Source organism: Geotrypetes seraphini, chromosome 2, assembly GCF_902459505.1.
Source record: "Geotrypetes seraphini chromosome 2, aGeoSer1.1, whole genome shotgun sequence".
In the NCBI taxonomy this organism is placed as follows: domain Eukaryota; kingdom Metazoa; phylum Chordata; class Amphibia; order Gymnophiona; family Dermophiidae; genus Geotrypetes; species Geotrypetes seraphini.
Genome location: NC_047085.1, coordinates 504,476,454 through 504,620,632, shown reverse-complemented (window position 1 = coordinate 504,620,632; position 144,179 = coordinate 504,476,454). Strand labels below are relative to the sequence as shown.

The following is a 144,179-nucleotide window of genomic DNA, read 5'->3' as shown; positions in this document are numbered from 1 at the left end:
CCTTCCCTCTGTATTGGAAAAACAGGGGCAGGTTTTAGTTGGGTCCCCTGCTGTGACAGGGAGTCCCATGGGACCCACGGGAGGGTTTTCCCCTGATTTTACATTTTTCTTTGTGCAGAGCCTATTTTCGGGTGGCTGGGGTCCCACGTGCGCCTAGGGGGTTTTGGGGGGTTCCTTCTGCATCCCCTGTGGCTTTGCCTCCCTCTTCTCCTTTGACGTCCCCTCTTCCTCCTCCCTCGTCCAAGCACCCGCAGGTGGCTTGGGTTGCGGATTTGTGGTCAGAAGAGCGTGTCGGCCTGGATGAGGACCTGGATCATTTTGAGGACTTCCAGGTTCCTCTCGAGGGGATGGCCACTGGCAGCGGGGTGTCGGGTTTCTCGCCTTCCGGCGAAGAGACATCCATGGTGCGCCCTTTTATCAGAGGGATGAGCTACCAGACCCTCTTCTTAGGGGGATCCTACTGTTTCCCGCTCTTTTCCTATGCATCAGGATTTTCGGGATATTGGTTTGGTGCAGTGGAATACACCGGAGGTGCTGTTTTCGGTTAGCGCACTCCATGGCTCATTTATATCCCATCCCGAAGAGGGATAGGGCTGCCCTAAACTCGCCAGTGGTGGACACAGTGGTCTCAGCGATTTCTATGCGGCATACCGTGCCTTTTGAGGGCATGTCTGCCTTACGGGACTCTGAGGAGCGTAAGTTGGAGACCATTCTTAAGCAGAATTTTGATGTCTCTGCCTTGGGGGGCTGGTTGCTCATGCTGTGTTTTGGTGGGCTGAGCATGTCCTGGATCGTGAGTCTGATGATTGGTCCTTAGTGGATCAGGAGGTAGCAAAGATTGAGATGGCTGCCTCATTCCTCTCGGATGCTCTCTATGACTTGGTGCGGACGTCGGCTAAGTCTATGGCTTTTGGAGTGGCTGCTGATGTACCTTGTGGCTTCGCGCTTGGTTGGCAGATGTCGCGGCCAAAACTAAGCTTACCAAATTTCCCTTTTGGGGGACTTTTTTGTTTGGAGAGGACTTAGCTAAGTTGGTTCAGACTCTGACGGACTCTAATGTGCCTCCATCTGCCTGAGGACTGTGCCCGCCTGGCGTCTTAAGGGTGGCACTACCCGCAGGTGTCTGTGGGAGTTCTGCCAGTATCGTCCTGGGTGTGGGGCTGCTACTTGCCAGGCTTTGGGGTTTTCCCGGGGTCGGTTTTATCAGTGCATGCAGTCCTTTTGGGGGGGGGGCTGGGAATCCCTCCTCTAGTTCCCCCTGCTGCCCGTCCTGCACAATGACTCTTTGCCGGCGCCCACTTTGGTTCCGGTGGGTGCCCGGCTGCACAAATTTTTCCCAAGTGGGCCTAGATCATGTCCGATCAGTGGGTCCTGGAGGTGGTGCAGGACGGTTATGCTCTGGAGTTTGTCTGCTCTCTGCCAGATCATTTTCTAGCCTCTCCGTGTCAGGTGACAAGGAAGATGCAGGCCTTTCACCAGACCCTTCAACGCTTGCTAGCTCTCAAAGCAGTTGTTCCAGTGCCCCCTCAGGAGTGCGGCACCGGCAGGTATTTGATTTACTTTGTGGTGTCCCAGAAGGAGGGGACCTTTTGTCCATCCTAGATTTAAAAGGGGTCAACAGGGCTCTCAGAATCCCTCTTTTTGAATGGAAACTCTGAGGTCTGTCATTCTGGCGGTTCAGCTGGGGGAGTTCCTGACTTCTCTCAATCTAGCGGAGGCCTACTTGCATGTTCCCATTCGGGCCTCCCATCAGCGCTCCATTCGCTTTGCGATCTTGGGTCATCACTATCAGTTCTGTATGCTTCCCTTTGGCCTGGCTGCGGCTCCTCGGACGTTCACCACAGTGATGGTGGTCGTCGCAGCAGCCTTGCGGTCAGAAGGCATTCTGGTGCATCCCTACCTGGATGACTGGTTGATTCGGGCAAAGTCGTTGCAGGTTACAGCTTGGGTGGTGGAGTTTCTCCAGTTGCTGGGATGGGTGGTCAACCTTTTCATGAGTTGGTTGGTCCCATCTTAGCTTTTGGAGTACCTTGGGGTTCTGTTAGACACCTCCTTGGAGAAGGTAAATTGCAATCTCAGATTCGCCTCCTTATGGCAACTCTGTGTCCTTGGGGGGATTTCCTCCAAGTCTTTGGGTCAATGGTGGCTTCTCTAGATGTAGTAAGGTGGGTGCGGGCCAACATGCGTCCTCTTCAATTTGCTCTGCTCCGGAGGTGGTCGCCCCAGAGGCACAGTTTGGATCTCCCTATTCCTCTGCGAGGCTTGGTGCGCTGCAGTCTTCGTTGGTTGGCTCAAGACCTCTCTTCTTGTTCAGGGGACAAATCTGGATCAAACACAGTGGACGGTGCTGCTCACGGATGCCAATCTCCTCCGTTGGGGAGCTCAGTATCTAGGTCACTCCGCTCAGGGCACCAGGTCCACAGGGAGCCATCCTGTTTGATCAATGTGTTGGAGTCCAGAGCCGTCTGTCTGGCGCTGTTAGCCTTCCACTCTTTCTTGTTCCGGAAATCAGATCATCTCTTTGTTCTTCTAGCGGATCCTCATCGGGGGGCTGGCACTTCTAAGGCTACTATTGCATGCTGGATCAAGGAAACTATTGCTTCCGCTTATCTTCTGAGGAAGAAGTCTGTTCCAGAATTTCTCAGACTCATTCCACTAGGGGGCATTCATTTGTCAGACGCTACCGGGTAGAAGTTCAGGAGTGTTGGGACGTGGTGTTCAGTGAGCGTGTTCTGATGTCGGCCCTTCATGGGTCCCACCCATGATGGGGACTGCTTTGGTATGTCCCGCTTGTAAGATTAACCTCTACCGGTCTGGAGAGTGTTAAAGAAGGAAAAATTAGGTTCTTACCTGCTAATTTACTTTCTTTTAGATTTTCCAGATCGGTAGAGGTCCTCACCCTGTCTATTGTTGTGTTGTGTGTTGCACGGGCAGTTTTTGTTTTTTGCTATGGGTTCTAGTCTTTTTCTAGGGCCAGGGAGAATTGAAGAACAGCGGCTGTGGCTCAGCTGGCGAGCTGTGGGGACATTTTCTTTCTGGGATCTTTCCTCTGCATTTTCCAACAGCATTTGGGTATATTAGTTATTACTCCTGTTTGGAGTATTGTTTATTTCTGTTTCCAGTACTTAGTTTTGCTTGGCTATTCGGCATACTGATAGGAATAAGGGAAGGTACCTCTTGTACTATTCCACAGTTTTGTTTCAGTCTCCACCTGCTGGTCATGATCAGATATATACCTGCTTGTAAGATTAACCTCTATTGGTCTGGAGAAGCTAAAAGAAAGTAAATTAACAGGTAAGAACCTAATTTCTCCTTCTATTCTGCCTTTACCTATTCAGTTCAAGATCGGTTTACATTACAAGAGGTTGGGTCTGTTACCCAGGAAGTTAAAATTGACAGTTTGACACGGACATTCAATAGGGTTGCTAGTACAGATAGATCACTAGTTATTAGTATAGTTAAGTCATTGTTACAAATACATAGTTACAAGTTCAAGTATCGTATATACTCAAATATAAGTCGAGACCCCCTTTCCCCCACAAAAAGAAGGAAAAAATGGTTGACTCAAATATAAGTCAGGCGGCTTAATATTCAAGTGCCCTCCCCTGTCAGGCTCTGCCCCTTCCCTCCCTCCCTTGTCAGGCACTGCACCCAGCTCCCTTCACTCCCTCCCTTGTCAGGCACTGCTCCCAGCCCCCTTCCTTTCCTCTTTTCCTTCCTCACCTGTCAGGCTCTGCACCAAGCCCCCTTCCTTCCCTCCATCCCTCCCCTGTCAGACTCTGCGCCCTACCCCCTACCTTCCTTCCTTCCCTCCCTCCCCTGTCAGGCTCTGCATCCAGCCCCCTTCCTTCCCTCCTCCCTCTCCTATCAGGCTCTGCACCCAGACCCTTTCCTTCCTTCCCTACCCTGTCAGGCTCTGCACCCAGACCCCTTCCTTCCCTACCCTGTCAGGCTCTACACCCAGACCCCTTCCTTCCTTCCTTCCTTCCTTCCTTCCCTACCCTGTCAGGCTCTACACCCAGACCCCTTCCTTCCTTCCTTCCTTCCCTACCCTGTCAGGCTCTGCACCCAGACCCCTTCCTTCCTTCTTTCCTTCCCTACCCTGTCAGGCTCTGCACCCAGCCTCCTTTCTTCCTTCCCTTCCTCCTTACCCTGTCAGGCTCTTCACCCAGCCCCCTTCCTTCCTTCCCCCCTCCCCTGTCAGGTTCAGCACCCAGTCCCCTTCCATCCCTCCCTCTCTCCCCTGTCAGGCGCTGCACCCAGCCCCTTTCCTTCCTTCCCCATCAGACTCTGCACCCTTCCTCCCTCCCAGGCTGTACACCCTGCCCCCCTCCCTATCCTCATACCTCATCTGCCGATCCCCGGTGGAGGTTCAGCGGGCAGGACCAAACTTTTCAAGTTCCTGCTCCACTGCTAACTGGCTGCCGCGAGATCAAGTTTTTTTGGCTGCTGAGCAGGAGCACAATGTGACGATGCTGCTTGGTGCTGAGTGGCTTCCTTACTGGCTCCCGTGAATTATCAGCAAACTATAAAGAAGATGGTTTGAATAACTTTTCTGAGATTTGCAGGGCTGTTTCTTTTTAACCAAAGGTTTCAATATTTTTGTTCAGTGAAGTTAGTGGACTTCTTTATGCTGGAAATTTGCCTGACTTTTGAATTTGAGGGAATCGGGCTAATGCAGTTTTCTTAAACCAGGAACAGGCTGTCCAAACCTCACCCCGGAGATTATATCCTGCATTGAACGAGGGGAAGAGCCGTACATCAGGGGAGAGCCTGGATCAGAGGAAAGAGAGACTGGGAAAAGCAGCTGCTCAGGTGAGTGCATGACTGGGGTAAAACTGGTGGAATGAAGAGTGGAGGTGTAACCTTCATAGATAGAAGAAATTGATCTGTTTGATGTAACTAAGTGCACACTGCCAACTGAGTACTGCTCAGACCTGAGGTGGATCCATGTTTAGTCCTCAGGGGTGAACTCTGGCTGAACTCCTCACAAGAGAAGGGCCCCGAGTGACTGAAGCAGAAGATGTCGGGCTCTTAAAGGAGCTCAGTATGACCGTGAGAAATCTCAGTAAGGGTTATGTAGACAACTTTAAGACTGTCCACATATATTCTAAGACAGAAACCACTGACAAGTTTAGTTGCCACTCTCTAGACCAGTGTCTCTCAAACTCTGTTCCCCGAAGAGATTCCAGAATTTTACTTTATTTTTAAAAATTCCCTTCATAAATATACATTAGAATAGATAAGATGTACGTTGCGTATGCAAGAGTCTATCAATGTTATGAGCATCTGTGTGCGTAAGGATATAACCTCCCAAATAAGAATCATTCTTTAACATGATTGGTCCCTGAAAACTAATGGCAAGTAACTTTATTTTTATTTTTTATGCCATAGTTACCCTAACTTGAGCAACAAAGCAATCAAGATTTTGTTACCATTTGCATCTTCTTATCTTTGCAAACTTGGACTTTCAGCTCTGACCGAAATAATTGAATAAAGGAGAGCGACTACCGGTGGTGGATGATGAAATGCGTGTTTGTTGACTATCAAGCCACATTTTGAATTAATTTGCACTCAAAAACAAGCCCATCCATCGCATTGATTAGCAATTCTATTCTATAGTTTTACCATTGTTGAAATTACCCATACATAGCTTAAAGAACTTGAGATGGATAACCTGGACATACAGATGAATAAACTGGACATACTGGCCTCACTTGTGTATGCTGGACACTACAGACCTATATTTTCCCATAGCATTGCCCAGCCTGTACCTTGCAGTCTGTGAACACATGTATCCTTTGAAATGCTAACCCAGCTGGCCTTTGTGCTGCAAAGTTCCTGTCTCCATTCCCTGCTGGGAGGATATTTCTCCAAGGTTCTGCTGAACTGTTATCAGTGCTGTATGACTTCACATATGCCAGGCACCCTGGAAAGCCATAAAACATTTATAACGGGCAACAATTCCCTGCAGGATGAAAGAGGAGTAAGAGACGTAGGAGCCTGATACCAAGACCCAGGCTAGCCTGTCTCTGAAGCGAATTATGGGAACCCAGCACAGCTGGGGTGCTGGAGGTCACCCTTGCCAACTTTCTGCTTAAGACTATCTACAAAGATGCCATCCTGAAGATGCACAGAATTGTAAAACCACAAATTAGCTTCTGCAAGGTGATAAGGATCTCAGAGCTGGAGGAAGAAAGTTCACCAAGAATTCTCTGTTTCTGCTCGGGCCTCTCTCCTGGGGGGGGGGGGAAGTTAGAGAGGCGTGGACTGGGGGGAGGAATAGTTAGGTATACATTTTTTGTACCAATAGGGAAGTACATGACCAGAGTTCGGGGATGTGCTTTTTGAAACAAAGGAAGAATTTCTCTGTATAAAAAAACACGTGCATCACAGGTAGAGCCAGAGAGATTCGCTTACTTATGCTACGGGGAACTGCTAGCCCCCTGCTAAGCATATGAGTGCAAGTTCTACTCTCCATTGCATATTCTGAACTGACAATATATTTCTTTCTGCTATGCCTTTGCTGCTGTAATTTTGTAAGTCTTTATACTAACAATAAAAAATTGTCTGTTTTGGAAGATACAATGCCGTCTCGTAGTTATTCCAATGAGGTAAACAAAGCAGCATTTTACTTCAATAGGATCAGCGACTTCACCAGTAATCTAAAGGATGTTATGTCAAAGTATTTTTTAGTAGTCCTTAGCTTCCACAGCGTGTGAAAGCATTTCTTCACCAGTATATTTGTGTGGTCAGCCATGGTTTAAGTGTGTATCTAGAGTGATACCCAGTATTTTTAAGGTTTTGGAGATTGGATATTCGTGGTCTTTTATTTTTAGCGATGTTTTCGTTATTTTGTCGTTGGGGCTTGCCAAAAAGACTTTTGTTTTCTCTGTGTTTAGTTTTAGTTTGAAGCTAGTGGTCCATTTTTCGAATTCTATCATTGTGTGTGAGAGGTTATCTATAGTTTCATTTGTGATGTCATTTAAGGGGATTAGAATGGATATATCGTCTGCGTATATATAGTGTTTTAAGTTTAATTTTTGTAGTAGGTGACCTAAGAATGCCTTGTAGATGTTGAACAATGTGGGTGATAGCTTGATATCTGCTGTGATAGATTATATAGTTCTTCTTTAACTCCACTAAGCTGTACTGTTGTTTCTTTTAACATTTCTTTTATCGTGTTTACATCTAACAGTACCTGCTCAATCAGCTCAGCAGAATCCTTGGGCAGGGGAACATTGGACGGAGTAGGAGGGTTGGGTTTTGACCGTTTAGCTGATCCCGTTGGTACTGCTGCTTCTGTACGAGCTTGCCTGCCTGAAGACATGTTTAGTTTAGTTTCTCGAATCTCTTTCTCTACAAAATGGATGTGAAGATTGATTTTGAACTGAATAAAATTGTCTGTAAAGTTCAGGGAGAGGAGAGTTGCGCGTCCATTTTCTAGTGAGCCGAGCTCCGCCCCCCCCTTTTTACCACTTTATTGACTGTGAAAAAGAACAATAATACAAAGCTCCAAATAGAAAACAGCCAATATACACACTACAGCAAATACAACAAGCTTTGTCTAACTAACCCCTGCGAACCCTACACTGCGAACAGTAAAGAGAGGCCAGGAAGATACCAGCTGCATAATTCAAATTGACCTTTGAGGAGTAGATCTCCATTTCTCATAAATAGTCCATAATCTTACTATAGGAGAACAATGTTTGCCTTCTAGTGGCCACTAATTTACACATCTGTTGGACATAGTCCATTCTGCATGGCAGCTATTGTTTGGTTTGGGGGGTATGCCAACAGCAGACTAAACGCCAGGCGTTCCACCGTAAATGCGAATAAGAACTTGACCAATTCTCAAGCCATACATGGAAAATCTTGGTGTGATATAACCTTATTATATGCAGGTTCTATCTTAGAAACCACTGCTCTTTTCTAACTCATGAGTAATACCTTCTGTTTCTATCCAGCAGATCAGCCGATCTTACGAGAATGGAAGAATCAAGGAGAAGATCCTCTAGAAATGGAAGAAATTCAAACACAATCGGAAAATGTCTGTGAGCATATTTCCCAGGGAACTGAGAGCATTAACATAAAAAATTGTAAGCAGGAATCAAAGGAACAGAGAGACCCTGCAGGAGACTCAAGGGATGGAGCCACTAAGTGTGAGAGAAATGACGGGGAGCTCAGTAACATCGCTGAGGACCAGAGACACCTGGCAGAGAGACCCTTCCAAATTAATAATAGTGACAAAAAGACTTCTGAATTCCAAGACAAGAGGAAAGGAAAAACACCCCAGAAAGAATTCACATGTATTACAAATAAGAGCATCACCTTTATTGGTCCTAAGTGTGATAAGAGCTTCCCATTGTTTTCAGAACTCCAAATGCACAAAACAAATCCTACAAATGAGAAACTATTTCCATCTGTTGAGTGTAATAAAAGCCTCGCACACCATTCAACTTTAAAAATTCACCAACAAACCCCCACAGCAGTCAAACCATTTAGCTGTACTGAGTGCAATAAAAGCTTCACTTGGCTTTCAGAGTTAAAAAGACACCAAATGATTCACACAGGTCACAAACCGTTTATGTGTAGTGAGTGTAATAAAAGCTTCACTCGGCTTTCAGAGTTAAAAAGACACCAAATGATTCATACAGGTCACAAACCGTTTATGTGTAGTGAGTGTAATAAAAGCTTCACTCGGCTTTCAGAGTTAAAAAGACACCAAATGATTCATACAGGTCACAAACCGTTTATGTGTAGTGAGTGTAATAAAAGATTCACTCGGCTTTCAGAGCTAAAAAGACACCAAATGATTCATACAGGTCACAAACCGTTTATGTGTAGTGAGTGTAATAAAAGCTTCACTCGGCTTTCAGAGTTAAAAAGACACCAAACGGTTCACACAGGTCACAAACCGTTTACGTGTAGTGAATGTAATAAAAACTTCAGTCAGATTTCAGATTTAAAAAGACACCAAATGATTCACACAGGAGACAAACCGTTTACATGTACTGAATGTAATAAAAATTTCAGTCAGATTTCAGATCTAAAAAGACATCAAATGATTCACACAGGTCACAAACCGTTTACATGTAGTGAGTGTAATAAAAGCTTCATTCAGCTTTCAAATCTAAAAAAACACCAACAGACCCACACAGCGGTTAAACCATTTACATGTACTGAGTGTAATAAAAGCTTCACTCGGACTTCACATCTAAAATTTCACCACAGGATTCATAAAGGAGACAGACCCTTTACATGTACTGAGTGTAATAAAAGTTTCATTCAGCATTCAGTTCTAAAACGACACCAAACGATTCACACAGATCACAAACCATTTACATGTAGTGAGTGTAATAAAAGCTTCATTCACCTTTCACATCTAAAAAGACACCAAATGATTCACACAGGACACAAACCATTTACATGTAGTGAGTGTAATAAAAGCTTCACTGAACGTTCCGTTCTAAAAAGACACCAAATGATTCACAGAGGTCACAAACCATTTACATGTAGTGAGTGTAATAAAAGCTTCACTCAACGTTCCGTTCTAAAAAGACACCAAATGATTCACAGAGGTCACAAACCATTTACATGTAGTGAGTGTAATAAAAGCTTCACTCAACGTTCCGTTCTAAAAAGACACCAAATGATTCACAGAGGTCACAAACCATTTACATGTAATGAGTGCAATAAAAGTTTCACTCAGCTTTCACATCTAAAATCACACAAAATGATCCACACAGAGTACAAACCATTTACATGTACTGAATGTAATAAAAGCTTTACTCGGCTTTCAGGTCTAAAATTTCACCAGAGGATTCACAAAGGAGACAGACAATTAACATGTACTGAGTGTAATAAAAACTTCACTCGGCTTTCAGAGTTAAAAAGACACCAAATGATTCACAGAGGTCACAAACCATTTACATGTAGTGAGTGTAATAAAAACTTCACTCGGCATTCAGTTCTAAAAATACACCAAATGATTCATACAGGTCACAAACCGTTTACATGTACTGAATGCAATAAAAGATTCACTCGGCATTCGGTTCTAAAAAGACACCGAATGATCCACACAGGTATAAACCATTCACTCAGCTTTTAAATCTAAAAATTCATGGACACACACATCAGTGAAATAATATACCTGTACTGAGTGTAATAAAAGCTTTACTCAAAGTTCAGATCTAAAAAGACACCAAATGATTCACACAGGTCAACAGACCCACACAGCAGTTAAACCATTTACATGTGGTGAGTGTAATAAAAGCTTCACTTGGCATTCAGTTCTAAAATGATTCACAGAGCAGTTAGAAATGGCCCATCCAGTCTGCCCATCCGCAGTAACCATTATCTCTTCCTCTCTCTGAGATTCCACATGCCTGTCTCATACTTTCTTGAATTCAGACAGTCTGTCTCCCCCACTTCTTCCAGTAGACTGTTTCACGCATCTACCATCCTTTCTGTAAAAAAGTATTTCCTTAGATTACTTCTGAGCCTATCACCTCTTAACTTCATTCTATATCCTCTCATTCCAGAGTTTCCTTTCAAATGAAAGAGACTTAACCCCTGTTCATTTATGGCACCTAAGTATTTAAACATCTCTTATCATATCTCCCATCTCCCGCATTTCTTCCAAAGTATACATATTGAGATCTTTAAGTCTGTCCTTATACACTTTATGACTAAGACCATTTCAATAGCCTTCCTTTGGACCGACTCCATCCTTTTTGTATCTTTTTGAAGGTGGGTCCTCCAGAATTGTACACAATATTCTAAATGAGGTCTCACCAAAGTCTTATACAGGGGCATCAATACCTCCTTTTTCCTACTGGCCATACCTCTTCCTATGCACCTAAACATCCTTCTAGCTTTCGTAGTCAACTTTTCAACCTGTGTAGCCACCTTAAGGTCATCACATACAATCACGCCCAAGTCCTGCTCTTCTGTTGTGCACATTAAGTTCTTCACCCCCTAAACTGTACTGTTCCTTCGGGTTTTTGCAGCCCAAATGCATTTCTTAGCATTAAATTTTAGCAATCAAATTTCGGACCATTTTCAAGCTTTGCCAGGTCTTTCTTCATGTTATTCACACCATCTGGGGTATCTATTGCAGATTTTGGAATTTTCCACAAAGAGGCAATTTTACCTGACAGCCCTTCAGCAATATTGCTTATAGAAATTTTAGAAAGAACAGGCCCAAGAATAGAACCTTGAGGCACACCCCTAGTAACATTCCTTTTATCAGAGCGATCTCCATTGACCACTACCATTCTTCCACTCAACCAGTTCCTGACCCAGCCCGTCACTTTAGGGTCCATTCCAAGGGAACTCGGTTTATTTATTAGATGTCTGTGTGGAACACTGTCAAAGGCTTTGCTAAAATCTAAATACACCACTTCTAGCGCACTCCTATCCAATTCTCTGGTCGCCCAGTCAAAGAAATTGATCAGATTTGTCTGACAAGACCTACCTCTAGTGAATCCATGTAGCCTCCGGTCCTGTAATCCACAGGATTCCAGAAACTTCACTATTTTCTGTTTTAAAACTGTTTCCATTCATTAACTTACCACAGAAGTCAGACTTACCAGCCTGCAGTCCACTGCTTCTTCCTTTCTTCCACTTTTGTGGAGAGGGACCATATCTGCCTTTCTCCAGTTCTCCGGTACCACTCCCGATTCTAGAGAAGCATTGAAAAGGTCAGCTAGAAGAGCTCCTTCAGTGTCTTCGGATGTACACCATCTGGCCCCTTTGCTTTGTCTACTTTTATTTTAGCTAGCTTCTCACCAACACAACCCTCTGAAAATCTATCAGGGTCTACCACTACGCCATCCCTATTCACATTTGTCTCTTGCGGTCCCGCTTCAGCCATGGACACAGAACAGAAATATTTGTTAAGTAATTCAGCCATTTTTTAAAAATCAGCTTCTACGTATTTCTCCCCTTCACTTTTGAGTCTCACAATGCTACTTTTCCACTTCTTCCTATCACTGATATATCTAATAAATATCTTGTCTCCCTGTTTTACTGTGTCAGTTATTTTTTCTTCCATTTATATCTTTCCTGACTACTTGACCAACCTCTCCTACATTTTCCAGATATTTTTGCTTGTCTGCCTCTTTCTGTGATCTTTTGTAATTTATGAAAGCTAACTTCTTATTCCTTATCTTCCCAGCTACTACTTTTGAGAACCAAAGCAGTCTTATTTTCCTCTTACTTTTATTTACATGTCTCATAAAAAGGTTTGTCACCCTTTCAGTTTTGCCCACTGCATTTCTACTCCTTCCAAAAGATCCCATCCAGACAACAGTTTCTTGACTTAATCCCTCATCCAAACAGTTTTTTAAAAGTCTAGAACCTTTACTTATGAACAGTGGCGTACAAAGCATTTGTGACACCCGGAGCCCATCATTTTTTGGCACCCCCCCCATCTGTACGAAAAACATGATTTTTAGTAACAAGCCACGTGTCACACATGAGTACCTAGGAAAAGGCAGCATCTTACATACTGCAGTGAGCAGTACAACATCAATACACCCATTGTAAAACTAAACAAGCCAGACTAGTACAGATTAATCCTACACCGTCAATCCTAACAGAAAACCATGTCTTTCAAACACACAGAACAGAAAACACCTTCGCCTAGTATGGAATATGTCATCACAAACTAACCCCTCCCCCTTTTACAAAACTGTAGTGTGGATTTTAGCCATGGTGGTAACAGTTCTAACGCTCATAGAATTCTGAGCATCAGAACTGCTACCACCACGGCTGGCGCTAAAAAATGCTCCATAGTTTTGTAAAAGGGAGGATAAAATAGAAATACATAGACAAAGGTTAAATTGAACCAGCAAGAAGCTGGACTCTACATACAATGCAACACCACAGAAACAGTGACACATGTCTCCTAAAGCAATAAATAAATAGAAAATTTTTGTTCTACCTTTGTCTTCTCTGGTTTCTGCTTTCCTCATCTTCTTGTTACTCTCTTCCTTCCATCCACTGTCTCTCTTCTCTCTGCATCTTCCATTTGCTCTGTTACTGTGCCTCTCCCTTTCTCCCTCCTTCCAAATTGGTCTGGCACCCATCTTCTTCCCTCCGCTCCTCCCATAGTCTGGCATCTCTGTCTTCTTCCCTGCCAGCGTCTTCTCCCAACTCTCTTTTCCCCATTTCCCTTCAGCGTCTTCTCCCCACTCTCTCTTCCCCATTTTCCTGCAGCATCTTCTCCCCACTCTCTGTTCCTCATTTCCCTTCAGCATCTTCTTCCCACTCTGTCTTCCCCATGTGTTTTCAGCGTCCTTCTCCCCCCTCTGTCTTCCCCATGTGCTTTCAGTATCCTTCTCCCCCCTCTGTTTTACCCTGTTTTCCTCTCCACCCCACCTTTTCTCCCTTTCTCTCTCCCTGCCCCTTACCTGGGAGCAACCTGTTGCAGGCATTGGAGTGGGTTTTGGGGCCCTTGAGCCATTGGAGGAGGCCATTGTCATTATTTAAAGAATACCCTTACCGCAGTACGTGACCACAGGCACGTGACCAAAGGGGCAGGTCCCAGCCCTTGGGAGAGGCTGAGGAGGATGGAGGATGGAGGCTGGGACTCTGCTCCTCTCTAATGGGAAAGCGAAAAGGAGGAGGGAAAAGGCCCGCTATACAGCCAGTAGTGTGAGGGCCTATGGATGAACACTTGCAAATGGCAGTTATTGCTCCACCATCAGCAACAATAAATGTCTCCTTAGCTTTCCTCTGGGGATCAAACCCAGCCCCCACAACCAACTTTAAAGGAACAGCCGACAACTGCTTCAGGATTGGGATGGGATGCTCTTACAATACTGGAAAGTGTTTCAACATTGAATCAAGATCATATGGAATTGTCTTCCACTGAATTTACGGTACCGACTTCTGTAACTTTTTTACTTCCAATTCACTTTCTGAATCTATGGCTGCCTCTAAACAAAATGTTTCCCTTAAAGATATTTATGAGGAAACATTTAAAATGGATAAAAATTTTCTAAACTCTTTAGCATTATATAGTAGATTTACGGTACACCATCCAAAAGTTTGTAGAGTAATATATAGAGACAAACTGTTCAAAAGGGATTAGCGAACATAGAAGCTCAGAAGTCATCTTTTCAAGCATTTATGGCGTCCACAGTCTTATGCTACACACGCAGACGACAACCTTAGAGAATGCAGCCAGATTGAATAATCTAAGACTTTTGAATTTTCCTGTTACTTATCTCCCATGAAATATAGAGATATCTTACAATTTACTAGTAATAATTTGGAGATAAAATTCCTATTTTATGGTCCAAGAGGGGTAAGGATGGTTCATCAAGATGGAGACTATGATACTCTGAATTCCCCAGATAGACCTTACAAAGGTTTTTTGAGTCTTCTAAAGTGGGTACAGATAAGTTCGGCTATGTTGTTGGTATCTTTAAAATTTAACTGTTAACTTTTAAAATTCAACAAACTCATGCTCCAACTTTTCTACATCGTTTCTTAACACCGTATTCTCCGTCCAGGGCATTGAGATCAACACAACAACAGCTATTGACTATTCCTTCATCTATCTTCTATCTTCTATCTATATATATAAAATCGGAGGTATGTATGTGTGTATGTATGTATGTGTGTGTGTGTGTATGTGCCGCGATCACGCAAAAACGGCTTGACCGATTTGAACGAAACTTGGTATGCAGATCCCTCACTACCTGGGGTGATATGTTCTGGGGGTCTCGCGGCCCACCTGCACACGTGGCGGAGCTACAAACAGAACATCAGATTTCACCCATTCATGTCAATGGAAAAAAAGTAAAAAGCTGCCATTCTCACAGTAATTCAAAACCGGCTTGACCGATTTGAACGAAACTTGGTATGCAGATCCCTCACTACCTGGGGTGATATGTTCTGGGGGTCTCTTCACCCAAGAATTTATATGTTCTTGTTCCTGGAGGTGAAACTAAAAATGTTGTTTCTAATCAAGTTTTGTGTTAGTTGTATTGTATTCATTTTGTCAAATATTTCACATTATAATTTGAATATTGTACTTTTTATAAAGCTGTAAAAAAATAATTTCATTCACCACTATAAAGTATCTTTATTTGAATCCATTTACAGTGTTATTGCTATAATTAAATACCCGTGCAACTCCGGGGCATCAGCTAGTTAAAGATAATAGGAACCAGAAGATCTACCATTTTCTGTTATAGCGCCTTTGGAACAATTTACCAATTTATATTCATAATGAATCTTATTTAGAAAAATTAAAGTGTTCCTTAAAAAGTTTTTTGTTCAAGGACGCTTTTGAAAAATAGACAACACAATTTTACAAATCACCAAACTTCTTAGATCTAAATTATATTTCCATATAGATTATAGATTCATCTTTTTTTTTTCCCCTTTCTATGTTACCTACCAAACGTGATCCCCGCTAAATGTTTTCTTTCTCTCCTTAAAGATTGTAGTTCATTCCTTTCACCTTCCGTACCAGTTATGTATTAGAATGGATAGAATTTGATTGTAATTATGTTAAAGAGTTTTGTTCTACCCCCATTTTTAAAATGTTGTACGCTTTGAAGCTTTTGATATTGCGTACATAACAAAAATTTAATAAACTTGAAACTTGTATCTTATCCTCTACAGATCATAAAAAAGTCACTTTTTTTATAGACAAATTGTTCAGATCTTTCCCGATGTCTCTTGGCCTACTCAGTTTAGACAGAGAGCCTTCCTACAACTAAAGGCTAAGGCCTTGGCCATAGGGGGGATTTTCTTTTTGAAGTTTCCCTGTAAGTGCCTAGTAACATAAGGAGACAAGCCATATATTATCTTAGATCCAACTAAATCCCCCCCCCCCCCCATCCCCGCTTTTACTAAGCCACGGTAGAGGTTTCTACTGCGGCTCAGAGCACTAAATGCTCCAACGCTCACAGAATTCCTATGAGCGTCGGAGCATTTTACGCTCCGGGCCTTGTTAGAAACCTTTACCACAGCTTAGTATAAAGGGTGGTAAGAAAGTTGTTGGAACACAAGATTCTTCATAGACTTCAGTTAAGTTGGCATGAATGAGGTTTACATGTATATTCTCCATTATTGCATGCTTTAGTTTCTTTTCTTTTTGGACTTTTTGTTTTTCTTCAATTTAAACTTCTCCAAGATGTTGTCTATATGCAGTACAGTACTCCCCCGAAATTCGCAGGGGTTCCGTTCCAGGAACCCCCGCGAATTTAAAAAAACCGCAAATACGGTTTTTAGGCAGGGGAGATAGGAGAGGGCAGCTGGAGAGGCAGGAGAGGGTAGCTGGAGCGCCGGCGAGTGAAGGAAATCACTCACTGTATGCTTCGACCGCCTCTTCCTGTACTAAAATCGGGCCTCATCAATCAGAAGCTGCTTTGACATGCAGCTCCTGATTGGTAAGGCCCGACTTTAGTACAGGAAGAGGCGGTCGGAGCATACAGCGAGTGATTTCCTTCACTCGCCAGCGCTCGGGCTACCCTCTCCTGCCTCTCCAGCTGCCCTCTCCTTGCCCGGTCATTTGTGGTCGGAAAATACCGCGAATGACCGGGACTGCGAACTGCCGACCATGAATTCGCAGGGGAGCACTGTATATATATTTTTGTGATTTAAATTTCTTATCACATTTCAGCATTTACTTTATATCTGTAAGAATGACGTAAGTATAATAACTCAAAGATATTGTCACAATAAAGGGATTTTTGTAAATTCTGCAGCCTCTATCCACAGATATCCATTAGCATGAAATCCTCCAGTATTCCCTTTAAATTATGAAATTGATGAAAAGATCCCAATTGGGGGTCACTAATTTTCATTGTAGCCAGTGGCCAGATCTTTAAACTAAGCTCAACATAGTTTTCCTCTCTTTTTCTCGTCTAATTTTCTAATCTCAGTGCCTTCCTCAAACCAGCATTTAGATGTTAATCTCTCTCATTCCTGACTTGTGTGGAGAACCTGAGTGTTTTTTTCATCAGCATTCAAATATTTGGGCACCTAATTGGCTGACAGCTTCTGCAAACGCAGCTGCTTGTAGATTATACACCCATATTCCCTGGATATCTATAGTTCTCAGTAATTGTTTCAGCCGATAGTCACCAATCTGACAAAATCAGGTCATGGACATGGGCAACAATTTCAGGAGTTGACAGCATTTGAGGCCTCCTACACCTTGCTGCATCTTCAGTCTTGAAATCTCCAAGCTGAAAGTTTACACAACACTTCTTCATTGTGGCATATTGAGGTTGGCCAGCTGTCTAGGCCTACCCCGAGAGAGACCTCACACTCTATATACTGGTATCAATCAATAAGTATATTTATTAACAAATCAGTAACAGCTTACAAGAATAAATAATTCAGCATATAGAGTAACAGAATGTGATCTTCAGGCCTGAGGATCCTTTGATGTCTGTTCTACCTACTTCCTCTTACATGCCTGTTTTTATACATTTCTTGGTGGCCAGCACCACATTGGTCTAAATCACATGATAAATCTTTATTGGTTATTTCTTTTTTTTTTATCAATAAATGTTTATTAAAAGATTTTGAGTATAAAATTATACACACCAGAAATTGCATAGCAGGAACAACAAAGGTGCAAACAAGCATACAAAACCACCACAAGAGATCTAAAAGTCACATAATGCTCCCCCAACATTACAATCATCAACAAGTGCTCCCAACCCTACCATCAATCCCCCAGTATAAAGCAGTAACCCTAACTCCACTATGTCCCCCCACCCCCCCGCACTTCCACTAACAAAGAGGGACTCCCTGTTGGTTCTGCAGGAGAGTCCCCCCATCCACCATCCCCCCCCCCCCCCCCGGAAAGAAGCTTAAAACAAAGATTCGATTTTTTCAAGAATTCGTGTCCAAGTCCGTGTGTAAGTATAATAGTAACCATGACGCTTTGCAATAGACAGTTCCATTTGATAAATAAATTGAAGCTTCAGAGTCCAATCCAATTGAGTAGGTGCCATTTCCTGCTTCCAATGAGCAGCAATCAAGCACTTGGCAGCCGCCAAACCCCAGCGTCGAAGTTTGGTTTGCCAGGAATATAAACACACATTATAAAGGCCCAACAAGCATCCCTGCGGAGAAAAGGGCAATAAAATTTGTAACAATTGCGATAAACATCCCACGACCTTCCTCCAATAAGGCCGTAGGATAGGGCAGTCCCACCAGATATGCAAAAAGGTCCCCGAAGCCAACCCACATCTCCAACACAATACTGAAGCACCAGGGAACATTCGGTGCAGTCGCTCCGGCGTGTAGTACCACCGAACGACCACCTTATAGGCATTCTCCTTAATAAGTGCACAAGAGGATGCCTTGCCCACTTCTGTAGTGATCAGTGCCCACTCCCCAACCGAGAAGGTACAACCTAGATCCACCTCCCAAGCCCGTTGGTAGAGAGCCGGGAAAGAAAAGGAGCCCCGAATATATTGGTAAAGAACAGAAACCGGTTTAGGAAGGCTCCTAAGGGTGACCCACAAGTGAGCCAAGGGATCGAGAGACTGAATAGGCTCCCGATCCCACTTCTGGGAGTGAAGAAAATGACGTATCTGAGAATAGGCCAGAAAATCTCCTACGGGCAAGGCAGCACTTATTCTGAAGGTTTCAAAAGACACCAGGACCCCCTTCTGAAGCACATCCCTAAAGGTGTGTAGCCCCAACTGTGCCCAGCGCACAAAAACAGAACTCTCCCCACCGGCCGGGAACATGGGCTCCTCCCGCATCGCACCAAGCACCGATGGGACCACCCCAGCCCCCCAACGCTTTCGAGTGACACACCACACTTTCACTAGATGTTCCAAAAACGGATTCCCCGGAACCGCCACCGTCCGGACCCCCATGGACGAGGACCAAAGCCAATGTTTCAAGCAGGGACGTCCCACAAAATGCTGCTCCATGCGTACCGCCAATTTAAAGTCAGCTATTTCCCAATCCAATAGGAGCCGCAGCTGAGCAGCCCGGTAATACCAGAACAAATTCGGCACCGCCCGCCCCCCTTTGTCCCTGGCCGCCCACAATGCAGCTCTGGAAATACGAGGGGATCTCCCCTGCCAAATAAACCGAAAGAACAAAGCGTGCAACTGTGTCAACACTAATTTGGGAACCGAAATCGGTAACGTTTGAAAGAGAAAAAGCAAGCGGGGTAAAATATTCATTTTTAAAACTGCAATGCGACCCCACCAAGACAACCAAAACCCATTCCAGCGTTGTATATCAGTCCGGATTTGGTGAATAATCCGAGCATAATTAGCTGTATACAATTGGGATAAATCAACCGGTAAACGGATCCCCAAATAACGGATAACCCCAGGAGCCCAGCGAAAGGGAAACCGGGCAGCTAATCTACGCTGATCCTCAACCCCTAAATTTACACTCAACAATTCAGATTTATCCATATTCACCGTAAACCCCGAAGCCCTCCCATAGTCCAACAAAAGATCCACCAAAATAGGTAACGAGACCTCCGGTTCTCGGACATACAATAACACATCATCGGCAAACAATGCTAAACGATGTTCCATATCCCCAATCCTCACCCCTAATAAATCACCATGTTCCCTAATACGAATGGCCAGAGGTTCCATAGAGAGAGCAAACAACAGAGGAGACAAAGGGCAACCCTGTCTAGTGCCTCTCCCTATGGAAAAAAACTCGCTATAAACCCCATTTGCACGCACCGTGGCTCTGGGGGCCGCATAAAAGGCTTGCACCCAGGCCAAAAAAGAAGCTCCCAACCCCATCCGAGTCATCACTTCCCACAAGAACTCCCAGTCAACCTGATCGAAAGCCTTCTCTGCATCGATTGCCAAAAAGGCAATCTTAGCAGAAGACCTCTGTGCCGCCCACATGAGATGTAACGTTCGTCTAATATTATCACCGACCTGCCGCCTTTGAACAAAACCCGATTGATCCAAGTGCACCAGAGAGGGCAGTACCCGTCCCAAGCGAAGTGCTAAGACCTTCGCTAAAATTTTTGCATCCGTATTCAATAATGAGATCGGTCGATATGACCCACACCCAGTAGGATCCCTACCCGGTTTAAGCAGGACCGTGTAGTAGAGGGCAACGGTGAACCTCCCCGTATCCCATTCGCAACTCGAACCAACAGCGGAGCGAGAATCTCCCGAAAAAGTTTATAAAACTGATTAGTATACCCATCCAGGCCAGGCGATTTACCCAACTTCAAATTAGCAATGACTCCCAGGACTTCTCCCAATTCAATAGGTTCATTAAGCATATCTCTATCCATGTCCGAAAGCCGAGGAAGCCGCAACTCCGAGAGATATCCCTCCAGAGCCATGGCATCCCGCCCCCCGGATTTCTGATACAAATCAGAATAAAATTTAAGGAAGACCGCGCTAATAGCCGAATCCGAACGATGTACCGTACCCCGCGAATCCCTTATCTCTGTAATAGCTGCTCTCGCCTGCTTCAGCTTAATAAGCCGAGCCAAACGAGATCCCGGGGTATTATTATATTCATAAACCGTTTGACTCAAACGCTCTCTCAAAAACTCATATTCCCCCATCTGCAATAAAGAAAGTTCCGCCCGCACCCTAAGAAGATGCTCATATACCAAGGGGTCCTGGTGTCTCTGATGCTGCCTCCCCAACCGCTCTAATTGTTCATGCAATGCCAATGAACGTTGCGCCCTTAGACGCTTACGACGAGCCCCCCACTTAATGAAAATACCCCGCACCACCACCTTCAGGGCATCCCACAAAGTCGCATCGCTAACCGTATTATTATCATTAACCTGGAGGTACTGGTCAACCGCCACATTCACCTCCCGAACCACCACAGGATCTTTCAATAAAGACTCATTGAGTCTCCAGAAACGTCGTCCCTCCCCAGCCCAGTAACCCGTACAGGCCACCCATACTGGCGCATGATCGGAAATTTGAATAGCTCCTATTTCAGCTTGTCGAATCCCCCCCCACGAATTTCGATGGGTCCATAGCCCATCTATACGTGCATACGATTTATGTGCATGTGAGTAATGAGTATAGAAACGCTGTGTGGGATGAGACAACCTCCAGCAGTCCACCAAGCCCAGAGAAGAGAACAATGACAGTAAAGCCCGTCTAGCCGCCCTAGACGGAGAGCGAGTTCCACCTACAGAATGATCCAAAACAACATCTGGCGTAACATTAAAGTCCCCCCCAAGGTACAAAGACCCCTTCACCAACCCAACCAGATCCGCTTTAAGAGACCCAAAATAGCTGGCCTGATCTGCATTGGGGCCATACAGATTGATAAGAGTGATGGTGCGACCCTGTAACGTCGCCACAAGGGCTAAACATCTCCCTGCACCATCACGATAAACTTGAGTAACCACCAGTCCCAAGCCCTTGCGCACTAATATAGCCAAGCCCCCCACCTTCTTCCCTGGAGTCGCCCCCTGGTGAGTCCAAATCTGATCATAAAGGGGGGAACGTAAGACAGCCACATCTCGAGGCCTCAAATGTGTTTCCTGAAGTAAACAAACATCCCATTGCAGTCGAGCCAGTTCTTTACATACAATACTACGCTTACCCGGACTATTAAGCCCGTTAACATTCCACGAACCTACAGTGAAAAGCTTCTCCTCCCCCCCCCCCCCCCCCCCCCTCCCCACCCTAACCCCCCCAGACCCCACCCCCCTCCCCCCTCCCCCATGCTGCCTCGAACCCTTAGTTCCAGGATTCGCCAGCGCGGAGAAAGTGCAGACCTCCCCTACAGGCAATCATCACCCCTCCACTATGTCCAAGAAACTCCCAAAGAATACCTCCACACCCTGTCACCATGTGCCACTCCCCACCCCCCCCAACCTTGTATTCAACTCCCAGTCCTTCCCCCCGCTCACCCAACCCCCAGCAGACAAACCATAACACACATCACAGTCCAAACCCAAACAGCCAGGTACCTAAACCACCCAGCAACCACGCTTTGAAATATTACATGCAAAATTGGCAATACTACCAGACAAACTTAGCACTATTACATGCTAAATCGGCAATATTACTGGGAACATATTTAACAGCACAAAGCTATCAGAAAGCTCCAGTCCAATAAAGCAGAGGGCTAACTATCGCCTCCAGCTCCACCAGAAAGGTCCAAGAAGTCCACTCCGAACCAGCCAAGGCAATGCCTGGTATCAAGGCCAACCAGAAAAAGGGAAAACCGGTGTGTTCAGGACTGGGGCTTCGCAGACTTCCTGCCCGAGCGCAGTACAGTGCTCCAAGGCTCACTCTGCGCAGATGTAGACGCCACCGCCGGAGGCCGGTCTGCCTCCAGTAGATTCCCACAGCCCAGGGCTCGCATCTCCGCCCAGGCTTCCGACACCGTGCTCACCCGTCTAGAAGAACCATTAATAGTCAGCCACATGCCGAAGGGAAAGAGCCAACGGTATCTATGGCCCCCAGAGCGCAACACTTGCGTGACTTCATGAAATGCTCTCCGCTTCTGCAAAGTAGTCCAAGCCAGGTCCTGAAACACTCCCACAGCCAAATCATTCCACCGGAGAGCAGACTGTCGACGGCCAGCCAGCAAAATCCTTTCCTTTAGGGTGAACTCCCCAAAGCAAGCGATGATATCCCGGGTGCCCTGGGCTCGGGCAGCTCCCAGACTACGATGGGCACGTACCAGCACAATGGTCTCCGGTACATCCGCCCCGTCAGCTCGCAGCAGGTGTTCACAAAAAGCTCTAACCACCGCTTTACAATCTCTGTAAGCCTCCGTTTCAGGGATACCCTTAAAGCGCAGATTGCTGCGCCGAGAGCGATTTTCAAGGTCCTCCACTTGATTCTGTAGGTCCCGGAGCTCGTTAGAAATGCGGCCTGTAACTTCTGTGGTAGTAGACACCTCCGCAGTAAGAGTGGCCACGTGGTCTTCAGAAGCCAAGACTCGGGCTCCCAATGCACTGACCTCCGATTTCAGCTCAGTGATCGCTGCTCTGACATCCCCCCTCACACCAACGATTTCCGCTTTTAAGTCCTTGAACCAGTCCGTTATGGATTTCGGGGGCAGCTCTCCAGCATCCCCCATCTGCTCTGGCAGGCCCTCATCCTCCGACTCGGAGGGAATCGCCGATCCGGCCGCCATCTTTTTTTTCTCCCCCCCGCTGTTCGCCGCCTCCGAGCCCGATTTCTCGGGCGGATCACCAAAAAATTTAAATTTTTCGAGGCGCTTGCGAGTCGCCATGGACAGGGGACCCCGGATCACCCACACAGTGGCCGAAACTCCTCACTTTGGAAGCGCTCAGCGCGTAGTACAGCAAAAGCCCGACGGAGCTCCTGCTTTAAGCTGCCATTCGGCGAGATGACGTCACTTCCTCCTTTATTGGTTATTTCTTGCACGTCATTACATTTGTTAATTCATTAATTGGTTTATAATATTTGTGTCATTCTATACGTATGTCCAGTTTACCAGAAAGCCCATCCTTTTCCCGCATATGTCCTTTTAATCCTACCACATCAGCAATTCCAAACCCTGCCTTTATCACAAGATACTCTTGCTAAATAATTTTCTTTAGAATTCCATTCTTGACCAGGATGTGGTCATCCTTTCATAATATCCTGGCAGGTGTGAGGCCCTATTGCCATGCAACTGAGTTAAGTCTTGCTTGCTTGTTTGTTCCTTCTCATAAGTTTCACTTAGCCCAGCAGTTAGCTAAGTAGGGTATTTCCCAATCAGTATATGCCAGCTGGCAAATGTAGTAAGAAATGTCTTTTAGATTGTTAATATACTGATTTATTAGTGCAGGAGGGAGAAAAAGGGGATTTTCCTTCTTTGAGGTCCGGTTTCTTCACCTTTAGAGTATCCAAAGGACTTAATATTCTTCACCTGTATCATACAAGGACTTTATAAGTGTATTTTCCTTTATACCAGAGTTTTCCGCATTTTCCTCTTCCTTTCATCCCCTCTTCAAAGCCCCAGGTGGCTTTGACATCCTGTCGGGAGGTGGAAACGTTGTACGTAATGTGAATGGCACAATAATCTAGGTTGTTGGTCTTGAAGTACAGGCATAAGGCCCAAGTACTTGAAATTGAGTATGATAAAAATCAAAAGGACAAATGGTTAACCCAACCCAAGTTAAACTACAAGGACAATCGTTACAGCATGACTCAGAAAACATAAGAAAACAATTATTACAATAAAGAAATCTCACAAAAACATATGCCATAGGTGGAAAATATATATGATTAAACATTTAAAAATACTTTGCTTTTATGGCTTCATCCTGTTATGAGTGTACTATAAAAGGATAAATTAACAAGTTAGATTATCTCCATGCCCTTCCAAAACAGCTGGGATCAGTGCAGACTCGGCTGGGTCCAAACGTTATCAGGTTATGCTCATAGGCCAAATTGGAAATCCAGGTAACCACATCAGTTCTCGTTATCATAGTCTGTAGTGCACTTCTTAGGATCAGAAGAAGTGAATGGGTTCAAGTCATCCTTGCGTCTTCACTGCACTTCACCTCAGCTCTAGCAGCAAGAAAGGAGATGGAGAGAATCCAATTGAAATGGAAAATAAGGCGCAATTACGGGAGTCAAAACAGAATGAAAATGCATAAAAGTCACAATTGAGCAGAACACATGAATCTAGTAATTAGCCTGTTGTTAAAAATATATATATACTAATACTGCATAAGTCCATAAAAAAGGTTGAAGTGCAAATCAACAAGTACATGATTGTGAGGAGGCAAAAATGAAGCTGTAAAAATTCAAAGCCCTAAAGATCGTCCGGTCATTAGTAGCAACAGTCAATAAGTCTTTGCTGGTAAGTCTTTAAGGTTTCTAGGCATATTCCTTCTCTGGTAATAAGGTCCTTCCAGTGGGGCTCATCCATCATCTGGATCTCATACAGGTGGAAAATCCTCAGCAAAGATATCTCAAATATCTTTAGTAACTAGCATTAGTCCATAGGTGTGCAAATAAGTCACTAATAGCAGAATTGCAACTGCAATATCAGAAATATTTCATTCAAAAGATTCTCATGTAACAAACAGCGTCATCTGATATGGTAGTTGTCTTACTGAAGTGAATCACAATCAACAAGAAATAAATATATGAAATATATATATATTGCTCAGTTTGTTTCCAGCTATGCCTAAGTAGTATCACTAAAAAACAGAAATTAAAATTTATGTGCTTCAAATCAAATAAGTATATCTGACAACCTGAAGGAATTATAGCTACAGTGGCATTTGATGTAAAAATATCAAAACATAGCAAGGAATCTGACCTAAATAAAAAGAACATAATAACACATAGGCTATATTGAATCATATTAAAGTGAAAATAATAAAACTAATAAAATAAAATGTAAAGGGGAATCTAGCAAAGTCATAGACATAAATGGTTGTTTAGCTCATAATATATTTCATTAAGGGAAAAAACCAAACAGAACAATACACATTGCTTAAAGCTAGACAAATAATTTTTCTAACAAGAAATGAACAACCTATAATGGTATGTCTCTCTGTTGAAACACTCAAAAACTTGGCTTGGGACTTAAGAAATAAAAAGCAGAAATTATTCTCACTTCGGTATGTTAGCACAGCATTAATTAATATTACCATTTGGGATAGGAGTGGATCATAAGAACCCTATGCAATATGTTCCAGTTATTGTAGAGACATGGATAATGAAAAAAACAAAAAGAAAATAGCTGCTGATAATTTCAAGTTAAAGAAATAGAGCACTACATTTCCCAGCGTCCCTAAACACAGACACATCAACCAGGAAGTAGCTATGTATGTTTGTGTAACGGAAAAAAAAAAAAAAAGAGGAAGCATAACTCATTTCTTACTTTGATCACAGACAAAGAACAAGACTCGAAATCGTTGTGGTGAGTAGTGAAAAAATAAGTTTTCTTTCTTTATATTGGTAATTATAGTGAGCGCTCATAAATGGAAATCCACTCGTATTTCCAAAAACACTGAAATTGACATATGACATAATACAACAAATAATAACTCATGTGCTGGAAAACAGACAGACATTAATTGCTAGCAAGTATTAAGGTAGCACCCCTCTTGTATAATTTTTTATTTCTTTTTTTTTTTGTTTAGAGTACTCATAAAAATCATTAGGTGTTCTCTTAAAGTGCACTGCAGTTTTTCCTAACTCTAGAAAACAAATAATCGTTAGTAATGGGAAAAAGTCCTAGAAAGACCTAGAAAGACAAAGGGTGTGTTTATTTTTACATTGCCAGTTATCATACTTAATGCCTGTTAGTTATTTGGTTAGGCATGATCACTTGTCACGAATCCTTCCTATCTACATACACTATCTTTCTATGAACTTCAATAATCTGCTTATATATTCCCTTCATTGCCAATCTAACATAACACTTTCTATTGGCTTCCGGTATTTGTCTCTTATCCCTTCTTTCCAATACTGTTTGTCTTTATATATAAAAACATAGTGATCCAAATCTTTTCTGTAAAATTGTTCTTCTCTTTCTCAAAAACAATCCTTTATAATCCAGCAAACTTATATGAAATAAATAATTGTTTAATGAAAGCTTATGGTAACATTGAAACGCAGTTAAAATATACTTCCTCTTTCAGTCTCATTCAATCTCATCCCCCTCACCCCCCCAGTTTGTTTTTTTTTCCTCTGGTTCATGATCACAAAAGAACAGGAAACAAAAACCACGAGAGCAATGCTTTCGCTTTCCCAGAAAGTGCCATATATTACACAGGCCAGTACACAAGCGACAGCTAAAATGTAAAGCAAACAGCATAAACGGAAGAACAAAGGAAGCCATCAGGCAGCATGACAAGCTGAAAATAATACAGTAAAATGCAGACTCAGAGCTGTACCAAGGCCAGAAGACCCTTCTTGTCAGTAGCAAAGAAATGAACCCATAAAAACAGAACTAATAAGCCAAAACCCATACAAAATAGTGGCCACACATGATAATACCACTTACACTAATAAAATCCAGGAAGACAACATATCAAGCGTGAATAAAGAAAGCTGGGCAAGGTAAGATGGTATGTCAATGAAAGCAACGTCATAAGCAAGCAGTATTGTGACATCATTAGGGGCTAGGTAACACAAAGCACAATGCAAAGAAGAAGTGTAAACTTTCTGCTCAACAATGGTAGGAAATATGGGGGCAGAAGGAGGAACAGCAAAACAGGATTGTCTAAGTAACGGCTTAACAGAAGACCGGTGAAAAACCAACGGCAGATGGAATCAGGAGGGAACAGGCAAGAGAAAGAAAGGCTAGGGCTAGGGGCACAAGACAAATAATCATGGCTAGCACTGGCAGCCAGAGAAGTATAAGACAGGGAGATTCCTAATGTCAGCAAGAGTAGCGGGAGAAATCAGACCTAGCGGGCATTCTTGTTCAAGATGTGGGTTCCCGAGACAGGAACACTGCTTAACCACAGTTTCCTGTAAAGTAGGGGAAGGTGGGGGATGGGGTGCATTGCTGGTGAATAGTTTCACAGATATCATCTAATGCCTGAGAGATAGTGGCCCACGTGACAGGAGAGTAACGACCAGTATGTGTTGTAAGAGTACGATCTGCCTGCCATTGCACCTGGTGTGCAACGGGAGGTAGAGAGATAGGGTTAGGAGTATGCGCTGGGGAGAGCAAAGGGGCAGTTGACAGTGGCAGAGAGTGGTACAAACGGGAGGACTGAGACGCTAGCAGCAAAAGTGGAGAAACATGAGAATAATGGGGTGGGTCCAGTGCAATGATATCAATGCAATCATGTAGCATAGGAACTGAGGCTGGGGTGGGAGACTGCAGGAGCAGGCAACAGGGGAGAAATAAACAATATATCCAACTACAAATTGTACGATTAACAAACTAATGAGTCTAAAAATAAAACTAAGAAGGCCTTTACTAACAACATAAGAAAGAAAGAATACTTACAAAATGATGCAATGTGATCACAGAAGAGTAGGTACCTTTGTAGCAATAGCGCAGGTGTGGCCTGAGACCACAGAAACAGCATAACCACCAGTCAAAGCTGGTTCAACAGTCACACCATAACAGCGATAGTTTGATATAGCAGAGGAAACGTCAGGCGAGGCCCAAGACCACAAGAAATAAAGGAAAGAATTCAACCAGCAATCGAATCAGTGTCTGTACCAAGAAAAAAAGTGTTGAAGGGAAGTAAACATACGATGTACACAGAAATAAAGTGATAATGGCCGTAAATATTGCTCCACTAGTTATATATGTATGCTATGCTGGCTTCTTTCCCCACCAGTCCTTATGCTATCCTGGCTTCTTTCCCCACCAGTCCTTATGCTATTCTGGCTTCTTTCCCCACCAGTTCGTATTTCTAGCTGCGTTACCCACTAGTTCATATTTCTACTAACTCCAGTTTGAAGGACCAATAGGACAACTGAGGATGGGAACCCGGTTCCGGGCAAGCCAATGTAGAGTACTGCTCCAGGGTCCGGGACCATCCAAATTTGATACCCGTGGGTCCTATGAAGGAAAAAAAAAAAAACCAAAAGAAAAAGATTAGTGAGGAAGAAGAAATTAGTGTTTAAGGCAGACCATATTCTATTACTGGTTGAAAAATGAAGAAAGGAAGAAATGGCATAAAGGGGCAGCAAGATGAGGAGGGCAACACAGCGAGTCTACAATAAAATAAGGAAGTTATTGTAAAGCACAGCAAAGCCAGTTAGTCAGTAAAAACATTTAATCAAGAGGCAGAAAAACCCTAAGAAAATATTTGGCCAAAGGAAAGTGTGGAGAGGCAGTCTGACAAGCAGACTTTGAGGCCTTCAATCCAGTGAGGTCACTTAGGCTACGTGTATCGGAGGGTCACCAAATGAGGTCGGCCAGCTGTCTAGGCCTACCCCGAGATAGAGACCTCACACTCTATATACTGGTATCAATCAATAAGTATATTTATTAACAAATCAGTAACAGCTTACAAGAATAAATCATTCAGCATATAGAGTAACAGAATGTGATCTTCAGGCCTGAGGATCCTTTGATGTCTGTTCTGCTTACTTCCTCTTAAAGGTCTGATTTTATACATTTCTTGGTGGCCAGCACCACGTTGGTCTAAATCACATGATAAATCTTTATTGGTTATTTCTTACACGTCATTACATTTGTTAATTCATTAATTGGTTCATAATATCTGTGTCACACCATACGCATGTCCTGTTTACCAGAAAATCTATCTTTTTCCCGCATATGTCCTTTTAATCCTACCACATCAGCAATTCCAAGCCCTGCCTTTATCACAAGATACTCTTGCTAAATAATTTTCTTTAGAATTCTATTCTTGACCAGGAGATGTGTTCATCATAACAGGTGTGAGGCTCTGTTGCCATGCAAAATAGTTAAGTATTGCTTGTTTTTTGTTAATCATAAGTTTCACTTCTCCTAGCTCATGACAGTTGATAAGTGTAGTCAGAAATGTCTCATAAATCATTTTTTTAGACTTTTAATACACTGATTTATTATAGTAGGAGAGGAGAGAGAGAATTTTTCCATTGTGATGTCTGTTTCTTCACCTTTAGCTGTATCTAAAGGACTTACTGTGCTTCACCTGTATCATACAAGGACTTACTTAGTGTATTCTTCTTCATACAAGAGCTTACCGCATTTTCCTCTTCCTCTCATTACGTGAGCCAAGTAGAGGACAATTAAGCCACTGTGGCATCACTGATGAGGTTGGCTCTGAGGCACTGTGGATTGAGGCATTATGATATCACAATCTCAGCTCTGGAATGTTGCTTTCATTGGGGTTCTGGAATCTTGCTATTCTTTGAGATGCTGGAATGTTGCTCCTTCTTGGGTTTTGGCCAGGTACTAGTGACCTAGATTGGCCACTGTGAGGATGGGCTACTGGTCTTGATGGACCTTTGGGCTGATCCAGTAAGGCTATTCTTATGTTCTTATAGGCGATATTCCCCTCCTAATGAGCAAAACAATTTTTCCTAATGTACTCATATATATGTTGAATAATAATTAGGATGGTGCAGAGCCTTGAGGAACCCCTTTCTTCATTGTTTGGGTTTTTTTTACAGACAAATTCTGACCCTGCTGAACATTGAAAAAGCGCCCTTGTAGGTAAGAAGCAAACCAGGAATAAACCTCCCCTCTCAAGCCTAAGTTAGATCATTTTAACAGTAACAAATCAAGATTTATTAGTAATCCTTCCCCTTTTACAACTATAGATTGAATATTTTCTATTAAAACTCTGTCCACTTCCTCTGTCTGTGAAGGAGGCCTCTGACGAAAGTATTATTAGTCTAGGTGAACTAGGAAAAGCCAAACAACTTCCCAGCACCCCGTTGTACTTGGACAGTAGCGTTCACTAGGGAGGGGGACATAGTTGGGGTTCATACTTATAATCGTAATTTGCAGAATACGCTAAATTATGCGTTAAAAGTGACGCATTTAGGTAAGCGCATTTATGCCAGGCACAGGCCCGGGTACGGAAATATATTTGGAACAGGTGTGAGCACAGCAGCCGGACAACATCCAGAGACCCTTCTGCTTCCCAGGCTTCTGCCAAGTCCCAGGACACAGCAAAGGTCACAAGTCACAGCCCAGGATCTGGCATCCCAAAACACGCCTTCTTTTTAACTCCCTCAAAACACTTTTGCGATCTTCAAGATTTCTGAATTTGTGACGTTTCACATAAACAGAAAGGAACCTGGATCTTACTTTCCCTCTGCCTCCGTGTGGCCCTTAGGTTAAGCCTTCCCTTACAGACCAAGGGACTGATCCTTATTTATAAAGGGGCAGGAGATTGAGAGGGGACATGATCGAAACATTCAAGGTACTGAAGGGGACAGACTTAGTAGATAAAGACAGGTTGTTCACCCTCTCCAAAGTAGAGAGAACGAGATGGCACTCGCTAAAGTTGAAAGGGGATAGATTCTGTACAAACGTAAGGAAGTTCTTCTTCACCCAGAGAGTGGTAGAAAACTGGAACGCTCTTCCGGAGACTGTTATAGAGGAAAACACCCTCCAGGGATTCAAGACAAAGTTAGACAAGTTCCTGCTGAACCAGAACGTACATAGGTAGGGCTAGTCTCAGGACACCAGTCTTTGACCAGAGGGCCGCCGCGTGAGCGGACTGCTGGGCATGACGGACCACTGATCTGATCCAGCAGCGACAATTCTTATGTTCTAAGTCCCTGTCATTATTGCCCTCACCTGAGCTTTTCCAAGTCTCTCTTTCCTCTGATCCAGGCTCACCCCTGATGTAGGACTCTTCCTCTCGTTCAATGCGGGATATAATGTCAGGGATGATATTCAGCGTGCCCATTCCTGGGGATAAGAAAACTGCCTTAGATTGCCCAAAATCATTCAGTGAATAATGCTCTCAAATCCAAAACTTAGCCAAAATTTCCAGCAGAAAGAATTTAACCCGCTTCGATGAACAAAAATACTCAAATCCTCAGTGAGAGGAACAGTTTTTCGAACCTGCAAATCTCGGTAAAGTTTCAGAAACCTTCTTCACGCATCTTTATAGCGTACTTCCCACTCTAAATAGTGCAATATATTATCAGTCGCATTTCAGTACAGGCAGTCCCCAGGTTAAGAACGAGTTACATTTTTAAAGCTGTTCTTAAGTCGGACTTGTATATAACTCAGAACTTGTCGATTTCTTGCTGCTTACTTCTGCTCCTAGCTTACAAAAGGGCCTCCTGTCCCTACCAGTGTTCCCTCTTAAGGTACAGCATGCATAACCACACACTGTTCTTAATGTGGTCATGTATCATTCCTGAATCTGCTGCAGGAGAAGTGTAGGGGTCTATGCCACTGGAAATACTGCTCAGTGAAATCAAATCAAGCCGCGACCATGTTCTTAGCAACATTCCAGAGCTCACGCTGTGATGTCATAATGCCTCATTCCATCAATGCCTAAGAGCCTTCTTTATCAGTGATGTCACAATGGCTTGATTATTCCTATTCAGGCAGTCCCCAGGTTAAGAACGAGTTACATTTTTAAAGCTGTTCTTAAGTCGGACTTGTATGTAACTCAGAACTTGTCGATTTCTTGCTGCTTACTTCTGCTCCTAGCTTACAAAAGGGCCTCCTGTCCCTACCAGTGTTCCCTCTTAAGGTACAGCATGCATAACCACACACTGTTCTTAATGTGGTCATGTATCATTCCTGAATCTGCTGCAGGAGAAGTGTAGGGGTTTATGCCACTGGAAATACTGCTCAGTGAAATCAAATCAAGCCGCGACCATGTTCTTAGCAACATTCCAGAGCTCACGCTGTGATGTCATAATGCCTCATTCCATCAATGCCTAAGAGCCTTCTTTATCAGTGATGTCACAATGGCTTGATTATTCCTATTCAGGCAGTCCCCAGGTTAAGAACGAGTTACATTTTTAAAGCTGTTCTTAAGTCGGACTTGTATGTAACTCAGAACTTGTCGATTTCTTGCTGCTTACTTCTGCTCCTAGCTTACAAAAGGGCCTCCTGTCCCTACCAGTGTTCCCTCTTAAGGTACAGCATGCATAACCACACACTGTTCTTAATGTGGTCATGTATCATTCCTGAATCTGCTGCAGGAGAAGTGTAGGGGTCTATGCCACTGGAAATACTGCTCAGTGAAATCAAATCAAGCCGCGACCATGTTCTTAGCAACATTCCAGAGCTCACGCTGTGATGTCATAATGCCTCATTCCATCAATGCCTAAGAGCCTTCTTTATCAGTGATGTCACAATGGCTTGATTATTCCTATTCAGGCAGTCCCCAGGTTAAGAACGAGTTACATTTTTAAAGCTGTTCTTAAGTCGGACTTGTATGTAATTCAGAACTTGTCGATTTTAAGATTCTTGCTGTTTACCGCGGCTCCCAGCAGACAAAAGGGCCAACCGTCCCTACCAGTGTTCCCTCTAAGGTACAGCATGCACAACCACACACTGTTCTTAATGTGGGCCTTGATTCATTCCTGAATCTGCTGCAGGACAAATGTAGGAGTCTGCGCCCCACTAGAAATTATGCCCAGTGAAATCAAATAAAACTGAAAATGTGTTCTTAAGTATGAGTCGTACTTAAGTTGGGTGTCTGTAACTCGGGGACTGCCTGTATGTGCAAACTTTCTTATCCCTTTTACCACACACAGGTCTTGCTTAGACTGATGTGAGCTCAGAGAAATGGCAGGAAACCATTCCTCTCTGGAGGAAACGTTCCACACCGTGCTTCTCTTGCTCCAGCACCCCCCCCTGGCGACTCAGGGCCCTGTCTGGAGGGCAGCTGCACATTTCCAGCCGCCACCCGAAGTTTACTGTGCCACCTAGTAAAAAGGTTTGTGGGACACTGCACTAAGGGCACAGCTAGGTTAAGGAGGCCCAGATGAAAGCAACAACACCCAACTGCTGATCTCCACTAGACAAATTTTTCCCCGTCCCCACCGGAGCTCAACTTCCCCGCCCTGTCCCTGTGAATTCTTTTCCTGTCCCTGCCCCATTCCTGCAAGCTCCGTCCTCATCTGCACAAGCTTCAAACACTTTAAAATCATAAGTAGCAACATTCTAGAGCTCAGATTGTGATGTCATAATGCCTCATTCCATCAATGCCTAAGAGCCTTCTTTATCAGTGATGTCACAATGGCTTGATTATTCCTATTCATGCAGTCCCCAGGTTAAGAACGAGTTACATTTTTAAAGCTGTTCTTAAGTCGGACTTGTATGTAACTCAGAACTTGTCGATTTCTTGCTGCTTACTTCTGCTCCTAGCTTACAAAAGGGCCTCCTGTCCCTACCAGTGTTCCCTCTTAAGGTACAGCATGCATAACCACACACTGTTCTTAATGTGGTCATGTATCCTTCCTGAATCTGCTGCAGGAGAAGTGTAGGGGTCTATGCCACTGGAAATACTGCTCAGTGAAATCAAATCAAGCCGCGACCATGTTCTTAGCAACATTCCAGAGCTCACGCTGTGATGTCATAATGCCTCATTCCATCAATGCCTAAGAGCCTTCTTTATCAGTGATGTCACAATGGCTTGATTATTCCTATTCAGGCAGTCCCCAGGTTAAGAACGAGTTACATTTTTAAAGCTGTTCTTAAGTCGGACTTGTATGTAACTCAGAACTTGTCGATTTCTTGCTGCTTACTTCTGCTCCTAGCTTACAAAAGGGCCTCCTGTCCCTACCAGTGTTCCCTCTTAAGGTACAGCATGCATAACCACACACTGTTCTTAATGTGGTCATGTATCATTCCTGAATCTGCTGCAGGAGAAGTGTAGGGGTCTATGCCACTGGAAATACTGCTCAGTGAAATCAAATCAAGCCGCGACCATGTTCTTAGCAACATTCCAGAGCTCACACTGTGATGTCATAATGCCTCATTCCATCAATGCCTAAGAGCCTTCTTTATCAGTGATGTCACAATGGCTTGATTATTCCTATTCAGGCAGTCCCCAGGTTAAGAACGAGTTACATTTTTAAAGCTGTTCTTAAGTCGGACTTGTATGTAACTCAGAACTTGTCGATTTCTTGCTGCTTACTTCTGCTCCTAGCTTACAAAAGGGCCTCCTGTCCCTACCAGTGTTCCCTCTTAAGGTACAGCATGCATAACCACACACTGTTCTTAATGTGGTCATGTATCATTCCTGAATCTGCTGCAGGAGAAGTGTAGGGGTCTATGCCACTGGAAATACTGCTCAGTGAAATCAAATCAAGCCACGACCATGTTCTTAGCAACATTCCAGAGCTCACGCTGTGATGTCATAATGCCTCATTCCATCAATGCCTAAGAGCCTTCTTTATCAGTGATGTCACAATGGCTTGATTATTCCTATTCAGGCAGTCCCCAGGTTAAGAACGAGTTACATTTTTAAAGCTGTTCTTAAGTCGGACTTGTATGTAACTCAGAACTTGTCGATTTCTTGCTGCTTACTTCTGCTCCTAGCTTACAAAAGGGCCTCCTGTCCCTACCAGTGTTCCCTCTTAAGGTACAGCATGCATAACCACACACTGTTCTTAATGTGGTCATGTATCATTCCTGAATCTGCTGCAGGAGAAGTGTAGGGGTCTATGCCACTGGAAATACTGCTCAGTGAAATCAAATCAAGCCGCGACCATGTTCTTAGTAACATTCCAGAGCTCACGCTGTGATGTCATAATGCCTCATTCCATCAATGCCTAAGAGCCTTCTTTATCAGTGATGTCACAATGGCTTGATTATTCCTATTCAGGCAGTCCCCAGGTTAAGAACGAGTTACATTTTTAAAGCTGTTCTTAAGTCGGACTTGTATGTAATTCAGAACTTGTCGATTTTAAGATTCTTGCTGTTTACCGCGGCTCCCAGCAGACAAAAGGGCCAACCGTCCCTACCAGTGTTCCCTCTAAGGTACAGCATGCACAACCACACACTGTTCTTAATGTGGGCCTTGATTCATTCCTGAATCTGCTGCAGGACAAATGTAGGAGTCTGCGCCCCACTAGAAATTATGCCCAGTGAAATCAAATAAAACTGAAAATGTGTTCTTAAGTATGAGTCGTACTTAAGTTGGGTGTCTGTAACTCGGGGACTGCCTGTATGTGCAAACTTTCTTATCCCTTTTACCACACACAGGTCTTGCTTAGACTGATGTGAGCTCAGAGAAATGGCAGGAAACCATTCCTCTCTGGAGGAAACGTTCCACACCGTGCTTCTCTTGCTCCAGCACCCCCCCCTGGCGACTCAGGGCCCTGTCTGGAGGGCAGCTGCACATTTCCAGCCGCCACCCGAAGTTTACTGTGCCACCTAGTAAAAAGGTTTGTGGGACACTGCACTAAGGGCACAGCTAGGTTAAGGAGGCCCAGATGAAAGCAACAACACCCAACTGCTGATCTCCACTAGACAAATTTTTCCCCGTCCCCACCGGAGCTCAACTTCCCCGCCCTGTCCCTGTGAATTCTTTTCCTGTCCCTGCCCCATTCCTGCAAGCTCCGTCCTCATCTGCACAAGCTTCAAACACTTTAAAATCATAAGTAGCAACATTCTAGAGCTCAGATTGTGATGTCATAATGCCTCATTCCACCAATGCCTAAGCTTTCTCCTCATCTGCACAAGCCTCAAACACTTTAAAATCATAAGTAGCAACATTCTAGAGCTCAGGTTGTGATGTCATAATGCCTCATTCCACCAATGCCTAAGCTCCATTCTTGTCTGCACAAGCCTCAAACACTTTAAAATCATAAGTAGCAACATTCTAGAGCTCAGGTTGTGATGTCATAATGCCTCATTCCACCAATGCCTAAGCTCCGTTCTTGTCTGCACAAGCCTCAAACACTTTAAAATCATAAGTAGCAACATTCTAGAGCTCAGGTTGTGATGTCATAATGCCTCAGTGATGTCATAATGGCTTGATTGTCCTGTGCTTCCCTCTGCCCTCCAACCCAGCCAGCTGATTAATCGTTCCCCTTAACTGTATCCATGACGTCCTGTTTGTCTGTCTTGTCTGTTTAGATTGTAAGCTCTTTCGAACAGGGACTGTCTTCTTTGTGACTCAGTACTGCGCTGAATGCATCTGATAGCACTGTAGAAATAATAAGAGTAGGCTATAAGTAGTATACAAACACAAAAAAGAAATACATTTTACTGAGGCGCTTATTATTTTGCATGTTGATGAAGTGGAATATACGATGGCATTTATCTTTTCAGCTAACTTGGAGGGCTGATTTCTCAGGTTGTGGATCTACCCATCCATGCAGGAGACATACCCTTGATTTACTTTTTGGGACAGAGGGAGTGTGTCGGGAGTTAAATTAGCAGCATCAATATAACCCCCGCACACCACCTGAGCAGCACCAAATCCCGCTCCCCCACTGCAAAAGCCACACAGGGTCACACCCCTTCTGAAGGATCTCTTCCAATTCAAGAACCCCCAGAAAAATTATTCCCATATACGAACATCAAACTTCCCGTACGAAGGCTAGAAATGACAAAAATATCCACCGGGGGGGGGGTTGAGATCCTCAGGTCTAGTGGGACAGAAGTGATACCTACTCACTCCTAATTTGATGATACCAGCTCTCAAACTGCCCCCGAGATGGCTAGCAGTAATACTGCGATATTACTGCTAGGGGTCAGATGTCCATATATGAGCAACTTCCTGTAGACCATGACGCCCACAAACATCAGTATAATAGGCCCATCCAGAAAACTCCCTTTTTTCACCCCAACTTGAATTTCATTTAACTGATGGTGAACCTTGACACATTTGTACTTCAAGTCACTTTAACTGTTTACATTTGTTAAAAAACACAATCATGAAAATACTTGACTGGTTTTAACAGATGATATACTGGAGTGGTTTTATCTTTATTTGCATTTTGGCTTTACGATGATAACCAGATACTGCTAATAAAAATTTTAAGTTATCCCTTACTTAGTGAGATCAGGGTCTGATAATTCTCCCTCATCACTTCCCTGTAAAGCTCCTTCTGCGTTTCATCTAAATACTCCCACTCCTCCTGGGAGAATGAGACAGCAATCTCCTCAAATGTGATCTGCATCTGAAATATAAACAGAAACGTGTTCAAAATCTTCTGTATCACATAGATCAGAAGATCGCCCAATGTTGGTGTCCACTGGGGCAGGGAAAGGTTTGCTGGATGCACAGAATTTAGAATTGCATAAGACACAGCCTTACTCAGAGCACCCAGTACTGGGGCTCAACAGAGCAGAGGGACAGATTTGTGTGTGTGTACAGTATAAAATTTGCAGATAGGGTCACAGAGTAGGATTATAGCAACTAAAAACCAGATACACAGAAAATCTCTCTTTGTGGGGCTCCTGATTTCTCTCCTTAGGAGGGTCCCAAAGTGCCAGTCCCTGGTCTGCTTGGGGGGGGTCTTGGCTGTGGCAGTGCCCTAGGTTAGAAAGCTGCAGCAGAGTTTGCAAGAAAACAACAGGAAGTCGGGGGAGAATCTCCTAGCTGAGCACAAGCTGCTGCAGGCATTTTCCTCTCTGCTTTTGCTGTTTGCAGGATTGGAGATGAGCAAGAGGAGCTGAAGATTCGTTTCTTGCAGAGGTTGAGATCTGGAGCTGGACGTTTCTGGTTTAGCTGCAAATTAATGGAGGAAGGGAAAGATGCTGCATGACTGATGACGTCACAGAGGAGGGGCGGAGCTTTCGTTGGCTCTACTCCTTCTAAAGTGCTGATTGGTCCGAAAGGTACCTGGGGCCGGAAGAGTACGGCCTCCTGCTCTGCATGACCGATGACGTCACATAGGAGGGGCGGAGTTTTCGTTGGCTCTACTCCTTTTAAAGTGCTGATTGGTCCGAATGGTACCTGGGGCAAGAAGAGTACGGCCTCCTGCGCTGCATGACCGATGATGTCACATAGGAGGGGCGGAGCTTTCGTTGGCTCTACTCCTTTTATAAAGTGCTGATTGGTCCTGATGGTAACTGTGCAAGGAAGAGTACGGCCTCCTGCGCTGCATGACCGATGACGTCACATAGGAGGGGCGGAGCTTTCGTTGGCTCTACTCCTTTTATAAAGTGCTGATTGGTCCTGATGGTAACTGTGCAAGGAAGAGTACGGCCTCCTGCGCTGCATGACCGATGACGTCACATAGGAGGGGCGGAGCTTTCGTTGGCTCTACTCCTTTTATAAAGTGCTGATTGGTCCTGATGGTAACTGTGCAAGGAAGAGTACGGCCTCCTGCGCTGCATGACCGATGACGTCACAGAGGAGGGGCGGAGCTTTCGTTGGCTCTACTCCTTTTATAAAGTGCTGATTGGTCCTGATGGTAACTGTGCAAGGAAGAGTACGGCCTCCTGCGCTGCATGACCGATGACGTCACAGAGGAGGGGCGGAGCTTTCGTTGGCTCTACTCCTTTTATAAAGTGCTGATTGGTCCTGATGGTAACTGTGCAAGGAAGAGTACGGCCTCCTGCGCTGCATGACCGATGACGTCACAGAGGAGGGGCGGAGCTTTCATTGGCTCTACTCCTTTTAAAGTGATGATTGGTCCGAATGGTAACTGGGGCAGGAAGAGTAGGGCCTCCTGCTCTGCATGACCGATGACGTCACATAGGAGGGGCGGAGCTTTCCTTAGCCTCTCTTTAGTACCGTGGTTGGAGCTGCAGCCTCAGCACCGACGCCGCTCCTTGTGACCCTGGGCAAGTCATCTACTCCCCCATTGCTCCAGGTACTTTAGACAGATTGTGAGCCCACCGGGACAGTCAGGGAATACTGCTTGAGTGCTTGAATAAATTACATTACATTAGTGATTTCTATTCTGCCTATGCCTTGCGGTTCTAGGCGGATTACAAATTAGTAGTCTGGACATTTCCAGGAGCGTTATAATACAAAGAAGTAGGTATATAATATAGGTTACCATGATGAATAATAATACATTCGGGATACAGTAGTGAGTTACACAATGTTGAAGGAAGCAGTTTTTCTGGTTACAGACGGTGTAGTGGGGAAATGGTTTGAAGAATTGACTAGGTGTTGCTGTGGTGGTGGTATTCATGAAATAAATGAATGTAAACCGTTCTGAGCTCCCCTGAGATTGATGGAATGAATGACTGTATGGTCAAAGCAATACTACAGGTCCCATAATGCACTACGATGAGGTTTTGATAGAAATCCAGGACTGGCCTGAAAGAAAAGTTCTCCCAGGTCTGATGGGAGACCAGCAGGGGTCATTCTCCCACCTGAAGAGCAGAAAGCGCAGCAGCCATTCGCCTATCCTTCTAAGTAGCAGGACGTCCCCGCCCCCGAACTATTCTAACCAATGGGATTGCCAGAAGGAGTTCAAACACCTCCTCTCCACACCCCCCGATATATTCTGACCTATGAATGCCGGGAGTTGACAACTCTTCCTCTTCCCCATTCCATGAATGCTAGGGGGAGGAGCCTCGCGCTCTTCTTCCTGCCCCCAGGGACATTCTGACCAATCATCACTGAAAGGGGTAGAGCTAAGAAGCCCGAAGCTCCGCCTCCCCTTTGTGATGTCATTCGCCTGTGACCAACCGGAGACGAACCTTGTCTTCTTTTTTAATTGCGGATTTCTAGCGTCAAATCTGTCTCCCCTACAACTAGGGAAAGAAACCCCAGGCTGTAAAAGTAGAGAGGAAAATGCCTGGAGGAGCTTCTGCCCAGGTAGGAGATGCCCCCCTCTCCCCAATCTTGCTCTCTTGTTCCAAGCACTGCTGAGTCAGGAAAGGCACTTTGGGACCCTCCTGTGGGGAAGGAGAGAGATCAGGAGCCCCCCCCCAATGAGAGATTTTGTCTGCAACTGGTTTCTTGTTGCTACAGTCCTGCTCTGCAAATTATATACATGCATAAATCTTTCACCCTGCCCTGCTGACCGGTCTCCTGAAATATAATCCTACTCTAGGACGGTTGTGTTATATGGCTATGAATTAGGTGACAGGTCAAATGCACGCAAGACAAAAGTGCGCAGACAAAAATGCCAAGACAAATCAGCGCAAGACAATTGAGCGCAGGGATAACTCAGCGCAAGACAATTGAGAACAAGCATAACTCAGCGCAAGACAATTCAGCGCAGGGATAACTCAGCGCAAGACAATTGAGCGCAGGGATAACTCAGCGCAAGACAATTGAGAACAAGCATAACTCAGCGCAAGACAATTCAGCGCAGTGATAACTCAGCGCAAGACAATTCAGCGCAGTGATAACTCAGCGCAAGACAATTCAGCGCAGTGATAACTCAGCGCAAGACAATTCAGCACAGGGATAACTCAGCGCAAGACAATTGAGCACAAGCATAACTCAGTGCAAGACAATTCAGCGCAGGGATAACTCAGCGTAAGGCAATTGAGTGCAAGGATAACTCAGCGCAAGACAATTCAGCGCAGTGATAACTCAGCGTAAGGCAATTGAGCACAATGATAACTCAGCGCAATGACAATTCAGCGCGCCTCAAAATGGGCGTGGCGAAGGAAGGGCACGCACACGTTCAGCACGTCAACACGTGATCACTTCACCACGTTATCAGTATGGATGGTTCCCTTGCCTCTTTGTGTTTTGAATATAAGTCACGTTATAACCCCCCCCCCCAAAAAAAAAAACCAACCAAAACAAAAAACAACAACAAACAAACCAAACCAAACCAAAAACCACAAACTTCCCCAAACTCCCCTTTTCTTCTTGAGTGCCAGCACTGGGATGCCTCCTGAAATAACTTTGATCTGGGACTGTGTGTTATCAGGGCAGGATTAATTCGTCAAGGACCCCTAGGCACACAAGTACACTGGGCCTCCTGCTCCACCCCACCCCACTCCACCCCACCATGCGCCCAGGTGGAAACAGGAAGCTGCGTCAGAGGGAAGTTTGGGGCAAGCAGCACCGCTTGCAAAATTACAGTTCCCGTTGCCTTTCTTACCTGCGTTGCTTGCTTGTCTTACTTTCCGTTCATGGGGGGCCATGTTGCCGATTTGGGGGGGGGGGGCCTAAATTGCCGATCGATGCTGGAGGGGCCCATCGCTGTTTTGAAAAAACAATGTTAATGCCCTCCTTCATCGGACCCCCCTGACAATTTCGGGCCCTGGGCACGTGCCTACTGGGCCTATTGGTTAATCCTGCCCTGAGTGTTATTTGATTTTAAGGGGTCCTTTTATTAAGGCGTCCATAGAATATAACGGATGCCTTAGCATTCAGCGTTCTCCTCTCAGATGAGCGCCAGACCTGAGAGGCCTCTTTATGGAAGTTCTTTAGAAGATGCTGAGTGCGCTTGTGGTTCATATTTCAGATGCGGGTGACATTTGAGGACATCGCTGTCTCTTTCTCCCAGGAGGAGTGGGAGTATTTAGATGAAGAGCAAAAGGACTTTTACAGGGAGGTGATGAAGGAGAATTACCAGATCCTGATATCGCTGGGTAAGAGGTCATTTTACATGTTTGTTAGTTACTAGTGTAATGTGTCTAGTGGTCCTGAATGCTAGGGTTATGCATCTGAACCTGCAAGTTGCTTGCAGAATGTTATCAATCATCTTTTGAACTCTGTCTCCTTCCAAGGGAGCTGCTCCTGCCCCTTTGTTTGTTTGTTTTCTGTAAGCAACTAGCTCTGCGTTTTTATTATTTTTGGATATTTTTTGCTAAGTGTGTGGTTGGAGGCTCGGTGCCCAGAGGTTTCCGCTTGTTGGGACATCTGCCTGGGAGAAAATGCAGACTCACTCTGCAGAAGTCTGCTGCTAGCAGATCTGGGGACACCTAGCTAGCCAGCCTGCTTTTTGTATTTTTTGAGCTCAGGGGCCATTCTTTACTTAGCTGCTCGCATCCCTCCTTTATCAGGAACTTGAACGCAGGCTGTTTGGCTCCGTCCTGGCTTGGCTGGGCCTAATAGTGGGCCAGCTGTGTGGTCCTTTCCCCCTTCGTAGCAATGAGGTTTTCCAAGGGTTGAAGCTCAGTCTGACAGGTCAAACTGGCAGCCTGAAGACCAAGTTCATCTGGTGAACCTGTGAGGCAGAGTTCTCCATTTGTCTCAACTGCATTCCTAAGCTAAAGCAGGCAGGCACATGGCGCAGTCAGTGTGTAAGGCTATTATAGTATATGGAGAAAATTGGAGGGGAGGAGGTCTCCAACAGTTAAACTTAAAAGTTTCTGCAGCCAGAGCCAAGGTCCCCCATCTCTAAAACCCCCTTGCTAGTGCAACAGACACTTTATTTCTGAATCTGTGGGTAACCAATTCCTTCTCGCGAGAATTCTTGTAGAGAGCCTCATTAGCAGTCTTTTGCTCTGCCTCCCATCCCTCTGGGCTGTCCTCTAATTCCTCATTTGTCTCTCTTCAAGCAAGATGGTAGGAGCCTAGCTTTTCTTTTTGTGTTTATTTTCAATTAAATTCAGTTTCTTACTGACCGTTTACGAGGCTTTTCGGTGCTGCAGAGGATCCCAGTCTTGGGGCATTTCTGGCTGAGGGAGAACACAGACCCTGAGGTTGAGAGTCTGCTTCCAAGGGGCAGACCTTTTTGCAGTGCACCCGCTTGGACAGCCTGCAGTAGAAATTCAGGCGCTCAGGGCTTGCCCCAGGTTCGTACGCTGTGGACTTGAGCGCAGGCTAAGTGACTCCGTGGCACTTTTTCCCCTGAATTCATCAATATGTTGTTTGAAGCTTACATGATTCTTAAGTATCGCATGGAACCCTTGGGGATCGCAGCCATTCTGGCACCAGGGTTTCCTCCCCCACCCCCCAAGAGTGCAATCCCCCAGTAATAGTGCTATGCGCAAGACAGGGAGGTCCAGTCTGAGGAAGACTGGGTTGAAGAAGTCTTTATTTCAATGCTTTTACTCTCCCAGTCAGTGTCCTCTGTAGCAGGAGATGCTGCTTCATCTCTAGGGGGATGGGTCCGGATCTGGTGGAAACCCCTGACCTCGGAGCAGACCTGATTGTACACAGGCTTTTTAAGCCCTCGGTGTTTTTGGAGATGATCATGGACTCCCTCTAGGAATTAAAGATAGAGACTTCACAGCCCTCTGCTACACAGTGCTCATTTATGAGCAGCACAGACCACCTGTTTTTCCTCTCATCAAAACATTACAAAAATTCTAATGGACCATTGGGAGGTCCTTCAGGTGGCCAGAGTCATGGCAAGGCTCTATCCGATGGATGCTGAATTTAACTAGCTCTTTGTTCCACCAAAAGTGGATTCCCTGGTGGCACAGGTTACCAAGCGGAGAGGGAAGTGACGTCACCAAAAATGATGGACACCTGAAATTTGGGCTCTGTTCAGCCGAAGAATATCCCCTGTAAGCGCGTCTTTTGCCTGTTTTACCACTTCTTCTGCAAGCTTGGGTGATCCATAGGTCATGCAGGGTAAGATGGCGTCAAAGCAGCGCACGGAGGCAGAAAAACAGCCGAGCCACATGATTGAAAAGCCGACGGGCTGACAACCACGTGTCAGCAGCGTGTCGGGCGGCGTGGAGACCCGGACCTCTGTGCCGCTGGGGGACGACTCGCTTTGCAGTGACGATGGTATGGAGGCCCCGATTAAAGCAGATCTGAGGGAACTATTGGCTGCGATGAAGACGGAGACATCGGGAGTGTCAGGGCAGATTGAGATGCAGTTCAGGAACTGAGGCAAGATTTGGTGAAGCTGGGAAACTGAATTGACACGGTCGCACTTCGTATGGATTTTTGTGAAGAGAAAGTGGTGGGCTCTCAACAAAGTGTGGAAAACTTACATGATGAGCTTTGTGACCTCATTGATAACGTTGAGGACGTGGAAAATAGGGCCAGACATAATAACATTAGGGTGCATGGCATACTGGAGGCCCCCCAGTACAAGGAAGCACATGTCACCAAGCGTACCTCTCTTCTCCGTGAAGGTGGCGTGGTATTAAAGGATGCCCAAGATCGCAGGCTGGACTTTGTTCTTAAGAAGCTCAAGTCTGCGGCCTCAGGTTTGAAACCAGTTGCAGCGGCATCTTTTGTCACCCAGGCTTGCCAAGTTGTGCTGTGATCCAGAGGCAATTGACAGGAGGGGTCACCGGTTTCTAAGGTCTGGCGTGGATTATGTAGCTGATGCTCTGTATGATCTTCTCAGAGTCGTGAGCAAATTGTCTGCCTATTCCATTTCTGCTTACAGGATGCTATGGAATAGACAGCTGGCGTGGGATTCCTCCTCCAAGGTGACCTTAAGTAAATTACCTTTTAAGGGACATATACTCTTTGGGAAAGGTCTCAATGGTATTGTGTGTAGGCTCGCAAGCTGAAGTCTTTGCCGGAAAGCAGACCTAGGAGGTCAGGTTGCAGTAATTTTCCAAGTTTTTATTAAAATTTGATTTGTTTGCTTGTTTTACTTACCAAGCAAGGTACAATTAAATAAAACTGGGTACCATAAAAATTAAAATAAAATAACAATATTACGAATTACAGACGAACTAGTATAAAAGGATGTATGGGGTAGAAATACACTCTTTTTTAAAAATAAGAACACATTCAAGGAAAAAAACAATAGGGTGGGGAAAAGGTTATAGAGAAGTGGGATTGCTTTTTAGCGTCTAAAGATTGCAAGCATCTTTAAATAAAACAATATCGCCAATTCTCAACAGGGCTTTCAGGCCAGTTTTGGGTTTGTTTTTTTCTAAGCTCCAGCCAAAGATTTGGAGGGGCCAGGCATCCCCAATCTTCAGGTCACTGCTCCACCACTACTCCCAAGAAGCAGTTATGATGCCAAGCCTCCGTGCATCGCAGGGAGTTTATCAGCCTATTGGGGAGCATAGTCAGAGATCACTACAGACCACTGGGTGCTGGACATTATAGAGGAGGAGTACAAGATTGAGTCTTTTCATCCCCTTCCGGACCCTTTTTTTGGACTCTGGAAAAAGTAGTCAAACTCCAAGCAACAGTGCAATGGCTGCTGGATCTGAAAGCCATAGAGCCTGTACCAGAGGAAGACTCAAGCTCCGTCAGATACTCAGTATACTTCATAGTGCCTAAGAGAGGCTCAGAAGACTGGAGGCCAATTGTAGACCTCAAAGTGGTAAATGCGACCCTCAAGATACCCCGTTTCCGGATGGAGACGGTGCTATCTGTGAGTGCTTTAGTGGCACATGGGGAATTTATCGTTTCACTGGATTTGATGGAAGCCTATCTGCACATTCCCATTTTTCCAGAGCGCAGGAAGATTTTTGCATTTCCAGGTGCTAGAGCAACACTTCCAGGTCACGGCTAATGCTAATGAGGCTGTCTGCAAGAATTCTCACGAGAAGGGATTGACTACCCACAGGTCCAGAAATAAAGTGTCTGTCTACTAGCAAGAAGATTACCGAGGTAAGAACCTAATCTAATATTTTATTCCCAGCAATTTTTGTTCATCTTTGCTGGGAAAACAATGCTTGCTTCCTTCCCTTTCTCCGAGCCTACATCAGTCCGAGTGTGCTCAGTGTGTTTGTTTCATCTTATTCCAAATGTTCTGAGTGTGAACAAGGAGACCTGCATGTTGTATAAGGGATGAAGAAGTTCACATTGATGAATATATTGCTCAATTTAGAGTGGGAACTAGACTAAAGATTAGTAAAGAGGATTTATGTTACTTTTGTGAGACTTGCAGAGCTCCAAAATTGTCCCCTTCTAACTGAGGTTTGAATATTTTTGATCAGCGAAGTTGGTGAAATTCTCTATGTTAGAAAGTTTGTAGAACTCTTGAATTTGAGGTTAACGGGTACAAAACTTGAGAAAACTAAGGCAATTTTCTTACCTTAGGAGCAGGTTCTCCAATATTAACCCCTAAGATTATATCCCATATCGAACGAGGGGAAGAGCCGTACATCAAGGATGAGCCAGAATCAGAGGAAAGAGAAATTGGGAAAAGCAGCTGTTCAGGTGAGTGGAGTAATAAGAGGGACGGAGTAAAAGTACATTTTCTAGATACCTTCTATAGGGTTCCGTATTTTTCACACCATAAGACGCACCTGACCATAAGACATACCTAGGTTTAGAGGAGGAAAACAAGAAAAAAATATTCTGAACCAAATGGTATACTAACATATTTAATAAAACATAGTATGTAAAGTCAACAGCGGTATTAAGAACCATCATCACTGTCATTAGCAAATAAGGAGAGACTTTAACGCTCAAGCACTTTTTTATTTTTCTGTACCCTGCCCCCCTCTGGTGGTCTAGTGGTAGGCCAGGACAGGAGGATCCGTCCCAGCTGACTAACAATCCCCCCCCCCGTACCTTTTTTCACCTTTTTAAATCCTGGTGGTCCAGCAGTGTTAAATCCTGGTGGTCCAGCGGTGTATTGGCAGGAGCAAGCTTTATATGCTCCTTCCCCACGCTGAGCCCCTCCCTCGCTGAATGGCTGTTTCAGATCTCATGGCCAATGGCACACAAGGCGGGAGCGAGCTTTTCTCGTTTAGCCTGGGCCTGTGCCGCTCCCTGAATGGCGAGATCTGAGGCAGCCATCCAGCGAGGGAGGGGCTCAGCGGGGTGCAGGAGCACGGAAAGCTCGCTCCTGATGATACGCCGCTGGACCACCAGTATTTAAAAAGGTATAAGTTTCCCTGGCAGACAGCCAGGCGGAGCGCCCGGCTAACAGACGCTAGGGAGAACACTGCACATCACGGTCTGTGATGCAATATACGTTCCTTAAGACATTTCCACCCACTTTTGGGGGGGGGAGTGCGTCTTATGGAGCAAAAAATAAGGTAAGTGCTGAGGGCGCTGCCCCTTTATAGATAAGGAAAAATCACTTGGTCTGTAAGCGAAGGCTTAAACTATGGACCACACAATGTTATCTCTGGAGAGGTGGAGGGAAGGAAAGATCCAGGTTCTTTTCAGTTTATCTGTAACTTCACATGTCAGAGATCTTGACGCTCAAAAAAGTGTTTTGAGGGCGTTGGCAAGAAGGCGTGTTTTGTGATGCCAGATCCTGGGCTGTGACTGTTGTGACCTTTGCTGTGTACTGGGTCTGTGCAGAAGCCTGGGCAGCAGCAGGGTCTCCGTTTGTTGTCCGGCTGATGTGCTCACACCGGTTCCAAATATATTTCCGCACCTGTTCCAAATATATTTCCGCACCTGTTCCAAATATATTTCCGCACCTGTTCCAAATATATTTCCGCACCTGTTCCAAATATATTTCCGCACCTGTTCCAAATATATTTCCGCACCTGTTCCAAATATATTTCCGCACCTGTTCCAAATATATTTCCACACCTGTTCCAAATATATCCAATGAATTCTTTCACGTGAATGGTGGCGGAGCAAATACCATACGACAAACACTTGAAAAATCCACGTGGAAGTGGTGACTGATGTGTTTCACCTCCGATTGTTCTCATTGCTGGACTTGGAATGTCCTTAAGATTTTTCTCTCGAAAATAAGCAATCCGTAAAGCAGTGTCCTTAAGGACATTCTAAGTCCAGCAATGAGAACAATCAGAGGTGAAAGACTTCAGATTCAGTTTAGGTATCAGTGAGCAGAGAATATGCATTTGTGAGGTTTTTTGGGATTCAGTGATTTGAAACCTGAAACTGGTAAGTCTCAGATGAAATTCTTTGTACCAGTTTCTGAGAACCCCTTCTTTCCTCATTTAAACTTACACTTGTGTATTATGTAGCAGTCCTTTAGTGATCCTGTTACATTAAAACTTATGCTAGTATTCTACAATGGATTTGGCACGCAAAATTGCCGTTACAGAATCCCACTCGGATTTTTGGCGCCTGTTAATAGAATGGACTCCCTTAATTCTACTCACTGCCATTTCCAAAGAACATCTCATCGTCTCACAGACTTGCACTGTGTGTAGATAAAAGCTTTAAAAAAAAATGCTTTGCAAATAGGAAACCAACCAATTCTCAAGCCACACCTGGAAAATTGTGGCGCGACATACAGTTTCTTATATCCCGCAGTTTTCAACTAGAATTCAAGGCGGTTTTACAGTCAAGATAACGAGCAACCTTTGGGTTACATTAAGAACATAAGAAACGCCCTCACCGGATCAGACCGAGGTCCATCTAGTCCGGCGATCCGCACAAGCGGCGGCCCATTTAGGTACTCCTTTTTGGAGACCCGGATTTACCGTATCCCTCAATATGATATGCAAGAAGGTGTGCATCCAACTTGCGTTTGAATCCCAGAACAGTAGTCTCCTCCACAACCTCCTCCGGGAGTGCAATCCAAGCACCCACCACGCGCTGTGTGAAACTGAATTTCCTGACATTTGTCCTAAACCTGCTGCCACTCAGTTTCAGTCTATGTCCTCTTGTCCTCGTCACATCAGAATATTTCAGTAATGCTTCTTTTTGGTCTATTTTATCAAATCCTTTTAATATTTTCAAAGTCTCTATCAAATCCCCTCTTAGTCTTCTCTTACAGAAGACCCAAGTGGCTAGGCAACTTGTGAATCACGCAGAGAAGAGATCGGTCTTTAGCTTTATTCCGAAACTTTAGCAATTGGGCAGCTGACGTAGAAATAAAGGTAGGCTATTACACGCTTTGGGACCTTGAAATTCAAGGGTAGACTTGAATATCTTTTTCCGTTGCTCATGATTAGGAGATGGAAAGTTCAGTTTGAGAACAAAAGAAGGTCCAACCTAAACTGCAGTAAAGAACAACCAAGAGCAAACAAAACAAAACTGCAGATGTGTACAAGACGTAGGCAAAAATTTATTAATGACAAAAAATTGTATATGCAAACCCTTTTACCAATCAAGGGACCCGACACGGTCCGTGTTTCGGACAAACCTTCGTCAGGGGTCCATGGTAAAAATAGAGGGAGAAAACAAAAAAATCACAAAAATACTGTATAGTGGTAGCAAAACCTAAGCGACGTCACAATCCGTCACTCCTTTTGACGGCTTTTTACAGTGACGGATTGTGACGTCGCTTAGGTTTTGCTACCACTATACAGTATTTTTGTGATTTTTTTTTGTTTTCTCCCTCTATTTTTACCATGGACCCCTGACGAAGGTTTGTCCGAAACACGGACCGTGTCGGGTCCCTTGATGGGTAAAAGGGTTTGCATATACAAGTTCAGTTTGAGACACAATGTGGGCTCCTTTTATCAAGCCGGGCTAGCGGTTTAACAAGCGTAACAGCGAACGCTAAATCGCCGTCCGCGCGAGCCACTACCGCCTCCTCTTGAGCAGGCGGTAGTTTTTGGCCAGCGCGGGGGTTAACGCGTGATGAAAAGTCCAGTAGGGTTCTCTCCATAAATTGCTTTGCAGCACCCTCAAAAATCTTTCCCTTTATTATACACAGGTTCTATCTTAGAAACCACTGCTGTTTTCTTACCCATGAGTAATATCTTCTGTTTGTTTCTAGCAAATCATCAGATCCCACAGGAATGGAAGAGAGTAAAGAAACAAGGAGAAGATCCTGTGCAAATGGTACAAATCCAAACTCAATCGGAAAATGTCTGTGGGAATATTTCCCAGGGACCTGAGAGGAGTAACGCGAAGAATTGTGGGCAGGAATCAAAGGAACAGAGAGACCCTGCAGGAGACTCAAGGGATGGAGTCACTAAGTGTGAGAGAAATGAGGGGGAGCTCAGTAACATCGCTGAGGACCAGAGACACCGAGCAGAGAGACCCTTCCAAATGAATCATAGTGATAAAGTGACTTCTAAACTTCACCAAAAAGGAGAGAAAAGAAAAACATACCAGAAAGAATTCACATGTATTGCATCTAAAAGGAGCATCAACTTTATTTGTCTTAAATGTAATAAGAGCTTCCCATCATTTTCAGAACTCCAGATGCACAAAAGGAATCACAAAAATGAGAAACCATTTACTGAATATAATAAAAGCTTCACTCAGCTTTCAACATTAACAATTCACCAGCAGACCCACATTGCAGTTAAACCATTTACATGTACTGAGTGTAATAAAAGCTTCACTCAGCTTTCAAGTTTAAAATTTCACCAAAACATTCACACAAGAGACACAGCAATTGAATGTACTGAATGTAATAAAAGCTTCACTCGGCTTTATGGCCTAAAAATTCACCAGAGGATCCACACGGGAGACAAACCATATACATGCGCCGAGTGTAATAAAAGCTTCACTCAGGTTTCAAGTCTAAAGGTTCACCAGAGGACCCATACGGTAGACAAACCATTTACATGCACTATGTGTAATAAAAGCTTCACTACGTCATCAGGTCTGAGAAGACACAAAATGATCCACACGGGAGATAAACCATTTGCATGTACTGAGTGTAATAAAAGCTTCACTTGGCTTTCAAATCTAAAACTTCACCAGAGGATCCACACAGGAGACAAACCATATACATGCACCGAGTGTAATAAAAGCTTCACTCAGGTTTCAAGACTAAAGGTTCACCAGAGGACCCATACGGGAGACAAACCATTTACATGCACTATGTGTGATAAAAGCTTCACTCAGTCATCAGATCTGAGAAGACACAAAATGATCCACACGGGAGACAAACCATTTGCATGTACTGAGTGTAATAAAAGCTTTACTCGGCTTTCGTTTCTAAAAAGACACAAAATGATCCACACGGGAGACAAGCCATTTGCATGTACTGAGTGTAATGAAAGCTTCACTCGGCTTTCAAAACTAAAAATTCATGAGCAGACCGACCCTTGAACCTCTACAATCTGGCTTTCGCCCCGTACGCTCCACAGAGAGTGCTCTTACCAAAGTCTGCAGTGACCTGTTCTTGGACAGATCTAAAGGCCTTTACTCAATCCTCATCCTTCTTGACCTCTCTTCTGCTTTTGATACTGTAAATCACTGTGTACTCCTTGTTACACTGTCCTCGCCTGGTTTGCCTCTTACCACTCCCATCACACCTTTAGTGTATATGCTGGTGGATCCTCTGCTGCCATCCCGCTACCAGTTGGTATACCCCAGAGTTCTGAGTTAGGTCCTCTTTGCTTGTCTCTTTACACCTCTTCCTCGGTGCCCTGATTTCCAGTACCACCTGTTTTGCTGATGATTCCCAGATCTATCTCTCCACACCCGAGATTTAACCTAAAATTCAAGAAAACATCTTAGCCTGTCTGGCTGATATTGCTGCCTGAATGTCCCACCTAGAGAATGATGCAGGGAAAAAATTTTTTCCCTGTTCCTGCCAGCTTTGTCCCCGTCCCCTCCCTGCGAGCCATCTGATCCCATCTGCACAAGCCTCAAATAGTTATGATTTTATACTGAATTTATTTTATTAAAGTATAAAAAGAAACAATATTCTGTTCAATTGTCATTTTATAAACACAAATAATACCCAGCAAGGATCAACAAGTCCCCTGCCTCCTCTCCCCTTCAAATATCCCCTCCACTATTGAGAAAACTGAATAAGCCAAATTATTACAGACTACACAGAAAAATTATCCCATCCTTTGTGTTCAAACCTTACATGTTTCTTTTTTTTTTATATAAATTGTAGTTCTTCCCATTACCCATTTGTACCAGTTTGTACTAATTTGTAATAGAACAAAATTATTTGTATGTAATGTCTTATCTTATTTTGTCCACCCTGCTCTCTTTTTATGTGTTGGAAACATGTAATACGCATTGAAATATATGATATTGCGTAAAAATCAAAATCTATTAAACTTGAAACTTGAAAAATCATGCTAACACAATACTACAGTCACACAAGACAGGAATAGTGTTAGAGGAGTGCAACTAGGCCAACTACCCCCTGGTCAGAGAGAGTCCTTAGCCAGCTGGAAGCTAAAGAAGCACAGCCTGAGCTTTGTGGTCCTCAGTTATGTCTAACACCAGCTCTAGCAGGATACATATTTCAAATCTGATATATTCTAATCACAAAATAGAAAATAATTTTTTTTTTTCTACCTTTTGTTGTCTCATCATTTTATTCTTCAAATCATTTTGGTCTCAGGTGCTGGTCTCTGTTTTGTCTTCTCTTAACTCATTTGCCAAGGTCTCCTGACCTTTTGGCATTTCTTCCATGTTCACCATCCATCTTCTATCTCTGTGTATGTATTGTTCCCCATGTTCAGCAAGCATCTCCTTTCTCTCTGTCTCCTACACATCCCTTTCTAGTATTTCCCCTGTGCCCATCTCCCTGCCTTCATCATCTCACCATTCTATGATCCCCAATCCCTGTACAGTATTGCTCCTCTATATCCCTATGCCCCCCCTCATCAAGCATCTTCCTTCTATGTTCTTATTCTCCCCTGTGTCTAGTCATCTTCTCTCTGTGTCCATATACCACCCCCATGCAGCATTCCCCTTTTGTCCCTGTTCCTATGCTCCGGTTTGACTGGAAGTTACATCGGAAGGAGGGGCTCGGCGGCAAGAAGGTTCCGAAGTAGTGCGGCATGCAGGAAGCTTCTAACAGGCTGGTAGGCCCGCCGTGGGAGATGCGAGGGGACCAATCCAGGAGAGTTGCAGGTTTGTTTTGTTTTGGGGTTTTTTTTGTCACCGGTGATTGTGAGCCAAGGAAGGGAGGGTGCAAGGGCTGTTGGACCCATGATAGGGAGGGAGGGATGCTGCACACGGAATTGCAATCCTTTACTGCGTGGACAAGGCCATTCACCCCTCCACAGGGCAGTGAATGGCCTTGTCTCCGTACCCGCGGCAACCAATCTATTTTTTTCCCCCCCCATTCCTGCGGGCTACCTGCGGCTAACAATCGCCGTATCATTCTCTAGTCCCACCGCCAGCTGAAACTAAACATGTTCAAGACTGGGCTGCTCCTCTTTGCTTCTAAACCGTCCGCTCCCTCCGTTCTCCAGCTCTGTAAATGTGTTCTCCTCTGCTCATAACCTTGGAGTCGCCTTCGACTTGGACCTCATTTTCTAAACACATCCAACGGACTGCTAAAATCTGTCGCTTCTATCTCTACAACATGACCAAAATTCACTCTCTGGGCACACCACCCCGGACCCTCGTCCACACCCTCATAACCTCACGCTTAAACTACTGCAATGTGCTTCTAACAGGTCTCCCACTGAACCATCTCTTCCTCCCCTCCTGCAATCTGTGCAAAACTGTGCTGTATAACTTATCTTCCACCAACCTCGCCACCCTCTCCTCAAATCACTTGGCTCCCTATCCGCCTTCGCATACAGTTCAAACTCCTATTCCTAACCTACGAGTGCGTTCGTTCTGCAGCCCCTCAGTATCTCTCCTCTCGTCTCTCCTTATGCACCTCTCTGAGAACCCCGTTCCTCAGATAAGCCACTCTTAGCTTTACCCTTCTCCTCCACTGCCAGTTCCAGACTTTGTTCCTTTCATCTCGCTGCCCTGTAAGCCTGAAATAGAGTTTCAAGTTTATTATGGGACTTGATAAATCGCTTAATCGGATATTCTAAGCGATGTACATTTAAAATTTACAATATAAAAACGAAAACCAATAACAATGCAATACATTACAATACATACAATTTTTAAATAATGGCTAAAATACTCTAAATTTGAACATTGTTAAACAAGGGGAAAGGAGGGATGAAATACAATTTTAAAGTAAAGAAGAAACATTGAGGGAAAATACAAGAGGGATATAGTTAAAGCAGGTTTAACCAAATACAGTGGTGCCTCACACAACGAACTTAATCCGTTCCAGGAGCAAGTTTGTTATGTGAAACGTTCGTTGTGTGAAACGCGTTTTCCCATAAGAATACATGTAAAAGAAAATAATTCGTTCTGCAGCCCTACATTTCCCTCCCTCCACCTCACCTTATATGCAGAGTTTGCCAGCTTTCTTTTTCACCCAGCCGCACGCTTTCAAAAAGCTGTGCACGCGCAGCTGCTGAAGTTGATCAATGTTCTCCTCTCCTGCAACTTCCGGTTTCCGGTTGCGTCAGAGGAGAAGATTGAACAACTGAGCATGCGCGCATGTGCTGCTCTTTGAAAGTGTGTGGCTGGCCGAAAAAGAAAGCCGGAAAACTCGGCATCTAAGGTAAGGTGGAGGGAGATGATGGAACACTGCATTCAGACAGGAGGGTGCTGCTGTTCCCGGCTTCGGCGAGAGTAGTTCCGCCCCCCCCCCCCCGGGCCCCTCGGGCGACTTCGTTGTGTGAAACGAAGTTCGTTATAGGGAGCAAGACAAAAAGTTCGTTATGCGCAGCGTTCGCTGTACGAGGCGTCCGTTATGCGAGGCACCACTGTAAATATAATTCATGAAGTATAAAATTATGTAGAAAAGGCATCTTTAAAAAGGAAAGTTTTTAACTCAGTTTTAAATTTTCCAAGGTCTTTCTCCTCCCGTAAAGTAATAGGGAGGGCGTTCCATGTTTGCGGTGCCGTACAAGAAAAAATAAATTGTCTCCTTGTGTTAATAATTTTTAATTTAGACCACCTGAGTCAGTGCATCATGCCCCCTTGCCCCCACCTTGTTCAAAAGTAGGCAGAAAACCCACCTTTTCAAGATTGCCTTCAACTCATAACCCCATTGCCCTCTGCTCACCACCCTAGCCCAGCGGTTTAACCCTCCCTGCTAACTATAACCCCTACCCTGGTTTCCTGTTTGTCCTGATTGATTGTGAGCTTATTTGAGCAGGGACTGTCTCTTTTGTGATTCTGTACAGGGCTGCGTTCTTCACCTACCCCTCAGTCAAAAGGTTGCACTCAGGAAGGATTCATTAACAAACTCCTGTCGTACCAAGCTGCTAGAGAATGACACAGGGACAAATTTGTCTCAGTCCCCGCAGGAACTCAATTTCCCGACCCCGTCCCCGCAAGTTTTGTCACTGCAACTGAACCTGACCCTGCCCTGTCCTTGTCCCATTCCTGTAAGCTCTGCCTTAACCGCACAAGCCTCAGACACTTATGATTTTAAAATGTTTGAGGCTCATGCAGATGAGGATGGAGCTGGCAGGGACAGGAAATGCACTTGCCAGGACAGGAAAATGAGTTCCCGTGGGACGGGGAAAATTAGTCCCCATGTTATTCTCTATAGGCCCCTTCCAGAGACCTATAATTGAGCCATATGGTCAGGGTATCAACCTCTTCCAACTTACATGCACTTAGAAAACTTCTAAAAACCCACCTTTTCTCTAAACTCGGCATTCCTTCCTAGGATTCTATCGAATGCATCTCTGTTAATTGCTTTGTCAAGTTATGTTGTACCTCACTGAAATTGTTCAGGACAACCCCTTTTGTAAACCTTTATTGTAAATTCCCATTGTTAATTGCTTTGCTAAGTTATGTTAAAGCTCGCTGACTATGATCAGTTTTATCTCTTTTGTAAACTGAAAGGCTTTTGCGATATATAAATAAAAATTTGTTATGCTCTGTCTGGTAGTGCTTTATAAATACATAATTAATAGTAGTAGCCCCACACAGCAGTCAAACCATATACATGCTGAAATCAGTTAGCTTAGCGGGGTTTAAAAAAGGTTTGGATCATTTCCTAAAAGAGAAGTCCATAGGCTATTAGTGAGATGTTTTGGGGAAATCCACTGCTTTTTCCCAGGATAAGCAGCATAAAATCTGTTTTATTACTTGGGATCTAGCTAGGGACTTGGGACCTGGGTTAGTCCCTGTTAGAAACAGGATACTGGGCTTGATGGACTTTTGGTCTGTCCCAGTATGACAATTCTTATGTTTTGATGTGAGCCAAGTATAGGATAATCAAACCATTGTGACATCACCGATGAGGCTAGCTCTTAGGCATTGGTGGAATGAGGCTTTATGACAACACAATCTCAGCTCTGGAATGTTGCTACTCTTTGGGTTGCTGCCAGGTACTTGGAACCTGGGTTGGCCATTATAGGAACATGATACTGGGCTTGATAGACCTTCCATCTGTCCCAGTAATTCTTATGTCTGCACCCAGAGTCCGACGTAGTCTCGAGTGGCATGCATGTGCCATGAAGGATGCTGCTGCTACCACCTTCAAACCTAGTGCTGCGGCCTTAAACTGTCTCTTCAAGACAAAATCTAGCCTTTGGTCCTGTGTATCCTTTAGTACCACTCCGCTTTCACTGGGAAGAGAGGTATATTTTGTAAACTGCGCAACCAGCAAATCCACCTTTGGTGGCATGAACGGCTGCTGAAATTCAGGATCCAGCAGATAAAGTTTTGCCATGGCCTTAGCTACCTGCAGAGGCTCCTCAGGGACCTCCAAACGGTCTGTCAGAAATGAAAAAGATTTGCATCATTTTTAAAAACTTCTTAAAAGTTACCTTTTTAAAGATGTATTTAATATCTAATTTTAGATGAAGATTTTGAGATTAATCTTTTACCCATCCTATTGGGTGTCAGGTCAAAAGCGCGAGCAGACAATTGAGCGCAGCTTGAAGGTGCGCGCCGAAGAAAATTACTGTTTTTAGGGCTCCGACGGGGGGGAGGCATGGGGGGGAACCCCCCCACTTTACTTAATACAAATCGCGCCGCGTTGTGGGGGCGTTGTGTGGGGTTTGGGGTGTTGTAACCCCCCCACATTTTACTGAAAACTTCACTTTTTCCCTGTTTTTAGGGAAAAAGTTAAGTTTACAGTAAAATGTGGGGGGTTACAACCCCCCAAACCCCCCACAACGCCAGCACGATTTGTAGTAAGTAAACTGGGGGTGCTCCCCAACAAAATCCCCAGTCGGAGCCCCTAAAAACAGTAATTTTCTTTGGCGCGCGCCTTTGTCTTCCGCATTGTTGTCCATCCTATTGTTCTTCCCTACCTTTAATCTTTTTTCTTAAACCATGAACATGTAACTTTGCCCCTCTTTCCCTTTGTTTCATGTTTGTCCTTGATTTGTAAGTCTGAAGTCATCTTGTTTAAACTATATTAATATGATTTTATATAATTGTAAATCGCTTAGCATCCCGAATAAGCGATTCATCAAATACTAATAAAAACTTGAAACTTGATCTTAGTAATGTCTAGATGGGAGGGAAAGCAGGAGGTCTGAGCCTTATTCTTTTTATTTATTTTTTTTTACAAATCTTTATTCATTTTAAAACTTACAATAAGTGTGACAGTAAGTTAGAACATTGTAATATTAAATATATCACTTAATACTCAGCAATAAATCAAATCATATAACATTATCTCCCTCCCCCCCTTTCATAACAAATATACAATATAAATACTATATGATAAAATGTTTTCATATCATTCCTATATAGTTAGAAGATATACTAAAAATTACCCCCTCCCTCAATATTGAACTTATACATTTAAGGGAAAAATTGTATCTATTCAGTACAATATTTTGTAAACGGCTCCCACATATCGGGTCCTCTCTGGCTGAGATCTTACCCTCCCAGTTAAGATACATAATCTCTCTTCTCAACTGAACTGAGGCACTATTTTAAGCATCAAGTAGCATTATGGGGTAAAGACCTAGATCAACTGCTTTCGCCCACTACTTTTGAGGAATTCAGAAAACGTCTAAAAACTCAACTGTTCCTAAACTATCTAGACAACTGACCCACTCATCTTCTTTCTCCTCCATAGTGATTCCTCTGTCCTATTAATCTCTTTCTCCACTCTTCTTCTTTCTCCTCCATAGTGATTCCTCTGTCCTATTAATCTCTTTCTCCTCCATAGTGATTCCTCTGTCCTATTAATCTCTTTCTCCACTCTTCTTCTTTCTCCTCCATAGTGATTCCTCTGTCCTATTAATTTCTTTCTCCACTCTTCTTCTTTCTCCTCCATAGTGATTCCTCTGTCCTATTAATATCTTTCTCCACTCTTCTTCTTTCTCCTCCATAGTGATTCCTCTGTCCTATTAATTTCTTTCTCCACTCTTCTTCTTTCTCCTCCATAGTGATTCCTCTGTCCTATTAATCTCTTTCTCCACTCTTCTTCTTTCTCCTCCATAGTGATTCCTCTGTCCTATTAATATCTTTCTCCACTCTTCTTCTTTCTCCTCCATAGTGATTCCTCTGTCCTATTAATTTCTTTCTCCACTCTTCTTCTTTCTCCTCCATAGTGATTCCTCTGTCCTATTAATCTCTTTCTCCTCAACAACACATTTCCGGTCCTATTAACTCTCCTCTTCCCCCCTCTTAAATTCAATCAATTTGTACCTCGCTTAATCTATTGTAAACCGCATAGAACTTAACGGTATTGCAGTATATAAACTGTTATTATTATTAGTAAGTTAGTTCCTAAATACTATAGCGTAGGGATGCCATATTTTGAGCCTTACAAACCCGGACACATGGCCCCTACCCTGTTCTGTCCCCATCCCCCACCCCCTCAAAGCCTCATCTTCCCCAGTGAGCTCCGGCCATGTCTGGAGGGCCTCGAGCGTGCGCGGATATGTATGACATCATCTGCGCGTGCTCAGAGGCCCTCCAGAGGCGGCCAGAGCTCATTGGGGCTTTCCAAACCCCGGACAAACGGCTGGGTTTTGGAAGGTCCATCCGGGCACCTGGACTGTCCTTTTAAAAGAGGACAAGTCTGGGTTTTTCCTGACTTCTGGTAAACCCTACTATAATGTGTAGTGTGAGGCAGTGTGGACGTGGTGGGCAAACAGTGGTGTGACATGCACATGTATGTCAATTATACATGTAACTGCCTCATTTAGGCACAAATATTTACCTCTTGTATAGAGCCAGCATAAGCACTTGTGCCTGAAGTTACAAGCGCATTCTATAGTAAACTAGTCTTATAGCCCATTACATGAACGGGTGCTAGAATATGTGTTTGTCTGTATTTATTTATTTCTCTCTCCTTAGCCCATTTCTGTATTTCTTTCTTTTTGTCTTTCTTTTTCCTCGGCTGTCCACCACCACCCCTTGTCTGCTCCCCCTGTCCATTCTAACAGATGCTAGAATACGGCTGTCTGTCTTTCTTTCTGTCTTTTTCTTTCCCGCTGTCTGTCTTTCTTTCTGTCTGTCTCTCTCCCTGGCCCCCTTTGTCTATCTGTCTTTCTGTTTCTCTTCCTGCCCCTGTGTCCTTCTTTCTTCCTTTCTTTCTCCCTCCCGCCGTCTGTCTGTCTGTCTTTGTATGTGTCTCTCTCCCTGCCCCCTATGCATCAGCAGCATTTATTCCCTCCCCTCCCTGTGCAGCAGCCACAGTACGTCCTTTCCCCTACCCCCGTTTCCCTTCCCGCGTTCTGGCCTGCACATTTTTTTTTTAATGCCAGCCTCTACAGTTGAAAATAATCTGGATATTCAGTAGCAGTATTTAATCAGTGGCTGTCCGCTGAATATCTGGATAGAACAGTGAGGTGCCAAAAGCATAGATATTTAGCTGTGATCCTGATAACTTATCTGGACAGATTTAGGATTGACTTTGTGCTAGACTATGCTATTTTCCTCATAGTTACCTGGATAACTCATGCGGGCGTAGGCTTCGTGCGTTTCCGCTGCGGCTTCGGCAGCCTCCTGTCTGCGGGCCGGCCGCCCATCTGTGCGCACACATCTGCGGGAGGAGGAGGTCGGGGCTCGCAGGATGGTGGGGAGGCCGGGGTTGCGCGGAGCAGCAACGGCAGCAGTTCAGCCGTGCAGCCAGCGCTAGGCAGAGCCGGGGTTGGGCATGGACCTTGCGCCGCCCGGGCCGGCTCCTCACTTCGCTCGTGGAGGCGATCAGTGGCTGGCTGCGGTCCTCGGCCCGCTTTCAAAGTTCATTTTTTTAGTTCAAAGCCGACACCGCAGCTCCTCTCTCGATCCCCGCCTGGTGCGGTTCGAGAGAGAAGCCGCGGTGGCAGCTTGAGCTAAAAAATGAACTTTGTCAGGTAATTGCAAGTGTTGAAGCCCGCTACGAGAGAGAGGTGGTAGTAAGCACGCATGCGCACTCTTGTGGCCACATCCCAACAGATCAGGACTCAGGGAACACGGGATAAGAGTGCGCATGCGCGCTTAGCATTTTATTATTATAGATATGAGAGGAGCCAAGGATAAAAAGAGAAAAAAACTCCACTTGTTGGGCACAGGCTGATGACATCACCAAAGGGAGGGTGGAGTTTCACACTGAGGACTTCACGCTGTAAAACTATAGCCAGAGAAACACCAGCCTAATTTTAGAAACAGATGCTCAACCCTAAGCATGCACATTACAGGCTGTTGGTTTGAGAATCTGTCACTAAAAGGTTGGTATAGCCTGGGACACGCCCACAATTCTTGTGCGTATATCTGTTGAGGGAACACCCTACCAACCACCCCCAAGCCCTCTAAGAGTGCCCTCCCCACGCTCCCATCGAGCCCCCCCCAACCCAAAAAAATCCCTAGTGGGTCGGGACCCCCCCCAGCTCAAGAACCCTACCCCTCCGACATCCCTTGTACCTCAGACCTGCCTCTTCAAAGTTTTTTCCCGCTTAAACCATGCCACCAGAGGATCAGACTATCAGTTGTACAATCTGATGCCTGCAGGCAGTGGTGTACCTAGCATATGTGAGACCCGAGGCCCATCATTTTTTGACATCCCCCCATCTATATGAAAAATATGATTTTTAGTAACAATCTACATATCGCACAACAAGAGTGTACCTACGAAAAGACAGCATCTTAAACACTGCAGGGAGCACTAGAACACCAACACATACATTGTAAAACTAAACAAGCCAGATCCTGCACAGTCAATTGATCCTGTACAGTCGATGCTATCAGAAAGCCATGTCCCTTTCATACACACAGACAGATACACCTTTGCCCAATATGGAATAATCACAAACTAAGAATAGAAATATGTAGACAAAAGTTAAACTAAACCGCCAAGAAACCAGACTCTGCATACAATGCAACACTACAACACCACAAAAACAGTAATACATGTCCTCTAATACTGTGCAAAATATAAAGACAGTAGATGTAAATTTGAAAAAACTGATACATAACAATCACCACTTTACAGATTAACAAATAAAAATAAAACAAATAATGAGAAATAAGAAAATATCATTTTATTGGACGAATCCCTGTAAGCTCGGTCCTCATCCCCGCAAACCACCTGATTCCATCCACACAAGCCTTGAATTGTTTATATTAAAGTATAAAAAGAAACAATATTCAGTACAATTGTCAATTTATAAATCAGCGTCTTCTCCCCACTCTCTCTTCCCCATTTCCCTTCAGCGTCCTCCATTTTCCTTCAGCGCATGCACATAAAAACAAGCAAGTAATTTTATATCATTTTCATTCTATTCATTCATAGAAATTAAAGTCTAAATAATGCCAGTCACATAACAAAACATGATTTTACAAAAATAATTCCCTGCACAGTCAAGCCTGCAAGGATTACTAGATGTCTTTTAGCAGCTCCCCTCCCTCCCCCTTACCTTCGTGGCCAAGTCAAAATGATCTACCAACAATAAAATTTTAAAAACACAAAGCACACTGTACGCAGAGAAAATGTTAATTATCATATATATTCCACGGGTTTTCAAAGAGGTCAAGGCAGATGACTTTATGCAATGTCACCTCAGTAACAACTATACAAAAATAAACAAATATACCCCCTCCCTTTTTACTAAACCGCGATAGCAGTTTTTAGCGCAGGGAGCTGGGCTGAATGTCCCACACTGCTCTCAACGCTTATAGGCTCCCTGTGCTAAAAAACGGTATTGCGGTTTAGTAAAAGGGGCCCATAGTGCAAAATATAGACAGCAGATATAAATTCTCAAAAAGGACACATTTTGATCACTAAATTGAAAATAAAAATCATTTTTCCCCCTCCCCCTTACCTTCGTGGCCAAGTCAAAATGATCTACCAACAATAAAATTTTAAAAACACAAAGCACACTGTACGCAGAGAAAATGTTAATTATCATATATATTCCACGGGTTTTCAAAGAGGTCAAGGCAGATGACTTTATGCAATGTCACCTCAGTAACAACTATACAAAAATAAACAAATATACCCCCTCCCTTTTTACTAAACCGCGATAGCAGTTTTTAGCGCAGGGAGCTGGGCTGAATGCCCCACACTGCTCTCAACGCTTATAGGCTCCCTGTGCTAAAAAACGGTATTGCGGTTTAGTAAAAGGGGCCCATAGTGCAAAATATAGACAGCAGATATAAATTCTCAAAAAGGACACATTTTGATCACTAAATTGAAAATAAAATCATTTTTCCTACCTTTGTTTGGTAATTTCATCAGTCTCTGGTTACACTTTATTCTTCTGACTGTGCATCCAATATTTCTTCCCTTCTTTCAGCCTCCTGTATGACACTAAGTTGTGCGCTTAAGCTGTTATAGAATACCAGTACAAAGTCGCTTCGGCATGCTGAAATGTAGGCACGATAGCTTGTCGATGACTAGGGTGCCTAAGGGCCTCATGCAATATGCACAACTGATAGTATTCTATAAGATGTACAAGTCATTTGGCGACACACCCAGGCTGCATCCACATGTGTGCATCCCCTTGCAGACTAAGCATAGAAACATGATGGCAGATAAAGGCCAAATGGCCCATCCAGTCTGCCCATCCGCAGTAACCATTATCTCTTTCTTTCTTCGAGAGATCCCATGTGCCTATCCCAGGCCCTTTTGAATTCAGACACAGTCTCTGTCTCCACCACCTATTCCGGGAGACTGTTCCACGCATCTACCACCCTTTCCATAAAAAAGTATTTCCTCAGATTATTCCGCAGCCTCTCACCTCTTAACTTCATCCTATGCCCTCTCATTGCAGTTTCCTTTCAAATTAAAGAGACTCGACTCATGCGCATTTACATTATGTAGGTATTTAAACGTCTCTATCATATCTCCCCTCTCCCACCTTTCCGCGAAAGTATACAGATTGAGATCTTTAAGTCTGTCCTTATGACGAAGACCATGCACCATTTTAGTAGCCTTCCTCTGGACTGACTCTATCCTTTTTATAGCTTTTTGAAGGTGGGTCTTCCAGAATTGTACACAATATTTTTTTATTTATTTATTTTTATTTTTTAAATATTCTTTATTCATTTTTAAAACTTACAATAAGTGAAATAGCATATAACGTCAATTTATACTTAAATACATCACTTAATATCTTATTAAAATCTAATTCATATCACATATCCCTCCCTCCCCCATAATCAATAACCTTCTTCAATATAAAGAATAAAATAACCCCCCTCCCCACATTATTTGCATTAATAAAAGAACCAAAATACCCCCTCCTCCTCCCCCCACTTTGGATGTATATATTCAAGGAGAAAAATTATATTCAATCTTTACGGTATTCTAAATGAGGTCTTACCAAAGTCTTATATAGGGGCATCAATACCTCCTTTTTCCTACTGGCCATACCTCTCCCTATGCAACCTAGCATCTTTCTAGCTTTCAACGTCACCTTTTCAACCTGTTTGGCCACCTTAAGATCATCACATACAATCACACCCAAGTCCCGCTCTTCCGTCGTGCACATAAGTTCTTCACCCCCTAAACTGTACCCTTCCCTCTGTTTTTTGCAGCCCAAATGCATGACCTTGCATTTCTTAGCATTCAATTTTAGCTGCTAAATTTCAGACCATTCTTCAAGCATCACCGGGTCTTTCTTCGTATTATTCACACCATCCGGCGTGTCTACTCTATTGTAGATTTTGGTATCATCCGCAAAGAGGCAAATCTTACCCGACAACCCTTCAGCAATATCGTTTATAAAAAGTGCACCAGTTACACAATGATGCCGATTGTGTTTCTGGTTTGTGTTTCAGATGCAGGTGACCTTTGAGGATATCACTGTCACTTTCTCCCAGGAGGAGTGGGAAAATTTAGGTGAAGGGCAGAAGGAGCTGTACTGGGAGGTGATGAATAAGAATTATGAGACTCTGTTCTCCCTAGGTTTCGGAGGTTGTGATAGGCCAGAGCGCATTTCAGGGGTTCAAGGAAGGTTTAGATAGGTTCCTAAAGGATAAGGGGATTGTGGGGTACAGATAGAAGTAGAGGTAGGTTACAGAAATGGTCAGGAACCACTTCACAGGTCATAGACCTGATGGGCCGCCGCGGGAGCGGACCGCTGGGCGCGATGGACCTCTTGTCTGACCCAGTGGAGGCAACTTCTTATGTTCTTATGTTTATGTTCTAGGTAAGGATTGAATTGTCTGCCTTTTTAGCAGATGTAGACACAGCATCTAATTTATTCCAACTAATCTGAGACATTTTTCTGTACTTGCTCTAGAAACTTCCAAGTGTGATCAGGATCTCTCTGTACTAATCTCTATCTTAAGCTGGCAGTGTGAAGGCCCATAAGACCATCTCCTGTGTCCTTTTGAGGATTTCTCCCTTAGGTTTTAAGTAGAATAGAAATTTTTAAATAATTAATCAGAGACAGATTCTCTGTTCTTGAAATACAGCTAAAAAACAGGGTCAGAGTAGCGAGAATGACATGGGGACAAATTTGTCCCCAGCCCCGCAGGATCTCAATATCTCCATCTCATTCTTGTAAGCTCTGCCTTAACCGCAGTGTTTGAGGCTTGCGCAGATGAGCACGGAGCTTAGGCATTGGTGGAATGAGGCATTGTGACATCACAATCTGAGCTCTAGAATGTTGCTACTTATGATTTTAAAGTGTTTGAGGCTTGCGCAGATGAGGACGGAGCTTAGGCATTGGTGGAATGAGGCATTATGACATCACAGTCTGAGCTCTAGAATGTTGCTACTTAGGATTTTAAAGTGTTTGAGGCCTGCGCAGATGAGGACGGAGCTTAGGCATTGGTGGAATGAGGCATTATGACATCACAGTCTGAGCTCTAGAATGTTGCTACTTTTGATTTTAAAGTGTTTGAGGCCTGCGCAGATGAGGACGGAGCTTAGGCATTGGCGGAATGAGGCATTATGACATCACAATCTGAGCTCTAGAATGTTGCTACTTAGGATTTGAAAGCGTTTGAAGCTTGTGCAGATGAGGACAGAGCTTGTGGGAATGGGACGGGGATAGAGAGATCCCACTTGGACAGGAACAAATATGTCCTCGTGTCATTCTCTAGTTACATTGTACCTGTAAGTAGTCTTTGAGACCAGTGAAAAGTAAAGTGCTGTATTCATGGACCTCTCATTAGCTCCAAAAGCTGCAGAAGGATCACCATGTGATAAGTGTAAGACAAGAAAGCCTCACCAACTTCTATTTCTGTGTGTTAGGAAGAAGAATATCAGGTCAGGCCCCCCAAAATCAGTCTTGGTTTCTCCTCTTTTCAGCTTTTCTCTTGCTGTTCTTGGAATGAAACATATATGCTGATCATTTGGTTCCTGCTTAGCAGAAGCTCTTTTGAGGAATTACAACATTCTCTAGAGAGAAATATTGAGACTTTATTTTCTGGTCACCTGCGATGGGGCCTAAATATTTTTCCCGTCCCCTGGAACTGGCTGGTGTTGAACCACTTTCCACTTGTCACCATTAATGGTCCTCCCTCCTGTGAGAAATAAGGGATTTGTCCTAACCATACTGCTAAGACGCCAAATATGGCTTTTAACCCTTTCAGGACCAAGGGACATATTTGTCCCATAACTTTAAAATCCTATCAATTTTGATTGGGATAGTCTACAGTTCTAAATTTGATATGTACGGATTCCATATGATACTGCCTTTATGTAAACAAACTGGTTCCGACATTCATTCATTAGCGTCGTTGCCAGATTGACGAGAAGATTCACTTGCCACACTGTCCATAAGCCAGAAGTGTGATTTTTTAAATAAAAATAATGATATTTCACAAAAAAAAAATCAATTTTTTGGCATCTGCAAGCCCTTTTTACCATAAAAATGTCGTCAAAACCACAAAAATTGGCCTACGATCCTTATGGTCCTGAAAGGGTTAATGGGCGCTCCAAGTTATCTGAAAAAAAAAGGAGCACCTTGAGAGCAACTGAGGTTCAGGGAAGTTTTTTTTAATTGCAGGAGCTTCTGAGGACTCCACAATTCTCATAGGGTCATGGATCCCAATGCTTTTCTGGTACACCGATATTAGAATGCTTACAGGATTTCCCAAAAAAAAATGAGCCATGACACTTTGTTGTACCTTTCTGTACACACTTCCCCCTCCATATTCGCAGTCTGTTATTCACGGTTTTTTGGTCAAAGGCCCCGCCCCAAAATTTACATCACAGGAAATAGCTTCTCCTGGAGTTGCACAGAGAAAAATCGCTGCTCCCAGCTGCACTTTCGTCACTGGAACAGGTCAAGTTATTTGCGGGGTTTTTTTGTTGTTTTTTTTTACAGAAAAACTGCAAATAACATACGAAAAGTTATTTGCGGTTTTTCTCTATTCGCTGCCTTGCCGTTCTTCTATCACTGCAAATGCCGAGAGGGAAGTGTAAACATTTTCCAACATCAGCACTTCACAGCCAGCCACGGGTAACTATTTCTAGCTAATTTTTCACAGAATCTAACCCCCCTTGCAATCTCCCTCCCCCTCTCTACCTGTATTATTCCCCTAAGACTCAACAATGTAACCAGCTTCTACTCTTTAACTTCCTCGTAATCTTCCAGCTTCATCTGACGTTTTCCTAATTTTTCTACCTATCTTGTACCCTCTTCTCAAAACTTTATTATGAAACCAGCTCCTTAATTGTAACTTTTTTTCCTGGAAATGTCCAGTTATCTTCTGATGTAATCCGCTTAGAACTGCAAGGTACAGGCGGAATAGAAGTCAGTAATGTAATGTAATGTAATATAAGGGGTACGGACCACTTGTCTATATAGCCATGGTTATCATATGGCTCCAGAAAAAGGACAGATTGAGATATCTGGGATTTACTTCCATTGCTTTCAAGCCTAGAAAGACATAGGGGAAAGCCACTGCTTGCCCTGGATCGGTAGCATGGAATGTTGCTACTCCTTGGGTTTTGGTCAGGTACTAGTGATCTGGATTGGCCACTGTGAGGATGGATCATTGGTAGGAGCGAGTATGGTTGTTTTTCTTCTTATGCTCTTACGTGTGCCAAGTATAGGACCATTAAGCTATTGTGACATCACTGATGAGGTTGGCTCTGAGTCATTATGACATCACAATCTCAGCTCTGGAATGTTGCTTTCATTGGGGTTCCAAAATCTTGATATTCTTTGAGGTGCTGGAATGTTGCTACTCCTCGGGTTTTGGCCAGGTACTAGGGACCTGGATTGGCCATCGTGAGAACAGGCTACCGGGCTTGATGGAACATTGGCCTGACCCAGTAAGGCTATTCTTATGTCTCTATCTGCCCTCCTTATTTCCATTGCTTTCAATGGAAGTAATGCCCAAATGTCTCAATCCGTCCTCCTTTTTTCTGGTGCTATATGGTAACCGTTTAATATAGCTGTAATGCAGAGCTTAGCCTATTCCACTCCTATAGTGCCTGCAGAAAGTACTATACTGTAGCTAGCTCCGCCCATTTATCAGTCTTTTTCAATGGTTGATATAAATGATCTTATCCACAATCTGATATTCTGGGCTGCAACTAGCAATCGCTCAACCTTAGGTTGCAGTTCACCTCTCCTTAACCGTTCACTTGTCCGATACCTCCTTAGGCATTTGCGACTTCTTTCTCTCCTGCTTATCTAATTATCCACTCCTACCCTACCTGGGACTTCAACTTGCTTCAAAATTAGTCTCCTTAATTTCTAACTCTATCTATCTATCTTCTCCATCTTTGGTTACAGCCTATGCTGTCAATTAAAATGTTTTATTGCGTATTATATTGACATGCTATAACGTATACTGTTATTTGAATATTTTGACTGCTGTAATTATCTATTGCTTACATTTGACTTATTCTTGCTGTACACCCCCTTGAGTGAATTCCTTCAAAAAGGCAGTGTGTAAATCCTAATAAATACAATTCCTTGAAGAGTATATTTCTCTTGCTTCACAAATTCTGTTGTGTCCTTCCCTTTTGGTACCAATGGATTTTTAATCATTCCTTCTACTCATTGGAATGTTTCTCGACGTTTAATGATGGTACTAGATTCTAGAAGTTTCTTCCACATTTCAATACCTTTGGTGCACTGGGGTCTGATGACACCATGAAATAAGCCTGGAGACCTATGGCAGTAGACTGAAAGATGTAATCTAGTTCTGTGAGACTCATCCCTCCTCTATCTCTAGGAATGTACAGTCTAGGCATACACTGATTCTTATAGATGACCTCGTGGGCATGGAGAAGTTTTCTCACTTCCACATCTAGGTTTTTTTCCCCCCAGTTCAGCAAAATCTTTTATTAGAAAAGCAGAGCGATACAAGCAATAAATAGTTCAAAACAAGTGAATTATAAAACACACTGAAGTCTACAAAGACAGTCTCAACGTACCATGACATAAATGGTGTGCTCCACTCAAGCATAACACAAAAAAGAAAAATAAACAACCCCACATTTTCAAGGTTTCCCTTTTTTTTTTTTTGAAAAAAATTACAGAAATGTGTGAACAATGAAATCCTTTACATCTTTCATGGTGGAGAAGAGTTCAAACAATTAAAATGATGATTTTGCCTGTGGTTTGTTATCAAATGAGTATGATACCAATATTTTTTCAGGGGTCCTTTTATAAAAAATTAAACAATATTATTACAAAATTTGTTTGGTTTGGGAAAAGATCCAGAATTGCTTTAGTATCTTTACAAAGACCAATTGTGGAGGGAGGGGTAAATTTTCCAAATTTTTATAGGTACCATCAAGCCTATATTCTAAGACAGGGTATGTATTGGATCCTCCCAGATCTTATGGAGAATGTACCAGATTGGCTATATTTAGAATGGCGGCTCCTGTTCCCATTACATTTAGATCATTTAATTAGTATAACAATGCCTAGAAGATACAAAGATAATAGAATTTTATTAGACACTTGGAAAATATTAAGATATATAAGTAACCTATCACCAGATCCAATTTGTAAATCACTAAATCAGTCTATTTGGGTAAACTCCATGATCAAGATTGGCGGATTTAAGATCGTCTGGAAACAATGGATAAGTGCAGGTATACGAACATTAAATGATGTCATTTCAGAAGGTTCACTGCTTAGTTTTTCACAATTGCAAAATAAATTTGGCTTAAATAAATCACAATATTTTAAATGGATGCAATTGAAGCAGGCCATTCAGGTAGGGTTCCCTGAATGGAAAAATCTTAATACTCAATATAGTCTGCAGGTTTTATGTTTCCAGGCGGATTTCTTGGGTCACCAAGCCGCAAAATGGTACAAATTGATATATGGATTTTTAAATAAAAAAAAGAAAACTGGTCTTAGGGATATTTGGAGTATTGAGATTGGACAGACAATTTCTGCGTCTCAATGGCCACGATTTTGGTCCTGGAGATTAAGATCTACAAAGTCAGCATCTATGAGTCAAACATGGATGTTTTTATTACATAGAGTGTTATGGACCCTACGCGCCTGCAAAAGATAGATAATACTAGATCCAATAGATGCTGGCATTGTAAAATAGAAATAGGGACGTTAGATCACTTAATTTTTTTTTGTCCCTGTGTAAATGCATTTTGGAAACTAATTTGGCCCCAAATTAACAAATTACTAGAAAATCATGTAGGACTCTCATATGATACCATACTATTTGGCACTGCAATGAGAACTCAGAGTCCGATCTCAGCAAATAATAACAAGCTGCTATTAATATTGACAGGAGTCGCCATACAACAAATCACTCAAAATTGGAAAGACTATACCAAATTAAATTATACGTTCTGGTGGAACTCTGTCTGCATATCTACAAAATGGAAAAAGTATTAGCATTACAACAGGGGAATCTTCATAATTTCAAGAAAATTTGGCAACCATTGACTAATTATTCTAATGATTAGACTTCTTAGCACATTCGCAGTACTTATATAGGAATGGGGTGGGTTATGCATAATTTTTGGAAATATTATTTGTAAAAATGGGGAGGGATTTATAACTTTTGATTATATATAATTTATAATATATACTGTTTATAAATTAAGTTGTATTAATGATAGATACAATGATATATAGTTATTAATTATATTACTTGTGAATCAATTATTGTAAAAATGGAAATTAATAAATAAAAATTTAAAAAAAAAAAAAAAGGTTTCCCCCCTCCCCAACGGAGAACTTCCTTTTTCCTTCCCCACACCTTCCCCCAGTCCAAAAAATAGAAGGATACAATTCAACATACTAGTATAATCAAGCACTCAAGTGAGGTAAGAGCCCCACAGTTTTCCCCACTGCCCTCGGGCCTTCAATTGCACAGCTTTCGATTTACTCTTAACACAAATATAGCGAAGGTGACAAAGACAGGTCTACAATGAAGGAGGCCAAGGCTTCTTCCAGAACTGTGCTAAGGTCAATGTGCAGCGGCCTCAAAAAAAGCGAGCAGAATGTTGGGCATTATCAAAAAAGGTATCACTGCCAGAACGAAGGAAGTTATCCTGCCACTGTATCGAGCAATGGTGCACCCACATCTGGAATACTGCGTCCAATACTGGTCGCCATACCTCAAGAAGGACATGGCAATACTCGAGAGGGTCCAGAGGAGAGCAACGAGGATGATAAAGGGTATGGAGAACCTTTCATATGCCGAACGGTTAGACAGGCTGGGGCTCTTTACCCTGGAAAAGCGGAGACTGAGAGGGGACATGATACAGACGTATAAAATCATGAAGGGCATAGAGAAGGTGGAGAGGGGCAGATTCTTTAGACTAGCAGGGACAACTAAAACAAGAGGTCATTCAGAAAAACTGAGAGGAGACAGATTCATAACGAATGCAAGGAAGTTCTTCTTCACTCAGAGGGTGGTAGACACCTGGAACGCGCTTCCCGGAGAGGTGATAAGACAGAGTACAATTCTGGGGTTCAAAAAGGGACTGGATGACTTCCTGGAAGCGAAGGGGATAACAGGGTACAGATAGAGGTTTACCTTACAGGACATTGAGCGAATAGGGTATGGACATTTTAGGTTAGGTAGGGAACGCTTTCAGGTCATGGACCTGGAGGGCCGCCACGGGAGCGGACTGCCAGGCACGATGGACCCCTGGTCTGACCCGGCAGAGGCAATGCTTATGTTCTTATGTCAATTGAGCAGCAATAAAGTGATAGAGACGTTTAAATACCTACGTAATGTAAATGCGCATGAGTCGAGTCTCTTTCATTTGAAAGGAAACTCTGTAATGAGAGGGCATAAGATGAAGTTAAGAGGTGAGAGGCTCCGGAGTAATCTGAGGAAATACTTTTTTACAGAAAGGGTGGTAGATGCGTGGAACAGTCTCCCGGAAGAGGTGGTGGAGACAAAGACCGTGTCTGAATTCAAGGAAGCCTGGGATAGGTACGTGGGATCTCTTAGAGAGAGGAAGAGGTAATGGTTACTATGGATGGGCAGACTGGATGGGCCATTTGGCCTTTATCTGCCATCATGTTTCTATATGAAGCACTGTTGAATTTGAAAGTTCAGTGCAATGGTAATCCAGGAATCGATCTGCTCAGTAAAAAATAGCCTGAAGAGCCTTCCAAGAGGTCCTATCCTTCAGACAAGCTCCACCAAATGTGTGCCATAGTACCCCATTCACCACAGCGCCACCACCGAAGGGGCGATAATGCACCGAAGCAAAGCTGCAACAGCACTAGTACAGAATTCTCCTGTAAACACAAAGTCTTAGTAGAATAATAATTAGCAAGTTCTATTTTATCTCAATCAGTATCAGGGTAAGTCATGGTCAGCTCTTGCTCCCATCTACATCAATAATAATAATAAATTTATTTTGATATAACCGCCATACCCGGGAGTTCTAAGCTGTTCACAGCAATTGAATAAGATACAAACAGTTATATAAAAACAGCAATTAAAAGCCAGTAAACAGAGAAATACATAAAATTATTATAAAATGCATAAAAAGAATGTGGAGAATTTGACATAGCAAAAAGTGTTAAGACCCTAGCCTAGTAAATAATTGAGTTTTTATGTTTTCTAAAATCCCGATAAGAAGAAGCCTCTAACACACACCGGTCAAGCCAAATATTTAGTTTGGCTGCCTGAAAGGCAAAGGTTCTTTCCCAAAACCTTTTATACTGGCAAAATTTAACTGAGGTGAGCAAGCAGGGACGGTCTCTGGCAACATAGATAATGATATAGAGTAGAGAATGACACGGTGACAAAATTCATCACCGTTCCCGTCCCCACGGGAAACCATCTTCATGTTATTCTTTAAGGAGAGAGGGAAGAATCAGAGTATGAATGGTCACAACCACTGACCCGCAAGCTTTGCTTTGAAGAATGCTGGTGTAGAAGGACCGAGGTTGAAACAGACACTACAGAATGACAGTCTCTGGTATCCAGAGCAGATATTGTGATGTCATAATGCCTCATTCCACCAGTGCCTAAGACCCAATCACATCAGTGATGTCACAATGGCTTCAGAATCCTTGGCTCCCATAAGAATCAGAGTATGAATGGCCACAACCACTAACCCGCAAGCTTTGCTTTGAAGAATGCTGGTGTAGAAGGACCGAGGTTGAAACAGACACTACAGAATGACAGTCTCTGGTATCCAGAGCAGATATTGTGATGTCATAATGCCTCATTCCACCAGTGCCTAAGAGCCAATCACATCAGTGATGTCACAATGGCTTCATTATCCTTGGCTCACATAAGAATCAGAGTATGAATGGCCACAACCACTGACCCGCAAGCTTTGCTTTGAAGAATGCTGGTGTAGAAGGACCGAGGTTGAAACAGACACTACAGAATGACAGTCTCTGGTATCCAGAGCAGATATTGTGATGTCATAATGCCTCATTCCACCAGTGCCTAAGAGCCAATCACATCAGTGATGTCACAATGGCTTCATTATCCTTGGCTCACATAAGAATCAGAGTATGAATGGCCACAACCACTGACCCGCAAGCTTTGCTTTGAAGAATGCTGGTGTAGAAGGACTGAGGTTGAAATAGACACTAGAAAATGACATGGGATTATTTCCCGCAGTTATCCGCGGGGACGGGAACGGTGATGACTTTTGTCACTGTGTCATTCTCTAATATAGAGCAGATACAAGCCCTTAGGCCTAAATTATTGATAGGGCGCTGTAAGTTAGGCAGTGGTAGGTGTCCTATCAACGCCTAATTTAATTGGTTTTAATGGGCACACTAATTGGTTGCGCCAATTAAAAAAAAAAAAAAAATATGGAGTGCCGATATTCCATCCATGTAGTTGCTTTACGCTACGCAATGCCGTTGTAGGCGTGGTTACCACCGGAAGTGGTGCTGGGCATCTTAAAGTGCCCATGCGGACGCGATTCTCATGGAAGATAAGCGCTGGGAATGTAGGCCTTTAAAACCCCTGGCCTATCCTCCATGTAGCCGTGATTCCATAAATAATAATAATAACTTTATTCTTGTATACCGCATTACCATGGAAGTTCTATGTGGTTAACAGAAGAAGAGACTGTACATTTACAGCGATGTTACAATTTCGTTAATGTTAGAATTTGCAATTTCGTTAATGTTACAATTTACAAAGTTACAATTTACAATGGCGCCGTTGCGTGACTGGCCATTTTTAAGGCAGCTGCCGATAACAGCGCTATTTACCGACTCCGGGCCTTAGTAAATAAGTAATCCTCGCACAAGTCTTGCCAGTAAACTGGATCCCTCAAGACAAACCTCTTAAAACTCCCCCTTAAATATGCACATCCAGGGTGGGGGGTGGGTATTTTGGTTTTCTTATGAGTGCAAATAATGTGGAGGGGGGGTTATTATATGTCTTCTTATGTTTGATGAAAGTGATTGAATATGGGGGTGGGAGGGTTATGGGATCTGAATTAAATTTTAATAGGATATTAAGTGATGTATTTAAATATATAGTGATGTTATATGCTGTTGCACTTATTGTAAGTTTTAAAAATGAATAAAGAATATTAAAAAAACCAAAAAACTTAAGGCTGCAGAAAAAATAACACCCCGATGGATACCATAAAATTTTTAAGATTTGGAAACCTCTTGAAACTTGTCCCCTCAATGGGTATTATGATTCTGTTTCTGTTAATTTATAAACTTGCCCGGGCTCACAAGGAGCAGCGTAGGTTTGAACCCACAACCTCAGGGTGCTGAGGCTGTAGTTTTGACCACTGTACCACCCCACCCCCTCCCATTCTGTAATAGATTCACCTTCCTCTGAACTGCCTCAAGTTCCTTTACATCCTTGTAGAGATATGGCCTCCAGAACTGGACATAGTACTCCAAGTGGGGCCTCACCAATACTTGTACAAGGGCATCAACACCTTTCTTCTGCTGGTTATGCCTTTTCTCTAAGCAGCCTGGCATTCTTTGGGCAACAGCCACCGGCTTATCATAATCAACACCTTGAGATCTTCAGACACCGCATGACAGTCTCACCCTCTAGCACAGTGGTCTCAAACTCGCGGCCCGGGGGCCACATGCAGCCCGCCAGGTACTATTTTGAGGCCCTCAATATGTTTATCATAATCACAAAAGTAAAATAAAACAGTTTCTCAATCATGTCTCTTTAGCTATAAATGACAATATTATTATTAAGACTTAGCCAAAAGGAAAGATTTATAAACTATAAAGAGTTTTACCTCATGCAAACTTGTCATTTCTTTCATAAGACATTAACTATTATTTTTTCTGAGGCCCTCCAAGTACCTACAAATCCAAAATGTGGCCCTGATCTAGCACATACGGCTCTCACATCTCTGCACCCTATGTGCATCACTTTGAACTAATGTTTGGCAGTTTAAATTTAATGCAAAGAGCACACTAATTTTTGTCGATCCCCCTACCACCAACTCCCACTGGACCTTCCTTTTAATTTTTGTAAACCGTGCCGAGCTCTACCTTTATAGAGAAGATGCGATATATAAGCTTAAATTTTAGCTTAAACGGATAATAATTGTAGTGTTTCTTCCCTTCTGACAATATCACTAGGTTTATTTTGTAGTTCTCAGTTGTATTTTGCCTGTTATAAAATGTTTGAACTATAAAAACAAAAAAAGACAAGCCTCTTAAGATGCTTAGCAGATAAAAAATGTAACAGTTGCAGGTGGGCTTATCGGAGCGAATGGGGCAAAGAACAGCTGTCCCAGTCATTCCATACCCTGCTGTCTCCGCAGTTGGTAAGGCCCTGGTAGCAGCCCTGTGTAAACATGGGCTTAAAACATGATAGCAGGGTGACGTGATACATAGAACTGGAGATCAGAGCACATCTTGTCCCAAGCATGGAATGCCCCATCTAGTTTTTTAAGGTCTTCAAGAGGACAGTCTACAATACCAAAGCTATGTGAGAGTGCAGATGTCATAAGGGGGGGGATGGACCACCCTGGATGCCGGCATTTCTGCACCGCCCCCTCCCCCCACCAGCTCACGCACTCCCATCCCTGCCTACCTGTACCTCTTTAAATCTTCACTAGCGTGAACAGATACTCTGGCCTGCAGCTCATGATGGTCTGGCTCCCTCTGAAATCACTTCCAGGAAGTGACATCAGAGGGGATGTCAACGCCGGTGCGAGCAGCAGGCCGGAGAAGATGTTCGCACTGGCGAAGATTTAAAGAGGTACCGGGAGTTGGGTTGGGAAGGTATGGCACAAGTGTAGCGTGGGAGCATGGAAGCAGAGAGAAGGGCACGGGGCATCACCCTGAGTACCTCCTATCCTTGCTATGCCACTGCAGACATTCCATTTGATCAATAATAGCCTGTATCTTAATCCATTATTTTAGTCTCCTATAATATTCTTTACTGATTTTTTTTTCTCTGAGCAATTTATGCTCGATAATTGTTCTCTGCTCCTAGATATTTATGTAATAATAATAATCATTTTATTTTTTATATATCGCCTTCCAGTTCAACTTCCTTTATCTCACAGTCGTCAAAGACAGGCTTTCAGTTTTGTTCAACTTTTCCTTAAAGGAAGTCAGCACATTTGTCTACATTCGTCGCCTCTGTGGATCACTTGGTGACCTTATCTCCTGTGTGGACCTTCTGGTGAATTTTTAGATTTGAAAGCTGAAAGAAGCTTTTATTACACTCAGTGCATGTAAACGGTTTGTCTCCTGTGTGGATCATTTGGTGTTTTTTAAGATTTGAAAGCCAAGTGAAGTTTTTGTTACATTCACTGCATGTAAACGGTTTGTGGCCCGTGTGCATCTTTTGGTGACTTTTTAGATATGAAAGCCAAATGAAGCTTTTATTACACTCAGTACATGTAAATGGTTTGTCACCTATATGAATCTTTTGGTGAATTTTCAGATTTGAAAGCTGAGAGAAACTTTTATTACACTCGGTACATGTAAATGGTTTGTCACCCGTGTGAGTCTTTTGGTGCTTTTTTAGATCTGAAAGCTGTATAAAGCTTTTATTACACTCACTACACGTAAATGGTCTGTCACCCGTGTGAATCTTTTGGTGACTTTTTAGATGTGAAAGCTGAGCAAATCTTTTATTACATTCTGTACATGTAAATGGTTTGTCTCCTGTGTGGAGCATTTGATGCTGTTTTAGATGTGAAAGCCGAGTGAAACTTTTATTACATTCAGAACATGTAAATGGTTTCTCTCCTGTGTGGAGTATTTGATGCTGTTTTAGATTTGAAAGCCAAGTGAAGCTTTTATCACACATACTGCACGCAAATAGTTTGTCTCCTGTGTGGATCATTTGATGCTGTTTTAGACTTGAAAGCCAAGTGAAGCTTTTATCACACATATTGCACGCAAATAGTTTGTCTCCTGTGTGGATCATGTGGTGAATTTTTAAATGTGAAAGGCGAGTATAACTTTTATTACACTCGGAACATGTAAATCGTTTGTCTAACCTGCGGATCACTGGCTGACTTTTTGGACTGGAAAGTTGAGTGAAGCTTTCATTACACTCACTGCCTATCAAGAGTTTCTTATTGATCTGACTCCTCTGGTGCTTTTGGAGCTCTGAAAATAAAACGAATCTCTTACTACAAATAAAATTGGTTTTCTTATTATATGGAGTACGTGTAAATTCTTTCTGTTGTGTTTTTCCTTTCCTTTCTCCCTGACTAAGTTTAGAAGTCACTTGATCACTATTATTATTTTGGAAGGGTCTCTCTGCTAGGTGTCTCTGGTGCTCGGGGATGATATTGAGCTCCCTGTTACTCCTGTCACACTCAGTGACTCTGTCTGGCGAGTCTCCTGCCCCGTCTTTCTGCTCCTTCGATGCCTGCTGACGATTCCTTGTATTTCTCCTCTTAGCTCCCTGGGAAATATTCTCACAGACATTGTCAGGTTGGCTTTGCATTTGTTCCATTACTACAGGATTTTCTCCTTGATTCTTCCTTTCTTGCGTGATGTGGTGATCTGCTGGATATAAACAGAAGGTATTAATCGTGTGTTTAAAAGACAGTGGTGGTCTCTAAGTATAAAGAAACATGGAAATGGAGAAGAGGCCATATGGGTTATCCAGTCTGTGCATTCATACCATATACTTGCTCTTCCTCTCATAAGATATTCTAACCTAGAAGCTTGCTTCACGCTTTCTTGAAATCAAATAGTCTTCATCTCCAGCATTCTCACTGAGAGGCTGTTCCATGTACCCACCACCCTTTTGAGAACCAAGTAGTGTTTTAGATTACTCCCAAGTCTTTTTATCCCCTTTCATCTTCGTTTTATTTATTCACTAGTCTTTAAGCCCGTTACATTAACGGGTGCTAGAGTAGATGTCTGTCTGTCTGGGGTTTTTTTTTTTCTTTGTCTCTCTCTCCTTGCACGCTGCCTGTCTGTCATTTTTTTCTGTCTGTGTCTCTCCCTATGTCCTTAGTGCCCTCAGTGCCTCCTTCCTATGTCCTTAGTGCCCCTTCCTATGTCCATAGTGTCCCTAGTGCCTCCTTCCCATGTCCTTAGTACCTCTTCCTATGTCCTTAGTGCCCCTCAGTGGCGTTCAGTAAGAAATGGAACAAGCTTCTGCTTATCCTTAGTTCCCCCGAGTATCTTTGATAAAGATACTCGAAACGCGTCGGGAAGGGGAACCGGAAGGACTAAAAAAGATAAGTCAAATTTGAAACTACATAAGTTAAAAAGAAAATAAATTAAATTAAGTTATAAGCTATATATAAAAATTATAAAAGGGAATTATGAAGAGCACCACTCCAGCCCAGTTCGTTTGAATTGGTGGAATCTGAACTCCCATAACTCATCAACTATATGAACTATCCGAGTGTATTGTTGGGTGAGGAGTTCAACCAGAGCTCACCCCAGAGGACCGCACATTATAACCACTCAAGCTTGAGTAGTACTCGGTTGCCAGTGTGAACTTATATCAGGCGGATCAGTTTCTTCTATCTATAGTGGAACTTGCCACTGTGGAAATGAAGGTTACACCTCCACCCTTCATGTCACCAGTTTTATCCCAGTCTCTCTTATTACCGGAGTCACCTGAGTAGCTGCTTTTCCCAGTCTCTCTTCCCTCTGATCCAGGCTCATCCCTGACGTACGGCTCTTCCCCTCGTTCAATCTGGGATATAATCTCAGGGGTGATGGCTGGAAAGCCTGTTCCAGGGTAAGAAAACTGCATTAAGTTTCTCAAAATCATTTTCAGCCCTTAGAAAACTTTTGAGCACAAAGAATTCGTTAATCAAAAATATTCAAATCTTTAGCTAGAGAGGTTTCGCAGCTCTGCAAATCTCAGAAAACTCACATAAGCAGTAGTGTACCAAGGGAGGGTGGCCATCCCAGATGCAGTTCATCGGGGGTGCACCAGAGTCCGGTCCCTTCGTGCTGCAGCCTGCAAGCTAAGCCACTGGCAGCGTCAGTCAGCTGAACACTCGGCCTTCGGTGGTCCAGAAGCTTTCCCTCTACTGTAATATCCTGCCTCTGTGGGAACAGGAAGTTGAAGCAGAGGGAAAGCTTCTGGGATTAGAAGAACCAGTGTGTTCAGCTCACTAATGCTGCTTGTGGCCCGAAGATTACAAGTGGCAGAGAAAGAGAGGTACAAGAAATGTTGCACCCAATTGGAGGGAGGAAGGGGTAAAAGAGAAAGATGCCAAATTGGAAGGGAGGAAGGAAGAAAGAAAGAACACCAGAGAAGGGAAGAGAGAGATGCTAGACCACGAGGGAGGGAGGGAAGGGAAGCAGAGAAGAGATGAGAGCAGCCAAACAACAGGGGATGTGGACAGAAGGGAAGGGAAGGAGACAAAGATGCCAAACCATGGGGGGTAGCCTAAGGGATCTGGCAGATTGGAATCTTAGGCCACTCCCACTGCATCCCAGAATACAATGTGAGGGGCCTAAGATTCCGGTTGTCAATCAGGGCCTAAGGCCCCTCCTCGGTGCAATCCACGATGCACCAGGAAGGGGCAGGCGGCTGGAGGCACGAAGGATACCTCCGGCTGGCCAACATTATAAGGTAGCAGGGGAGGGGGGATACCGGGGGGGGGGGGCTAGGCCAATCCCGGCGCATCCCACGATGCACCAAGGGGCAGGCCCGCTATAAGGGTGAAGGCGGGTCAGACGGCTAGAGCCAGGAAGGATGCCTCTGGCCAGCCAACATTATAAGGTAGAGTGGGGTTGAGCTGATATGGATTCGGGGGGGGTGGGGTGGTGTGGGGGGGTGGAGGAGGGGTCCGGTGGGGAGGGGTGGTTCCGGCAGAAGGGATTGGGCATCTCTCCTGCTGGGGATGTTTGGGGGGGCTGCCGGGAAAGTTAGTGGGGGGGGCGATGGTAGGAGGGAGTGGGCATCTCTCCTGCCAGCTGATTTAAGGTTGGGTACGGGGGTTCCCTGCCGCGACTGCTCTCAGCCAATCGCAGCAGGGGAATTTCCCCCTCCAAAATCAGCTGAGCGGCATGGCTACTGGCGCCCAAGAATTGTGACTTTGTGGAATCCCTGCCGCTCTGCTGATGGGGGAGGGGGGGAATTCTCCTGCCGCAATCGGCTACTGTGGTCTAGGCAAAGATAGACAGCTAACATGTAGGGCCAGGTTTACCCGGGCCTACATTTCAGCCACCTCTCTTGGTGCGATTCAGGGCTGGGTAGCCGCTATAGATCACCCAACGCCACTTCGGGCGTTGGAAACGCCTACTTTGCCTTTAGTCGATCTAAAGTGCCAACCAAGCCAGTGGCCATTTTAGCCACCTTTTATTTAGGCATCGGTAGGCGCTTCAACCCTGCCGTTTCTGACCACTGGCAGGGCGTTTACCAACGTCTAAATTCAGGCGCTGGTTATAGAATCAGGGCCCTTGTGTTAGGTGCCAGGAAATTAAACCAGGAAAACCTTAGCTTAATATACCAGCACCTTTATTCAAAAAATCTCGCTGGTTCCCAATTTCACATCAGCTTACATATAAAATATTATTATTAGTTTTTAAGGTATCACAAAGGTAGTATAAAAAAATAAAACCAAAAACAAAGGAAATAAGGCGATGCCTTTTTTTATTGGACTAACTCAAGGCATTTTATGACAAGCTTTCGATCAGAATTAAGCAAATGTTAACAAATACACTTCCCCCTCCCCATTCGCGGTTTTAGTAATCGCGATTTCACATATTCGTGATTTTTTGGGGAGGGGGAAAAAAAGAAAAAAAAACAAAAACATTCTTAAGTCTTTCCCCCGGCATCCCGGCCTTACCTGGTGGCCTAGCGGGCTTTCGGGGCAGGAGCGATCTTCCTACGCTCTTGCCCCGTGCAGATCGCCATTAGGAAATAGCTGTAGGAAGATCGCTCCTGCCCCGAAAGCCCGCTAGACCACCAGGTAAGGCCGGGAAGGCGGGAGGGAGGCGGGGGTGGGTCAGAGCTGGATATTCGCGGTCCGGCTCTGCCTCTATCCCCTGCGAATCCGGAGGGAGAAGTGTATCGGTATATATCAAGTGGAGCAGGCTTCGTCCAAGGCAAGACAAATCATGGGCTGCATACGAAGGGGTTTCGTCAGTCGTAAGGCGGAAGTCATTATGCCATTGTATAGATCCATGGTGAGGCCCCACCTGGAATACTGTGTGCAATTCTGGAGGCCGCATTATCGCAAGGATGTGCTGAGACTGGAGTCGGTGCAAAGAATGGCCACCCGGATGGTCTCGGGACTCAAGGATCTACCATACGAAAAACGGCTTGACAAATTATAGCTATACTCGCTCGAGGAGCGCAGAGAGAGGGGGGACATGATCGAGACGTTCAAGTATCTTACGGGCCGCATCGAGGCGGAGGAAGATATCTTCTTTTTCAAGGGTCCCATGACAACAAGAGGGCATCCGTTGAAAATCAGGGGCGGGAAACTACGAGGTGACACCAGGAAATTCTTTTTCACTGAAAGAGTGGTTGATCGCTGGAATAGTCTTCCACTACAGGTGATTGAGGCCAGCAGAGTGCCTGATTTTAAGGCCAAATGGGATCGGCACATGGGATCTATTCACAGGGCAAAGGTAGGAGAGGAACATTAAGGTGGGCAGACTAGATGGGCCGTGGGCCCTTATCTGCCGTCTAGATGTTTCTATGTTTCTATATGAGGAAAACATGAAAGCATTTTAGGGATAGGAAGAGGGCGGGAAGGGTGGGCCATAGGGAGAAAGGTGGCAGAGCAGTTTGAAATGTCTTTCTTGATCTCTGTTAAGTCCTGTCTGGTAGGTGTCAAAATATTTGATCATTTTGATTTCAAAGGTTTTACGTTCTTGGATTGTTTTCAAGTCCCCTTTTAGTGTTCTCACCATTGGTGCAGTGGTCAATTTCTCCAAGGTGTTGTCCGACAGAAGGGTGACATTTTGATTGGTATTGCAATTCTTAACATGATATCTTTGTAGGTTGATTCTGGTCTTTAGCATTTGGCTTGTTTCACCGATGTAACATGCCTCTTTGCACTTTTTGCACTGAATGATGTCTACCACATTAGAAGATGAACATGTGAAGGATCCCTTTAGGCTGAATGTTTTTCCCATATGAGTGACCGTGGGATCCTTTGAGATGTGCTTGCACAGTTTAAAGTTTGTCACACTGCAAGGATGTGCGCCATTCTCTTCTTCATGGATTTGTGTGGGGAGCTTGAAATGAAATGAACCAACTTATTTATTGCATCATCTTGCACCAGGGGTGCCCACACTTTTTGGGCTTGCGAGCTACTTTTAAAATGACCAAGTCAAAATGATCTACCAACAATAAAATTAAAAAAAAAAAAACACAAAGCACACTGTACACAGAGAAAATGTTAATTATCACTTATATTCTGATTTTTTTCCAAAGAGGTCAAGGCAGATGACTTTAAAATATGCAATGTCACCTCAGTAACAACTATACAAAAATGGACAAATATACCCCCTCCTCTTTTACTAAACCGCAATAGCGGTTTTTAGCGCAGGGAGCTGCACTGAATGCCCTTAACTGCTCCCGACACTCATGGGTTCCCTGTGCTAAAAAACGCTATTGTGGTTTAGTAAAAAGGGGCCATAGTGCAAAATATAGACAGCAGATATAAATTCTCAAAATGGACACATTTTGATCACTAAATTGAAAATAAAATCATTTTTCCTACCTTTGTTGTCTGGTGATTTCATGAGTCTCTGGTTGTACTTCCTTCTGAATGTACATCCAATATTTCTTCCCTTCTTTGTGCCTCCTGCATGCTTCCTCTCCTCTAGACCTCATTCCATTCCCCAACTAACATCTCTCTCTATCCCTCCATGAGTCCAACTTGTTCTTCCTCTCTCCCTTCCTGCACCAACACCCGACACACTCCATTCCCGCCCCCAACTTTTTCTTCCTCTCTCCCTGCCCCCTCCTCTTTCTGTCTCCCTGTCCCCTTTTTTCTGTCTTTCTTTCTCTCTCCCTGTCCCTCTTATTTCTGTCTTTCTTTCTCTCTCCCTGTCCCCCCAGCAACCTCCACCATTGCCAAATGCCCCCAGCAAACACTTCCTCCTGTCTGCTCTTACTTTTATTTCCCCAATTATGTATTTTTCTCTCAGTTCCCTTCCCCCATCATATGCTCCCGCTCTGAGTTCTTGTCACCCTCACAGCCTATTTCTTCTCCACTGCCACAGCTCCACTCTGTCATTCTTCCCTTTAGAACTTTCAGACACTTCTGGCTCTTCATAGCAACATTCTCTGTCCCAGCTATTAACCCTTTCAATTCATTTCATCCCTTCATAATCCCCTCTATTCCTTCCCATGACTTCACTCTAAACCTGCACTTCACTCCCAACCGTGCACCAGGCCCATAAGCCTTCCCCCCCCCAGCCGACGTCAACTCTGATATCTTTTCACTTCTCTATTACCCTCCAGGTACTTTAGTTAGATTGTGAGCCTTCGGGACAGTAAGGGAATTTTTCAAGTACCTTTCTTATTTCTAATCTTAATGTATATTTTCTGTAAACCGCTTAGAACCTAACGGATGTAGCGGTATATAAGAAATAAATTACATTACATTACATCAGAATTGACGTCGGGGGGGGGAGGGAAGGCTTGTGGGCCAGGCGCTTGTGCAGTGGCTGCACCTACCTGGCTTTTGTGGCATTGCGGAAGCAGAGACGTTCGATTCACATTGCCCCTGCGATCTACTGGTTGATCACGATCGACCTGTTAGGCACCCCTGTCTTACACCTTATGTCCCACAAAGAACTTTACGTTTGGTGAAACATAAGCAACTAGCAATCCCTTTATATAGTCCATGAACACATTCGACAATCTGCTTTTGCAGTTCATGGCCCCACTCTTTGGAATGGTTCATAGACAATTGTGCGCAAGACAACCGCGCGCGGACAACTGAGCGCAAGACAATGGAGCGCAAGACAATTGAGCGCAAAGACAACTGAGCACGAAGACAATCTAGCGTAAGACATTTGAGCGCAAGACAATTGAGCGCAAATTATTTTCCATAATGTGCACGAGCGGGACAACTGAGCGCAAGACAACTGAGCGCAAGACAACTGAGCGCGAGACAATTGAGCGCATGACAATTGAGCGCAAGAATATTGAGCGCTGGCAGGCGAGCGCAAGACAATTGAGCGCAAGACAATTAAGCGCCAGACAACTGAGCGCAAGACAATTGAGCGTCAGACAACTGAGCGCAAGACAATTGAGCGCCAGCACATAAGCGCAAGACAACTGGTCCATAGACAATTGCGCGCAAGACAATCACGCGCGGACAACTCAACTCAGCGCAATCCCCCCTCCCCCCACTTTACGAAATACAGATCGTGCCGGCGTTTTGGGGCCAGCGCTTAATTGTCTTGCGCTCAGTTGTTGTTGCGCTCAATTGTCTTGCGCGGAGATATCCTTGCGCTCAATTGTGTTGCGCGCAATTGTGTTTGCGCTGAGTTGTTCGCGGGTTTTTGTCTGTGCGCGGAATTGACCTGTCACCCTTTGGAATTCACGTCCAGTCCACTTACGATTACATGCTTCTTTGGACTCTTTTTTTTTTTTTTTTTTAAACAATTTATTCTAGAAACAAAGCAAAGAGCAATACAAACAGATACATCATTTTCATTTTAAAAAATATATCAATACCTAACAGATACAACAGAGGTTAAACAATCAGGCCCTGATTCTACAAAGTGCGTCCCGATTTTAGGCAGTTGTAGGCGTCCTACAGCTGTCTAATCAGCCAATCGGGATGCACGTTTTTTTAAAAAAATGCTCCCCAGGCAGGCTGTCTATATTGAAGGTGCCTCCGGGAGCCTAGGGAGGCCCGCAAGACGCCTAAGCTCGCCTAAGGGCCTTAGGCGAACCTAGGCGGCCCTACGCGTCTCCCTAGTAGAGGAAGAGACGCTTACACTTAGTGGGGATGGGCGGACTCGCTATGCCTAAGGCCTGATTGGTCCAGGCTTCTAGAGCCTGGGCCAATCAGGCCTTAGGCTTTGGAGGGATGGGCTGGGAAGGGGCGGGCCCACCTCATTTTGACGAGGCGAGCCTGCCGGCTGGACGGGCAAGTCCCGTCTAGCCAACGAGAAAAGGTTAGTTTGGTGGGGGGAGGTTTGGGGGCTGTTAGCGAGGGGGGGGTATGGAGGGGGTGCGTCTTCCGGCAGGAGGGATTGGGCACCCTCCTGCCGGTGATCGGTAGTGTCGGGGGGGGGGCAGCAGGAGGGTTTGGGCACCCTCCTGCCAGCAATCGGAAGTGTCAAGGGGGGCGGTCGGTAGTGTCGGGGGGGGGGGGCATCTTCCGGCAGGAGGGTTTGGGCACCCTCCTGCCGGCAATCGTACAGGCGGCCGTGACCCGCTATACTTATAGCGGCAGAGAGATCCCTTGCCGCGATAAGTGTAGCGGGCCGTGTCTAATCTAACCCGATTCTCTAACCAGCGTCTGTACCATGGACGCTGGTTACAGAATCAGGGTTTAGTGTAGGCCCGATTCTGAATAGGACACCTCTCCCGGGCGTCCTATACAGAATCAGGGCCTCAGAGTCCACGTTTGGGTTCTTATAACCCAGACTCAGCCAAATAAAACTATCTCACTGAAATTTCCCCCCCCCTTCTACAACCTCCCCCACCTGACCTCAAGTAACAGGCAACAAGGGTTCCGCTTACTTCTTTGGACTCTTAAGACCGATTTAAAACCTTTTTCTTTTTTGTGATGCGGGTATTCTTAAAATTATTTGATTTGTGGATTGCATTATTGTCTTGCTAATTATTGTGATTTACCAGCTTTTTCGTTTCTATTTATTCAACAAAATGTTGTTTTACATATTGTCCAATCTAGTTACTATAAAAATCAAGATTTGATATTCCCCTTTTATTATTAATAAGTGCTCAGTCTTGTATCTCCTGCATGGGAGCCACAGCGAGGTTATTCCAGGACCATCATCGCACTTATGGGTCCTCTTTATAGTTTATAATTGATCTTAAAGTCATTCAGTCATCCAACCTGCGCTCATAATTTTTCTCTCTTTATGCTTATATCAGCTGATGGATGAAATAAATACAATAAAAAAGTTTTAAGTTTTACATTATTGTCTAACAAAAGTAGCAACCTCCTACTGTATTATTCCCCCTTCTTTTTAATTTTTATTGTAGTTCCTTTTTATTTTTTTTTTGTATTGTTGATCTGTTCATATTCAGATTGTAAACTAGAAGGACTTCTAATTGGCGGGGTAGTAAATGAATAAAAACTTGAAGTCTAGCCATTAGGTGCAGTTTATTGAATCAGGGCCAAGACGTCAAATAAGACTTTCTCGTTGGAAGAATCATTTATTGTTACACTTTCACTCCTATAAAGATGTTTGATATAAGAAGGTTTTGAGCATTCTTTCTTTTATCAAGCTGCCCAAACGTGGAATAACGTCTCTCTTTTTATTAAACCACCACCAACGTATTGTAGGAATGTGCAAGAGTTCGGGAAGTGTATGTTTGTTATACTGTCAGAGAAACTGTAAGTTTTCCTCATTAATACTAGGTATTGTTATCGATTCTTCACTTACATTTAAGGACCAACTAAATTCGCTTATTAAAAAGTGTTTTTTTTCCAGTCTCCGTGCTCTGAGAAGAGTGAGAGCACTTTTTCACAACAACAACCCTTGGCTAGCCCAAATGGTCCTCAAGGCCTACAACTACCTCGACTTTAGAAAATTACTCAAAACTCACCTATTCCGAGACCAAGACCCTTAATGCCCCTTTTCAATCCTCCTCCTCCCCCCCTTCTGATCTACTCCCCTCCCTCATCTCCCTTCTCTCCCCCTACTTCTCTCCTTGCTGTTCGCAACTCTATGATCAATTTGATATGTAACCACTTGTAATCTCTGTCTAACTAATGTGAACCGCCTAGAACTCTTCGGGGTATGGCGGTATACAAAAATAAAGTTATTATTATTATTGTATTGGTTCAATCAATCATTCTGCCAAGGTTGGATTACTGCAATTCAGTGTATTTGGGTCTTTCAAAGGTCAGTCTGCAGAGACTTCAATTAATACAGAACACTGCAGCTAAACTTATTTTCGGTAAGAGTAAATTTGACCACGTAATCCCTCTGCTCAAGGAATTACATTGGCTTCCAGTGTATCTCAGAATTCAATTTAAGTGCATTTGTATTGCATATAAAATCCTATTTGGCATTTTTGCCACTTTGATTCCTTTAGACTGGAATGTTCATAGATCTCATCTTGCCAGAAGTTCTCAAAAATTAAAACTTACATTTCCCTCTCTCAGTGGTAAAAACAGAACCTTTAAGAGATTTAGTCATTCTTTTGCTTTTAAATTAACCGAATTCCGGAATGCTTTACCGCTTACATTAAGAAGTTTAGGTTCTTTTGCTTTATTCCGGAAAGCTCTGAAAACTTTTTTGTTTGCTAAACATTTTGGAAATTAACTATTTCAGTCTACTTTTTCTTGTCAAATTTATGTATTATGTTTTACATTATTGTAAACCGAGTCGAGCTCCTCTTGGTTAATGACTCGGTCTATAAAACTAAGTTTTAGTTTAGTTTAATTTTACATACTGGTAGGGATGGTCTTCTTCCATCAGTATGATCTGGCTTGGGAAGATGATGAAGTGCACTTCTCCAGATTATTGTCAACTGCTGCTCATGTAGTGTTAGCACAGAAAAACAAATGTGGAACCAGATCCTGGACTTCCAAGAGTTAAAAATGGTAACATTTATTGGTGTATCAAACAAATCAAATATATCACAATATATTAAAAGTCAAACTTATGCCAACAATGCAAACACAATGGTTGCACGGCACAGCACTGGAGATCGCCGACGCCAGATTGGACATTGGTTCTTGATAAAATGGATGAGTGGAGTGTTCTGTGGAAATTGACTGCTCTAACCTACCATAGAACGGGGAGTTTTGTATGGCGTTGGCGAAGAAACGAAATGTGGAAAAGTACATTGTTTTATGTAAGAGACGTGTGGACTGTGGCTGGGAGTATAGGGGTATCTGGGTGGGGGATTGGGGGAATTTTCTGTGGGGATATTAGTTGAGTGGATTGCATATACATTGCTATACAAAACGCCATCATTTATTTACAAAGTTTTAATTCCATATTCTTCTCAAAAAACTTTAAGATCGAATGAACAACTTTTATTGGTTATTCCCACCCTTAAAATGATTAATACACGAAGGCAATATATTTTTACCGTTACAGCACCACAAACTTGGAACTCTCTCCCACTTTACTTAAGACAGGAGAAAAATTTTGATAAATTTAAAAGCCCACTTAAGAGCTTTCTTTTTAAAGACGCTTTCAATATCTAATTGAAATGCCAATTGCTCTTTATAGCTGCCGTTCATTTTGTTCAATTGTGTATTTTGCTCCCAATAAACTATTTTGTTTTCCCTTTCCCTTTGTATATTACCCTTAAATGTTCTTCCTTACCTATCATAAAATGTATTTCGTTCCCTTCTATCCTAGTGTTTCCTGTTGTAATTTGTCTATTTTTAAAAGATTTTTATATTTTTCATATATTCTTGTTATTGTTTACCTTATATTTATAGTTGATGTACATCGCTTAGTAACTGTGATAGGCGATCAATCAAATAACAAATAAACTTGAAACTTATACAAGGGTGAGCGGATCGAAGGAACCACGATGCGCTCAATCAATTTATTTTGTTTCTAATATTCGTCTTTGCTGTGCTGCTGTATATGCTTTGTTTAAACTCAATAAAAGCTCTCAATTAAAAAAAAACAAAACAACCCGTTGTTGTTTGTGTTTTTTTTTTCTTTTTACCATTTTCTAATGAAATATACACCGTCTAATGATAGGAAGGGGGAGGTTTTATATATTAGTTTTCATATTGGGAAAATAATAGAGGGAATGATGGGAGGGGAGGGTGGTAATTTTATGTATTATAAGATTAAGTCGAAAGATTGTCAAGCGATATGTTTAATTTTACTGTTTTGATGATTGTACACTTGATGTAAGATTGAAAATGAATAAAGATTAAAAAAAAAAAAAAAACAATTAAAAAAAAAACAACCAATGTATTATTTCTTAACTATTGAAAGAGACTTTTTGTTTCATAAGTATTTAGATTAATAATTTGTTTAGATTTTTAATATTTGTATTATATATTTCTGTAAGAACATAAGAATTGACACTGCTGGGTCAGACCAGTGGTCCATCGTGCCCAGCTCACACGTTGGCCCTCTGGTCAAAGACCAGCGCCCTAACCGAGACCAGCCCTACCTGCGTATACTCCAGTTCAGCAGGAACTTGTCTAACTTTGTCTTGAATCCCTGGAGGGTGTTTTCCCCTATAACAGCCTCCGGAAGAGCGTTCTAGTTTTCTACCACTCTCTGGGTGAAGAAGAACTTCCTTACGTTTGTACAGAATCTATCCCCTTTTAACTTTAGAGAGTGCCCTCTCGTTCTCCCTACCTTAGAGAGGGTGAACAACCTGTCCTTATCTACTAAGTCCCCTCTCAATCTCCTCTGTTCGAGGGAGAAAAGGCCCAGTTTCTCTAATTTTTCACTGTATGGCAACTCCTCCAGCCTTTTAACCATCTTAGTCGCTCTTCTCTGGACTCTTTCGAGTAGTACCGTGTCCTTCTTCATGTACGGTGACCAGTACTGGACACAGTACTCCAGGTGAGGGTGCAACATGGCCCGGTACAGCGGCATGATAACCTTCTCCGATCTGTTCGCCCTTTTTGCCGCCGCCGCACATTGCATGGACGGCTTCATCGACTTGTCGATCAGAACTCCCAAATCTCTTTCCTGGGAGGTCTCTCCAAGTACCGCCCTGGACATCCTGTATTCGTGCATGAGATTTTTGTTACCGACATGCATCACTTTACACTTATCCACGTTGAACCTCATCTGCCATGTCGATGCCCATTCCTCGAGCCTGATTATGTCACACTGCAGATCTTTGCAATCCCCCTGTGTCTTCTCTACTCTGAATAATTTCGTATCATCCACAAATTATTTTATTACATTGTAAGTCGCTGTGTATTCCAAATTGTTGGGATTAAGGGAGTTATAAATGCTTGCGATTATATTTATGCATGGAAAAACATGAACAGATGTGTGTCAGCACTTTCTTTTGCTTTGGACAATAAAGCACCCTTTTGCACCGAACCTTTGTGCACATGAATCTGGCAGGCTTCCTCTGAGGAAAATCGAGCATGCAAGTTATGTTTGCTTTAAATTTACATTTAATTTGTTTACTGCCATGGAATATAGTCTCATTAATCTTCTGGCAGAAGCCACACTCTCAACCATCAACACAAGTCTCTACTACGTGGCTCTCTGCATCGGCCTCTGTATCCCTAATCCTCTGGTGCATCTGAACCCCATTCTCACCTCCACTCACTGACCCCAACATGTGAACTGCTGGGAGAATATGAAATGATCACTGCAGCACTTGTTCACCAAATACTACAAGCAATAATTCTCAGAAATTGTCTTTATAATGATAATTCTCAGAAATTGTCTTTATAATGATGCATCAAAACTACTAATAAATCTGTAAATGTATTTCTTACCCAGTGAGATCAGGGTCTGATAATTCTCCTTCATCACCTCCCTGTAGAGCTCCTTCTGTTCTTCCTCTAAATACCTCCACTCCTCCTGGGAGAAAGAGACAGCAATGTCCTCAAACGCCACCTGCATCTGAAATAGAAACCAGAAACACATTCAGCACCTTCTGCATCTCATACTTCAGGAGACCTCCCAGTGCTGGGGGAGATATTTTTGGATGTGAACAATTCACATATAACCCACAATCCCAGAGCAGGGTTATATTTCAGGAGGCTTCTCAGTGCTGAGGGTCAGCAGAGTTAACAATTCCCGTTTACAATCAAAAAATTCACAATCCTAAAAGAAGACCATAGCAACCAGAAATTATTTACACACATCCCGGGGCACAAGATCTCCCCTTGTGGGATCCCTGATCTCTCTCCTAACCTTCAAAAGGATCCCAAACTAGGGTTACCCTATGGCTCCAGAAAAATGAGGACAGATTGAGACATCTAGGTTTTACTTCCAGTGCTTTCAATGGACGTAAAACCCAGATATCTCCATCTGTCCTACTTACTTCTATTGCTTTCAGTAGAAGTAAAACTCGGATGTCTTAATCCGTCCTCCTTTTTTCTGGAGCCATAGGACAGTGGTAGGGAACGCCGGTCCTCGAGAGCCGAATTCCAGTCGGGTTTTCAGGATTTCCCCAATGAATATGCATGAGATCTATTTGCATGCACTGCTTTCGATGCATATTCATTGGGGAAATCCTGAAAACCCGACTGGAATACGGCTCTCGAGGACCGGCGTTCTCTATCCCTGCCATAGGATAACCTAGTGTTACCATATGGCTCCAGAAAAAAGGGGACGGACTGAGACATCCGGGTTTGGGTCTTTTCCAGATAAGCCCCGCCACTAATGCAAAAAGTGCACGGGCGAAAACTTAAGCCACGCCACCTTATAAATTATTAAACTATTGAAGCCCTCCGAGGAAATTATTCACATGATTTGAATAATGACTCGGGGAGGGGTTCAAGGGGGGGCTCTGCCCCCCCCCCCCATGTATATCACTTTCCCCAAGTATTCACTTAGCATGGTGTTAGCTAAAACTGTGGCGGGGGTTAACTTTTTGGCGGGGCTTATCTGGAAAAGATCCCCAGGTTTTACTTCCATTGAAAGCAATGGAAGTAAGGAGAACAGATTGAGACATCTTGGTTGCTTTCAATGGAAGTAAAACCTGGATGTCTCAATCCGTCCCCTTTTTTCTGGAGCCATATGGTAACCTTAGGGCAGTGATTCCCAACCCTGTCCTGGAGGAACACCAGGCCAATCGGGTTTTCAGGCTAGCCCTAATGAATATGCATGAGAGAGATTTGCATATGATGGAAGTGATAGGCATGCAAATTTGCTTCATGCATATTCATTAGGGCTAGCCTGAAAACCCGACTGGCCTGGTGGTCCTCCAGGACAGGGTTGGGAACCACTGCTCTATGTTGAAATGTACAGTGCTGCGTACGCCTTTCAGTACTATAGAAATAATAAGTAGTAGCAGCAGAGCAGGAAGCTGAAAGCAATCTCCTACCTGAGCAGAAACTGCTGCAGCCATTTTCCTCTCTGCTTTTCTTTTCTTTTTTTTTTATGCCGTTTTTAAGATTCGAACTGAATCTGGGCGCAGGAGGGGGGGGAGCTGAGCTTTGGGCCTGCAGAATTGTAGAATAATGACATCACAAAAGGGAGGCGGGGCTGCCCTTTGCGGCTCTCCAAAGTCCTGCGTGAAGCTCCGCCTCGCCCGCGTGACGTCATCAACCCGCGCCCAACAGGAAACGAGCCTTGCTTCTCCTTTTTTTTTTGTTTGTTTTTTGTGCTCGGGTTAAAGAGGAGCTTCCGGCTCCAAAAATCTCAGTTTCCTGCCCTTTTGTTCCGTTTCCCCACCCTGCAAAACTGTCAGCCAGAGAAAGAGCTGCAAATTGAGTTATAATCGTGCAGAATACAAAAACAGAGAGAGAAATGCCGGTGGGAGCTTCTGGCCAGGTAGGAGATGCCCCCCCCCACCCCAACTTCTTGCAAACGCTGCTGCAGCTTTTAACCTGGGATGCTGCATAGTCAGGACCCTGAGCAAACCTAGGACCGGGACCCTCCTGGAGATGAAGGATAAAGATCAGGAGTCCCCCCCCCCCAAAGAGAGAGTACTTGTAAACCTTCTATGCTTCAGAGGAACTCTCTACCCACAGGGGTGGGCATCGAGGGCCGGAATCCAGTCGGAGTTTTAGGATTTCCCCAATGAATATGCATGAGATTCATTTGCATACAATGGGAGGCAGTGCATGCAAAATAGATCTCATGCATACTCATTGGGGAAATCCTGAAAACCTGACTGGATTTCAGCCTTCGATGCCTACCCCGCACTGTTTGATTAAATTGTAAGCTTTACTGATCAGGGACTGTCTTTTGAATGCTTAATGTACAGTGCTGCTGTATACGTCTAGCAGTGCTATGGAAATGATAAGCAGTAGATTTTGTGTGTGACCAGTTTCTAGTTGTTATAGGCCTGCTCTGGGACTGTGAATTATATGACTGTGAATTACTAGAAACTGCCACACAAGGGTCCTGTTCCCACTTCAAACCGAGCTACTGGAATCGACGGCCATCACAGATCAGATCAGATCTCTTGAAGGTCTCCTCAACTTCAGAAAAGCAATAAAAACCTACCTCTTCATCTGACCCCCCCTGCCCTTGATCCATGGACTACAAAGAATTGTATATTTGGTAACTGAACCAGTCTGTGTTGCATAAGGATAACTACACCTAATATGTGCCAACTAGGATGAAAACTTTTAATGATATGTATGTTTAACCCAGGGATGTCAAAGTCCCTCCTTGAGGGTCGCAATCCAGTCGAGTTTTCAGGATTTCCCCAATGAATATGCATGAGATCTATTTGCATGCACTGCTTTCATTGTATGCTAATAGATCTTATGCATATTTATTGGGGAAATCCTGGAAACCTGACGGGATTGCAGCCCTCAAGGAGGGACTTTGACACCCTTGGGTTAACCTGTAACTCGTTCTGCACTCTTTGGGGACAACAGGATGGAAAACAAATTAAATTATATAGACCACAGAAATCTTTCAGTCTATCTGAGAGGTCTCCCGAAATCTAGCCCTACTCTGGGATTGTGTGTTATGTGGCTGTGAATTGTATACATCCAAAAACATCTCCCTCTGCCCCACTAAGTCTGGGAGGTCTCCTGAAATACAACTTTGTTCTGGGACTGTGTGTTATGTGATTGTATTACTACTACTACTTAATATTATTATTTCTATAGCGCTGTGCTGTACAGTACATTAAACATGTAAGAGACAATTCCTTCTCAATAGAGTTTACAGTCTAATTCAGGGGTAGGGAATTCAGGTCCTTGAGAGCCGTATTCCAGTCAGGTTTTCAGGATTTCCACAATGAATATGCATGAGATCTAGTTGCATGCACTGCTTTCAATGCATATTCATTGGAGAAATCTTGAAAACCTGACTAGAATACGGCTCTCGAGGACCAGAGTTCCCTACCCCTGGCCTAATTAAACAAACAGGGGTTATGAAATTTCTCACAGAAGGAATGACAAAACAGACACGGGCTCTTTACAAGTGAATCGGAATTAAGAGTTAAAAGCAGCCTTGAAAAAGTGGGCTTTTAGTCTAGACCAGTGGTTCTCAATTCTGTCCTGGGGACTCTCCAGCCAGTTGGGTTTTCAAGATATCCCTAATGAATATGTATGAGAGAGATTTGCATATAATGGAAGTGACAAGTATGCAAATCTCTCTCATGCATATTCATTAGGGATATCTTGAAAACCCGACTGGATGGGGGGTCCCGAGGACAGGGTTGAGAACTCCTTGTGTAGACTTAAACACTGCCAGAGATGGAGCTTGACGTACTGACTCAGGCTATTCCATGCATACGGTGCAGCAAGACAGAGTCTGGAGTTGGCAGTAGAGAAGTTTTTTGTTCAAGGACGCTTTTGAAAATAGACAACATAATTTTACAAATCACCAAACTTCTTAGATCTAAATTAGACTTCTGTATAGATCAGTGGTTCCCAAACATGTCCTGGGGGACCCCCAGCCAGTCAGGTTTTCAAGATATCCCTAATGAATATGCATGAGAGAGATTTGCATACCTGTCACTTCCATTATATGCAAATCTCTCTCATGCATATTCATTAGGGATAGGAGGCCTCTAATATGGAACACCTTAATGAGCCCATTACCTTGGGGGAGGTTGTAGGGGTCATTACAAATTTGAAAGCGGGTAAGTCGCCGGGCCTGGATGGGTACTCTGATACTTTTTATAAGCGATATCGAGATATTTTAGCCCCTTTGCTGGTACCCTCTACTCCAATAAGAATCAACACTTTCAGACGTTTTCAAGTTTATTAAGATTTGTTATCTACGCAATATCATATACTTCAATGCATATAACAATTTTTTAAAAAATAAAATAAAGGGGGAAGACAAAACAAGACATTGTAAACAAATTATTTACGTTCTGATACAAACAGGTACAAAAGGCAAGGGGGGATGAACTACAATCTTTAAAGAAAGAAAAAGAAACATTTATGAAAAAACACATAAAAGTGGGAGCATATAACCAGAATATAAAGTAAAATAAAGAGTAATTTGGCGATCTACTCATAAGACTCATTAAAGACTAAGGATTTAGTACTTGGTAAGTTATGCTGTCTATGTTTTGAATGCGTCCTTATTCAGAAAGCTTTTTAAGGAGCGCTTGAATTTTTCTAAGGAAGGTTCATTATGTAGGTATAGTGGTAAATTGTTCCAAAGCTGGGGTGGTCTGACCGAGAAAATGGTAGATCTCCTGGTCCCTATTATTTTTAGAGAAGGAATAGTTAATAAATGTTGTTGTGTCGATCTGAGTTCTCTAGATGAAGAATACGGTATCAAAAGACGATCCAAAAATATCGGCGCATGTGATTGTTGAATTTTAAATGTTAACAGTAAGATTTTAAAAGTTATTCTATGTGTGATTGGTAGCCAACGTGCAGCTTGTAAAAGTGGTGTGACGTGGTCATATTTTTTTGAATTTGTAATCATTTTTATTGCTGTATTTTGTATTATTTGTAGCCTTCTTATTTTCTTTATTGGAAGTTCTGCCGAAGATGCTAAATGGGTTCATAGACAACCCCGCTAAAGACAAAGGTGCGCGCCGACAACTGAGCGCAAGACGGAGGCGCGCGCCGAAGAAAATTACAGTTTTTAGGGGCTCCGACGGGGGGGTTTTGTTGGGGAGCCCCCCCAGTTTACTTAATAGAGATCGCGCCGGCGTTGTGGGGGGTTTGGGGGGTTGTAACCCTCCACATTTTACTGTAAACTTAACTTTTTCCCTAAAAACAGGGAAAGAGTGAAGTTTTCAGTAAAATGTGGGGGGTTACAACCCCCCACAATGCGGTGCGATCTCTATTAAGTAAAATGGGGGGGGTTACCCCCTCGCCCCCCTCCCTGTCGGAGCTGTAAAAAGTGTAATTTTCTGCGGCGCGCACCTCCGCACTGCACTCAATTGTCTGCGCGCACCTTTGTCCCAGCGCGCTTTTGACCTGACACCTGCTAAATGTGTTTCTGGTTTATGTTTGAAATACAGGTGACCTTTCAGGACATCAGTATCTCTTTCTCCCAGGAGGAGTGGGAGTATTTAGATGAAGAGCAGAAGAACCTTTACAGGGAGGTGATGAAGGAGAATTATCAGACCCTGATCTCATTGGGTAAGGAATAAATTTACATGGTTTTTTTTTTTTTTTGGGGGGGGGGTTGTAATTGTTTATTTATAACAAAAAACAATACAGAGGAACAGCAGTACAGCACAAAGGTAGTACATGCACCAAAACTTCAAAACCCACTGATGTCAACCCCAGCTCCAAACCCCCCCCCCCCCTACCCCGGTAACAGCAAGTATAGACGCACCCCCCCCAGGATCCATACAATCCCACTGATAGGCGTCGCAGCACCCAAGGAGTTGGAAAGAGAAGAAATAACAAAATCAAAAAAGTGAGCACAAAATCAGTAATAGACAAACCCCCAGACCATGCCCAGTACCATCATATCGGCTCACATCAGAACTCCCCACATCCAATCCCTCCACTACCAGGTGTCTCCCCCAAATATCATGATATTGCTGCCATTTTCTAGTCAATAAGGCCTAATAATAATAACTTTATTCTTCTATACCGCCACAATCTTGCGACTTCTAGGTGGTTTACAATCAAGAGTGCTGGACATTCAGCGAAATACAATAAGTAGATATTCAGAGGAAATACAGAGATCAGAGACCTCAGGAGGCAATAGTATAGGAATACAATTTGCTGAGCAAAAATGTAATATGTACATTTTAGTAGGTAATGTCCGACAGGACCTGTTGGGGATAAATAGCAACGTAAAGTTACAATAAGGTGAAGATAACAGATTATATTTATAACAGTGCTGTAAGTTCAGGTGGAATAGGGAGGGGGGAGGGAGAGCGGGTCACATAACCATTCCAATTTCTCTCTCATTAGGATAAATTGACATGTTTATTAGCAGTAGTGGGCCATCATTATAAAACCAAGTTTGATTCTTGTCTTATATGATTTGGTGAGAGAATGAGTGAGTACTGCAGTGATCACTTAATATCCTCTCAGGAGTGCATATGTTGAGATTAGTATTAGGTATTGAGACTGTGAGGCTGGTGGCTGAGTGTGCGGCTTTTACCATGAGATTAATAATAATAATAATAATAACTTTATTTTTCTATACCGCCACAATCTTGCGACTTCTAGGCGGTTTACATTCAAGAGAGCTGGACATTCAGCGAGTTACAATATGCAGATAGTCAGAGGAAATACAGAGTACATCAACTTTAAGAATGCGAAAATATAAAAATGTACAGTACGCTAATATATGAGAATATACAGTATTATATCATACTAGTCTTTAAACCCGTTACATTAATGGGTGCTAGAACATATGTGTGTGCACCTGTCTTTCTTTCTTTCTCTCTCTCTCCTTAGCCGCTTTCTTTCTTTCTGCCTTTCTTTTTCCTTGGCTGTCCATCACCACCCCTTGCCTGCTCCCCCTGTCCATTTTCCCTTCCTTTTACCTCCACTGTGTCCACCACCACCCCTTCACTGCTCTCCTTATGCAGCAGCAGCCCTTCTCCCTTTGTTTTACCTCCCCCCTGTCCAGCAGCACCTCTTTCCTTCTCCCCTGTCCAACATTAGTCCTCCGTTCCTTTTTCATCACTTCCCCTGTCCATCAGCATCTCTTTCCTTCTCCCCCTGTCCAGCAGTAGGCATCCCTTCCTTTTTTATCCTCCCTCCTCCTTCTTATCCCTATGATACTCTTACCTTGCTCTGCCCCTGATCAGAGGTTCCCGACAGCCGCCCAGTTGCACCCATTGGAAAAGTTCCCACTGCCGCATCCCGCACCCCTCCTGACGCGGCTTCCGCTGTCCTTTCTGTCTGTCTCTGTCCCTGGCCCCCTTTGCCTGTCTGTCTTTCTGTGTATCTCCCTGCCCCTGTGTCTTTCTTCTTTTCTTTCTGTCTCCCTTCCTCCCTCTGTCTGTCTGTCCAAAGCAGCATTCCATCCCCCTCCATTTCCCTCCCCCCACACCAGTTCCCTGTGCACCTGCCCCTGTGTCTTTCTTATTTTCTTTGTGTTTCCCTTCCTCTCTCTGTCTGTCTGTCCAAAGCAGCTTTCCCTCCCCCCCACTAGTTCCCTGTGCAGCAGCATTACCATTTCCTCTAACCCCCCCTTTCCCTTCCCGCGGTCCGGACTACAAAGGTGGTGATTCCAGCAGCGCTTGCATCAGTCTCCACACGCTGCTTCGGGCCCTTCTACTGCCCTGATTTACTCTGGCACGTCCCTGATGACATCATCAGAGACGCGGCAGAGCAAATCAGGGCAGTAGAAGGGCCCGAAGCAGCGTGTGAAGACTGATGCACATGCTGCTGGAATCGCCATTCGGGCCCGCGGGAAGAGAAGGGGGTGGGTGGCAAAGGAGGAACGGAGATCGGCGGTGGCAGGAGGAATGGAGATCGTTGTCTGGCTGCGGTCCGGCTTGTGGAGGCGATAGGCTGGTGACGTATTAGCGTGCATGCGCACTCCTTCGGCCACAGACCTACAGCGCACAGAACACACAAATAGGAGTGCGCATGCGCAGCTAGCTCTTTATTATATTAGATGGAAATGCAGTAATGGATGAATTGTGCAAAGACAGTATGCAGTTCCAGGTTCTCCGCCATTATATTCAGCAGCTATATGGGATTACACAGCGGCAGAAATCTGGTGAACTGCAGATAACAGTTCCTGAGGAAGGAAGTGCCAAAATAGAGCTCTAGAGCAGGGGTGCCCAAAAGGTCGATCGCAAAGGCAACGCAAGTCGATCGCAGAGACCATCCCGAGCTCCGTAATAGACTCGTGTTGCCTTTGCGGTCTGTTCTCCCTGCTTCCTGACGCCAGGCCAGGAATGTACAAGTGCTGGGCCCACAGCCTTCCCCCCACCCACCCCACCTCTGAAATCAATTCTGATATCTGAGAGGAAATTCCAGGTCAGCCAATTGCTGCCTGGCTGTCCGGGAACTTCCTCTCCGATGTCAGAATTGACGTCGGGGGGGGGGGGGGGAATGCTGTGGGCCCGGCACTTGTCATGCGCTTGGCCTGGCTTCGGGGAAGCAAGGAGAAATCAGTGGCAGTGGCTGAGGGGGCAGGGAGAAAGACAGAAAAAAAGAGGGGCAGGGAGAGAGAAAGAAAGAAAGAAAGGGAGGGGGAAAATTATGGGTTGGATAGTATTGCCTTATATTGAAGAGTACCAGTATGACTGTTTATGTTTTGGGGTAGGGATTTGGCTATCTGGTGTATTTACCATGGTGAAAATTCAATAAAACTTGTTAAAATAAAAATTTAAAAAAAGAAAGAAAGGGGAGGGGAGGGGCAGGGAGAGAGAAAGAAAGGGGGCAGAGAAAGAAAGAAAGAAAGAAAGGGGAGGGGTAGGGAGAGAGGAAGAAAAAGTTGGTAAAGGAGGGGGCTAGATTTTTGGGGACAACCCCTCCCCCTTTTACAAAGCAGCATTAGTTGACCGGGGAGGGGAGAGGAGGAGGAATCGGCTGTGCAGAAAGCTGATTCGCGGACTCATTCCCTGTATTTTCTGACCTTAAGAGGCAGTCAGAAAATACCGCGAATACTGTGAATCACTGTATATTCAAATCTTCCCTTCCCCTCATGTCCCATTTCTCCTAGTAATGTCCCTTCTCCTTCCCTGCCAAGCAGCAGGGAAGGAAGATGATGTTGAACAGACTTCTACAGTCTGTATCCCGTATAAGGCAAGATGAAATGGGGTAGGGGGGAGGGGGCAGGAGTTAGCTGTGACGGCAACTCCAGCAGTGGGGCAGTGTATGACCATGTAACACCCCTTCTTAATAAATCACACTGGTTACCAATTAATCATCGCATAACTTTTAAAATAGCATTTTTAGTCTTTAAGGTTCTAATATATAACACCCCTCAATTCATTTCTAGAATGATTATCCCCTATCATTCTAATCGAACACTTCGCTCATCTCAACAAGAGTTACTTTTGGTCCCTTCACTCAAAATTGTGGGAACTAGGAGAAACGATATGTTTTCTGTTTTAGCCCCCCAACTCTGGAACACTCTGCCTCTTTTTATTAGAAAGGAGAGAGATATTATCTCTTTTAAAAAACTCTTAAAAACTTTTTTATTTAACGACGCTTTTAATGAATAACTTTTCTGCTTTTTATTTTACATCCCTTAACAGCCAGGCTTTAATGAATAATGAATGAATAATTTTCCTTTTTTATTTTACATCCCTATTTTATGTTTTTTCCTAATATATGTTTTTTTCACCAATAGAAAATATGTAACTTTTCCCCCCTTTCCTCCCTTTTTCATGTTTGTTTTTAATGTATTATTTAATTTAATTATTTAACAAATATGTGTTTTATTGGTTTTTTTTTTTAAATGTTTTACTAATATGACTAAATGTTCTTTTATAATTTGTTTTTAAGTGTACATCGCTTAGAATGTTTTAAATAGGCGATCCATCAAAAATAAAGTGAACTTGAACTTGAACTTGTGTAGCTAATGCCAGACAGATTTCTATGGTCTCCGTCCCACATGCGGCAAGAAGGATCAAGAGCAATTATAAATATTTTATACCACATTCAAATTGTGTGAGTACAGGTCTTGCCTATCTCGGAGAGAAGGGAAAAACATCTTATACTGAAACTTAGCAAGTAAAATAAATAACTGCTGGTTTTGTTTGTTTCACCCCATTCCAGATGTTCTGGGTGTGAACAAGGAGACCTGCATGTTGTATAAGGGATGGAGAAGTTCACATACATTGAAATCAGGCAGATAATATATTGCTTTATTTAGAGTGGGAACTAGACTTTAAAGAGGGTTTTTGTTACTTTTCTGGTATCTGCAGGGCTTCAGAGTTGTTCCTTTCTAACTAAGGTTTGAATATTTTTCATCAATGAAAATGGTGAAATTCTTTATGTTGGAAAGTTTGTCTAACTCTTGAATTTGAGGTTATCAGATACAGAAATTTTGAGAAACTAATGCAATTTTCTTATCCCAGGATCAAGTTCTCCAATCTTAACCCCTAAGATTATATCCCACATCGAACGAGGGGAAGAGCCGTACATCAAGGATGAGCCAGAATCGGAGGAAAGAGAAATTGGGAAAAGCAGCTGTTCAGGTGAGTGGAGTAATAAGAGGAACGGAGTAAAAGTGCATTTTCTAGATACCTTCTATAGGATAGGCACTGGGGGTGCTCTCCTATTCCAGTGCAATAGATGAGACATTCTAGACAAGTTGGTTGTGTCCCAATGGCCACTTGCCATATGCAGAAGGAATCCACTCCGGATTTTTTTCTGTTCTGCTCTCTGCTTTTTATTGTTTTATTCTGTGTTTTTTCGTCCCCTTTTTGGAATTTCTTGGCGCGATTCTTCAGCTCTGTCTGTGTGGAGAACACACAGACTTAATGACACTGGGAAAAATTTCTGTCCCCGTCACTGCCCCGTTACCGGACCACTGTCCCCTTCACTGCCCTGTCCCCGTAGCATCCACCCTTCCCTCTCACCACTTCACTGCCCTTCGGCACCCCTCGCACGGTCCGTGCATCTCCTTCCCCCTTACCTTCGTGGTGAGTTTTAAGGTTTGAGTGGCTTGTTGAAAGCCGCCAGAGTGTTCGTGCAGTCGCGTGCATGTGTGGGCGGAAACTTCTCTGTCGCAACTGGAAGTTGCGTCAGAGGAGAAGCTTCTGCCCACACACGCACGCGACTTCACATACACTCCGGCGGCTTTCAACAAGTCTCAAATCTTAAAATGCACCGCAAAGGTAAGGGGGAGGGAGGGAGATAGATAGATAGATTCGGGTAGGTAGGGAGGGGGCCGCATGCGTTCCCTCCCTTAACTGCGGGGACAAGGCCATTCACCACTCCATGGGGCGGTGGATGGCCTTGTCCCCATACCTGCGGTAAGCACCTTCCCCCTCCACCGTTTTGGCAGGTTACTCGTGGCTAACCGCGAGTAAAATCCACCTTGTAATTCTCTGATAGGCCAATCTCAGTGGATACCTGTCAGTCAGTCTGCATCTGCTTGATTCTAAGGAGTTTGGGGCCAACCCCGCTTTCTCTCCTGCTGAATGAAGGTTCAAGTGCAGCCTGTTAGGTTTATCTAGGACTAGGAAACTCGGCGGTGTCTCACAGGGTGCTGGCTGCGTTTCTCACCTCCGCCCATTTCTGAGCGTGTCTGTCGGTCCGTGAGGGTGGAGGCGCTGTCAGGTGCAGAGTCTGACTGGCAGCCCAAAGATTAGCATCGAAGATGCATTCCCAGCAAGAGCCAGTGATTCTCTGATTCCAGCTACTGTAAGAGAGCCGAGACAGGCTGCAGCACATTCCCAGCACAGGTCACAGTGAGTAAAAGCTGTCAGCCTGTGAGGTAGATCGGGAAAGGTCTGAATTTCCAAGTTTTGAAGGTTTCTGCATGTCTCCCTGTGTTCCCCCACCTGAAAAATCCTAAAATCGCTGTTTTTAAAGTTTGCTGACTGTGAAAAATATTGCGATTTTGGTGTGAATTTCTTAGCAGCGACCATCTTGGATTTTTAGCAATCGTTTTTTCCAAAGGCTCCCTGCTTCTCTAAAACTGCATATTTTTGCCTCAAGTTTTGTTGGGATGGAGTCCTTGGGGTTTCCTAGTGTGAATTCTTGTCAACATTGAACACTTCTTGCATCTCAGGAGTGTCCTTGTGCCAAGTGCTGTGAGGTGCAGCCGGGAGTGGCGGCAGCGCAAAGTTTGCCCTCTCCCCTGATTAAGCAGTTAACTAAACATTTGGCTAGCCCAGTGGGGCGGCCTTCTTTGTTTTTGGGGCTTAGCATGCATGATAGTTCCGTTTGCAAGGCAGTGGATCCTCCAAAGCCTAAGAAACGCAAGATTAAGTCGTCTGAGGGTGACTGCGCCCCAGGAACTAGAAGCCTTCTTAGACTTTATGAAATATTTATGGAATGACTTTCCAGCATTGGTGCTACCAAGAAAGTGTGGAGCCGTATTCTGCTCCTATTTCCATGTGGTGCTCGCCTTTCTTCAGGTGGGCCTTGATAAAGGGCTCGCTGTGGCTTCTCAGCGGGTCCAAGTCACCAGGCTCTATTGTTTCAGATCCCGGGACCCTAGTCATTCCCTGGTGTCTCTTTTCATTATACCTCCCATCAAACCGCCCTTCCCTTCATGAGACCTTAATTTTGTTTTGTCTGGCCTCACCAAGGCTCTGTTTGAGCCTCTGAAAGATGCTTCTCTCTTGGATCTGATGCTGAAGGCAGTTTTTCTGGTCGCCATTACCTCAGCAAGACATGTCTCGGAACTCCAGGCTCTATCCTGTCGAGAGCCTTTCTTGAGGAACTCGGAGACAGGGATCTCTCTCCACACAATTCCTTCGTTTCTACCGAAGGTGGTGTCGGCCTTCCATACTAATCAGGAAGTGTGTTTGCTGTTTTTCAGCTTTGGGTTCTAAGACACACGACCGTAGTTTCCCAAGAGTAATTTTACATTATCTAGAGGTCACTAATGAGTTTTGCCTCTCTGAGCATCTTTTTGTGTTGACTCATTCTTCTAAGGGGTGCTGCCCCTTCTAATGCTACTATTTCTAGGTGGATACTTAAGGCTATTTCATCAGCCTACATTCTATGCGGAAAACAGTCTGCTTTGTGTTAAGGCACATTCTACCAGAAGTGTGGCTTCCTCATGGGCCAAGGCTAAAGCAATCTCCCCTGACGAGATCTGTAGGGCAGCTACTTGGTCCACTCCACTCTACACACGTTTGCCAAATTCTACAGAGTGGATGTGGTGGCGAAACAGGGCTCTACTTTAGGGTCCTCGGTCTTAAGGGTCGGCACAGTCAGCCCGCCTTAGCCTTTTGGGACTGCTTTTGTACGTCCCACTTGTCTAGAATGTCTCGCCTATTGCACTGGAAAAAGAGATTTTGTACTTACTCTGGTAAGCTCTCTTCCAGTAGATAGGCGAGACATTCTAAACTCCCACCCTGTCCTTCCTGCGCCTGCCTACTGTCTCAGTCTGTTTATGCTTCTCCAAGTTGATTCTTGGACGTTAGTCAGCCCTTGGGCTGGGAAGAATCTGTATATATGTTCCTGTTTTATGCAGGCGTCATTTCTGAGCTCCTTTGATGCATTTGTTGGTTGTTTGCAGTTAATGTTCTCATATTAATTCTGGAGCGGAACTGTTGTTTATGGATTTGATTGCCATGGATGTCTCTACTTCCCGTTTGGTGCGATGGCTCTCGGTACTTGGGTACTAACTGAAGGTGGCGCCAGAGAGCGCAGTGAAGTAGAGCAGAGTCGCAGAAAAAATCCAGAGTGGATTCCTTCTGCTCAGGGCATGTTGCCATTGTGACACAACCCACTTGTCTAGAATAACATAACATAACAAATTTTTATTTACATACCACAAAAGCCTTTCGGTTCTAAGCGGTTTACAAAAGAGATGGGCTGACCATTGTCAGTGAGCTACAATAGATAGAATATTGGCATCGACGAGTTAACAATAGTTTCACATTAGTATGCTGCTTTGAAGGGATTACAATAATTTTTTTTTTAAAATAAATCTTTATTGATTTTTAAGGCCAACAAAAGTGCAGAACCGTATATATACATTAATCAGCAAGTTAAACACTTATAATCATAATCAATAACACTGCATAAAGAATAAATCTCCCCCTTTCCTTCCATTACATTTCATCAAGGATTAAGACAAAGCAAAGAAATAACCCCACCCTCTCACCCTTCCCTGGATGTGTGTGGAAATAAACAAAAATTAAAGATAAAAGGCAACTATAATGAAGTAGAGATTGTTTCAATTCAACTTCCAGGGAAGATCTTGGTGTCTCAAGCAGATATCTGCTAAGAGGATCATAAACCCTTTGGGAACTACATCTATATCATTTCCAGGATAGCTCTTTTTATGTGTATTCAAGTAAAAGAGTAACCTTTTAAAGGGAAAAAAATAAAATAAAAATAGTCTAGGCTATTTTTCTAATAGGTGATTGTGAAAGTTTAGGGTAGCTCTCTGTTTTTTTTTTCATTTGAGGGATTCTTCTAGGCTAGGCCCTGCAATGTTGATGATAAAAGTTTCAAGTTTATTAAGTACAGTCAAACCTTGGTTTGCGAGTGTTTTGCAAGACGAGCAAAACACTCAGCAAACTGTTGACTCGCAAACCGAGTGTTGACTCGATTTGCGAGCACCCCCCCCCCCCCGCCCGATAATCGGCATCACTCCTCCTCGATCGCAAAGGCCCCCTCACTCCAACCGGCACACCCCATCCCTCCCGCGCGAACCGACCCCCTCGCCCGAACAACTTAAACTTATCCTCCCCCCCTTAAACCCCTCCTCCCTCCCCAGTCTGGTACTGGCATGCAGGCACAGATCGTGCCGGTGCCTAGAAGATCTTCCGGCTTTTGCCTGCCTTGAGCATGCATCTGCGCATGCTCAAGGACTTCTACCGTATTTTCACGTAGATAACGCGCAACCGTGTAAAACGCGCACACGGGTATAGCGCGCGGAAAACACAAATTTATGTACAGAAATTTTTGTATACCGCGCACACCCGTATACCGCGCATGCTGCCCGACTCTCCAGTCACCCGCCCCGACTCCCCTCTGGCCACCCCGACTCTTCTTTCGCCCGCCCCGACTCTCCTCTCCCCCTTGAAGTCCTGTCCCCACCCTGAAAGCCTGATGCCCCCCCCCCGACGTCCGATTCATCCCCCCCCCCGCAGGACCACTCGCACCCCCACCCCGAAGGACCGCTCGCACGCACCCCCACCCTGAAGGACCGCTCACACCCCCACAGCCTCCCGACCCCCCCCATCATGTAGAAGCTCCTACCGGTGTCCTGCTGCTTCCCCTCTTGCCCCGCCGACTCCCCGACATGATCGGGGCAAGAGGGAGCTCAAGCCCTCTTGCCCCAGCCAACCTTGGCACCCCCGACACGATCGGGGCAAGAGGGAGCTCAAGCCCTCTTGCCCCCCCCCCGACTCCCCGACACGATCGGGGCAAAAGGGAGCCCAAGCCCTCTTGCCCCGCCGACTCCCCAACTCCCCGACAATATCGGGCCAGGAGGGAGCCCAAGTCCTCCTGGACCTGGCGACCCCCCCCCTAGTTGTTCGGGCCAGGAGGGAGCCCAAATCCTCCTGGCCACAGCGACCCCTTAACCCCACCCCGCACTACATTACGGGCAGGAGGGATCCCAGGCCCTCCTGCCCTCGACGCAAACCCCCCTCTCCCCAACGACCGCCCCCCCCAAGAACCTCTGACCACCCCCCCAGCCGACCCGACCCCCCTGGCCGACCCCCACGACACCCCCACCCCCTTCCCCGTACCTTTCTGTAGTTGGCCGGACAGACGGGAGCCAAACCCGCCTGTCCGGCAGGCAGCCAACGACGGAATGAGGCCGGATTGGCCCATCCGTCCCAAAGCTCCGCCTACTGGTGGGGCCTAAGGCGCCTGGGCCAATCAGAATAGGCCCGGGAGCCTTAGGCCCCTCCTGGGGGCAGGGCCTGAGGCACATGGTCGGGTTGGGCCCAAGTGCCTCAGGCCCCGCCCCCAGGAGGGACCTAAGGCTCCCGGGCCTATTCTGATTGGCCCAGGTGCCTTAGGCCCCACCAGTAGGCGGAGCTTTGGGACGGATGGGCCAATCCGGCCCCATTCCGTCGTTGGCTGCCTGCCGGACATTCGGGTTTGGCTCCCGTCTGTCCGGCCAACTACAGAAAGGTACGGGGAAGGGGGTTGGGGGTGTCGTGGGGGTCGGCCAGGCGGGTCGCGGGTCGGCTGGGGGAGAGGTCGGAGGTTCTTGGGGGGGCGGTCGTTGGGGGGAGGGGGGTTTGCGTCGAGAGCAGGAGGGCCTGGGATCCCTCCTGCCCGTAATGTAGTGCAGGGTGGGGTTAGGGGGTCGCCGTGGCCAGGAGGGTTTGGGCTCCCTCCTGGCCCGAACAACTAGCGGGTGGGGGGTCACCAGGGCCAGGAGGACTTGGGCTCCCTCCTGGCCCGATATTGTCGGGGGGTGGGGGAATCGGCGGGGCAAGAGGGCTTGTGCTCCTTTTTGCCCTGATTGTGTCGGGGAGTCGGGGGGGCAAGAGGGCTTGAGCTCCCTCTTGCCCCGATCGTGTCGGGGGTGCCAAGGTTGGCTGGGGCAAGAGGGCTTGAGCTCCCTCTTGCCTCGATCGTGTCGGGGAGTCGGGGAGTCGGCGGTCCTTCGGGGTGGGGGTGCGGGTGTGTGCGAGCGGTCCTGCGGGGGGTGAATCGGACGTCGGGGGGGGGGGGGAACTATGTAAAAAAAATTTTGTACAACGCGCTCACGCGTATACCGCGCAAGGGTATGCACGGTTTGTAAAAACACGTATAACGCGCGCGTTATATGCGTGAAAATACGGTAATTCTCCCTCTCGCCGAGATTCTCGGCGAGAGGGAGAATTAGAAGTCCTTGAGCATGTGCAGATGCATGCTCAAGGCAGGCAGAAGCCGAAAGATTTTCTAGGCACCGGCACGATCTGTGCCTGCGTGCCGGTGCCGGTAAGTTGTTCGGGTGGGTGGGGTGCCGGTTGGAGCGAGCGGGGGGGGAGCGATGCCGGTTATCGGGGGGGGGGGGGGGGAACGTATCAAAGCGAGTTTCCATTATTTCCTATGGGGAAACTCGCTTTGATAAACGAGCATTTTGGATTACGAGCATGCTCCTGGAACGGATTATGCTCGTAATCCAAGGTACCACTGTATTTGATTAATCGCTGGTGTATGTATACCTGCCTGCATCCATTGCTTCCAGAAGATCCCAGACTTTGGAATATTATCAGATGCACACTGACTAATAACAGCTGACAGAAAACTAAAGAGCCTCCAAACTTATCTCAAAGTTTATCATCAGTCCAATCCCGATGGTGCCTGTTTCTCCAACTTTTATCGGCTTTCTTTCAGGGATACATACAGGACTGAACTATACAGGACTGGCTCAAACAGATTTTTTAACATCGTCGGCTCCAAAGGCTAAAGATATATTCTTTCAATGGCGTCTCGATCAAGGAAATTTTTTGTTGTTTAACTGCAATTACATCACTTTCTTTTCCAGAGATTAAAAAAAAAAAAAGAAAAAAGATTTGACATCGATATATGAACATTTCTTAAAAAAGAACTGAATATTTCATGGAGTGTTCTAATTTTTTCACATGACTGTAGATGCTTTTCAGTAAGAAAGCGCCTAAGAGTGATAGCACAGAAGTGCGAGAGGGTGGTGTGGAAATAGGCAGGGCATGAGTGGGCTCTGGGCATCTCCTCTACTTACACGCAAATATGGTCTATAGCGGGGGTGTCCAACCTTTTGGCTTCACTGGGCCGCATTGGCCCAAAAAAATGTTTCTGGGGCCGCACAAACGTGCAAACGCTGCAGCAAGACACAGGAGGGAGCTGGCAAGACGGTAAACACCCGGGGGCAGCAGAGGAAAATACTGCATCGCCCTCAACCGGGGCCACACAAAATACTTCATGGGGCCGCATGCGGCCCTCAGGCCGCAGGTTGGACACCCCTGGTCCATAGAATATGGTCAATTAGGTGTGCAAGTGAAACATATTGAATGTTTTAACTACACTTCAGTTTGTCAACTGCACGGTGTACAAAATATATAAAAACAAGAAACGAAAAGAATGCCATGTATTTTGCTCTCAGCTCAAGGCAGTGATTCTTTAAGTTTAAGCTTACTTTTTATTTTCTCGCTAATTGTGTAAGTTTTGGATCCAATTTGAGGACTTGAGTAAAGTTAAGCCATTGTAATCTTTATGTTCTATTATGAATTTATTTGTTTAACAATATATATATTTTTTTTATTGTTCTAGAATGTTCTTGGCTTGATTTCTTTTCTGTACAAGTTTCATGCTTGATATTATGTTGAAATCTATAAACAAATAATAAAAAATAACACCACATAAAATAAGAAAGCAAAGAAAAGACAATAGAGAAAAAACAGAAATTAAATTTTTTTTAATTAATTAAATCTAAATAATCTAAAAAGAAAATAATTTTGTTTAAATGTGTTTACTGTTCTCTTTCTTGAAAACTTTAATAAAAATCATTTAAACATAAATCTTGTTTAAATAGTTGCCTCCCCAAATAAACAGGATTCCAATTTACCAAACATCTCATAAAGTTGCTAAACCAAAAAGATGTGTCTTAACCATTGATCTGAATTTTACATAAGATTAACTCGGAACGAATCCTAACTGGGAGAGAATTCCACAGGAACTGCTGCAAAAAAGGCAGACTTATGCGTAGATGTCAAATGTACCACATGAAGAGCAGGCAAAGCCAGTTGGTGAGCGTCCACGCATGCGCAGAGGCCCATTTTGGTGGAGGGATCCGGGAGGAGGGGCGGTACGGGGAGAGGAGGAGAGAAGATAGCGAGGTGGAGAGTCGTCCGCGTTGGCCAACTGCCTATGGGACGTGCCTCTCACTGCGAGAGGCACGTCCTGTAGGCAATCGGCCGGCATGGATGACTCTCATGCCGCGGCACAATTTGCGATACACTGCTTCATAGAATGGACTCCCTTAACTCTACTCACTGCCATTGATTGTAACCTCTTCGCTGATTGTCCAGCGCTTCTTACCTTAAACCGCCTCGAACTTCTATGGCTTTGGCAGTATATAAGAATAAAATTATTATTATTATTATTATTACCAAGGAACATCTCACAAACTTGCCCTGGGCAGGGATGAATTCTCCAAACATGCTTTGCAAATAGGAAACTGACCACTTCTGAAGCCACGAATGAAAAATCCTGGTGTGATATAACCTGTCCTTCCTCTTATTATACACAGGTTACATCTTTGAAACCACTGCTGTTTTCTAACTAATGAGTAATACCTTTTGTTTATATCCAGCAGATCAGCAGATCCTAAAGGAATGGAAGAGAGTTATGAACCAAGGAGAAGATCCTGTAGACATTGTACATGTCCAAAGACAATCAAAAAATGATTGTGAGAATATTTCCCAGGGACTTGGGAAGATTAACACAGAGAAGTGTAAGCAGGAACAAAAGGAAGAGAGAGAACCTGCAGGAAACTCAACGGATGGAGTCAGTAAGTGTGAAAGAAATGACAGCGAGCTCGGTGACATCCCTGAGCTACAGAGACACCTAGCTGAAAGACCCTTCCAAATACATAATATTGATGAAGTGACTTCTAAACTTCACCAAGATGGGGAGAAAGCAAAAACATACCAGAAAGAATTCACATACATTGCATATAAGAGGAAAATCAACTTTATTTGTCCTACATATAATAAAAACTTCCCAATGTTTTCAGAACTCCAAATGTACACAATGAATCATAAAAATGAGAAACCATTTGCATCTATTGAGTGTAATAAAAGCTTCCCTCAGCTTTCGACTTTAAAAATTCACCAACAGACCCATATAGCAGTTAAACCATTTATATGTACTGAATGTAATAAAACGTTTGCTCAACATTCACGTCTAAAAAGACACAAAATGATCCACACAGGGTACAAACCATTTACATGTACTGAGTGTAATAAAAGCTTCATTCAGGTTTCAGATCTAAAATTACATCAGAGGATCCACATGGGACATAAACCATATACCTGTACCGAATGTAATAAAAGCTTCATTCGGCTTTCACATCTAAAAAGACACAAAATGATCCACACAGGAGACAAACCATTTACATGCACTGAGTGTAATAAAAGCTTTACTCGGCTTTCACATCTAAAAAGACACAAAATGATCCACACAGGAGACCAACCATTTACATGCACTGAGTGTAATAAAAGATTCACTCGGGTTTCACATCTAAAAAGACACAAAATGATCCACACAGGAAACCAACCATTTACATGTACCGAGTGTAATAAAAGCTTTACTCAGCTTTCAAATCTAAAATTTCACCAGAGAGTCCATACGGGAGACAAACCATATACATGTATTGAGTGTAATAAAAGCTTCACTCGGCTTTCAAATCTAAAAATTCACCAGAGAATCCATACGGGAGATAAACCGTATACATGTATTGAGTGTAATAAAAGCTTCACTCAAATCTCAGGTTTAAAATTTCACCAAAAGATTCACACAGGAGACAAAGCATTTGCATGTACTGAGTGTAATAAAAGATTCATTCAACATTCATGTCTGAAAAGACACAAAATGATCCACACAGGTCATAAACCATATACATGTATTGAGTGTAATAAAAGCTTCACTCAGATTTCAAGTTTAAAATTCCACCAAAAGATCCACACAGGAGACAAAGCATTTGCATGTACTGAGTGTAATAAAAGCTTCACTCGGCTTTCAGGCCTAAAAATTCACCGGCGGATCCACACAGGAGACAAACCATTTACATGTACCGAGTGTAATAAAAGCTTCATTCGGCTTTCAGATCTAAAAATTCACCAGAGTATCCACACGGGTTACAAACCATTTACATGTAATCTGTGTGAAAAAAGCTTCACTCGGCTTTCAAATCTAAAATTTCACCAAAAGATCCATACGGGGGACAAACCCTATATCTGTACCGAGTGTAATAAAAGCTTCACTAGGCTTTCAAATCTAAAAATTCACTTGATGATCCACAGGGGAGACAAACCCTATACCTGTACTGAGTGTAATAAAAGCTTCACTCGGCTTTCAGATCTAAAAATTCACCATAGGATCCACACGGGAGACAAAACATTTACATGTATTGAGTGTAATAAGAGCTTTACTCGGCTTTCAGATCTAAAAATTCACCAGAGGATCCACACGGGAGTCAAACCATATACATGTACCGAGTGTAATCAAAGCTTCACTTGGCTTTCACATCTAAAATTTCACGAAAGGATCCACACAGAGTACAAACAATTTACATGTACTGAGTGTAATAAAAGCTTCACTTGGCTTCCACATTTAAAATTTCACCAGAGAATCCACACAGGGTTCAAACCATTTACATGTATCGAGTGTAATAAAAGCTTCACTCGGCTTTCCAATTTTAAAATTCATCAGAGGATCCACACAGGAGACAAACCGTATACGTGTACTGAGTGTAATAAAAGCTTCACTTGGCTTTCAGGTCTAAAAATTCACCAACAGACCCATGCAGCAGTCAAACCATTTACATGCACTACGTGTAATAAAAGCTTCACTCAGATTTCAGGTCTAAAAAGACACAAAATGATCCATACAGGAGACAAACCATTTACATGTACTGAGTGTAATAAAAGTTTCACTCAGCTTTCAACTCTAAAAAGTCACAAAATGATCCACACAGGAGAGAAACCATTTCCATGTACAGGGTGTAATAAAAGCTTCACTCGGATTTCAAAACTAAAAATTCATGAACAAATCCACACAGCAGTCAAACCATATACATGTACACAAGTGTAATAAAAGCTTCACTCAGATTTCAGGTCTAAAAATTCACCAACAGACCCAAACAGCAATCAAACCATATACTGAGTGCAATAAAAAGTATCTTTTACATCTAAAAAGACACAAAATAATCCATAGAGGAGACAAATCATATACATGTATCGAGTTTAATTTTTTTTTTAATATTCTTTATTCATTTTTAAAACTTACAATAAATGCAACAGCATATAACATCACTATATATTTAAATACATCACTTAATATCCTATTAAAATTTAATTCAGATCCCATAACCCTCCCACCCCCATATTCAATCACTTTCATCAAACATAAAAAGACATATAATAACCTCCTTCCACATTATTTGCACTCATAAGAAAACCAAAATACCCCCTCACCTTGGATGTGCATATTAAAAATGTTACTCGACTTTCAGCTGTAAAATTTAACAGAAAGACTCACAAAGCACCCACACCATTTATATGTACTGAATGCAATACAAGCTTCACTCAGCTTTCAACTCTAAAAAAATATCACATAGATCACAAACCATTTACATGTACTGAGTGTAATAAAAGTTTCAATCAGCTTTGAATCTAAAAATTCACCAAAGGAATAAGACACTAGCTATGAATCAACTGGTACTTCCTGCACGCTCATGTAACTTTGGTTTTGGAGACTAGCTCCTGCCCCTGTGACCTCAAATCCCAAAACAGGTGTCGTGACCTCGTCATTTTGACTGGAGACACAGGCTAGGCAAGAATGACTTAAGGATTGATCCCACCTAAATGTGCCACTACACCACCAGAACATTAAGGTAAGCCCTGAAGCAGCAACAGCTTGCAAGTGGGTTTGAGGAGGAGGGTAACGCCAGCGGTGAGCCCTGGTGGGACTTCTTATGCTTGAGGAATGATGAAGGGAGGAGATGATCCATGGGCCAGAAAATAATTTCGGTTTCAGCTAAAAATGATGATACAAGTCCAAATGTGAATTTCAGCTTGGTTTTAGTGCAGAAGCCAAAACTAAGGGCACGCAGGACATTACACCGCCTGCTACACTTCTAGAACTAACGCCAGGTCAATGTGACACTGGCAGAGGAGATCCAGGGTATTCCTTACACAGGTCGGGAATACAAGGTATCTGCTTATACGGATGACATTTTGCTTCATTTGAGGAATTCTGAAACAACCATTCCACATTTGCTGGATTTGATAGAGAAATTTGGGAAATTTTCAGGATACAAAATAAATTGGAGTAAATCAGAGATTCTTCCACTAAATGTACATTGTACAAAAGGATTATTTGATTCATTTCTGTTTCTTTGGAAGGAAGAAGATATAAAATATTTAGGTGTTTGGATAAAAAATACGCTGGAAGAGACAATGAAAGTAAATGAAAAATCTTTATTGCAGAAGATCACAGAAATGTGTGAGCATTGGAATCCATTACATCTGTTTTGGTGGAGAAGAGTTCAAACTATTAAAATGATGATTTTGCCTGTGGTTTGTTACCAAATGGGTATGTTGCCAGTTTTTTTTCCGGGGTCCTTTTATAAAAAATTAAATAGTATTCTTACAAAATTTATTTGGCTGGGTAAAATTGCAAGAATTGCTCTAGTATCTTTACAAAAGCCAATCGCTGAGGGTGGGGTAAATTTTCCTAATTTTTATAGGTATCATCAATCCTATATTATGCGTCAAGGTATGTATTGGATCCTCCCAGAGCTCATGGAAAAGTTCCCAGATTGGTTGATGTTGGAATGGCAACTCAAGTTCCTCTGAGATTAAACCATGTTCTCAGTATCAAAATGCCTAGGTTATATAAAGAAAATAGAATATTAGTAGATACATGGAAAACCTTAAGATATGTTAATAACTTAACATCTATTTCAATACTTAAATCAACATATCAGACCCTATGGCTAAACTCCAAGATTCATCTGGAAATATTGGATGAAGGCAGGTATACGCACTTTAGATGATAAACTAAACTAAACTAACTAAACTAAACCTTAGGTTTGTATACCGCATCATCTCCGCAAGCGCAGAGCTCGGCACGGTTTACAGAGGTTGAGAGGAAAGGAACTACAAAGATGGATATAGGAGAGGGAAAAGAAGATAGGGAGGGAACAGGGTACTAGAGAATGGGGGTGATTAGATTTTTGAAAAGAGCCAAGTTTTCAGGTGTTTACAGAAGGATTGGAAGGAGCTAACATTTCTGAGCGGGGATGAGAGGTTGTTCCAGAGTTCTGTGGTTCTAAAAGGGAGGGATGTTCCAAGTTTTCCTGCGCGGGATATACCTTTTGTAGATGGGAAAGATAGTTTCAGTTTTTGGTAGGATCTAGAGGAGAGTGGGTTAGAGGAATTCCAAAGGAGTGGGATAACGGGGGGTAGGATGCCATGTAGAATCTTGAAGGCTAAGCAGGCACATTTATAGAGGACTCTGGAGTATACTGGGAGCCAGTGAAGCTGATGTTATTTCTAATGGTAAGCTGCTTGACTTTTCACAATTGCAACACAAATATGGTCTTAATAAATCACAAAAGTATAAGTGGTTGCAATTGAAGCAGGCCATTCAGGTAGGGTTCCCTGAATGGAAAAATCTTAGTAATCAGTATCGTTTGCCGTTCTTGTGTTTTCAGGTGGATTTTCTGGGACACCAGGCTGCTCAGTGGTACAAATTAATATCTGGATTTATGAATCAGAAACCAAAGACTGGGCTTCGGGACATTTGGAGCATTGAGATTAAGCATCAAATTACCGCGTCTCAATGGCCACAAATTTGGTCTTGGAGAATGAGTACAGTATCTGCATCTATGAGACAAACTTGGTGTTTTCTGTTACATAGAGCATTTTGGACCCCAGGTCGTTTACAAAAGTTAAATAGCTCTAAGTCAAATAGATGCTGGCACTGTCATCTCAAAGCTGGGACATTAGATCATTTGTTATTCTATTGTCCATTGATTCTTGCTTTTTGGAAATCGATATGGGGTCAAATATAATTGTATGTTGGAAAATCCAGTGGCATTATCGTACGATACTGTGCTGTTTGGCATGTCAATGAGGGCCAAGAGCCAAATCTCATCTAAGAATAACAGGCTTCTACTTATTATGACAGGGGTTGCCATACAACAGATTACGAGTAATTGGAAAAACTGGGAGAGACTGAATTACAGCTTCTGGTGGAACTCTTTATGTCACATTTATGTTTAAATGATTTTTATTATTCCAGCAGTAAGAAGCAAATACAAACAGTAGTACCAGTCAGGAAATAACATTTTCAACAATATAATCAGTTCCCCTCCCATCCCCCCCTCCCTTCCCCTCCCCAAGAATCCATGCTTTATGTCACATTTATAAAATGGAAAGGACAATAGCCACACAGCAGGGGAATTTTAGGAAATTTCAGGAGATTTGGGAGCCATTAACAAACTATTGTAATGATTGAATATTATTTTTCCCCTTAAAAATGCACATCCAGGAGGGGGGGGGAGGAAGGGTTTTTTTATTTCAATATTAAATAAGGAATATAGGAATGGGGTTTACGGTAGATTTTCTTGAATTTAAAGAATGTTATTGATTAGGGGGAGGGGGGATAAATTCTGATATGGATTTTAACAGAATATTAAGTGTTGTATTAGAGTTTAAAATGTTATAAATGCTGTTACACTTATTGTAAATTTTTTAAAAATGAATAAAGAATTGGAAAAAAAAAATTACAATAAGTGTCCCAGTATTTATAACATTTTAAACTCAAATACAACGCTTAATTTAGTTTTTAAGGCTGATTAAAATCTCTCCAGGTTTGTTTCTAGACAAAGGTATGGATGTAGTGAGTTTCGTAAGTGTGGACCATTTACACTAAGGGCTCCTTTTACAAAGCCGCTCTAGGGCCTTAACGCGCGGAATGGCGTGCTCTAGCCGCGACCGCCTCCTTTTGAGCAGGTGGTAGATTTCCGGCTAGCGCGCGCTATAGCACACGCCATTCCGGCGCGTGGGATAAAACCGCTAGCGCGGCTTTGTAAAAGGAGCCCTAAATATCCTCGTATGGATGGTATCAAAACGGACCTGACAAAACAAAGGTACGTAGGTTGCTGGAAGATGAACAAAGAGATCACAAATAGCGTGTATTTATTTATTTTTAATAGCCTAAGTGGTTTTACATTCAGGTACTCAAGCATTTTTCCCCGTCTGTCCCAGTGGGCTCACATTCTGTCTAATATACCTGGGACAATGGGGGATGAAGTGACTTGTAGATCAAAAACAATGTACAGTGGAACCTTGGTTTATGAGCATAATTCGTTCCAGAAGCATGCTCGTAAACCAAATTACTTGTATATCAAAGCAAGTTTCCCCATAGGAAGTAAGGGAAACTCGCTTGATTTGTTCCCCCCCCCCGAGGCCAGTGGCACTGCTCTACCCCCCCCCGAGAACCGGCATTGCTCCTCCCAACTCACGAAGGCCCCCCCTCCGTGTGATCTCCATCCCCCTCGCGCGATCTGGCAGCCCCCCCCTGCTCACGTCACCCCCCCCCCCGCTGCAAACTGACATCCTCCCCATACCCATCACCCACCCGAACACATCACTTACCCCCCATCTGGCACCCGGCACCGGCACCCGAAGATCTGTCCTCCTGTTTGCTGGGCCTTGAGCATCTGTGCATGCTCAAGGCCTTAGTTCCTGCTCTCTCCGAGATTCTTGGAGATCTCGAGAATCTCGGAGAGAGCAGGAACTAAGGCCTTGAGCATGCGCAGATGCTCAAGGCCCAGCGAACAGGACGACAGATCTTCGGGCACCGGCATGTCCTGTGCGTTGGTGCCGGTACCGGGTGCCAGATGGGGGGGTAAGTGATGTGTTCGGGTGGGTGATGGGTACGGGGAGGATTTTGGATCGTGGCAGGGGAGGGTGCCGGATCGCACGGTGGGGGGTTGCCGGATCGCGGGGGGAGGCGCTCGTACATCGAGGCAAGCTCGGTGTGCGAGGTGCCGATTTTGCAAATGTTTTGCTCGTTTTGCAAAACACTCGCAAACCGGTGCACTCGTAAACCCAGGTACCACTGTATATAGGATAAAGAGAGATCAATCATAAATCCACAAAAATACCTCCCTTTTATTCAATTTTCAAATTCTTAATTAGAAAGAGTGATGAAGTTTTCTCATATCAGACTTATCTCCACTGACCGCACATTTAAAGTTCTTTATAGAGGAGAGGCCTCAGATTCCCGTGCGTTGCCAGCGATTAACTATACAACAGAACTAACCTCATCGGCAGGAACGGACCGCAGCAAAGTAAACAGAAGCTGAGAGATATAAGAACTCCCTGCCTAATTGAAGCTAAGTTTATTATCAGTTTTTTTGAGAGTTTTTCGATATACATCATCTTAAAATTAGGCAGGAGGGGGAGAGTGCCGATGAGGCTAGTTCCCTATCGAGTGCTGTTCTATAGTTAATCGCTGGCAACGCACTGGGATCTGAGGCCTCTCCTCTATAAAGAACTTTAAATGTGCGGTCAGTGGAGATAAGTCTGATATGAGAAAACTTCATCACTCTTTCTAATTAAGAATTTGAAAATTGAATAAAAGGGAGGTATTTTTGTGGATTAAGTGACTTGCCCAGGGTCAGAAGGAGCAGCGTGGGATATGATGCTATGAAACGAGGATAAGTAAGTAGGTGACCGAAATATAGTATTTTAGAGGTAAATAATAGAGTTTGTATGTGATAGAATGAGAAACAGGGAGCCAGTGCTCGTTTGGGAGGACAGCTGTGACAGAACTCAGCTGCTCGGTTGTTGAGGGGAGTATCTCACTATGAACACATTATCTCACATTTCCCCCATCTTAAAAAAATTCCATTTTGTGTTCAATTTAAGATCTTAAAACTTGTCCAGCAGGGTGTTTATGACACCCTGCCAAATTATTTGGCCAAGCGCTTGGCGTTGTACAACCCACTGAGAGCACTCAGATCTGAAAATCGTTGGTTATTTGATACTAGGAGAGCAAACAGTGTCCGATATGTGCAAACTAAAAAAAATCTTGCTTTTCAACTGCCGGGCAAGTTTTATGGAACGCCATGACTGGCACTTGTAGAAATTTGTTGCAATTCAGAAAACTGCTTAAAACCTATCTTTTTTTTTTTTTCCTCAGACTTTCCATGGTTAGCATTTTGCCTCTCTGAAAATGATGATGTTTACCTCTTTTAGGGTTCTCACAATTAGTAATTCTGATCCCTAATGTCCATCTGCTTGTATGTAGTCCTTTTAAAATGGATGTGTTTAAAACTGAGTTGTGAGTCGCTTTGGAGAAAAGCGGATTTTAAATGTTTTAAATAAATAAATGAACGTACTTCCACAAATTTATCAGAAGGCGGATAGCAGAATTTTGGACAACTGAATGGGATGCCTTTCTTGAATCTTGATCATTGTAACTTCCTGGATAACTGACCCAATCTCTTGTAATGTTTGTAATATATGTATGTTGTAATGTATGTAATATAATCTGACCTTGAAGTGAATAGGTAAAGGCAGAATTGAAAACCTGATTAATATAACATAACATTCCATGAAGAAGTGAATTTCAGTCATCTAATCTAGAAACGATAAGTGAATGGATAATGATTTGTAATGCTGAAATAGAAAACAGAGGTTGGGTGAGATAAATGATATGAAGCTTAAAATAACTGTTTCACTATGTTAGAAACATGTGAATTAAAGGACAGAGCACTTTCCAAGGTCTCTTCTAATACTTTGACAGCCTCAACAACAGAAACATTAGAATACAGCCAGTATGGGCAGCAATGACTGCGGATCACTCCTGCCCTGGCTATACTCCAAGACCTGGATCAACCAAAGAATTGACCTGTTGAATCCACAGGAAAGCAAAAATCCAAAAAAATAGTGCTGTGGAGAGTGTTTACTGATGTAAATTTTATTGGTATCAAGAAGGTTATCTACAGCTTTGGAACAACATGGAACATCCACAACTTGAGACAATGAAGCGGACCCAACACGGTCCATGTTTCGACCTAAGTGTCTTCTTCAGCCAGCCAGCATGGGCAGGAATGACTGGGGATCACTCCTGCCCTGGCTATACTCCAAGACCGCCCTGGATTGTAAGATAGGCCTGAGGGGGGACATCTACAGGTTGGGGTGGGGAGAGCCAACACCTGTATGAAGATGAGAGAAGGGAGTGAGACAACCTATATACATACATAAAAAGGACAAAGCACAAGTTTTGGATTCCATCGAAAACAGACAGTTTCAGCCAAAATCATGGCCGTAACCTTTTGGCCAAAACTGAAACCAGGGGGAGATCTCCTGCATCGGAGGAGTTCATCAGAGGGGATTGTGCCTCTCTCCCTGGCTTCCTGCAGCAGCGGTTCTGCTTCTTACCACTTGTTCCTAGCAGGCATCTTCAGAGACGGACCCCTGACGTCACCGGGTCCGTCTCCAACAATTCAAAAACAGAACTCCGCCGCGGGAGACTCGGGAGATCTCCTGCATCGGAGGAGTTCATCAGAGGGGATTGTGCCTCTCTCCCTGGCTTCCTGCAGCAGCGGTTCTGCTTCTTACCACTTGTTCCTAGCAGGCATCTTCAGAGACGGACCCCTGATGTCACCGGGTCCGTCTCCAACAATTCAAAAACAGAACGCCGCCGCGGTTGCGGCCGCAGGGCGTGGCCGAAGGGGCTCGCCAGGCCCCTTGGGAGCCCCTTGGAGCCAGGGAGTTGGAGATTATTGATTTGCCTATTGGAATATAGGAACGAATACAGGAGATCTCCAGATCCAGGATATATGATTTGATTTGTACCAGTGCCTGGTGAGACGCTGAGGGTACGATTGTTTATATTTCAACAGCGATCAGACTATTTGTCAGTCGCGATGCCGAAGAGACGGGGTAAGAGCGCCGCTGCAGCCTCGCGACGTCTTGAACACCCCCCTCTCGCTTCAATTGAACATTTTCTTCAGCGTCTTCAGAGGGAGTCAGTAGGTTCGGGGAATCGCCCGCTGGACTCTGCGACGTGGAGTGACGCCGGATCGGAAGTCCTTGGGCTGGATACCACGCTGAGCCCCGACCAGAGGAGTCCACCTCCCCCACCGCTGAGTGCGAGTTCCCCATGTGAAAGGAGTGGGCCAGAAGTAGCAGCACTCTCTGATCATGAGGCTGTAACATCAGGGAGCCAGCAAGGTGAAGTCTCTATGGCTTTGTTAAGTCCAGAGATGGTTCCAGCGGATAGAGCAGAAGGAGGAAAAAATCCAGACCAACAGACAGAAGGCAGCCAAGGTGAGTCTTCCCCAACTTTACATAAGACTTTCTTTAAATATGAGAAACCAGCTGAAGTGACTCTTGATTCAATTTGGGACTTAGTTTCCAAACTGGGAGACTCACTAACTAAACAAATTAAACAAGGTGAAAAGAATATAAAAATTCAAAAACAGACAATAGAGGAAAATAAACAGGAAATTTCTAATGTCAAAGAAAAATTGGGAGGTATTGAAAATGAAGTGAAAATGATTAAACAAGTTCAATCTACAATAATAAAAGATAATCAAAGTATTAGAAAAAAATTGGAAATTATGGAAAATAACTATCGGACTAATAACCTACGACTGTTGAATTTTCCTAAAATCCTATCTGTAAACCCGAGAGAGATGATAAAAAGGTACTTTATGGAGATATTTAATATTCCTGAGGAATCATTGCCTCCTCTCACTCGAGTATATTATTTGCCTATGAACGTAAGGGGTCAACATTCGGAGGATAAGAGACAGGAAATACAAGACATACAAGACCTTCAACAAAATTTGACAGCAATTTTGGAAACATCAGATAAAGATTTGGTTAAACCAGCAACTCTTTTACTATCTGTGGCTTTGTTGCCGGATAAAGATTGGATTTTGAAATTGTTTTTTAGGAACAAGAGTAAGGAGTTTCTGGGTTTGAAAATTCAAATGTTTCCAGATGTTAGTAGAGAAACTCAGAATCGTAGACGTCAGTTTCTTTTGTTGAAGGCAGGAGTTACACAGCTGGGTGGCATTTTCTTTTTACGTTTCCCATGTAAATGTATAGTAAGATATCGAGATAATAAGTATGTGTTTTTTGAGCCATCTCAACTTACAGCCTTTCTGACACTGAAACGTCTGGAAAAAGAGGGTATAACAACAACTACCACAATAACAACTAAGTAATTGTTGGACTTGGTAATAGAATAATTCCTCAAGTCAGACACATGATACTGTTCTTTATTATATAGAATTTATAATTGATTTCCTTAAAAGTTCACTCTCATATATATCTTGGATCACATAATTATTGAGGACTTGAGATTGTCCGATTAGAATTTTGTTCTTATTATGTTAATGATTTACTTATTATTTTGTGTTCGATCTGACAATCTTTCTGTACAAAATGTTTTGATTTTGTTAAATTTTTAAAATGATAAATAAAGAATTAAAAAAAAAAAAAAAAAATGAAACCAGGCAGCCAATAGATTTTTCCATCTGGAGTGTATTTGTTCTTGAGCCTACTCCTTTTCTATTATTTGACTGTGAAACAAGGCCCCGTCTTCTGCAAGATCAATTGATGATTTATTAGGATATTGAAGGAGCTATAAAATCTTATTTGTTTAACCATGGAATGTTTGTTGGAAACTATCTTATTTTTATGATTTGTTTTGGAACTGTTATGTATTTTAAATATGGTTAATTTTAAGAATTGTATAGATCTACAGTATTTTATTTGTGACGGCTTCAAATTTGTTTTATTAATATATTATTTGTTAATTTTATTATGTATGTTTTGTAACCCGCTCTGGATGTTATCAGGAGGATGGGCTAAATAATGGAACAAACAAATTTATTTTGGTCACAGTGCTGAGAGTGTGGGTTCAAACCCCCGCTGCTCCTTGTGACCCAGGGCAAGTCACTTAATCCCCCCATTGCCCCAGGTGCATTAGATAGATTGTGAGCTCACCGGGACAGACAGGGAAAAATGCTTGAGTACCTGAATAAACTCATGTAAACCGTTCTGAGCTCTTCTGGGAGAACAGTATAGATCAGTGGTCTCAAACTCGCGGCCCGGGGCCACATGTGGCCCTCCAGGTACTATTTTGAGGCCCTCGGTACGTTTATCATAATCACAAAAGTAAAATAAAACAGTTTCTCAATCATATGTCTCTTTAGCTATGAATTACAATATTATTATTAAGACTTGGCCAAAAGGAAAGATTTATAAACTATAAAGAGTTTTACCTCATGCAAAATTGTCATTTCTTTAATAAGACATTAACTATTTTTTCTGCGGCCCTCCAAGTACCTACAAATCAAAAATGTGGCCCTGCAAAGGGTTTAAGTTGGAGACCACTGGTATAGATTGAATAAATAAATAAATAATTTTTTGGGCCTGTAATGCCGATCGGTCTCTATAACAAGATTCCGTTATAGAATGCTATCATAAACCCACATCATCATGCCTAAAATTAGGTGGGACCAGTTGGCCAGGACAATGACAGGCGTAAAAGGGCATGCGTAAGTGCATCATGCTAGGCGCATAACCGAAAGTATGCACATAACTTGGAGAAACGCCCTACCCCTCATATGTGGCACGTGTTCTGTTACCATATGACGGGGTGCTGAAAAGTTCTCAGCCTAACCCGCTTCCTAAATTCTGAACATTATTTTGTCACTGTAGCTGAAAAGAGTGTTATTGTATTTTGCAAAGTGCCAATTTGCAGAATCGTAATGCTATGTTTTGACATTGTTTCAGATCATTGATTGAACCGTGTCAACGAAAAGTGTGGCATTTTCAAATGTGGAACTCCGAAGAAAACTTCAGAAGAAAACTCTGAAGGAAATCCATGAATGTATGTTGCAAATATTGAGTGACAAATGGCCACAGTGAAGAAGCGGTGGGCAAAATTTCAGTGTGGAGATTTTGAGACCGAAGATGAAGCAAGGTCTGGGAGGCCTCAAACGGTGTCAACTCCTGAAATTTTGGCAGATTGGCGACTATTGGCTAAAACAATTGCTGAGACACTACAGATATCCAGAGGATGTGTTGGGTGTATAATCCACGAGCAGCTGGGTATGTATGCATAAGGTGTCGGCCAAGTAGGTGCCCGAATGTTTGAATGTTGACGAGACATGACGTTGAGTGGACACTTTTTCAAATTGATTTTGTAGCATTTTCAGCAAGTTGGTGCCAGATTTTTGGAACAATTAGTTACTGCTGATAAAACATGGTTACACCACTATGATCCTGAGACAAAACAGTCCATGTAATGGCGACACTCAGGTTCTCCAAGGCCAAGGAAATTCAAGACCCAAAAGTCATGGCCACAGTGTTTGGGGGACAGAACCAAAAGAAGGGAGGTCCAACCTCGTCTGCAGTAAAAAAAAACCAGCCAGGAACAAACAAACCAAAACTGCAGATATGTACAACGATGTAGGCGAATTTTATTGTGACAAGCAAACTATATATTAAAACCTTTTTACCAAACGGGCTGTGCTGATTAAAGGAGGCGATAAAATAAAAAAAGGAGAGGGAAGCTGAGGAAAGCAGTTCTCTTTTTGCAAGACAATGCAGCCACTCACCAGGCTGGCAAAACGATGGATGTTTTGATGCAGTTGGGGTTTCAGTGCATGGACCATTCACCCTACGCACCAGATCTTGCTCAATCTGTTTTCTGTTTTCCACTCCCTCCGGGGTGTCCACTCTGTTACAAATCTTGGTATCATCCGCAAAAAGTCAGACTTTACCTTCTTAACCCTTCAGGAATATCGCTCACAAATACATTGAACAGAATCGGCCTCAACACCGATCCTTTTAGCACTCCTCACCTTCCTTCTTCCGAGTGAATTCCATTAACCACCACCCTCTGGCTTCTATCTGTCAACCAGTTTCTTTTTTTAATTAGAAATGCAGCAACATAGAAACACCAGATTTCAACAGTACAATCCAATGTAATTCAGTTAAAGAACATACTCAGGCGTAATAGCATAATACCAGAAGAAACATATCTCAGGACAAGAAGAGGGAAGATGAATAATAAACATAAGGGAAAAAGAGCTTCGACATGATATAGAGAAGGAACAAGCGCTCCATCTTTGCTGCATTATTTTCAATCCTTAATACCATCCGCACAGTCGCTCACTCATTCACCCATCGCTACCATACACTAGTAACGGTGTTCAATGGGCAAACTTTTTGACTCACGGGCTACAATGGGTTATTAAATTTGAAAGAGGCACTGGGGGGGGGTGTGACCGTGGGGGGGGGGCGGTGGAGGGGCACCCATGGTGCGCGAGGAGTTGCTATGATAGATAGAAGGGAGTGATGGTGATGTACAATGGGAAGGAGGGAAGACAGAAATGCTGGACCGTGGTAAAGAGGAACCACAGTACAGCAGTTGCTTGAAGAAGAATTTGTAGAAGACAGGAAAGTAGAAAAGAAAAAAAAGAGAAACTGGAACCAACTTGATGGAAAAATAAATCTCCAGAAAACAAAGGTAAAAAAGGAATTTATTGACTGAAATATGTTAGCTTTGGGAAATGTATATAGCAGATGTTATAATGCACTTTTAATCTTTTTATCTATACTTATTTTAGTTTATATTGTGGGTTTTTTTTATTCATTAGTTTTAATGCTTGTATTAGTTACTTATTATTATATTATGTATGATGTTATTATTATAGTGTATGCTGAGTACCTATTGTGTAAACTGCTATGAACTGCTGGTTAGGCAGTATATAAAAATAAATTATTATTATTATTATTATTATGTCTTTGTGTTGAACAGAAAAGGAAATGCATTTCTGGTTTCATTTCTCCAGTGTTGAAGTACTTGCTGACCCTTGCTGTGGCTGTTGGCGATCCCCAAGCACCGCCAGCTGAAAACCTCCTCCAAAGGCGGCCAGAACTCCCCTCCACCAAAGCGTAGCAGTCGCTGAGAGCATCCCTGAGCCACTGAGGTGACAACATCTGTCTCAGGAATGCTGCTGCTGCCTTTTAAGCTTGGCAAAAGGGATCCCCGGCCACCTTCATAGTTTGAGGGTCCTCAACAGCTAGATTATTTCTATTTTATATTAACATTAGAGGCTCTGACAGAGACCCATTTACAAAATATGTATTCTTCCCGATTAATCTTTCCAAATTAATAAAGTGTCTTTGCTTATTTGTAAATGGGTCTCTACCAGAGCCTTTAATTCAGTAGCATAATTAAATGAAATTAATTATGCTATTTCTGAAGTTTAGGGGGACAGGCGAAGATGGAAGAGATTACGTGCGGGGATGGATTCAATAGCCAGCGGGGACAGGTTTGATTTCTGTCCCTGTGCAACTCTATTCCCCAGGTGCAGTGGTGTAGGAAGGGTGAGCGGTGTCCGGGACAGTGGTGCTCCTCCTTGCCCTCCCACCGCTCATGCACACACACACACACACACCTCTTCCCACATACCTGACATGGCAAATTGCTGTCGGCGTTGGCTCTTCTGATGTGGGACCCGGAAGTGACGTCAGGGGGAGAGCTAACGCTGGCACGAACAGCAGGTTGGAGCTTCTGCTCGCACTGGCGAAGAGCTAAATGGGGAAGTAGTAGTAAAGGTGTGCACTTGGCAGAGGAATGGAAAGGAGCAGGGGGGGGAGGGGGATTAGGACAGGTGCCAGCACCCCTATGAAGACGGTGCCCGGGGCAGACCATCCCCCCTTACTATGCACTGCTTGGGCACCTTCTTCCCTCACTATTCTGCTGCTTGCTGTGTACATTGCCTGGGGTGAATATCTTCATAAAGGTGTTTAATAAATCCCAATAAATAGAGTTCCTAAGATGGGACGTGCGCAGGCAATACATCAGAGAGAATTAGGATTACCAGACATCTGGATTTCCCCAGTCAGCTTTTCAAAACCCAGCACTTTGTCCGGGTTTTGAAAAGCCTCCTTTCAATTGCGTTGGGCAGGAGGCAGGGGGAGGAGGGCAGAGCTGGGGTGGGTCTAGGGTGTCCCGATTTTACAGTCACAAAATCTGGCAACCCTAGAGAGAATGAGAATTTGGGAGTAAATGTCGTACCTAAGCAGAAGCTTCTCCAAGTCTACAAAATCTTGAGTGGAGTAGAACGGGTACAAGTGGATTGATTTTTCACTCTGTCAAATATTACAGACTAGGGGACACTCGATGAAATTATAGGGAAATACTTTTAAAACCAATAGGAGGAAAATTTTTTTTTCACTCAGTAGTTAAGCTTTGGAACGTGTTGCCAGAGGATGTAGTAAGAGCAGGTAGCGTAGCTGGTTTTAAGAAAGGTTTGGACAATTTCCTGGAGGAAAAGTCCATAGTCTGTTATTGAGAAAGACATGGGGGAGGCCACTGCTTGCCCTGGATTGGTAGCATGGAATATTGCTACTCCTTAGGTTTTGGCCAGGTCCTAGGGATCTGGATTGGCCACCGTGAGAACGGGCTACTGGGCTTGATGGACCTGTGGTCTTAACCAGTAAGGCTATTATGTTCCTCTGGGCTTGTGCTGTTTGCAGAATTTAGAAATGAATCAGCATCTCTCTGGCTACGAGGGAGAAGCTAAGGGTTTCTCTCTCACAGCTGCTAAAGTTCCTCCTCCTCCCCCTACCACTCTCTGTGCTAGTGGGCCAGACCTTCTATTTTCCACCACAGCAATCAGCACTGAAAGGGGTACAGCCATGAGGAAAAGACTGCATCTCTCAATAAGTCAATAAACAAAAAAAGGACTGCAGAATGCAATGTACAAGGTTCAAATCCCTCGCTGCACCTTGTGACCTTGGGTAAGTCACTTAATCCCCTCATTGCCCCAGGTACACTACACAGAGTTTGAGCCCACCGGGACGGATCGGGAAACATGATAAAGTACCTGAATGTAAACCACTTAGGATATAAGTGGTATATAAATAAATAAACTATATAAAATTATATTCCAAAGTGGTGACTCTCATTTACATAGGTCACCACTTTGGATTATCACTAATAATAAAACCCTAAGCGCGCATGCACACTCCTACCTGTGTGATCCCTGCCTCCGTGATCCATAACTCCATGGCCGGCAGAGAAATGTTAAAGTGTGTGGCGTGTGTGTGTTCGGCACGAGTGCGCGCATGGCGGTTTCCTTTATCCTGCGGCGGTTACTGTGCACCGGTTGCCCTTCACTGTTGAAACGTGATTTAAAAAAAAAAAAAAAAGTTAGGTGGGAGAAGGGGCATGATAAACAGACAGGCAGTGAGCAGGGACATTGACAGACAGCAGCTGCGGCAGGGGTTTGTGCTGGTGGGCCACAAGAGACCAGGAAACCAGGATGGAGGGAGGGTAGGAACGGCGGTTTGGGAGCAGGGAAGAGGTGCTGCTGGACAGGGAGGAAGATAAAACGAAGGGAGAAGGGCTGCTGTTGGACATGGGGGAGCAGTGAAGGTTTGCTGCTGGACAGGTATTGATGGACAAGGGGAGCAGGGAAAAGGTGCTGCTGGACAGGGGAAGATAAAATGAAGGGAGAAGGGCTGCTGTTGGACATGGGGGAGCAGTGAAGGGATGCTGCTGGACAGGTATTGATGGACAAGGGGAGCAGGGAAGAGGTGCTGCTGGACAGGGGGAAGATAAAATGAAGGAAGAAGGGCTGCTGTTGGACAGGGTGGAGCAGTGAAGGGGTGCTGCTGGACAAGGGGGGATAAAACGAAGGGAGAAGGGCTGCTGTTGGATAGGGGGGGGAGCAGTGAAGGGATGCTGCTGGACAGGTATTGATGGACAAGGGGAGTAGGGAAGAGGTGCTGCTGGACAGGGGGGAGATAAAATGAAGGGAGAAGGGCTGCTGTTGGACAGGGGGGGAGCAGTGAAGGAATGCTGCTGGACAGGTATTGATGGACAAGGGGAGCAGGGAAGAGGTGCTGCTGGACAGGGGGGAGATAAAATGAAGGGAGAAGGGCTGCTGTTGGACAGGGGGGGAGCAGTGAAGGGATGCTGCTGGACAGGTATTGATGGACAAGGGGAGTAGGGAAGAGGTGCTGCTGGACAGGGGGGAGATAAAATGAAGGGAGAAGGGCTGCTGTTGGACAGGGGGGGAGCAGTGAAGGGATGCTGCTGGACAGGTATTGATGGACAAGGGGAGTAGGGAAGAGGTGCTGCTGGACAGGGGGGAGATAAAATGAAGGGAGAAGGGCTGCTGTTGGACAGGGGGGGAGCAGTGAAGGGATGCTGCTGGACAGGTATTGATGGACAAGGGGAGTAGGGAAGAGGTGCTGCTGGACAGGGGGGAGATAAAATGAAGGGAGAAGGGCTGCTGTTGGACAGGGGGGGAGCAGTGAAGGGATGCTGCTGGACAGGTATTGATGGACAAGGGGAGTAGGGAAGAGGTGCTGCTGGACAGGGGGGAGATAAAATGAAGGGAGAAGGGCTGCTGTTGGACAGGGGGGAGCAGTGAAGGGATGCTGCTGGACAGGTATTGATGGACAAGGGGAGTAGGGAAGAGGTGCTGCTGGACAGGGGGGAGATAAAATGAAGGGAGAAGGGCTGCTGTTGGACAGGGGGGGAGCAGTGAAGGGATGCTGCTGGACAGGTATTGATGGACAAGGGGAGTAGGGAAGAGGTGCTGCTGGACAGGGGGGAGATAAAATGAAGGGAGAAGGGCTGCTGTTGGACAGGGGGGGAGCAGTGAAGGGATGCTGCTGGACAGGTATTGATGGACAAGGGGAGTAGGGAAGAGGTGCTGCTGGACAGGGGAGAGATAAAATGAAGGGATTAGGGTTGCTGTTGGACAGGGGTAGCAGGCAAGAGGTGCTGCTGGTGGACAGCCGAGGAAAGAGACAGAAAGAAAGATAAACAGACCGAAAGTGGCCAAGGAGAGAGAGAGAAAAAAAGAAAGACACATACATCTATTCTAATGTAAGGGGCTTAAAGACTAGTAATTTTATATAGATTTTTAATAACCATTCCTGAACCTTGTACATTGCATTCTGCACTCCTTTTTTTTGCTTATTGTGTTCGCCTTCACTGCAGACCTGTTGGATCTCTTGTTTTGCTTTGTGGACCTCTCTCAAGTCCTCAGGGTGAAGCTCCGCCTCCCCCTTTGTGATGTCATCAGTCTGGGCCCAACCGGAAGCGAGTCTTCTTGCATGAATTTTTCCAGATTCAAGAGGAACTTCCCACTTGGGTTCCTTTTCTCCCCAACTGCACTAGACAAAGCTTCAGCCAGAGAAAGAGCCCCAAATTCATTTCTCTAATCCTTTAGACTGCAAAAGCAGAGAGGAAAATGCCTGCAGGAGTTTCTGCCCAGGTAGGAGATGGTCCCCCAACTTCTTGCTCTCTTGTTGCAACACTGCTGCAGCTTTCTGAGCCTGGATGCTGCAGACTCGGGATCCTGGGAGTGAGGAAAGGCACTTTGGGACCCTCCTGAGGAGGAGGAGAGAGATCAGGAGTCTCACAAAGGGAGATTTGGGGTGTGGCTGGTTTCTAGACTGCCCTGAGACTGCAAATTTATATGCACCCAAATCTTTCACTCTTCCTGCAGGCAGCTCTCCTGCAATATGGCCCTACTCTGGGATTGCTTGCTATCTGGTTGAATTATATACACAGTCAATTTTTTCAAATGATGTAAAGCGGTGGTTCCCAACCCTGTCCTGGAGGGCCACCAGGCCAATCGGGTTTTCAGGCTTGCCCTAATGAATATGCATGGAGCAGATCTGCATACCTGTCACTTCCATTATATGCAAATCTCTTTCATGCATATTTGTTAGGGCTATCCTGAAAACCCGACTGGATTGCAGCCCTCAAGGAGGGACTTTGAGATCCCTGCCCCAAAACATCTCCCTCTGCCTCACTGAGCCCCAGCACTGGGAGGTCTCCTGAAATGTGTGTTATGCGACTCTAAATGATGTACACCCAGCAAATTTTCCTCCACCCTAGTGAACACCATCACTGGGAATACTCCTATGGAAATGCTGCAGAAGATGCTGAGTGTGTTTCTGGTTTATGTTTGAAATACAGGTGACATTTGAGGACATCGCTGTCTCGTTCTCCCAGGAGGAGTGGGGTTATTTAGATGAAGAGCAGAAGAACCTTTACAGGGAGGTGATGAAGGAGAATTATCAGACCCTGATCTCTTTGGGTAAGGAATAAATGTACATGTTTCTTCGCACTAGTGGGCCATTATTATAAAGACAACTTTGATTACGTTTGTGTCATATGATTTGGTGAGAAAGTGAGTACTGCAGTGATCACAATATCCTTTTAGGAGAGGGTCAGTATTGGGGGCTGACGGCTGAGTGTGCAGCTTCTACCATGCGATTAATAAAAATATATTATATGCTGTAGAATCGGGGGTTTCGTCTGTTCCAGATTAGTTGATGTTTTATTGTTCGATTTCATGCTAAACTAAACTAAATTAAACCTTAAGTTTATATACCGTATCCTCTCAATTATAGAGCTTAATTACAAAAGGAAGGAACAGCATAATGGGGTTGGAGGTTGAGTATAGAGGGGAAGAGAGCCTTACATTTTTGTGAATAGCCTAGTTTTTTATGTTTTAAATTCTTTATTCATTTTTGCACATTACAACAGGTGTAGCAGATAAACTCATATGAACTTATAAATACACACTTGATTAATTCTCATATAACACTTTAAGTATAACATTTCATTACAAATTAATATTCTATAATATTTTGAATATTATGCAATAAACCTAATATTTAAACTATTCTTATTAAATAGAAAATTCTCCCCTCCCATCCCAATATTACATACAAGTACCATTACAATGAAACTATTGATATAATCATATATTATGAAATACTAAAAATAACTCCCCCCCCCATATTTCCCCTCTAATCAAATATCTTATCTTGAGAAAAGTTTATCATTCATTACAAAAATCGGTTAATGGTCCCCATATTTTCTGACATTTACCAAAATATCCTTTTTGTGTTGCTATTGTCCGTTCCATTTTGTATATATGACATACAGAATTAGCCGAGTTTTTAGATTTTATACTGGATATAATGCTGCTCAGCCCTGGTTTATTGCGATATGCAGAAATGTTTTGAGCAGCAGATTTTTTTGTTTGCTTTCACTGCACACCTTTTATTTTTTTAGGAGGTCTTGTCTACCCTAACACTTGTGTTTATTTGGCACAGAGAAACTGCATGTTTCTACAGATCATTTTGGGATACTAATGGGCTCATTTTCAAGGGAAAAAAAAGTCCAAAAGCCATAATGGGGAGACGGATCGCCATCTGTCCACCAAACGTTCAAAGCATATAATTAAAAAAAACAACCAAAAATGCGTCACAGAACATAGTCAGCAAAATCAAAACATCTGTAAAGTGGGCATTCTGTAGGCGGTGTCGGGGGATGTGTATTTTGGCGCAATAACAGATAGCAAAAGAATTTGGATGGTTGGGAGGGGTGGGGGGTATTGGGGACTCAAAGCAGGGGATATCTATTTATCGATGATGTTGTCTTCTTGATTTTTTGTGATTTCTGAATCTGCTGTTTTCTGTTTGTTTCATATTGTGGAGAGATTGAGATTTGATATCCACATATTGCTTGTATAACATAAAACTTTTAATAAAGATTTTCAAGTTAAAAAAAAAAAAAGAATTTGGATGGGCGTCCAGAAACACACCCAGGCTTAGACCTATTTTAAAAGCAATTAAGGTGAGCAACACATTTTGTCTTTTGGCCCACTAACGATTTGGTTGTGTTGGAGATTGGAGAGCGAGAAGGGAGGATTTGTTAGAACTACTGGAGAGTTGCCTGTCTGTATGTGGCCCTGTCTGAACCTTCACTTAACCAGCCTTGTTTCTCTGCCTGCCACCTCTCTCGTCTCGTATCCATATCTGTCAGACCCCTGCCACTCCATTCCCTCACCCGTCCTACGTGCTATTTTTTTCTCACCCACCCTTCCACTCCTTGTCAGTCACGGTGCTCTGCATCGCTGTGCTATCTCTGTGTCTGTACCCTGTGCTGGGAGCTGGAGAGCGAGTGCTGATTGTGTCACCTGTGTGTATCTGGAATGTGTGAGGGGGGTGGGATGCCTGAGTGAGATCTGCTGTTGCTGTCAAATAAATAAAAATAAATGTGTGTCCGAGAACTGCGCTGGAGCTGAGAGAGTGGAGTGTCTGGGGAAGGAAGCACTGTGTGTGGTAGATGTAGGCCAGTGGTCTCAAACTTGCGGCCTGGGGCCCACATGCAGCCCGCCAGGTACTATTTTGAGGCACTCGGTATGTTTATCATAATCACAAAAGCAAAAGAAAACAGTTTCTTGATCATATGTCTCTTTAGCTATAAATGGATGCCTGGAATGCGCTCCCGAGAGAGGTGGTGGAGAGTAAAACTGTGACTGAGTTCAAAGAAGCGTGGGATGAACACAGAGGATTTAGAATCAGAAAATAATCAATAATAATAAAATGTTAAGCGCGCATGCGCACTCGAAAGTCGTGTTCCCTGTTCCGTTGCGACGGCACGAGTGCGCATGCACACTTAACGTCACAGTCTCCTTTTTTTCAAGCCGCTGCTAGCGACGCGCCGGAGCTGGACCCCCCGTTGACCCTCAGTCTCCTTTTTTTCAGGCCGCTGCTAGCGAGGCGACAGAGCTGGACCCCCCGTTGACCCTCCCACCACTACAAGGCTGACAAACCCGGCAGGAGCAGCAGCGTCGCAGGCACACTGAACGCTGCTTCGGGTCTTCTACTGGCCTAATTTCCTCTGCCGCGTCCCTGAAAAAGAAAAAGTTACTTTTAAAGAGCTCCGACGCGGGGTGTGAGTGGGGAACCCCCCCCAGTTTACTTCATAGTCTTCACGCAGCCATTGGGGGGGGGTTGGGGGGTTGGAACCCTCCATTATAGAGTAAACTTAACTTTTTCCCGATTTTTTTCAGAAAAAAGTTAAGTTTTATATATAATGTGGGGGGCTACACCCCCCCCAACGGCAGCACGAAGAGTATGAGGTAAAGTGGGGGTGTTCCCCCCCGTCAGAATTCTTTAAAAGTAAGTTTTTCGCCGGCGCGCTGGTGTCTTGTGTCGAATTGTCTGCGCTGCAATGTTGGCGCGCTAATGTCTCGCGCGCTTTTGTCCTGTCACCTATTGTCCCATGGATAATGCTGAATCCAACCAAACCCCCAACACCAACATCTCTTTTATTAAGTGGTAACGAAACCCCCCCCAACACATTTACACACTTCCAAGTCTCTCTTCTTACCATTCTCTACAATCACCTCTGTTTTGTTCACATTCCAACTGCAATCCATGCAAAGTCATCCACAAAACAAGATGGCAGATAAAGGCCCATCCAGTCTGCCCATTATCCCTTCCTCTCTCTGAGAGATCCCACGTGCCTATCCCAGGCTTTCTTGAATTCAGACACAGCCTCTGTCTCCACCACCTCTTCCGGGAGACTGTTCCACATATCTACCACCCTTTCTGTAAAAAGTATTTCCTCAGATTACTCCGGAGCCTATCACCTCTTAACTTCATCCTTGCCCTCTCATTCCAGAGCTTCTTTTCAAATGAAAGAGACTCAACTCGTGTGCATTTACCTCAAGTAGATATTTAAACGTCTATCATATCTCCCCTCCCCCGCCTTTCCTCCAGATTGAGATCTTTAAGTCTGTCCCCATACACCTTATGACGAAAGACCAAGCACCATTTTAGTAGCCTTCATCTGTACCGACTCCATCCTTTTTATATCTTTTTGAAGGCACGGCCTCCATCTCACTACGTTCTCCATATAAATATTCTAATACTTCTCCACTCCTTTATCATTTTTGCCCACAGAGAAAAAAAACAATATGTCATCGGCATATAATCTATATTGCACCTTCAATTTCTGAAAACCTCACCTATATCTGCCATATAAATGTTGAACAATAAGGCAGAAAGAGCAGATCCTTGTGGCACTCCTCTTCTTACTTTTACCGATTTAGACACTGTACCCACCCCTCCTTACCTGAAAAGATCTTCCACATAAGTAGGATAAAAACCACTCAAACACTTCCTTACCTAGACCAAGTCCTTGTAATTTCATCAACAGTTCTAAATTGACAAGAGTCAAACGCTCCAAAAACGTCCAATGATACAACACAAAACCTCCTGTTCTTATCCAATCCTTCTTTCGACATGTCGCAAACCGACACCAATAATAATTCTACACTATGGGCTTGGCAGAAGCCAAATTGAAATACATCTACGCAGTCAAGCGAGGCAGTAGGAAATTGCAAAGGGAATGATCAAGTAGATAGACTAGGAGGGAGGGAGGGACAAACAGATATGGATGCTATTATAAGTGGGTTAGGACTTAAATGCAATATTGGGGATAGGATACAGGCTGCAAAAAATATCGAGAAATAACCTAATTAAAACTGAGAAGAAATCATTACTGTAGTAGTGGAAGATAATCTCTGAAATGCTGATTCTCTAGGGCAGGGGTAGGCAATTCCGGTCCTCGAGAGCCGGAGCCAGGTCAGGTTTTCAGGATCTCCACAATACATCTGCATGAGATAGATTTGCATCTCAAGGAGGCGGTGCATGCAAATCCATCTCGTACATATTCATGGTGGAGATCCTGAAAACCTGACCTGGCTCCGGCTCTCGAGGACCGGAATTGCCTACCCCTGCTCTAGGGGATGTAGGAAAATGACTTTGGCTTTGGCTTTCTACCCTTTCTTTTGAGCTCACATCTGTCTGATCATGGTCGGTGGGGAGAGGGGGGGAAGGGGAGATTTCCACCTTATTCCGGATGTTCTGTGTGTGAACAAGGAAACCTGTATGTTTTATAAGGGATGAAGAAGTTCACAAACATTGAAATGAGGCTGATAATATATTGCTTTATTTAGAGTGGGAACTAGACTATAAAGAGGGTTTATGTTACTTTTCTGATATTTGCGGAGCTTCAAAGTTATTCCCTTCTAACTGAGGTTTGAATATTTTTGATCACTGAAATTGGTGAAATTCTTTATGCTGGAAAATTTGTCTAACTCTTGAATTTGAAGTTCTCAGATGCAGAAATTTTGAGAGAACTAATGCAATTTTCATACCCCCCAGGAACAGGTTCTCCGACCTTCACCCCTAAAATGACGTCCCACATCGAACGTGGGCAAGGGCCGTACATCAAGGATGAGCCAGAATCAGAGGAAAGAGAAACGGGGCAAAACAGCTGCTCAGGTGAGTGCTGTAATAAGAGGGACTGGGGTAAAATAATAATAATAATAATAACTTTATTTTTGTATACCGCAATACCATACAAGCAGCAGCGTGACCTACCGCAACCACCAAGAGCCCACAGACCCGATTCTCCCCCTGCAGTCCATTGGAGAGATCAATCTGCCTGCTTTTAAATATCAGCAGCAGTGGAGATCAACTGCTTTTACACCTAAGCAGCAACGAGACCAGCCACAACCACCGAGAGCACACAGACCCGATCCTACCAAGAGTGTGAACTCTTCCCCCCATGCAATCCGCTAAGAAGATCGACTGTCGGCTCCTGGCGGCTTTCCCGCAGAGGAGAGAATCCTGCATTCACCGTGGGCCTCATCTGGGGCAGCCTCCTTGGAGCGGCTGGGGCACGGGCATTGTGTCTGGGAGGGAATGCATGGATGGGAGAACATCGCAGGGGAGGAGACATAGGCATCCTGGGACTGTCGGCCAAGTCTCTTCCCTGAAGAAGCCCTTTCTGGAAACGTCAATCGCTCCTCCTAAACTTACTTGCTCCACTTCATCACTGACGCTTAAACCGTGGATTGAAGACAAAGTTTTATTTTATTTTTCTTTCCAGCTTATGATTTATCTTTAATCTTATCTATTGTTTTGCCTTTTGTCTTTGTTTTGTTCTATTTCTATCATTTAAATTTCTCCAGAATTCTACTGTTCAACGGCTCCCCCTTCTGCTTCTATTCCTTTCTCTCCTCTCTTCTACCTTCCAAAGTATTTAGATCAATGCTGTCTTGTTAAAATGTTTATTTTATTTTTATTTTTCCTCTAACTCTACTTTTCACTTCTCTATTACCCTCCAGGTACTTTAGTTAGATTGTGAGCCTTCGGGACAGTAAGGGAATTTTTCAAGTACCTTTCTTATTTCTAATCTTAATGTATATTTTCTGTAAACCGCTTAGAACCTAACGGATGTAGCGGTATATAAGAAATAAATTATATTACATTACATTACCACAAAAGTTCAGAGCGGTTTACAGGGGAAGAGACTGTACATATACAGCGAAGTTATAGAATATCAGAAAACAGTTTCAGAGTAGTTTACAGGAGATAAGAACTGTATTTATGCAATGAAGGTACAGAGAATTAGTTATCAAGTGTATGGTATAAACCAGTGGCCATTACAAAATGATCCAATATTGTAGCAAGGGGGGTGCAGAAAGGGGAAAGGAACAATAACCGGAGAAGAGGGGGAGGAAGGGTAGGGAGGGAGGCGAGGTTGAGATTAGTAGTTTGGTTGGGAGGGCGGGAGTTAGAGGATTTTATCAAAGAGGTATGATTTGAGAGATTTCCTGAAGGATAGATAAGTTGGGGCAAGAGAGATGAGGGTGGTCAAGCAGTCATTCCATTTGCCAGCTTGGAAAGAGAGGGTTTTGTCCAAGAATCTTTTGTAGATGCATCCTTTTGGGGAGGGGTAGGCAAACAGGTGGGCATTGCGTGTACGGTTAGAGCCTGGGAAGACGAAGTGGCGTGACAGATATATCGGGGCTGAGCCAGTTAGGGTTTTGAAGCAGAGGCAGGCGAATTTGAAGATGACCCTTGCTTCAAACGGTAGCCAATGAAGTTTTCTGTAGAAAGGACTGATGTGGTCTGACTTTTTGAGCCCATAGATGAGGTGGACGGCGGTATTTTGGATGAGTCTTAGTCGTTTAATGGTTTTCTTGTAGGAGCCCAGGTATATGATGTTACAGTAATCCAGGGTGTTTAAGATTAGGGATTGGACCAGCAAACTGAAGGTGGGGAAATCAAAGTAATGTTTGATAGAACGGAGTTTCCAAAGGGTGGAAAAGCATTTTTTGACCTGGGCATTGGTGTGATCTTCCAAAGTGTGTTCTGTAGACCCTTTCTGTAGGGTAAGTGCTGAGCATGCTGCCCCTTTATAAGGATCAGTCACTTGGGGCTCCTTTTACAAAGGTGAACTAGCTGCTACCGCCTCCTTTTAAGCAGGCGGTAGTTTTTCGGCTAGCGCACCAAAGAAAGTTGTGAAAAGATTAAGAATAGTGCAGAAAAAGGCTGTTCGCCTGATATTCGGACTGAAGAAAAGCGATCCTATCAGTCCGCATTACCGATCATTGCACTGGTTGCCAGTGGAAGCACGAGTAATGTTTAAATTCTCATTCCTCTGTTTTAAGTCAGTCTGGGGATTGGCACCTACATACTTGCTATCTCATTTCGTGCTTTATAATCCTGTGAGGATAATCAGGAATTGCAACCTATTTGCTTACCCGAAGATTTTAGGCTGCAAACTTAGGTCTTATTTAGACAGGTGCTTGCTTTTCAAGCAAGCAAACAACAGTCCTGGTTGGGTAATTAAATCAGCGGAGCCATGTTTTCCTATGGCGTTTTAGAAAAGAAATCAAGACAATATTATTTGACAAATTTATCTCTTAATCCGTGCTTTCATTTTTAACATAATTTTATTCCATTAATTTTAAATTTTTAATGTCTTTTTTAATACAATAGGTTGTATTCTTTTTTTACTATTTCACTGATTGTCCAGTTTATTCTCTTTTGTGGAAACCGCCTAGAATTCTTCTCATTAAGGCGGTATAGAAAAATAAAGTTACGTTATGTAATCTTGTGCGTGCGCCAAAAACGCTAGCGCACCTTCGTAAAAGGAGCCCTTGGTCTTTAAAGTGAAGGCTTAACCTATGAGCCACAGAGTGGAGCGGTGGAAGGAAGGGACGATCTAAGTTCTTTTCTGTAACTTCACCATCAGAAACCTTTCAGCTAAAAATTGTGTTGCGAGGAAGTTAGAAGGAAGATGGGTTTTGTGGTACCGCATCCTGGGCAGTGACAGTTGGTGACAGTTGGCTGTGAAGAAGCCCAGGAAGCAGCAGGGTCTCTGGATGTTGTCCGGCTGATGTGCACAAGCCTGTCGCAAATGTATTTCCACACCCAGATCTGTAGCTGGCATAATTGACACACACCTAAATGTCAATTAAATAAGGACACTTGAAGAAATATCCAATTAATATAAATCAAAAATAAAGGTCAAACAAATTTAAAATACAATGAAATTTATGCACTTTTACATACACTCAGATATGTGTAATCCGACCAGGAGCTGTGGCTCCTATAGCCGAACCCACCGTCCCATCACTGTGTATGCCTATAATGCAAATAGGTGAAAATTGGAGTACTTTTTAGATATTAAATGTGTTTTTCAGTGGCAAAAAAAGGAAAAACAATTCCTACTTAACTCAGAGGTGTGTTAGCAGGTCCCGACATGTGCCAATGTTTCGAGGGTCTTTTCAAGGAACCCAGAGGAAGTGTTAATAACTTCAAATGCCAGAGAAAGAAATGCTGAGTGATACAGACGAGAGAATTGTACATAAGTTGAGAAAGTCGCTTCTAATCATTCAAAAAGCAACTTTCTCAACTTATGTACAATGCTCTCATCTGTATCATTCAGTTCTTTTCCTATTCCTGCCCCATTCCTGCAAGCTCTGTCCTCATCTGCACAAGCCTCAAACCCTGTAAAATCATAAGTGTTTGAGGCTTGTGAGGTTAAGGCAGAGCTTACAGGAATGGGACAGAGACAAAACTCACAGGGACAGGACGGGGAAATTGAGTTCCTGTGGGGACGGGGGAAAAATTTGTCCCCGTGTCATTCTCTCCACTGCACCACCCTAGAAATCAAAATGAAGTAAAAGTGAGCCAAGTCTAGGACAGTCAAGTCATTGTGACATCACTGATGAGGCTGGATCTCAGGCATTATGACATCACAATACCAGCTCTGGTTATCAGAGGCTGAAGCTTTTCACACTATTCAGTCTTCTATATTGTTCTCCCAAGTACAGAATGACACAGGGACAAATTTTCCCCGTCCCCGCAGGGCTGTGGAGTCAGAGACATTTTGGATACCTGGAGTCGGAGTCGTGGATGCCAGAAACTGAGGAGTGAGGAGTCGAAGGATTTATCTTCCGACTCCACAGCCCTGCGTCCCCGCGGGAACTCATTTTCCCGTCCCGGTAAGTTATTTTCCTGCCCCATTCCTGCAAGCTCCGTCCTCATCTGCACAAGCCTTGAACCCTTTAACCTCATAAGTGTTCGAGGCTTGTGCGGTTAACCCTTTCAGGACCATAAGGATCGTAGGCCAATTTTTGTGGTTTTGACGACATTTTTATGGTAAAAAGGGCTTGCAGATGCCAAAAAATTGATTTTTTTTGTGAAATATCATTATTTTTATTTTAAAAAAATCACACTTCTGGCTTATGGACAGTGTGGCAAGTGAATCTTCTCGTCAATCTGGCAACGACGCTAATGAATGAATGTCGGAACCAGTTTGTTTACATAAAGGTAGTATCCTATGGAATCCGTACATATCAAATTTAGAACTGTAGAGACTATCCCAATCAAAATTTATAGGATTGTAAAGTTATGGGACAAATATGTCCCTTGGTCCTGAAAGGGTTAAGGCAGAGCTTGTAGGAATGGGGCAGAGGCAGAGATAGCAAGAAAACTCATGGGGGATGGGGAAATTGAGTTTCCTGGGGGGGGACGGGGGAAAAATTTTGTCCCCGTGTCATTCTCTAGTTTACAAGGTATTGTGATAAGTCAACAATATACGAAATAAGAATAAAATGAAAAGTTTAGGGAACAAATATCACAGCACATGCTTTTTGCACGTGTGAGGGGGTGCTGGCCATAAGTTTGTCTGTACAAAAGTTTTTCAGAGAACAGCCACTTCTGAAGAGTCCTGAGAAAAAAGGCCTAGAAAGTGATAAATGGTTTGGGTGTTACTATTGATTTGAGTGATCCTACGATAAGTATTTATTTGATCTTTAACTGGCAGTTAGTGACATTCAAGACCCTGGTGAAATTGTGAGCACAACACTGTCACTCTGAAGAACATAAGCGTTGCCTCTGCCGGGTCAGACCAGGGGGTCCATCGTGCCCGGCAGTCCGCTCCCGCGGCGGCCCCCCCAGGTCCATGACCTGTAAGTGTTCCCTACCTAACCTAAAACGTCCATACCCTGTTCGCTTAATGTCCTGTAAGGTAAACCTCTATCTGTATCCTGTTATCCCCTTCGCTTCCAGGAATACAGATTCAAGCAAGGTCAGATTCGCCCTGAAGAAACGGCTTAGTGCCGTGAAATGTTGCCATTTTAACAGACTGCTTTAAACACTCACAGTGGTTTCAATTGCAAAATATCGCAGCCCTCAAGTATTTGAAACTCAACAGCGAGTTGTTGCTCTATGGAAGTTTTTTAGCCAATGATGTGGAGGTGGTGGTTTGCGCTTGAACTCTGCCGATAACTCCTGAGGCTTTTTCTTCCATTTGAGCAGACTTTCAGCTACCTTTAAGTGGAGGGGTTTGTTTTTTTTTTTTTGCACTACTTTATGTAGTTATCCTACTGATAGCTACTACATAAATGCCATTTCTACACTCATTCCAACAAATCCTCATCAAAATATCACGTTATATCAATTTTATAAACGTTTCCATCTAGAAAAATTGTATTCCTGCCTTGCTGTATCTTTGAAAATGCTTCCGGATAAATCTTGACATGCTAATGTAATTTGAAAGTCTGTTTTGTAACATCGCTGTCTGTGTACAGTCTCTTCCTCTGTAAACCGCTCTGAACTGCTTGTGGTATTGCGGTATACAAAAATAAAGTTATTATTATTATTAATAATACAGTGGTACCTTGGATTACGAGCATAATCTGTTCCAGGAGCATGCTCGTAATCCAAAATGCTCGTTTATCAAAGCGAGTTTCCCCATAGGAAATAATGGAAACTCGCTTTGATACATTCCTCCCCCCCACCCCCGAGGCCAGGGCGCTGCTCCCCCCCCCCCCCGCTCGCAAAGTCGTCGTCCCCGCATGATCCGGCACCCCCCGTGAGAACAGGCACCCCCCGCCCGACCAACTTTAACTCACCCTCCCCCATCTGGCACTGGCACGAGAACCGCTCCCCCCGCTCGCAAAGGCACCCCCCCTGCTCGAATCGGCACCCTCCCCTGCGAGAACAGGAACCCCCTTTTCTTCTTTATAAAGTTAACTCTATGCACTGCCGTTTCCAAGAAACATCTCATCATCTCACAAACTTGGGTGGAGAAAAATGCATTGCCAATAGGAACCTGACCAATTCTCAAGCCACACAAGGAACATCCTGGTTGCAACATAACCTGTCCTTCCTCTTATTATATACAAGTTATAACTTAGAAACCACGGTTGTTTTCTAACTCGTAAGTAATACCTTCTGTTTATGTCCAGCAGATCAGCAGATCCCACAGGAATGGAAGGAAGAAAAGAATCAAGGAGAAGATCCTGCAGAAATAGAACAAATCCAAACAAAGTCAGAAAATATCTCTGAGACAATTTCCCAGGGACCTGAGAGGATTAACATAAAGAATTGTAAGCAGGGATCAAAGGAGCAGAGAGACCCTGCAGGAGACTCAACGGATGGAGTCACTGAGAGTGAGGGAAATAACGGGGAGCTCAGTAACATCCCAGAGGGCCAAAGACACCTCAGAGAGAGACCCTTCCAAATGAATAATAGTGATATAGTGACTTCTAAATTCCACCATGGCAAGAGGAAAGGGGAAAAAACACCAGAAAGAACTTACACGTATTGCATCTAGAGGAGAATCAACTTTATTCATCTTAAAGGTAATAAGAGCCACACTTGGTTTCAGAATTCCAAATGCACAGAAGGAATCGTAAAAAATGAGAAGAACCATTCACATTCACTGAGTGTAATAAAAGCTTCACTCAACTTTCAACTCTAAAAATTCACCAACAGACCCACACAACAGTCAAACCATTTACATGTACCGAGTGTAATAAAAACTTCACTGGGCTTTCTGCTATAAAAAGACACAAAATGATCCACACAGGGAACAAACCATATACGTGCACTGAGTGTAATAAAAGCTTCACATGGCTTTCACATCTAAAAATTCACCAGAGGATCCACACAGGAGACAAACCATATAAATGTACTGAGTGTAAAAAAAGATTCACTCAGCTTTCAACTCTAAAAATCCACCAACAGACCCACACAGCAGTAAAACCATATAAATGTACTGAGTGTAATAAAAGATTCACTGGGCTTTCAGCCTTAAAAAGACACAAAATGATCCACACAGGAGACAAACCATATACATGTAGTGAGTGTAATAAAAGCTTCACTCAGCTTACAAATCTAAAATTTCACCAGAGGATCCACATGGGAGACAAACCATATACATGTACTGAGTGTAATAAAAGCTTCACTCAGCTTTCAACTCTAAAAAGACATAAAATTATCCACACAGGGTACAAACCATTTACATGTACTGAGTGTAATAAAAGCTTCACTCAACAGTCATGTCTGGTAAGACACCAAATGATCCACACAGGTTACAAACCATTTACATGTGCTGAGTGTAATAAAAGCTTCACTCAGCTTTCAACTCTAAAAACCCACCAACAAACCCACACAGCAGTCAAGCCATATAAATGTACTGAGTGTAATAAAGCTTTACTCAGCTTTCAAATCTAAAAAGACACAAAATGAAGCCACACAGGAGATAAACCATTTACTAGTTCTAAGTGTAAATAAAAGCTTCACTCGGCTTTCAAATCTAAAAATTCACGATCTGACCCATACAACAGTCAAACCATTTACATGTACCGGAGTGTAATAAAAAGCTTCAGTCAGCTTTCAACTCTAAAAAGACACAAAATTATCCACACTGGATACGAACCATTTGCATGTACTCAGTGTAATAAAAGCTTCAGTCAGCTTTCAACTCTCAAAATTCACCAAATGATCCATAGATGAGACTAATCATATATAATAATAGTTTTACTCAGCTTTCAACTCTAAAAGATACCAAAGGATTCACACTGGTCACAAACCCTTTATGTGTACTGAGCGTAATAAAAGTTTAAATCAGCGTTCAATCTAAAAAAATCACCAAACAATTCATATCATGGAATAAGATACTGGCTAAGAATCAAGTGCTACTTCCTACACTCTCAAATAGCCTAGTATTGTAGACTGGCTTCTGCTGTCTCAAAATCCAAAATGGCTGCTGGAGGTCACGGCAGCCATCTCATGAAACTACCACTGAAAGTCACAGCAGCCATTTTGACTGTAGACACAGTGATAAGAACATAAGAACCGCCAACTCCGGATCAGACCATCGGTCCATCAAATCCGGCGATCCGCACACGCAGAGGCCCAGCCAGGTGATTACACCTGGCGTAATTTTAGTCACCCATATCCCTCTATGCCTCTCGTAAGGAGCTGTGCATCTAGTTTGCTTTTTAAATCCTAGAACAGTTGGATTCCGCAATAACCTCCTCTGGGAGAGCATTCCATGTGTCCACCACTCGTTGCGTGAAGCAGAACTTCCTGATATTTGTCCTGGACTTGTCCCCCCCTTAGCTTCAGTCCATGTCCTCTTGTCCGTGTCACATTGGACATTGTAAATAATTTTTTTTCCTGCTCTATTTTGTCGATTCCTTTCAGTATTTTGAAAGCCTCGGTCATATCCCCTCGC

At 43.7% G+C, this 144,179-nt stretch overlaps 5 protein-coding genes across 18 annotated transcripts in view; 4 read left to right on the top strand and 1 right to left on the bottom strand.

Moving 5' to 3' along the window:
- LOC117354560 (oocyte zinc finger protein XlCOF6-like) overlaps positions 1–10,446 on the top strand; it is a 23,495-nt gene extending 13,049 nt beyond the window's left edge. Inside the window, exons 3-4 of one of the 2 annotated variants that reach the window (XM_033932301.1) lie at positions 4,696–4,815; positions 7,971–10,446. In XM_033932301.1, coding sequence (XP_033788192.1) covers positions 4,696–4,815; positions 7,971–10,111 — 2,261 coding nt within the window. In that variant the 3' untranslated portion in view covers positions 10,112–10,446. Of the gene's footprint in view, positions 1–4,695; positions 4,816–7,967 lie in introns of both variants that reach the window. The other variant, XM_033932300.1, reaches the window with a different exon arrangement.
- A 29,502-nt stretch (positions 10,447–39,948) lies between these two features.
- Positions 39,949–52,009, top strand: LOC117354575 (gastrula zinc finger protein XlCGF26.1-like). Its single transcript, XM_033932338.1, has 4 exons — positions 39,949–40,081; positions 41,694–41,820; positions 46,145–46,264; positions 49,710–52,009. The coding sequence occupies exons 1-4, from the start codon at positions 40,058–40,060 to the stop codon at positions 50,996–50,998; spliced, it is 1,560 nt and encodes a 519-aa protein (XP_033788229.1). The 5' UTR covers positions 39,949–40,057; the 3' UTR covers positions 50,999–52,009.
- Positions 52,010–74,705: 22,696 nt separating this feature from the next.
- On the bottom strand, positions 74,706–92,192 carry LOC117354549 (gastrula zinc finger protein XlCGF26.1-like). 4 transcript variants are annotated; one of them, XM_033932260.1, is made up of 4 exons: positions 92,078–92,192; positions 90,522–90,648; positions 78,547–78,669; positions 74,706–77,484 (listed from the first exon to the last, which is right to left on the bottom strand). In XM_033932260.1, the coding sequence occupies exons 1-4, from the start codon at positions 92,099–92,101 to the stop codon at positions 76,106–76,108; spliced, it is 1,653 nt and encodes a 550-aa protein (XP_033788151.1). In that variant the 5' UTR covers positions 92,102–92,192; the 3' UTR covers positions 74,706–76,105. The 4 variants fall into 4 exon arrangements, with proteins under 4 accessions (XP_033788151.1, XP_033788152.1, XP_033788153.1 ...); XM_033932261.1 differs by having other exon boundaries at positions 74,706–77,481; XM_033932262.1 differs by having other exon boundaries at positions 78,556–78,669.
- Positions 92,193–92,367: 175 nt separating this feature from the next.
- Positions 92,368–113,723, top strand: LOC117354548 (zinc finger protein 585A-like). 2 transcript variants are annotated; one of them, XM_033932258.1, is made up of 4 exons: positions 92,368–92,526; positions 96,149–96,269; positions 101,141–101,260; positions 109,996–113,723. In XM_033932258.1, the coding sequence occupies exons 1-4, from the start codon at positions 92,503–92,505 to the stop codon at positions 112,491–112,493; spliced, it is 2,763 nt and encodes a 920-aa protein (XP_033788149.1). In that variant the 5' UTR covers positions 92,368–92,502; the 3' UTR covers positions 112,494–113,723. The 2 variants fall into 2 exon arrangements, with proteins under 2 accessions (XP_033788149.1, XP_033788148.1); XM_033932257.1 differs by having other exon boundaries at positions 109,993–113,723.
- A 15,874-nt stretch (positions 113,724–129,597) lies between these two features.
- Positions 129,598–143,945, top strand: LOC117355643 (zinc finger protein 79-like). Of its 9 annotated transcripts, none has more exons than XM_033934521.1 (4): positions 129,598–129,750; positions 130,461–130,581; positions 135,521–135,634; positions 141,904–143,945. In XM_033934521.1, the coding sequence occupies exons 1-4, from the start codon at positions 129,727–129,729 to the stop codon at positions 142,269–142,271; spliced, it is 627 nt and encodes a 208-aa protein (XP_033790412.1). In that variant the 5' UTR covers positions 129,598–129,726; the 3' UTR covers positions 142,272–143,945. The 9 variants fall into 6 exon arrangements, with proteins under 9 accessions (XP_033790418.1, XP_033790412.1, XP_033790419.1 ...); XM_033934520.1 differs by having other exon boundaries at positions 135,515–135,634; positions 141,907–143,945; XM_033934525.1 differs by having other exon boundaries at positions 135,515–135,634.
- Positions 143,946–144,179: the final 234 nt, after the last annotated feature.

What these genes read in the sequence shown, in the direction of transcription:
- LOC117354549 (XM_033932260.1), bottom strand. Translation starts at nt 92,101, where the DNA reads ATGGCTGCAGCAGTTTCTGCTCAG. An exon ending in TCAGACCCTGATCTCACTGG is followed by an intron (nt 78,670 to 90,521) that starts GTAAGAAATACA and finishes ACCCTGGAACAG; the next exon opens with GCTTTCCAGCCATCACCCCT. An exon ending in CAGCTACTCAGGTGACTCCG is followed by an intron (nt 77,485 to 78,546) that starts GTAATAAGAGAG and finishes GTTTATATCCAG; the next exon opens with CAGATCACCACATCACGCAA.
- LOC117355643 (XM_033934527.1), top strand. Translation starts at nt 142,514, where the DNA reads ATGATCCACACAGGGAACAAACCATATACGTGCACTGAGTGTAATAAA.
- LOC117354548 (XM_033932257.1), top strand. Translation starts at nt 92,503, where the DNA reads ATGCCGGTGGGAGCTTCTGGCCAG. An exon ending in CGGTGGGAGCTTCTGGCCAG is followed by an intron (nt 92,527 to 96,148) that starts GTAGGAGATGCC and finishes TTTGAAATACAG; the next exon opens with GTGACCTTTCAGGACATCAG. An exon ending in TGGGAAAAGCAGCTGTTCAG is followed by an intron (nt 101,261 to 109,992) that starts GTGAGTGGAGTA and finishes GTTTATATCCAG; the next exon opens with CAGATCAGCAGATCCTAAAG.
- LOC117354575 (XM_033932338.1), top strand. Translation starts at nt 40,058, where the DNA reads ATGCCTGGAGGAGCTTCTGCCCAG. An exon ending in CCAGATCCTGATATCGCTGG is followed by an intron (nt 41,821 to 46,144) that starts GTAAGAGGTCAT and finishes TTCTTACCTTAG; the next exon opens with GAGCAGGTTCTCCAATATTA. An exon ending in TGGGAAAAGCAGCTGTTCAG is followed by an intron (nt 46,265 to 49,709) that starts GTGAGTGGAGTA and finishes GTTTGTTTCTAG; the next exon opens with CAAATCATCAGATCCCACAG.